At 38.4% G+C, this 123,169-nt stretch overlaps 2 protein-coding genes across 2 annotated transcripts; one reads left to right on the forward strand and one right to left on the reverse strand.

The window, feature by feature from the left end:
- Positions 1-11,990: 11,990 nt before the first annotated feature.
- Positions 11,991-61,436, reverse strand: LOC137502991 (zinc finger protein 501-like). The gene is made up of 7 exons (XM_068230297.1): positions 61,364-61,436; positions 46,709-46,790; positions 46,159-46,287; positions 38,306-38,361; positions 31,675-31,756; positions 24,729-24,784; positions 11,991-12,663 (listed from the first exon to the last, which is right to left on the reverse strand). Exons 2-7 carry the CDS (start codon positions 46,775-46,777, stop codon positions 11,991-11,993), a joined length of 1,065 nt encoding a protein of 354 aa, XP_068086398.1. The 5' UTR covers positions 46,778-46,790; positions 61,364-61,436.
- An 18,218-nt stretch (positions 61,437-79,654) lies between these two features.
- On the forward strand, positions 79,655-118,221 carry LOC136885313 (oocyte zinc finger protein XlCOF6). The gene is made up of 7 exons (XM_068230240.1): positions 79,655-79,754; positions 88,107-88,192; positions 93,034-93,138; positions 99,335-99,390; positions 102,012-103,422; positions 109,509-109,564; positions 116,113-118,221. The coding sequence occupies exons 1-7, from the start codon at positions 79,694-79,696 to the stop codon at positions 116,285-116,287; spliced, it is 1,950 nt and encodes a 649-aa protein (XP_068086341.1). The 5' UTR covers positions 79,655-79,693; the 3' UTR covers positions 116,288-118,221.
- The last annotated feature ends 4,948 nt before the right edge of the window (positions 118,222-123,169 follow it).

Here is a 123,169-nt window from a genome sequence, read left to right on the forward strand (position 1 = left end):
TTGTCAACGTGTATTTGGCTCATTACACTCACTGCACAAACTGAGGGACTTTCTTCCTGTCAAAACCAGGAAACTGCTCATTCAAGGACTAATACTACCAATATTTGATTATGGTGATGTAGTCTATAATAACATAAGTTATTCACTTGGTTCTAAACTTCAATGGGCGCATAATGCTGTATTCGATTCATTCTAAATATCGGCTCCATTCCCACATCAGCCCATTCCTCCATCAGCTGTCCTGGTTAAGATTATGCGATAGATGTAAGCACCATGCTCTTTCTCTTCTGCACAAAATACTGCAAACAGGTGAACCAAAATACCTGAGAATACATTTCAGCTACCTCTCTCCCTCAGGTAGTACACCCGCAAGGTCATCAACACGATCCCTGTTGTCCATCCCCATTCACCACAGTAGGATGTATAACAACTCATTTGTACCGGGGAGCATACGTTCCTGGAATTCCCTCCCGGCTGAAATTAGAGACATAAGCAACCTAAAGGTATTCAAAAGAATGTGCTGGAACTTTTATCTACATTCAGAATAATTTACTCCAAGAAGTACCCTCAAAAGTTAGATTAAGTCAAATGAATAAACTGTAAATGTAAGATTAGTAACATTGACAATTTTTGAGGTATAATTTTAAGAATAGTAAATACTATAAATTCATTTTAAAATGATAAAAAAAATTATGATAAACTACATTTTATGTTAATTTTAAATTACATTAAATTTATTTTTAATTTTAAGTAGTTACGATGTTCTGTTTATACAGGTGTACAGTTACATGGCTTGGCATAATAGCAGGCTTCATAGCCTGAGCCCTGCCATGTACAGAAAGACATTAATAAATAAATTAACAGACTGGGTTGTATGTGGATTTTTTGTTTGAGTCTGATAATTTGCACACCTCTGTAAAGTCATAAAGAGAGCAGATCTGTGTACATTAAAAACATCACAAATTCGGATGGTGGGCGGATCATACATTTTTTATAAGTATTTCTGAAATGCCACTGAATCCACAAAATGGATATATATCACAATTATTGTCTTTTTCCTCCAAATTTCAACTACTACAGATCTTTTCTGTCACTGGCCATGTGCATTTGGAAGAACCTGGCCCGGCACTGTCGGTTTCTTCAATATTCTGCTCACTTCAGAAATGTTCACTGTTGCAGTCGCTATCCTTGACCTCAGATTTATTTGCCAAAATGTCATAAGCACTTTTATTTTCATCAAAATTACCAGAAATATGGTTCTATTGCATAATAAATACCAATGAAAATAAACTGTTATTCAACAATTCCAGTGTTACCCAGAAATACAAACAGCATTGTTGACCAACAGTATATGCCTCTAGTTTCCTACAATGTGGTTTGTTATAAATTATCTGGCAAAGATAAGCGAGGCGCTGTGTCATTGCGAGTTGAACTCATCATTTTATTCATGCACCAAAACACCGTGCGCAACCACAGCTTGTCGTATGACGTAAATGGTTTAATGCCTGAAATCCTTTCAAAATTTGGATAGGTATTCTGTATGCCCCATTAAGTGAGTCACTAAATTAATGAGTAAGCTGGAAAATGTGTCCGTTTCCTTACATTGTAATCATGTATAATTGACAGAGTTTTAGATGTGTACATGTTGGGTATCAAATAAATTTATATCTGTCTGTGCACAGTGGCATACTTATCTGGCACTGGTTACTTCCTGTAAAGAATGTGCCCAGGATTGAAAAGGATCAGAAAATAAAAAGAATACATTTATAAGACTATGGCCTGGTTTATTCAATCTCAGTTAAAAGAACACTAATGTACTGTTTGTTAACATAGCATTAAAAATTTTGTAGCATGTTAAGATTCTTGCATTTATCCAATAATTTCCTGGGAACTGCTAACAACACAGTGTTAACTCTCACAAGAGTCACGGTCAGTGATAATCTAGATGGCAGTGGCAGAGCCATGCAGTTTTTGAGCACACTCGATGTGCTTTTGTTGAATACAGTTGTAAACCAAGTTGTTCAAAGTCAACATTTTTTAGAAATTTTTGTCTTGACCATGAATTTTTAGTTACTCTATAGACAAATACGAAAAATGATGAGAAGAGAATGCATGGTTCAAATTTCACTTCTTTATGAAAATTATTTCCAAGTATATACCTATTATAGAAAGTAAGCAAATTAATGGATCTTTACTCAAATCTAAAAGTGGGACTTGGCAGAAAATTTGTAGTGAATTGACCGTGCATACTGATGTTAGTCAAGGTATGATCAAGCAACTGAAACAACTACTGTATATGAAAATCATCTGTTCTGTTTCTATATCTTTCTCAAAAAGGCCATCATATACCAAATATTTGAGATACAAAAGTTCTGCATCTAATGCACCTGCCATATTTTGTGCTAACAGAGAACTTGACTGCATCAAACTGGGCAGTAAATTTAACTGAGAGTTTAACAGATTGTTAGTCTAAACCAATGATGATTAAATGCTAACTTGGTTAAATCCACTGTTAAATTATTTTAACATGCAGTTAAATGTTAACTGAGGTTTAATAAACTGGGCATAACTGTGCTTGGAGTCAGTTGAGTTTTTGAATGGTAAAGCATTGATATATGGTATGTTACAAGAACTGACACATTTATTCTTGCAGTGTCAGAAAAGATGTTCCAGTAACTCAGGGTGACGACTTCATTTTTGCTAATGGTTTAAACTCTCACTAACACACTGAAGGTGTTTGGTGATGCAAGGATGAGAAAGGACTAGGAATGGGAAGGTAGCAGCTATGACCTAAATTAAGGCAAATCCCCACTATTTGCTGGTGTGAAAATGGGCAAGCAAAGAAAACCATCTTCACAGCTGCTAACAGTGGGATTCAAATCCACCATCCTGAATGAAATCTCACAGCAATGCTACCCTAACTGCATAGTGTTGACAAATTAATTAGAAAAACAATTTGAACTGTTGAATATTTGAAAGAAAACCCTGGAGAAGAAGGAATACAAGTGAGAAAGGTTTCCAAAAGCATGGCATATTAGGAAGAACAGGATAACATTTAGGATAGAGCAGTACATAGATGAAGATCAATTTTGTTTTAGACAAGGCAAAGGAATGAGGGAAGCGATCTTTGTATTAAGAATGATAATGGAAAGAACGTCAGAACAGGAAGGTGTCTGTAGCATTCACTGATTTGGAAAAACATTTTACATGATAAGCTGTGAGCTATTATTTAAATGTATGATGAAAGTAAAAACTGACTGGAAAGGTAGAGGCTCATCTGGAAGATTTTCAAGAACCAGTGTACAAATATAGTCGTGAATGGATGTAAGAAAGTGGTAAGGCAGGGTTGTCGACTCATCATTCCTTTTCAACAAATTTATGGAAGAAGCAATATGAGTCTTACAGGAAAAGGCTAAGAGAATAAAGATAAATGGGAAAAGAATCCATGGACCATAACATCATTCCCAACTGTGCGAGGTTGAAGCACATGTTAAATACACTGAAGGCGAGGAAAATATATTGACCCGTTAGCAAGGCTCTTGTGATCGAGAGAGTGCATTACGCTCGTAAGGAACTGGACTCAGTCTCCTGAGAGTTGTTTCATTTACACCTGCTGTTAAGCGACACTCTCTTGCAGGAATTGTGGTTGACTTTCGATCACATTACTGCTATACAGGCTGACCAAAAATTCAACCAGGTGTCATTCAGACAGAAATCAAAGTTCCTCCGACTAGCTCGGAAACAGGCTGTCTCTCACACGAACACGGATGCTAGTAAAACTGTCGTCAATCTTTCCAAGAAATGCTTGGAGAAGAACCAAACGGCAGTTCTAGCTAGGGGTCTTAATTTTGCTATCGCTCCCTTTAAAATTACCCCTGAGGAGTTGATTACTTCCGTTGAGGCAGCCAGATGAGGCTGAGGAGTTAAAACAGAAATGTGCAAGACTCATAAGGTCCGCTGTTGTACCTCCGTCCAATTTAACAAGAGGCGAAGGAGAGCTCTGGAGGAACTTAGAGATGATCCTGAACTGACCATTCTCTCAGCTGATAAGGGTAACGTTACAGTGGTTATAGACACTGACGAGTATAAGAATAAGACCTCGGCTATATTGTCAGAGACTAATTACAGATTAAACTCACGTGACCCACCACTCGTGTGTCCAACGCCACCATGAAGCTCTTAAGGCAGTCTTCAATTCCAAAAGAGGAGGCTAAACCTGTCCCCGGGGGATGCAATGCCACCTATGTTGTATGGACTGCCTATGATCCATAAAAAAAAAGATGTTCCCCTTCAACCTAATGCTCTTTTGGTGTAGTGTTGGCTACTGAATGCATGATTCGAAGCAGTGTAACGATTCATTCAAGTATCCGAGTGAATCGATTCACAGGAACGGCGAGCTCTTGGCACACGATTCAGCTTACTCCCAGCGGACAGTGCTGAGTGGCGCACTCACTGGACGTTGACGTGGAGCCGAGCTTCCGCTGCAGCGAGACAGTGTATCATGGCACATCGAAAGAATCGTGAATAAGCGCGGCTCAGTGAGACACGTGATACACATGGCTCCTTATCGGCTCACTGGACACGCGGAGAGCCGAGCTTCCGCTGCAGCGAGGCATACAGTGAATCATAGCACATCGAAAGAATCGTGAACGAGCGCGGCTCAGTGAGACACATGATACACACGGCTCCTTATCGGCTCACTGGACACGCGGAGAGCCGAGCTTCCGCTGCAGCGAGACATACAGTGAGCCATGCTAGACTGAAAGAATTGTATGCTATAATGGACTCGAGCTCAGCTCATTTGAAAATAATACCCATTTGCATTCACTGTCCTCTTCTTACAGGGAGGTTTAAATAATAGATGGATTTATTTGCAGTGTTAAAAAGGTAGTCACAACATAATTCTGAAGTAGCTAGTAAGTAGGTAGGATATTAGGTTATACTATTCATTAGTTTAATGAATCTTAGTATTATAACTTAGTTGACATTTGACAGTTAAACTCGACTCTAGCCTGCCCTATGACTATGAGTCATGCTCATGAGTCATGGCCACTCAAAAGTACCTGTTTTATATTGGGAAGAACGGCTCAGTATTCTCTCAGTTCATATGTCACATCGTTGCACAAGACTTCAATCATATGTGGACAGACGCAATAACAGTATGTTGAATCAGAAAACCAGCGGGCTACTGTACATCTCGGGTAGCCTATACAAAATATGACGATTTAAAAAAATCCTCAACTGATAGAAAAATATTTTTAAAAAAAGACTGAGCGAGTTGTCGTGCGGTTAATATCGCGTGGCTATGCGCTTGCATTCGGGGATGGTGGGTTTGAATCCCATCGTCGGCAGCCGTTAAGATGGTTTTTCCGTAGTTTCCCCATTTTCACACCAGGAAATGCTGGGACTGTACCTTAATTCAGGCCATGGCTGCTACCTTCCTAACCTTTCCCACCCTGCGTCGCCGGAAACCTTCGATGTATTAGAGTAACTAGCATTTTTTCTAAGAAAGGAGTTCATAGTATGAAGACCAGATGGCAGCTGCGAGCACTGAATGCTGTTGCTGCTGTCTTACCAGCACATACTACACAGATGCAGTAGGAGCGGTGACCAATGAGCCGTGAATCGGATCACTGTATCGATTCAGTAACGTGAACGGAATCAAATGAATCGATTCAGTAAAATGAATCGAATGTCCCATCACTATTTTGGTGAGTTTTGATGTAGAGTCCTTGTTCACTAAAGTGCTGATTGACTCAGTCATGTCTCTTATTGAACACCTGTTTCCAGAGGATATTACTAAGCTATTTTACCACTGCATGACTTCCAGCTATTTCTTGTGGGGTGGGAATTTTTACGAACAGACGGACGGAATGGCTATGGGAAGTCCACTTTCGCCCATAGTGGCTAATTTCTTTATGGAGCATTTTGAGGAGGCGGCTATTGCTTCGGTGCCCACCAAACCTATGATATGGTGGAGGTATGTTGATGATGCATTTGTGGTCTGGACAGAAGGTCCTGAGAACCTTCATCTATTTCTAAACCACCAAAATTAGCAACATCCTTCAATTAAATTCACTATGGAGATGAAGTCGGATGGATCCTTCCTTTCTTGGATGTTCTCGTAACAAAGAAACCAGACATACCATCTATCGAAAGCATACCCCACACAAATCGCTATCTTCATGCAGATTCTCACCACCATCCAGGACAAAACCAAGGCATTCTCACAACACTTGCCAAGAGGGCGAAACGAATTTATGAGCCATCAAATATCCAGGTGGAGATGGACACGCTCAAAGTCACGTTCAAGGGTAATGGTTACTGCGATTTGCAGATTCATAGAGCCCTGCATATCAGAGAAATGACCAAGCAAAGCTCACAGAAGGAAGAAGTGAAGGACTGCCTACTTGCCTTACATTCACAACACCACAGATCGAACTACCAAGATCCTCCATAACACACAATATAAAAACCGTGTTTGGCACCACCACTAAAATTCCTCACAGTCTGGGTAAAACCAAGGACAAATTGTCCCCACTTTTACATCCGGGGATATGTGAAATTCCCTGTACTTGCGGTAAGGTATGCATTGGCCAAACATGCCAGTCCATTGGTACCCGTATCAAGGAACATGAACGTAATATTCGTCTCAACCAGACAGACAAATTGGCAATAGCTGAGCACGCTCTGTCAATCAGGTCATGATGTCATGTTCCAAGATCCTCGAGCTCTTATCCACACTAGACACTGCAGGTCCAGGATTATACCGGAAGCTGTGGAAACTAAGGTTAAGTTATAAGGAGATTCCCACCTTCCAATACTTGTCAATTTTTTATAATCATTCTTAGACTGATTCTGATGGTTCAGTTAGCTTCCGCTTCGAACGCTAGCGCTGTGCCGCATCCGGGGAGCCATCTGGTGACGAATGAATGTACCATTTCCACTTCTATTATGATGTCTAAATTTCAAAAGCTCAGTGTTTAAGAAGCCTTTCTCGTGAGCAGTCAAGATTTTCTTCTGATGATGCAAAGCACAGTTCTCTGCGAAACGTAAAGAATTTCACCTTATTTCTTGACACGGAATATGCCCAAAAGCCTATATCATGTCTATGGAAAAAGTTGTTTTGTTTATCCATTTTTTCTGACATTGGAACACTGAAGGCTTGGAACACCATGCTGTTGTATGCTGCTCGTTTGTGAATTAAGAGTCTTGATGGATTGTAGTGACTGTTTGGGTAGGTTTTCTGAAAATCTCATATCTTAAGGAGCCTGGGTGCCTGATAATAGTTAAGTCTAAAAATTAATATTTTGTCCAATTTTGTATTCAATTATGAATTTTATATGCGGATCAATGTTATTTAGATTAATGAGAGTGGTAGCAGTGTCTGTTATGCTCCCATTCACAATTACTATGGTATCTTGTCCAGAAAAGGATGTTGTCAAAGTTGTTATTATTATTATTATTATTATTATTATTATTATTATTATTATTATTATTATTATTATTATTATTATCATCAATTTTGGAATTTTCCAAACAATCTAAATAAATCTCAGCCAAGGTACCCATGACCGGCGATCCCATTGCCAATCCTTCTTGTTGATAAATGACATTATCAAAAGTTAAATAATTGTTGTTTGTAACTAATTTGAGGATAGACATGAAATACTGTATTTCTAATATGTACTTAAGCTGTTGTTACTTAAATTGTTTTGAATGATGGGGTATAAATTGGAAACTCGTATACTAGGACATATGTTTACAATATCAAATGAATGAAGAGAACAATTGGAATGAATATTAAACTTTTTTAATTTTTTGATAAATTCTTTAGGGTTTATAATGGATGTATTAGACAAAAATTGATAGTTCCTTCTTAAAACCTTTGAATGAATTGTGACACATTATATAAAGGGCTTGTTCTATAGTTAATGATCGGGCAAATGGGGACGCTGGTCTTGTGTATCTTGGAGAAAGCTTTGGCGGTGGGTAGACCAGGGTTCGTAATAATTACATTTTTTCTTGATCTGTCAATAACTATGAAGTATTCTTAAGGGTCTGCTTAAGGTGACATTGGATTCTCGGGTTAGAGTCCTTCTTTACTGTAGAAAATAATCTATATGTATAAAATTGATTTCTTTTGCTTATATATTCATTTTTATCTATTATAACTACTGTTACACTTATCTGCTTTCGTAAAGACAAGATTATCATAAGGTATAATTTGTATGAAATTTTGAAAGCTAACTCCATCACTTCACATATGTTTACACATATGAGACATACAAACAACTTCTACACTCCAGATTTTAACAAATTCATCTTCAACGTGGACTTAAATGAATACAGCTTAGTATAGGAGAAGAACATTAAATTTTTACCCTTTTAATTGTCACCATAAAACCTATCTGTGTCGGAGCGACATAAATCACTTTTATGTAAAACCAGAGCTAAAAGGTTTCCACCTATTCAGTAATATTTATTGTGACCTATAAAAGATACATATATTTGAAACAAGTTTTGGAATCATCATCATTTAAAATCATCTAGGTAAAGCAAGACATAAATTATAATAGATAGAATTTATAAAATAATGGTGTGTTATTGAATCTTTACTTGTCTTGCACCAAATGTCATTTTTATCTATTATAATTTATGTCTTTCCATAACCACACGATTTTGACTGACAAAGGTCTCTAATAAGACCAAAACCAAGTGCAAAAATATATTTAATTTTTTAGTTTCAATAAATGTTTTGAATAGGTTGAAACCTTTCAGCTCCTTCCTTACATTATATTGCTCTTTAATATGGAATAATATATTTATTACGTATGATAAAGCAACTTGTAAAAAGAATAAGTCCTTTGAGTAAGGAACAGGTTTTTTTAATTATCTATATATTAGAAGAGTTTACTAAAACAGATTTGGCAAATCACTCCAATAATTGAGGTGAAGGCCTGCTCTACCATTCAATACACTCTGTACTTAGCTGGCTGCAAAGCGACTAACACTTTCATTAATATTCTGATATATATATGAGTTTCATCCTTAGTATTATCATTGCATGCAGCCATTTTTTATTACTACCTGTCAAGCCAGAGAGTATACACTTCCTCTGATCATGGAAAAATACTATTACCTGCTAGATTCTCTTTGATTCTCTAAACGTTCCCAGCTTCCAAATATGTTCAACAAGTAGCAGAGCGTTCCTAATAACTTACATGCTGCTAGGAGAAAAGGGTCTACGAACAAATAGACCCCATCATACATAAGCCTTAGACATTGTCAGGGGACACCTCCTGAAGGATAACCTAGCTATACTAGAAATAGTGAAGGCCATGTATCTTTAAAAAAGTTCTTGTGAGCTCATAGGTTAATTTTAAACTAGCATATTTTTGCATGACACCCACTCTATATAGAAGAACTGCTTATTAAAAATACCATATACAATACCAAGCTTTACATCAAGAACTGCAGGATGAAGAAGCGAATGTATGGACAGATTTTTACCAAACAGATGTCATGATGACACCAGAATGGATGAATTCTGAATTCGAACCCGCTATCTCCCGAATGCAAGCTCACAGCCGTGCGTCTCTAACCGCATGGCCAACTCACCCGGTAAAATGGTTGTTGGGAGGGTAATAAAGAAGGAAAAAGTGACATATATTACGGAACAGGGGGGTAGTGTTATTGACTTAGTAATAAGTTTGGAAGATATGTTAGAAAAAAATTAAAAGAATACAGGTTGGTGATTGGGTTTAGTCACATCATGCACTGGTATGGGTGAAAATAGAGAGAAGGATAGTGGAATTAACCGTGTCTTAAGATGGCATATGAGCAGGCAGACTGCCATATTTTGAAGGTTCTTAAAAAAACTGTAGAAAATAGTAGGTAGGTTGCAATTGTAACATGTATATATCAAAAAAAATAAAAGGGTCTGTTCTACAGATTAAAAAGTTGCATTAAGATGTATTGAATACTTTTCACATTACACACTTTCCAACGGTATGCCTAAGTCTGACAACAAAGTCTTACACATAATAAGCTTTAGTGTGGAATAGTTTGAAGCATTCAGCGACACAAAGACAAAATGATGAACAAAAAATGTTAGTATGGATAGTGAAACAGTGAAATAGTGGAGGAAACTTGAATAAGTTTTTAAGAGCAGTTAAAAAATTATGTTTAAGAAAAGTGAAAGGTATTGTATCTTAAGACAGATGGTTAGGGATAGAGAAATAACTGACGAAATAATTGGAAAGAAACAGCAAGGACGCCTGCATAAGAAGGCAGTAAGCTGATGTTCACTCAGCGGTATGTATTGTTTTGATAAAGTTGGCTTGGAGAGGTAAGTAGTAATACCAGACAAGCTGACTAAGTCAAATGAACGTGAAGAAAGGGGTCTTCACGAAGTTGCTTTTTCTTTCATTCTCCTTGTTACATAACCTGATTATAGCAATTATTTCACATTTGTTAGCCAAGCGCTGACCTTGCTGATTAATGTTTATTTCTTTGACCTTCAGGTTATATAATCTTCGGTCTACAGGTTACACTTATTATTTCACCTTGTACATGTTTTTTTTATCACTTATAACTTTCTACTAGACTTATTTTTCAAGCACACGGTCTAAGTTGGAGGAGAACTCTGTATAGACCCTTTTCAAAATAAATAAATAAATAAATAAATAAATTCCGGTGTACCTGTAGAACTTTCTTGACAGCTAGTTCCACTGCCTGCTTTTCATAATTCTTTTAAGTAATAGGCTTAGTATCTCCTGGTTTAGAGATGTGCGATTTCTCGGTTTTACCCATAACGCTTCTCATTAGTTGTAACTGAAAATGAAATGAATGTAATATAAACGTGTGTAGGCCTCCATGTAGGAGTTCACCATGTACTTAATGATACAATTTTAATTTTAGGTTATAAAATTTTCACACAACCTGTAGTGGAGTAAATTGGTCTCGAAATTCATATTCACGCTAGGTGAAATTATATGTTTACGAAATAACAGATTCTATTCCAATACACAGCATTAAAAGAGAATTGTGTGTAGGGGATATATTCTGACGATAATATGAATGAGAACAAGGCAGGGAAAACGAAAATAAATCATGAAATTCAAAAGAGTCTACTGTTCTGTAGAGAAATCTGTGAGTGAACATAATAACAAAGCCTACATTTTCATCTACCACACAGACAATATCAAAGCATATATTGTAATATTTACCTAATAATGTTGATAATATCCCAACTAACAGACACACGGGACAGAAACACAGCTATTTTCTCACACCTGTTCAGAAATGACGTAGTAGGCCGTATACCACATCCTCAACCCAAGCGCTGGGGTTCACATTAGAAAAAGCTAACTTCACGCCATCCCTTGAGAGTTCAGAGAACGTGCTTGAGGGATGCCTATTGCCGTGATATTCAATCACAGAAAGTATCACTGAATTAAGGCTACCACAGAGATAGGCAACCTTAGCGTATAACCTGCGTGTGCAGAATTGAGTAAAAATCTGTCATTCTCAAAAACGACTAACAAAAATTACATAAAACTTCAGTTTTCTTTAAAAATTAAGTGAATATTCTCACAAAGGCATCATACCCATGTCAAAAATTCACTATATAAGCAAAAATTAGGTCAAATTTGAATTTAAATTTTCAAAAAATAGTAAGAAATACAAATATTTTTAAATTTAAAAAATTAAACTCTATTGCAATTGTAGGGACACTCATGTGCCATAAAAAAAAGGAACAGGGATTTACCTCCGAAAATGTAAGTAGGAATATGTTTTTCCTTTGTGTGTGCATTTTCATTAAAATTGTCTTGGCATTTAAACAAAAACCACTACATTACAGCCTGCGATCAAGGGGGTTAAAGCAGGAGCCTAGAATGCATACGCAAATGTTTCGCAAGACCCGTCCGTGAAGTAAAATTCTTTTGGCAAAACTTACAGCTGGATTTCACATCTACCGTGTGATTTTAATTCAAGTGGTCTTGTAACGTAGACCGACGGGAGTAAGACTTATTGCAGTAATCACAGGTATGCAGCATCTGCTCAGTGTGATTAGGTATATGCCTCTTGAGGCTCTCTTTAGAAAAGAAAGCCTTTCCGCACGATGCACATTCAAATGCCTTAGCATTATCGTGCTTGATCAAATGTCTTGCAAGGTCTCTATTAGTTTGAAAAGCTCTCTCACACGACACACAATTAACAAATTTCTCTTCAGAGTGAGACAAACGATGTAATGACAAACTTGAGGAATGACAGTACGACTTGCCGCAAATCTTGCATTCAAATTTCTTCTGGTCGCAATGAACGATTAGATGACGATTCAGGGATCTAGCACTAACAAAGACCTTTATACACGTAGGGCAAGAATGAAGATTTAATCCTGTATGCAGTTTCATATGCTGTTTCAGTCCTACTTTACGTGTAAACGTCTTTCCACATGTTGGGCACAGGTTTCGATCAACGCTCTTATGTAAACTTGGGTGCGATTGTAATCCCTTATTTTCCTTAAAAGTCTTCGAACAGAATTTACAACGTATTGCACTTAAAGATTCATATCCGTTGGAACCATTACTGCATTCCCTTCTTGATCCATTGACCTCAGCACCTTCAGTGATGGCAGGATATAACAAATACTGCATTCTGTAAAGGAGAACAAATTTATTCATCATCACTTCTTAGATGACATCCAAAACATTTTTCTATTCCTCATTACTTTAAAATAGCATTCTTTAAAGATATAATGACAAGATAAAGATCATTAAAGTTATTACCTATATCATTTATCTACAAAAGCATACTAAATGGATACATTTTCAAAATTTGCACTGAATTTTACAGTCCTTATTTGCATAGCAGACATGCCAAAGCAAACTGTTTAAGATTACGGAAACTCGCTCCTTTGCATTTATTTCAAAGAATTTTTGTTTTCGTCCTCATTCATTTCAGTAGACTCATTATATGCTAGAGAACTGAGTGCTTTAAGTCATTATGTGGACCATAGACACAGGGGAGAACAGCGAGCAATGAGCCCACTGATCAATATGGTAATTGATAGTTTCACCAAAATTCCACAACTGATTATCACAACGACCGATTTTCATACGTTAATGTACACTAGTGCAGCTCAAATGAAACACATATCTTTGTGCAGTTATCTCAATTACTTAAGTTCTGTTAGATTTTTAACATGTAAACAAATGTCTGGATACTGAACTTTCTATCCACACTTCCAGGAGAGTAATTTTGGCCTTTGAAATCAGAACAGTCCTTGTTTATCAGCATGTATGGCAATCCTATTTATTTGAAACAGTAATATTTACTCTGGAAACAAACATGGAAAGGATTTAAAAAAATTATAGGTGCTGGCAGAAAGTTTCACTTTTTTATCTACAAAGAAGAAGTGGGTAAGCACTACAAAACCTATCACTTAGCACTGGTTCTACATTTGTAAATTTTCTTAATACACACATAAAGCACGTGGAATTTTACCACAGTGCATGGAAAAATAATTACTATATACTATATAAATAAAACTTTTAGAAGATATAACTATGTACCATTGCTCCAATAATATTGCTCCAATAATATTTACACATATTACTTCTTAAATATTTTCTTTCTACAAACTTTAGTCTTTCTTAGTGTCAGCTGTTTCCTGATATTCTTAGAAATATATTAATAAAAAATTGACCTTGAAGGACAGATTCGTGCACAATTTTATGAACAATATGCTTTAAAAACAAATACTTCAGAACTATTCTTAAATAGGCACCAATTTGAAAAGTGTGTATGGAATATTGTAAGCATCGAAAAGGTAATATCTATGCTCAATTCCTAACAAAATAAGATTAGTACGAATTTGTAAAAGTTAACTACAACCACCTCAAAATTTATTTTTTAAAATCTGTATACAGCCTTCCCCTTTCTGAATATAATGTGCTCCTGTCTATCATATCAGGTATTAAATATTAAATGACTGAACATCTTTTCTGTAGTACATCCTAATTCTTTTATAAAAACTGCAACATGAAGACTCTTCAGTAATAAAGACCCTTAAATGTCCTTCTATGGATCAAGGAAAGAAAGAAATAGTCACAGCCATCAGGTCATTTCCATCTAAATTTTGTAGTCATGTTCTTTGCCATTAAAATGATTAATTAAAACTGCAAGACAACAATATAACCTGCATCATTAAGTTTCATGGCACGGCTGATGGGAAAAAGTAATAACAGACTACAGATTATCTGGCTACACTCACGATGGTCATCATAACAAAAATAATGTAGCATGATGGCAGGGTAGGGGAGGAACAAATGTACAGCTGGTTGTCTCTACTCTGAAATTTATTAATTAACACTGATGGTCAAACAATTACCGAGGTGTACAATCACTTCAGTTAGCACTCTCTTTTTTATTCTCAGTGTTTAATCACATAAGTCAGTGAGGTTACCAATTCCAACATTGCTCAAAGATAATTCGGTATCACTTTCATCAGCAAAACCACACCGACATCACTTTCCTCCAAAAATATAATTTTCTAGCTCCATCCAACTCAGCCATGATGTTGACTTTGCTTTCACTAGAGCTAGCTGCTTTTGTGTATAAGTAGTAGAGTGTCGGCCTCCAGATCCCAGGATAGCAGGTTCAAGCCTGGCAGAGGCAGTCGGATTTCTGAAGGGCAAAAAAAAAGCCCCTTTGACACTCCATGATATACATTGTCGGCATGTAAAATATCTCTGCTGACACATTAGGTGCTTACAAGACAAATTAATTAAATCTCAGCCACAGACACCCAAGAGAGTTTTGGTTTACTCGGTATGCCACCTAGTATGCCTAGAGTAAAACAAAGTGTTGAAATTTTCGTACAGATAGCCAGATGGCATCAAATTGAAATGTCTGCACATGGTAGCTCAGGCCATACTATTATTATTATTCACTAGAGCTTTACGTGGCAATTGATTTGATGAAGTTCCAATTAACATTTGTAACGCCTTTGACAGTGAAATACGTAGCTAAATGACAGGGAGACTTGAAATATGATTACCAACATCTCTTACACATGTTGGGAATGCTAATATCAAATTATATCCATGAAAATCTCAATAAAGCAACAAAAAGGGAGGTTGGAAACTTCTATAACAGTCACTTGCACCCTAGGGCAGTTCACTATAAAGCTTGCAGTACACTACTAGCAGCTACACACTTCACTGTTTAAGCATGCACACATAGTCTTCCAATCTGTATGTAGTACAAGGTTCACACTCTCTCAATAGTTCTCACCACTATCCCATATCATACCAGTGTTCTGATCTTCCTTGTCACACAGCACTCCTATCCCTTGTCATTTCACACATTGCACACCAGTCCTTCAAAGGACTAAATCGACAGCACTGATGCTGAACTGTACTCCTCACACTAATTACTGGCTGGTCTGTACTCAAACTGAACCATCTCATGCTCATTCATTTGCCCTTTTATAGAGAGTCTATCATTTTGAGATAATAATAATGTTATTTGTTTTACGTCCCACTAACTACTCTTTTACGGTTTTCGGAGATGCCGAGGTGCCGGAATTTAGTCCCACAGGAGTTCTTTTACGTGCCAGTAAATCTGCCGACATGAGGCTGACGTATTTGAGCACCTTCAAATACCACCGGACTGAGCCAGGATTGAACCTGCCACGTTGGGGTCAGAAGGCCAGCGCCTTAACCGTCTGAGCCACTCAGCCCGGCATTTTTTTTTTTCAGATCACTGCTGGAAATCTCTGGCCTCTCCTTATTTCTGCACCACTGACAGACATGGGTGGCAGCAATGGTTGTGGTGGTAGTAGCAAGTTGAGCACTTTGTGCCCATCTAGTCTCACTGGTTGCCTGTAGTGGCCATAACCCGGTGATGTGCCCACCGTTGGTGCCAGGCTGACTTGCACCAACTAAGCATTGTTGCATCTTTACAAGATATTAGAATCATTCCGTATTGATGGTTTTCAATTTATTGAATTGAATTAGAAGGATACACTTAACTTTACCTTCAAAAAGCAATTGTTAACCTTTGGCAAATGCAGAGGCCTTCTGCACCAGTATATATATTCTTAATTATTTGCATTATTAGAGTTTGTATGGTGAAATGTATCAGACATAAATGACTGGAAATTAGACATTTTACAATTTTGTTATTTGCACATACATTTTAGATAGATGCAATATTTCTGGTGATATTTGGAAGTTTGCAAATATCCAACAAACCGGAACCGAATGGCACTCCGTCTTCAGTACTGGCGATAATGATGGGATTCATGGTATGCCACTTTCGTAATCAATTTTCAAATCAGAGGTTAAGCTCCTATTCCATCATTTTTTCTAAATAGGCCCTTAATTTATCATCATCCACGCTGGCAATAAGACAATCTCCCCTACAGCTAACTGTGTTGTCAAAAGCTCAGAGCTTATCACTGTTACAGACTAATAACTTGCTCCCTTTTGTCAAAGGTCTCCAAAGGGCCAACTATACACATCTTATGAAAAATAAATTCAGGAAATTTAAATATAAAAGCACCACTATCTCATCCCCATCGGGCTAGGGCTCATTAGTTGAAAACCAAACATTTCCATGACACAAAGCCAGCTAACACGCTAGTGGCTAGTATGTTGGCATTGCATTTGTCCTTATCACAGGATAGTTTCCAGTGGTGTCACTACTGCCATGTAGTAAGCCAGTATCTTGGAAACTTAGTGTTCTCAGCTGAAGAGCCCACGTTGCACTGCAGTGAAACACTGGTGCTTTTTATGACAGAGTTTCCTGAATTTATTTAGCTACCTTAATTAGAAACCATTATCTTTCATTATCCAATGCAAGCTTGAAACTTCAGTTTTCTAAGAGAAGAAAGTACTCAGAGACATCTATTTGAACAAACCTTGAAACTCAAGGACATCTACACACTGATTGTTCACTCTGGCACTTCTTGTGTGGAGCAAACCCATGAAAATGGTAACAAAACTTATCTGTGGTCATGATATTTTGTTATAGCCATTCTCCATTTCACACTTTGTGCTAATAATGTCATGTGATTTTCTGTATGTCTCATAAATATTTGTGGTTAAATAGCTTTTGAAGGCAATGGGTCTCACAGACAATAAGTTCTCAAAATAGAAAGGACAAACAATAGAATATAGTCAGGTTGCAGCTGGTCAGCCTCAGCTACACAATCAACACATTAAATATGCACTCATTGCAAAAAACACGTTGTTTTCATTCGAATTTGCAGGTTTGTTTGGAGCTGTAGGATGACGCATACTGATTGACCACATTCAATATAAAAGCTGCAGTGTATAAATATTGATGGAAAAGTATGTGTGCTGAGTCATTTGTAATAATGGAAGACACAATGAAACGGTTCATATTTAAAAAAATATATTACACAGTTCGATATAGAAATTTTTGAGCAGCTTAAAAAAATACCATCGTTGCTACAGGTTTCTCACTATATGCCGCACTTACAATGCTGTAGTGGACTACTTGTTTTTCTTCTTGCTACAGAACAATAAATATGTCTGATCTGCACTATCAATTTGCAAACTAACCCCTTGATTCCAACCTCCATACATTATATAGACCTTCTGTTCTTCATACGCTGCCAACCTGCAAGCGTGGAATAGACCCCTGTAGGCCTAACTTCATTGTGCTCTACGCTGTTAAGTTTTAAAGTTGTCGAGATGCAAATGGCATATCCTTGATGGTGAAGATCTCTGCCTACTTTGTATGTATGAATCAGCCCAAATGAGTGTTTCTTTTTTCCTTTCTAAAGTATTTGAAATATTCTGACCTCTTAGCACTTGTAAGCATGTAGACTTACATTTCTGCTGCATTCAAGCGGATGTATAATTCATTACAGGATGTTTCCTTACATAGATTGATAGAATAAATCACCATCTCTTCACTGGTCTGAATGCTGACATCATCTGGTGAGAATTCCTACCATTCTTACTATTCCCTAAAATATCTTGAGACTTGTAATTACTTCACTTTCTGCCACTTTGAAATATGTTACTGTATGGCACAGAAGAATGATATGGTGCAGTTTGAATGGAAGAGAATTAATTTAATTTTAATAAATCAGATGACAATAGCACTTGACCACACTGAACCGAGGAAAGCAAGAGTAATGCATAACATAAGGAATGGGAGGGCATGGCTTGTGTGGCCAAGTAATGGACGAAAAAACATGCCAAGGTACATACCCTCTTTCTCATGAACCAATCGTCCCATTAACCAGGGATTTGCGCTAAAAGAATCTTTGAACTATTGTTCCCCGTTCTTCTGCTCAAAGTTCCCGAGGCAATGACCAAAGTTTTCATTGCATTGTGAATCAACCAAGGCAAATACAAGAACCTCACTTTCAATCTGTACAAAATATGAAAGGTCTCTTCTCCATTACTACGCTATATAAGGTAAATATAAAGTTAATGAATGTAAACTTCATTCTATTGAGTCTCTACTGTAAACATTTGAAAATAATCTGAGCCAAACTGTTGTAACATTGAAGTTTTAAAGAGATTGCTGCATTCGCTTAGTGTTCACATCTGAATCACCTCCGTCCACTGGGTAAAGAGGCACTCAAATGTTCCCCGTCACTGAGGGGTTAAACATATTTTTTCACTGGTGCAATCTAATGACATCACTGCGGAAATTCACAATATTTTCTTCAAAATTGGCCGCCAGACATTCTGCAGTGCTAGTTTTCTTACAGAAACTGAAGGTATTTCATTCAGAAACTTGTGTGATCCAAACACAACTAACCTTGTAGCCTGCAATTTTTAACTTTCTTGCTTTTGCTGTTGCATTCAACAAACACATTTCACTCATGACCGCATATCCAAACTACATACTTTCAGTTGCACATTAGCATATCCTATTTTCGATTTCTGGAAACCTAGCCTTTTGTCCGTGAAATGAAAGGCGGAACAAATTTATCAATTGTACACACCAAAAAAATAGAAACATCCAGATTTCTGTAAGTCAGGAGTACTGTAGAAGGCTTGATGCAAATAATACCCTCATCCCAAAATTTTGACATGAAATTTACAAAAGAGTATGCAGGGATTATTCGGATATATATGGTATTCAGCAGTAATTGGAATCGGCTGCCTGATTGTTCTTTCAAAATTCACAGCATAACAAAATAAGAAGCAATGATATGCCAGTAATGTACAAGAGAAGAATATTATGATGTGACAATGAAAAAGAAATGACTATCAACATCATCACAATCATTCCATGATCACCACCCCTGAAGACCAACGTGCTGTATAAAAAAGTTGCCTCCCACTCTGACAATCTTTTGCTTCTCTCTTCCAAACCCTTGTGATGCCACATTTGTTTCCAGCTCATCCTGCCATGCTCTACTAAGATGTCGAGTTCTGACATTATGTCTTACAACATAGCCACTCACAGTGGGAAGGCAAGTGTCATAAAATTGTGTTGTCTGGTCTGTGGCATTTATTCTTTGGATTAAGCAGTTCATTGAAGATAATTCTACAACATAGATTGGTCCTTGGACTAAATGTTTCACAGATAAACTTATCATGCTGATGTCGGCTGGTATGATGGGAGCTGCTCCATAAAACTCTGGTTTAAAACTGATCAGTACACTTCTGTCCGGCTCCATGGCTAAATGGTTAGCATGCTGGCCTTTGGTCTTTAAGGTGCCAGGTTTGATTCCCGGAGGGTCCGGAATTTTAACCATAAGTGGTTAATTCCGCTAGGTGTATGTGTTGTCTTCATCATCATTTCATTGTCATCATGACGTGCAGGTCGCCTACAGGCGCCAAATCAAGAGACCTGAACCTGGCGAGCCGAACTTGTACTCGGACACTCCCGGTACCAAAAGCCATACGCCATTTCATTTCAGTACACTTCTAACAAATGCAGTGAAAGAACAGCTCATTTCTTCAGAAAATTCTTGCATCAATTTGTGCATTAACTAATACTATAACTAATCAAATAATTTACATACATAAATAACAACCCACATAGCGACATTATAATCAAAATAAGCATTTTCTTTGCAGGTGACAAGACAAATCAATGAATCAATGAATTCACTGCCTATTTATTCTCACCCCTCTCTCTATGCAGAGTATTGTAAGAAAGAAGTCTCAGAGCCCAAAATATCAATACCATGATAGTTGTCCTACAAACTTTAGGGACAAAGTTATGTAGCGTAGAAAAGCTGAGAATTTCATCATTAGCATCATATCAACTCCTGACTCAGTTCTCATTTATAAGAGGCTTGATTTTTACACCTAATAAGTACAATTTGTAGTATGGTAGTAATTACAGATATTTACATTTCTTTTTTAAATTACAGGACTAGATTTGATCTGAGATAGATCATCATCAGCTGGTATATCACTATCCTAATAACTAAAATAGCATAAACTATGTTTAAAATGTTACTTCTCTCATTTTAAAAATTTAAATAATGGTTTGCGGTTACAAATCAAAGTCATCGTAAAATGGGTATGTTAAAGTTGTTTGCATCATTCAACACAATTCCTCCAAAACTGAAAGCAATATTACTGTGCCGCACCTCATTACCTCCATATCTTGCTTTTGTATTTTTCAGACATCACATTTTTTACAATATTATAGGTCAGTCTGTTTTGGCTGCTTAGTATTCTCTATGTCAGACTTGACGTGTAGTTCATCCTGATTAGACAGTTGGAACCTCATATAAGAGAGAATTGCTAAAGCATTTCTTTCTAGCTTACCTTTGCTTTGAGTTATCCCTAGTTGTCTGACAATAATATGTTTGGAGAAAAGATGGAGCCGTTGACCTGCAAGATGACTTTTGTCTAGTACAAATGGCACTATAAAACATTTAAACACAATTTTAAATGGTTGACTGAAGTTAAAGTTGTGAATATGACAATTTTAAGGTATTTATCTTGCTTAAACTTTTCCTGGCTTGCATAGTTTAACTAGTTGTTTACTGACAGATCCCTGATTTAATGTATTATTCTTTATAATTTTGCTGCAGACTTATTTCACTCTCTTTCCTTTCTTTTCATGTCTACTTACGTGTACTCGTTGCTGCAATAAAGTGAAAGGTGGCACCGATATAATTATTTTGTTTGCGTGATGAGTTTGCTTGTTGTTTTGAATGGAGATCTTTTAATTCTCTGTATTTTTGATGTTTTGGCTCATGCTTATATTCTGCTTTATGGTTTAATGCTGATACCATATGATTTATGTTCGCCTAGATGTGCGATATGAATATCTGTTATACGGCGTGCAAGTTCTTTATGTTATGTGTTTAGACTGGGTGGGCCAGGCCTCTTTGCGGTGACCCAAGTTTTTGATCTGTGCACACAGGTCAAGCTCATGAGCCGTTGACTGAATCATATTAGGCTGTTACGATTTTTGTCGTTACATGTCTTGCTATTATATTTTTATGCCCTCTGCTTTGCATATTTGGTCTCTAAGTGTGTGTGGGTGAGGAGTGGTTATCGGACCAGTGTTACTTTTCAGTATCTTATGGATATTTTTCTTAGTCATAATTCTTATTTTATCTCATTGTTTCTGGCTTCCTCAATCGATTAATATGTTTATTTCGGGATTTTGCTCTCATTTTACTTGCTTTCTGACACATGTTAATTTGCTTCTGTAACTATGGCAACTTCTTTCTTACCCTTTTGCATTCCATATTTGTTTACTTTTCTGCCAGTCTTAATTCACTGGTGTCTTTGATTTATGGGGATGTAATCTCTATGGGGATTCTCGGAAGCTAAATCTTTATAAAACTTTGACGTTATTTGGGGAGCTGTTGGATCTTATTGTGTGAAAGCTGTTACATTCACCTTGACATAGTGAATGGTCCTTTTTAAGAAAGAAATGCTATGGATCAGATACAAAGAAAACCGACTGACAAGTCAAGAGATTTTTACTGCGGTTGAAGTATTGCTACACATTATGTACATGAGTATTTGACTCTCTGTATCTCCATTATTTTTTTTCATGCTAATCTTCAAACCGTTTCCCTTTACTTTTATATTAATAAACTTAATTTATTTAAAATGACTTCTGCTGTACGTTATTGTCCCTCTGTTTTGGGAACATGCCTTTTATACTTCGTTTATTAGTCTACAGGACGCAGATTCAGCTTCCGGCAGTTCTTGGCCAGTTTCGACCGATCCAAAAAAGGTAGGTAGTATATTACCTTCTCTATAAAGATCAGTTTAGTTGAAATGGAAGTAAATTTCAATATCCACCTAATCTAATCTAACCTAACCTTGTCCTGACATGACTTTGATATGTGTTACAGATTTCCCCTTTATGTATTCTTATTGACTTAAAGCATACGTAAATCTAATATACTTGCTTGTGTTTATTATTACATGGTTTCACTGAAGTCCAACAAGTAATATCAAATTTCAAGAAGGGAGCATTGTTATTTACACCAGGCAAAAATCTAAGTATACAGTTACAGTAATGTGTGTATCGAAATAAAGGCATAAATATATAACATTAAGTGGGGGTGAGAGAGAGTGTGTATTTCCTTAATTCCTTATTAAGCTTGAAAACGAACTTTATTATGAATATCTTGATTGACCATTTACTTGGGTAAGGGAACCCCCATTACAGACAATTAAATTGAGCTTAGTTTGTTGATGGTTATGGCTCATAATTTCAATATGTAACCAAACTGGCAACAGTGATGAGCAATTAAAAATAACGAGAATAGGGTGGCGACATTACTTTTTAGTGTATAGCCTTAAGTGCCGAGGACTATGCTTCCCTTCCCTCAAACTTGGTGACTTCAAGTTTTTTCACAGATTGTCAAACACCGAAATTCCTTGGAACTTAAAATTCGACAAATAACAACACAGTGGAAACACTGGAGTAACTGGAACTCAGACCCTTCAGTCAGGCAATATTTTAGGAGTTTCTTTATTCATGCACTTCCAGGTACCAGTATCGGAGGGGTAACAGGTAAAATATTACTGCAGAAGCCTTATTGTCTTCTTGTGAATACAATACATTTCTGTACAGTCATTTAAAAACTGCATTTTTTAACACAGTACAGTGTATTAGGTCTCCAAATCTCAGTCCTGTCCATAGTTGAGAAATAAAGCAAGCTTCACACTATCCAGATAGCTATCCATGTCCAAATCCAGGCATGTCCATAAGTGAGAGCTGATATTTTAATTACCTCTACATTATTTCAGTAGGGTCAACAAATCAATCCGTATAAGAAGAGAGCGATAAAGAGAGGTTTCAGTGTTTATATAATTTCTCCCCCTGCCCCCACAGCTGTTAAGCACGAATGTGAAAGGACGACATGTAATTAATAAATAAGTAAATAAATAAATTTTTATTATAGACTGGTATGCCTTCCGGTGGTCAGTCTCCAAGCCTCTGTAATTTACAAACTGCTGCCACAATCCTTTATTTGTAAATAGTTCCATGGCCTTGTTTAGTTTCATGTCTCTTATCTTTAAATTGTTAAAAATCCAGTCTAAGCATCATCATCTTGGTCTCCCTCTACTACTCTTAACCTCCATAACAAAGTCCATTATTCTTCTAGATAACCTATCCTCATTCATTCGCCTCACATGACCCCACCACCGAAGCTAGTTTCTCTGTACAGCTTCATCCATTGAGTTCATTCCTAACTTTTCCTTCATCTCCTTGTTCCGAGCACCCTCATGCCATTATTCCCACCTGTTTTTACCAGCAATTATTCTTTCTAATTTCATGCCTGTTACTTCTAACTTATGAATAAGATATCCTGAGTCATCCAAGTTTTCACTGCAGTAAAGCAAAGTTGGTCTGAAAAGAGACCAATGCAAAGATAGTTTTGTCTGGGAACTGACTTCCCAGAGTACTGATGATTGCAACTGTAAGCTTACCGCATTAGTTTTACTGAACAATGTTTCAACCTGACGTACCATACTACCATCCTGGGAGAACACACATTCTAAGTACTTGAAATTATCTACCTGTTGCAGCTTTCTATCCCTAACCTGACATTCAATTCTCTTGGATTTCTTACCTACTGACATCAATTTAGTATTATCAAGTTTTAAGATATCAGCCTGCAGGCATTTGGCACAATCTGCCATTACGACCAAGTCTTCAGATTAAGCCAAACTGCTTCTTACATTTTCACCTACAGTAACTAAATCCCTCCATGCCAGTCAATACCTTTCCGTAGATAATCGTTACTCTGTCATATGCCTTCTCTAGATATATGAAACATAAACATACCCGTCTATTCCTTTTGTGGCATTTTTCAATTACCTTGGAGCATACTAAAAATCTCATCCTAACAGCCCCTCTGTGGTCTGAAACCACACTGGTTTTTATTCAACTTACTCTCAAACACTGATCACACCCTCCCTTCCAAAATCCCAGGGGGCACTTTGCCTCAATAGTTGATGCAATCCTTCCTATTTCCTTGCTTATAGATAGGTGCAGTTACTGCTTTTGTCCAATCAGAAGGTACCTTACTAATATTCCATGCCAATCTATTTAAACTATGAAGCATTTCATCCCTGCCTTCCCATTATATTTCATCATTTTCCTATATCTGCTGCTTTATGGTAAAAAAATAAGTAAATAAATAATATTAAAAAATCAGTCCTAAAGAATAGAATTGATCATGATGCTGTAAGGGTGACAGAGGAAGAATTATGACTAGCACTTACTGATTTGGAAGTGCTTCACTGTCACAATCATCATCACCAGATTCTTCCTTCACATCCTGCAAGAAAAGCAGAATGTTATGAGCAACACTGAAATCTCCTACACACTTTTATGCATATCTATATAATACTGAGTACCTTTGAGCGTTTCAGTTTGCCAAAAACAAAATACACACAATAGTACAATCCTGAAAAAGGAATTGGTATACCAATAATAAAATAAAAATCTAACATTACAACACCGTCATAAAACAGGAATGCCTTTATTCAGAAGATGTTTAGACTTAAACAATAAAAAGAGGAACTCAAGAATTCAAGAAGTACTAAGGTATATATCTGGACCAAGAAAAGTACGTAGTGTATATAATAATAATTAAACTTATGTCATAATGATCCACCTTTTCAATACTATATTGTGCAATGTTTACATTATATTTCTAATCTAGGCACTAGTTTTGGCCTTGGCTGGTCATCATCATCCTTAATGCAAAACTGTACAAACACAAACAAATGACATTAAAAGGTAATAATAAACATCTGGGATGAACTATGTGCACAACATGTAAAATATGATGAAATTAAAATCAGACTCTAAAATTCTTTGATGCATCACATCATGTTAAAATGTTCTGTTAGAGCTTGTTGTTAAAATATCATCAAAATGATGAGAACTTCCTCAGTTGGACATTGTCAATTGTTGAATCAAGGATGGCACAAGAAGATATGGTTAAATAACTTACACAATCTTAATTTGTAGCTAGTAGACATTCGCAATTCAATGCGGTGTCCATGAAGTTAACCTGAATACATTATAAGACAATATTAATGAACCGAAGGAAAGAGAGCTACTCAAATGGCACAGGTTATATGAGACCTTTCTTTGTGGCATGTGGTGCATGGCCTATTGTTGTGTGCCTCGTAGAAACAGTTGTGAGATTCAAAGAAAAGGGAGATGACAGGGCAAGGAGAGAGGTCGGAGAAGGGAAAGGGGAGAGAGCGGAAGGGGGGGATTAATGTGGAGCCAAGGGATGTGGGAAAACAGATGGCTGCTGAGGAAAGGTGCGTTGAATAGTATGAAAAACTGAATAAACTAATAAAGAAATACATAACCAATATAAAAAGTTGTCAGATGACCTCAGGGGAAAAAAGAATTCTTCTTTATAGTCACATGGTCTGAATGAATCTGGAATGAATGACTAAAAAAAATACTTTACCATTTTGACTAAAAACAATTAAGTTTGTTCATCAGGTGAAAAAGTACCAAACAGAAACGAAGATGACAAAAGCAGAAATTACAGACAGCCAAACATTGGCAATAGGATTATTTTATTTTGCTACTGGTTTAACATCACACTAACACATCAAAGGTTTTCAGCGACAAACTGGATGTAATGGAAGAGTGAATGGGAGTGATATATTAATATTGAAAACATTTCTTAGCAGATGAATTAGGCGCCCCCGTACTATGAAAAATCAAAAATTATGCAATTTCCTCAATTGAGTCCAAATTTGAAGGGGTTAAAGAGCCCAGAACAATTTAAAATTGTAAGTCTTGGACAGCTCTATCAAATTAAAAAACAAATTTCAAAAAAAAGCTTCCAGCCCAAATTCAGTTCCAGAAAAACAGCAAAAAAAGGGCTTTTTTCTTTACTCATTTTGATTCAAATCCTAGCCTAATTAACTTATTTACATAATTCTTGCTGTAATGTGTTCCTTGGTTCAATACCCTCCGGCACTTTTTTGATTTTTTGAAAAATGTCTGCACCGAATGTAGTTATAAGGACTCAAGTGAAACTCTGCATTGACTCACATTACCACTTGAAATGGTAGAAAAAGACAAGCTGTTAATCTAATTGACCGCATAACAATGGTTAAGAAAAGGATCGTAATTTTTAGGAGTACATAACGAATATATTCTCATAATTTATTATATTTTATACACCTAAAATTCGTAGTTCATATCCCTACGATCTATTCAACATTAAGTTGCTTGCCTGAAGGGCTACAGTGAGCATTTTTATTTCATCGAATGAGTGTGGGTTAAATAACAGTGCACCTAAATTAGAGGAATTCCAGGCATAATGACAGACTTGATGAATCTGAAAATTTTGAGCAAGTAGTATGGCTTATTTATGATAATGAGTTCTTTGAATTTGGGGCAGAACAGACAAACGCCTGCCAGCAGCAAACTGATTCATCACATAAAAATTTTCTTAAGAGCTTGAAGTGCACTGAAGTAACTAGCACTTAAATGAGGAATACTTTTGATTTGCCTTTATCAACACCTTCACTACCATCTGCCTGAGCAGCTTGCCACTGCCGTGGCCCAGCCATTTTTTAAAAGCTGCCTACCTGACTGCTCACTTCTACATTAGTGCATATTAGCCCGATGAGTATTACGCCCACCTATAGACAGGCTGACGCAGCCAGTCCACCACAGCTACACCCGTCTATAGACGGTGCTTGAGAACTTTACATTTTTTATTTTCCTGGTTCACTCTCACGTGCCAGTTCAATTTCTGGTATGGTATGTTCTGCCATCCGTCGGACACTGTCAAGAACTAATTGATCATGGTTTATGGCTTCGGGAAGTAACTTGCAGAGCTTCTTGCAGATATCTGTAGAGCTCATCTGTTATGTAAACAAGCATGGTGGGCAAAAGGCTAGTTGCTCTCGCAGCGATGTTATTTCGGATCAAAGACTCTTTCAGTTATTAAGCACAATGGAGAGTGATGATAAAGATGATGATTTTAGTGAATTGATAAGTGATTTTGAAAGTGAGAGTGACAGAGAGAATGCTGAAAATATTGTAAGAAAGAAACGGAGCCTCGTTCTAATTGAAGGAAGTTAAAAAAAGAGTTCAAAAACTATTTCATCACTATTTTCATGGCAAACAGATGACTCTTCTCCACCAGACTTTCAAGTAACTGTGAAAAACTCTGGGAACCAAGTAGTGTTTGATGACAACACTTAAATCTTTGGTTTTTTTTAACTATTCTGCTACTGAAGTTGGTGCAAATGGCTATTGATACAACAATCTGGTATCATAAAAAACTGGTAGAAAACATTGAGCTGTCATCACATTCCAGGGTTGGAAAGTACTTTAACCCATTCACTGCCAAACCCGTATATATACATTACTGAAAACTGTGCCTCGTCCGCCAAATCCGTATATATAAGTTTTGGTGCAGTGTGTACTTCACCGATCTCACAAATGGATGCCATATAGTGTCATGCTTTGAGATTCCATTGAAATGCTCAAAGAAGTTCTGTATGGCAGATATACCACTCCATTTCGCATGTTTTGAAAGCAATCTGGTGTTATTTCAGCTTCGTTGGAGTGGAAGAACTTTCCCGCTATATGTAGCCATCGTGGCGTCTCGAAGTATACATTCATCTCTTGTTGATGAAGAAATTGAATGTTTCCTCATAAATAGTGATTCTGGAGAGCTATATTTTGATAATGAAGATGAATATCTAAGTAGTGATATTGAACTACAAGAAAGTGCGAGACAAAGTAGTAATGATGAATCTCATGCGGAATTGTCACCCCTTCCTCAGATAATCTCAGATAATTTTTTTTTTCCTAAGTGTAAATGATTTTGATAATACCATTTCTTGGATCAAAAATTTTATATTATATTTCAGTAATAGTACCACCGAGCAGAGTAAGTGCAGGTATTAACATGCTACATCTATGGAGCCAAGCTCTGCACTCAGCAGGCGAGTGGATTCGAAACCCAAATCCAGCTGTCCTGAGAACTTTTTTTTTTTTTTTTCCCTTTTGCACTCCCAAGCAAATATCAGGACAGTTCCTATTCATAAACCATAGCTGATTCCTTCCACTTCCTTACTCAGTTTCATTCACCATCTTTCATCTCATATTCATTATATTCTCAATTGAGGTTCGCATCGGGAAGGACAACCGCCCATAAAAATATGGTGTAAAATATAGTCTTGGCTGCTGGGTTAAGGGAACGACATGCATTCCATTAGTAGTATCAGTAAATATCTATCTGTGGAAGTGCTTCTTCCTTAAATAAAAACCCAGCCCAGAGAGCTTGCCTGGTCATCAAAACTCAGCAGTGAAAAGGTTAAACTATCAACTTATGTACCTGTAAGGAATTACATATATTAGCTGCCTCCATACTTCAGGAAATAATTTTATTTTGGGCTCTTTACTTAGTATAAAGATGGTGTACGCGTGGGCACAAAAAGTGTAATTTTGTTTTCTCTCAAAATAATATTGAATATAAGTGTAGGATTTTCCATTTGCTTTTAGATTTATAAAGAACCAATATTTATAAACCAAGCTAATCACCACCATTGATAAATTAAAAATTGAGGCTTGTACAAAAAGTTTGCATATGAAAGAAAAAACACAGCACTGGGGTACCAAACAGTCAACTGGTAACTCAACTCTTAAAAGGTTAAAGAAATCATTATTTTTAAAAATTTACAAAAAACATAACATCGTTTTCTTCACTGTTTTTATTTACACCTGTACATACGTCAAATATTGGAGCCGATGGACGATAGAAAGGAAGCTCTGTCATTGTTTCTGTCCAGATTACTATTCACCCTTCCAGCACATTAATTGTGCATGTAATCACACTCACATTCACTACCTGAAGTGTCAGATCATCACCTATCATTGTTGTAAAATATCACACATTTCTTCTTCCAAAATCACTCTATTACTAGAAAATTTACTCGTTTGAAGCTTTTTCTACTACAGAACCACCATCACTTTCACATTCAATCAGTCTGAGAAGTGCCCACATTGGCTTCTATAAAATGAGTAAACTAACACAAAGGGAGGATTGTACAGTGTCAAGAAAATAGGACAATGGTGTCATCTATGGAAGAAAAAGAAACTTCTAAGTGGAACTCTTCTGGTCTCCGAAAACACAAGCATATTGGAACACACTCCACTGAATGAGCCCTAAACCACTTTACTCCTCTACAGGAGCAAAGGTGTTCATAGTACAGGTAAAGGAACCATTTAGGAAGGGCTACAGGTCAGCTGATCCTCTGATAGAAAAACCCATGTACTCCAAGACGATCAGCCAATATAGATTTGAACAGATGCTCACACATTCGTTTTTGTCAGGCCATTATATATACAGTAAATTTCATCGAAGTAAGTTTAAGGTTACTGAAGCTAGGTTCATTTGTTTCTATGCAAGTGGTTTACCATTAATTTTCTCATGAAACTGCCATGCACAGGTTACTCATTTACAGTAGAATAAGGTAATAAAGCTGCCTATATACAAAAATGATCAGACCTTAACACATAAAAGTTCAGCATTGCACATCTGTAAAGGAGTGGTAGGGTATGTGTTGTCTCCAGGTTTCACCCTCCCTGAACATCATCATCATCCCACATCCAGACACACAGGTCAGCCATAGGCGACAATCAGAACAATCTGTACAAAGTGCGTCAAACACGTGCTCGAACTCTCCTGGCATTAAAAGCAATAAGATAAACGAATGAATCTATTGTGTAATACTGTATCGAAAAAAGACGTACACAACTGAGTGGCCTAATCGCTTGTCAAATATCTACGGAATGGGAAAAACCTGTAGGTGACTACTCACATAGCCAGCGCAAAATATAATCAGCTCGACCTATCTCTAGGTCTTCGACAGAGGTGTGAAAATTATTAGACTCAAAGGAGAAGACATAAATTAAATTGACTTAGTTTTTCCTTTTGCCGTCAATTGTCTTTCTAATTTGATCCATGGGACTCATATTTCATTCAAATATTCATCCTCCTTACTAAACTTCATGAAATACTGTATTATTTGTAATTTCCTAAATATTAGGTTGAGATTAAATATTTCTATTTGGCCGGGTGCTAATCATACAACACCAGTTTCCAAGAGATTACATAGTAAGTAGTACGAAGCATAGCAAATTTTCCCAGCACTCAAGTAAAGCAAAATATCACAGAACCACTTCATTTTACATTATAACACTCAAATGAGAAATTAAAAATCCTCAACATTAGACTTTAATATTGGTACTGGACTCTAATGACTATAATATTGTCACTGATATAACTGAAAGAAAATGCAACTTGTTCCTATAATTTACTTTAAACTAACATGTAACACATAAATCAGCCTGGGGACTGGGTGTTAGTGTCGCCCTTAATGTTCCTTTCCTCACATTCAACATTCTACACTTCCGCAATTACACTTGCGTGCAGGTTCATATCATATGGTCCCAGTAGTGGCAAAAGATCTACAGAGGTCGATGCAACAAACAAATATTTTTTTTAATGCCCACATAAATCAGCCCCACTACAGCACAAAAAGGTTTTTATAGGAAGACGAGTAATAGGTAATTCAACAATGGAAATATTCAATTATTAGTGTTGAGTCTAATAAGTCTCACATCTCTGTGCATGCAGCTCGTCACACAATGAGAGGACAAGGCTCTTGAGAACTCTTAATGACTCATCTCGATAGTAACAGGTCATATCACTGTTTTCAGAAATCCCATGATCCAACATCAGACAGCCGTACACTAGCTAACATTCAAAACCATCAAAACTCTTGTTTTGACGTTCAATTGAAAAATACTGTTAGAAATATGCATTTTCTTATGGAGCAAAAATAATTAATACCTGAAGTAAATATGAAATTAATTATAGTTATGAAAATGCATGTCCAATTAGTACAGTTAACAGCATGTTTTCAATTCAAGATGTGGGAAGTAAAGAAAGAAATATAACACAGTTTTACATTAAAGGTGAATTAAAGTACAACTAAACAATAAAATTGTATACGTTCTGTTCTCTGTTATTGTATGGTAAACACTATTACAATTGTTTACCTCACCTCCACATATTATTAATGGTTTATTAATACATAAATTTACAATGTGGTATTAAGGAATAATTTCACTGTAGGCAGATAATAAGAAAGAAGAATCACTTACAATATTTGGTGATTCTTCTGTATCACATGGCCATTTTGGCTCACACTTTATAAAACCTGCTTCCTCCATAACTTCCGAATCTCTGTAATAAGAAAACAAAGAGAAAATTTAGTTTAGAAATAGTATTGTTTATAATTCTGTATTCTAAATTATGGTTATGAAAATGCCAATTGCATTATAGAGCTGAAAGAGTAGCTTCAAATCAAAATGTGTGAAATTATATGAAAATTGCAACATAGCTTCTAAATAATTTAATTATGACACTTTGAAAAAGTAGATGAAGGGCTAGGAAATAGACTGCAACAGAACATTCAAGCTGAAAGAAATTTATTAACTAGTAAATAAATAAAATTTAATTCAACTGGCAATGTCTGCTCTGCCATGTTATCATGATTCATTCCCAATAAAAAGTAAGTACGGCTTGAATGTCTCCTGCCAGAAGGTTCCAACCTTAACTATAAATACACAACAGATCAATTGAGTAAAGCCAGAAAATATCAAACAAATTTTTGAAAGTCAAGAAGTAACCCCAAACTAATGAACACCATTTTATTATCACACTACTTTCAAAATCACAATCACTCATAAGGTCTTCATCTATACTGTAACAAATTTAGCAAAACTATTATCAACATAAAGTATAAAAGAGTCAATTCAACAAACATCTGAGGTATTAAATAGTATTGCACTTATCCATGTTCAAAGAATATATCAGCAGGAACAACTTCCAGGAACAGTAAAAAAGACGTTAGACCAAATTGGTGTATGAAAACGCAGTGACCGGAGAGCTATTGGCATAATTTCAAACATTGACGCTTCATGGTAGACAGGACAGCGAATGACTTGCCCCAAGTAGGACAAAGAAGTGACCTTTCACCCTTGTGGAAAAGCATATGAATCTCAAGGGAACGGCAAGTGATATCACTTACAGCAAAATGCACATTGATGAAGTAGCCGTCCTGTGTGCATACGTGAATGGAATAGCAAGCCAGCTTTAGATGAAAATGTCTTTTCACAAAATTTACATCTCAAAACTAGACCTCCGGTATGCTGTAACATATGTTCCTTCAGGGATGCTTGATGAGAATAGGATTTATTGCATTGAACACACTTGAGAGTTTCTCGTTTATATGCTTAGGCATATGTCTCCTAAGGTCACCCTTGTTTACGAAAACTATGCCATAATTGGAACAAAATACATCCTTCTCGCCATTGTGGTACCGCATATGTACACGTAAACTAGATGACTGGCAGAAGCCTTTACCGCACAACTTACAGGCATAACTTGTCTTCCCATTGTGCCAGACCAAATGCCCTCGTAGTACCTAGCCTACAATGAAGGCATCTCCGCATTCAGAACAAACATTCGGCTTATCGCCATTATGCCGCTTAACGTTATGTTCAATCCTCCTTTCAATTTAAATGATTTCCCACAAACTGTACAAACGAAAGGTTTCTCCCCTGTATGTATTGTAATAGATATAGCGTCCGCTATATAGCTGACGCCTGTGATAAACTACGTGGCGCTGAGATCCGTCCAGGGAGGACAATCGGCAGGAAAGAGAACTACGAACCGGCTCTGATGATGGCCCACAAGACAGAGGCAGCGACTGCAACGGCACGGCTGGAGGGACCCGTACTAGGAGAAGGAGCAGCAATGGAAGACGAACCGATGACCAACGAACGAGGATGCCACCTGACTAGGACACTTGTTCGGCACGAAGCTGCGTGCCGGTACGAACATCGAATTCCGCACCCCGGAAGAAGAGGAAATCCAGCAGGGCTAAACCTGGGACGGGCAAACCAGTCCCGGGCATCACACCAGAGGACTACAAAGGCGCTCAAGCCCTGAAAGTAGACGCGGGTGTGGACGAAAGGAAAACCACCGAAGTTCCGGCTGCCATGCGAGGACTTGCTGATCGTTACCAACGGGAACGAGGACACCGTCGACCCGACCCAGCGGATCCCCTGTGGGAAGGTGGTGGTCAACCAAACAAACCGTATTGCAGCGTATCGTGGGGCCGCTCGGGGCGAGCAGCCTTAAGGAGGGGGCAATGTAATAGATATAGTGTCCGCCATGCCAAGTCGCTACGCGCCGAGCTCGTCACCCATCGCACCCACCCCCTTAGACTCGAGCGCGCCAGTCGCGAGCATCATTTAAGTGCTGGGCGGGCCCTTCTCTCTTCTGTCCGTGGTCGCACCGCGTGGGACGACAGAAATGTCTCCGCGATTAATCTGGAGTGTGCCATCTCGCGATGCTCCTAGACCCGTCCAGCATCCGGACGATTCTAGAAGAACCAGCGCAGGTATAAAAGAGCGAGTCAGTGAGAGCTAGTCAGTGAGAATTGGTCGAGTGTGAGGGTTAGTTAGTGAGTGTGTGAGGAGTGAGCGCAGTCGGGCTGAGGTGTCAGCCTGAATGGAGCATGCGCCTGTGGGAGCCGAGGACTCATTCCTGTCTCGTTGACGTCGTGCGTATCTCTTGGGGCCGGCTACTGGAGAAGAACCTGGAGTGTTCTGGAGTAGCGCGACGAAAAAACTGGGTCCCGACGTGGAAGACTGCGGAGTTCGACGGATCGAGTAAACAGCGGATACTATCCCGACCTGCGACACGGACGTGTAGGCTGTGGACCGTAACAGCGCTAACGAGTGTGACTGAGTGGCTGAGAGAGTGTACTGTAAATAATCGACGACTCTGTGTATGTGTGTGTGTGTCATTGTAGGTGGAACCTAAGAGAAACTAAGAGAGAACGCGCGAACCCTAAGTGTGTAAGTGTACTTGTGTAACTTGTAAGCTCGGCTATCGTCTGTCTGTGTGTGTGTAAATCTGCAATTGTAGTGCTTAGTTAATAAATCTTAGAAATAGGTTGCTACCAGGTGCTGTATTTATTTATTTATTTATCTACCCGCCAACATGTTACAGTATTAAAATATGTCTACCAAGAGCAGATGGTGTGCTAAAAAATATATGGCAGTGAGCAGAAGTATAATTTTTCTGTTCGTTATAAATTGCAAGTTTCTGTTCATGGTAAATCGCAAGTGTACTAGTCTGCCTTGTTGAAGTAGAATCACACGATACAGCAACATAATCACTGCTTGGTTGTGTTGAGGCAATACTACACCCGTCTGACGAGTCTGGCTTACCAGCCTCCCCAATGGCAGAATGCATTCTGAAAACGAGAATATTAAATAACTGTTCACTAAAAAATACTTTTCATTTACCATGATTTGGCAAAAGTAGTTTGATCTCCACTCTGGATAAGTTGAGTTTACTTCCATGTTTTTACACAATAATTTAACATACAAAAGAATAACCCATTTCATGAAATGTATTCATATAGTTGCAGTCTGCCTTCATCAGCCAAGATTCTTCTTAGTCCCCTCTGAGCTCATTATTTTTCTCCAGCTATTACGAGGGACAGCTTCAGTGCTCGGTGAGAGACTAAGTGGACAGATCTTCAGTCTTAACATACACAATAGCCAGTTACCAAATAACAGCTAACTCATACTGATGATGATGACCATGATATCTTGTTGTTTAAAGGGGCGTAACATTGAAGGTCATCAGCCTGCTAACTCATACTAGGGCAATGAGGTTCGACATTGAAATCTGTTGTCTACACAAAAGTTATGATGAAGGTTGATGACTTAAATGTACTGATTTATAGGTCATTGGTCCCTGATGACATGAAATGAAATGCTGACTTAAAATGTATGTAATTACTAAGATGGATATGCATATGAAAATAACTAATCAGTGGAATTTGATTTGAAATGCATTATTTTCAATGACATTACTAAAATATGAATAAAATATAATCATATTCAATGGATATAATGCAAAATTAAAAGCTAAAATCAATTTCAAACCTAGAACTAGTAGATAAAAAGTCAGTTAAAAGACTGAAAGGGTAATAAAATTTACAAAATTACTAAAAATAATATACATTTACTTGTAAATTAAATGTCCAAATAATAACTAGGATTCAATATTAGAGTTTAAAAACAGTTAAATAAATAACTATGCCTCATAAAACAGATGATGATGTCTTCTGACTATTCATCTCTTCATTAAAATGTCATCCGGGGTGTAAGTTCTTATCACTTACCGAATCCCCACCTAGGTTATGTTGATGAGATAGACATCAGTTGTGTCAGTAAACTAGTCTTCAAATGGTTATTTTTTGGCAATTGTCTTTACGTCACACCGTCACAGATAGGTCTTATGGCGATGATGGCATGGGAAAGAGCTAGTAGTGCAAAGGATGTGGCTGTGGCCTTAATGAAGGTACAGCCACAGCATTTGCCTGGTGTAAAAATAGGAAACCACAGAAAACCATCTTCGGGGCTGCCGACAGTGGGGTGTGAACCCACTATCTCCCGAGTTCAAGTTCACAGCTCTGTTTTCTTAACAGCACATCCAACCAGCTCAGGCAAATGGTTATAAATGCTTTATCCTAGGATCTCCAAACAGTGAGCTTTCACTGTTGTTTCAGAAGAAAGATGTCCTCACAAACTACAATAAATAAACCTGAATCGGTACAATTATTCAAGCTAGAACAATAATCAATTTAAAAGTTGCAGTCAACTGAAAAAGACAATAAAATAATTATGAGTTATAGATGTAATTTTTACCATGAATTACATCATCATCTCTGCCACAAACAATAAATAAAATAATGGTTAAACCAGCAACAGTGAGGGTAGGAAATGCATAATGGTTGAGCACCTCCGGTGGAGTAAGCCTCCTTACTCCCTAACAGACACATTGAGGAGGTTAGGTAAAGAGTAACAGAAGGCCAAAATGATCGTAGTGGTCACCGTCAGCATTTCTCCAACTATCGGATTTCATGACATTAAGTCACACAAATGGCATCATCAGCACTCTTGAAGATAATAAAGGTTTAGAATGTGTAATGTGTAGCAAACATTACAATGGTATGAGTGTGTACGAAGAAATAAAGCACTAATGTATAGTAATATCATAAGGAGGGTAAGTTTATACATGGAGGTTGATCTCTGCAACCACTCAAATGGCTTTGGTAATTCATTAACGCATGTCATTCAATGAAAAAGTGAACTCTCAAATACCTAGTACACAACAGATAAATTTGTAGATAGGTCCTATAAGAAACAACTGCTCACAAAGCAAAAAGTCCTCCAGAGCAAAAAGCATGTCAAGAACAACATGTCTATGATTACTCTTGGTTATGAACTTCCAGTCCGATTTACATTATCCAATCTTTCAACCCAGCCAGAAAAAATCTATATTCAAACGTTAAGCAGCTGCAGTTGGAAAAATATTATCAATACCCAAGGGTGAATCAAATGAGAGAAATAGGAAGCAATTTTTTTTCTTCAGAAGTGAAATGTCTAAGAGATTCAGCAGTTTCACCTTGGGTTCCACAAGAGTCAAAATATAAGCCTTTTAATGTTTCTGATTCTGATTAATTATTTGCCTGATATACTTTATCAATCTAGGTTTTAAGTTATTTTTCTTAGTCAGTGTTAAATTTCAAATGTTGTGACCCTGAAAGCAATTCTATCAACAACAGCAAATAAAGTGGTCTTCTGCAGTGTACAGTATTCTTTCCAGTGGCAGATTCGACAAACGCCTTATCTGGTCAACGCACCAGTTCAGTGTGTGTACCTTCAGCCATTTCCTACCAACTTTCCCCTCAATGCCACTTTGCCAAATCACATGACTAAACCTCTCAACATTTGCCTTTGGATGCTTAGCAGAGACATGTAAAGAGGCGATCTTTAGCTCCTGCAGAATGGAGTCATTCATTCTTCATACTACCCACGATATTCATAGCATGCTTTGATAGCTCGTCATCTCAAAGTTATATATAATATAAAACAATAATAGCCGAAGTGATGACAGGATGAAGAAAGTGATATGAGAATAACTAGGATGTCAACTGAAAGAAAAAGTTACTTTTTGCAACAGTTTATATTGTGATAATAGTCATAGAACTAAGTTTTATGTGCAATTAAAGCAGATTTTTAACTTGGAAAATTCTTCACATAATGGCCAGAATACAACAAGGGTATCATATCTATCACCTGGATACTTCTGCAATGAAAACCAAATTTTAAATCACATACATTCATAAAACAAGGATTCATTAGACAGCAACCAACGAGGTGTGATTATCTTTCAGCTGTGAGCTGGCTGGAAGATCCAGTACCTGGCTCTAGCAATTCTCACTCCATAACATTACATGGTATGATTCTCTATTACAATATGTCATACACAAAAAGTCATTCAATTTTCATTGATATAATACACCACAATTACACTGTTGAAAAACACAGAGAAATAAACAATAAGGAACACTGACAGTAATGTCTATGTCCTAGTATGAATCAAATCATCCAAATATAACACTCACTCAACTGACTGCTCAAAGCACAAATTAGCCAGTCGTGCGACCGGTGAGATCACCAAATATCTATGTCCCGGCTGATTCCTCCCAGTCAAATGGTACACCAACCTCGTACATATCCAGCATTAAGATACATTTACATGGACTGTCATTTGATTCAATTAGTTAAATTGAAAATAACCATTCACTACTGTCATAATGAAGAAGATTCTAGTCTTTTATATTTTATGATCAGCACTTACTCATTTGGCACCGTTCCACAGATATCATCATCGTTGCTGGGTTCTTCTTTCATATCCTGCAAAAGAACCAGAGCATTCTGAGCTATGTTAAATCACCCTCCGCTAACACTGCCCTTTTATTGCCATATGTCGTTAATTCTCCATATGAGAACATGCAAAATGAAAGGGCCAAATGTTAAGAGAAATATTACCTGAACCACATCTTAATTATTTATTCTACAGTTAAAGATTTGAAGCACAACAGCTTTTATGTGATGAGTATTTCAATTCAGAAACACGGAGTTCACCTAGAGCCACCGGCGAGGGCAGACGTACAGAGTGGAGGGTCCCTGGAGTGGGAGAAGGTAGTGTAAGTGCGGAGTGTTGGAAGTCAGCGAGGTGTGTATAGGCAATGATTGGTGTAGAACAGTACAGGGCGAGCATAGGTGGTTGGGAGGGAAGAAAGAAGAAAAAAGAAGTGAAGACAAGAGGATGTACAATAGATCTGGATAAAATAGGAGAATTTATGCTTTCTGCAGCGGTGAGTTTGATACTGCTTTGGATCGGGGGAGTAGAACTGAACCCAGGTCCTACTTCCAGGGGAAATATGAGCTGGGAGGACATGGAAACAATCAGAAAAATTGTAAAAGAGGTGGTCGCGGAGACATGTCCCTTTGAACAAATCAAAAACATGATCAAGGAACAAACGAGGGAGTTTGAAAAAATGAAGGGGTTGTTTCAAGAAAAGGTAGAAGACACAGCTTCACAGGTGAGAAGTAATGGTGCAGAAATTTCAGCATTAAGAGAGGAGATAGGGAGATTGGAAGAGGAGGTGTCGAAACTGAAAGCCGACGTAGTTGCTAACTCCCGAAGTCGCAGAAATAAATGCTTATTTATATATGGAGTGCAAGAGGGGAAGAAGGAAGATAAGACGAGTATAATTTATAAAGTAGTGGACATAATTCAGGGTAAAATGAAAATAAATTTCAGTGAAGTGGACATTGATGATGTGACAAGAGTGGGAAGATTTGGAGGTAATAGGTCTATCAAAGTGCAATTATTTTCTACATTGATGGCTGATATAGTGGTGCGTAATGCAGGTAACGTACAAAGGGATAAAATATGGATAAGGAGGGATATGGGAACGGAAGCGTGGAGGAATGAAAGAATCCTAAAAAAACACATGATACGAGCCAGGCAGCAGGGGTTGAATGCAGTCATCAGAGGACAGGAATTAGTGGTGACAAGCAACAACTGGAGGAGAATATGGTCGGTGAATAGACTGATGGATCTAGAACGGAGGATGAAACAAGAGGAGGAGGCTAAGAGAAGTGTAGTGAATAATGGGGAAGACAAACGAGTGGATGATAATAGGCAAGTGAAAGATAACGAGGGTAGAAGTGTTATTATCGGAAGTATTACTGAAAAGGGTCAAGAGAGACAGAGAGAAGTGCTAAGTGGAAGTAGGAATAACGGCAAGGAAAGAGCAGTGGTCGAACAGTGCAGTGGAGAGGCTGAAGAACAAATGGGTGATGGGGGCAAGGAGAGTGAGCAACAAGAAGCTGAGAGAGCCGTGTGTAGTGGTGTAGTAAGGCAAGAACAGGGTAAAAAAGTAAGGTCAGAGTCACTCCGTGAGTTTCTCGAGCAGAATCTGAGTTTGAGCGGAGGGAGAAATAGAAACTATACGGACATGAGGGGAGCTGCAGAAATATGGGGTACAAAGTGGACATGAGAGGGGGGGTAGCTACTAGAAGTAAAAAACAGTAGTAGGTGGTTCGGTTACTGAAAGTAGAGTTGAGAAGCGAGAATGGTATTTATTAGTGGAGGTTGAAATGTTGTGATGGAGAAGTGGTATATAAGTTATGATATGTTATAGGGGCGAAATGTGGTGTTGGAGAAGTAGTGGTATAAGATGGTGGATGGCAGAAGGTGAGTGTAATGGTAGAAGAAGTAGAGGTGGTATATGAGGTGGAGTTGGTGTTGTATTGCTGAAATGTGGTGTTGGAAAATATTGAGGGCTTGGTATTTTTGACTATGTGTTATGATTAATTTAGGAGGTGTTATATCGTTGGAATGTGGTGTGGGAGAAGTGGTGATATAAGTAGAGGTGGTATATGATGTGGAGTTGGTGTTCTATTGCTGAAATGTGGTGTTGGAAGTATTGAAGGCTCAGTATTTATGATTATGTGCTATGATTAATTTATGAGGTGTTATGTGGGGTGAGAGAAGTGGTGATATAAGATAGTGGAAGGAAGATGTATGGTTTGGTATTGAGATGGTTTATTTACGGCTGAATTCGTGGGAGTTGGGAGGTGGTATTATTGTATGGGTGTCTGGTATGAGTATTGAATTTTTGGAGTTGGAGAGAGGTGATTTTATTATCATTTTGTAAATTTTGGTTTGTTTGTATGGAGAGGACGAAGAAATGTGATGTTGGAGAGGTGTTGGTATATGTTGAAATGTGGTGTTGGAGAAGTGATGGTATAAGATGGTGGATGGCAGAAGGTGAGTGTATTTGTAGAAGAAGTAGAGGTGGTATATGAGGTGGAGTTGGTGTTGTATTGCTGAAATGTGGTGTTGGAAAATACTGAGGGCTTGGTATTTATGATTATGTGTTATGATTAATTTAGGTGGTGTTATATCGTTGGAATGTGGTGTGGGAGAAGTGGTGATATAAGTAGAGGTGGTATATGATGTGGAGTTGGTGTTGTATTGCTGAAATGTGGTGTTGGAAGTATTGAAGGCTTAGTATTTATGATTATGTGTTATGATTAATTTATGAGGTGTTATATCGTTGGAATGATGTGGAGTTGGTGTTGTATTGCTGAAATGTGGTGTTGGAAGTATTGAAGGCTTAGTATTTATGATTATGTGTTATGATTACTTTATGAGGTGTTATGTGTGGTGGGAGAAGTGGTGATATAAGATAGTGGAAGGCAGATGTATGGTTTGGTATTGAGATGGTTTATTTACGGCTGAATTCGTGGGAGTTGGGAGGTGGTATTATTGTATCGGTGTCTGGTATGGAGAGGACGAAGAAATGTGATGGTGGAGAGGTGTTGGTATGTGCGTGATTGGTATTTGTTATTCATTGCCGAAATTTTTGGAGATGGAGAGGGAATTTTATTATGGAGTGTTATGACGGAATGAAATGAAATGAAGCAATGTTAACGCGGATTGGTAAAAGTTGTGGTATGGTGGATTGAAATGCAATGACGGAATATTGTTGTTAGTATATAGCCTTCTACTATAGGAAGTGCAATCTGAAAGATGGCTGGTTTGGTATGCAATTGTGTAATGTTGCTGTTGTAGCTTATTTTGGAGTAGGTCAGGGAACAATAAAGATGATGAAAATGCTGAAGCAAGAAGGTTGCATGATGAGTGGGTATGTGTGAGTGACAACAAGCAGAAAGTTGCAACACCAGCAGTAGAATGTAAATATAGACCCGGCTGAGGAGGTCTGGTCTATAACTGTAGCGTTAGGTCTTTTTGTTTTATTGTTCATTTTATTTTGTATATGGTGGAGAGGGGTGGCTTAGGTTGGACTACGTTTATTAATTTCATTAGTTATTGATGTTTTAAGTGTGAATTTAGAATTAGACAGGGGAGTAGCTGGACGTGGCAGCATGAAGAGACGGAGGATGACTACCGTGGTGACCTAACTTTTGAGGTCACGTTTCCGGAGTATCTGACAGGCTTCATGGCACGGCCAAGGTGTACAGTAGCAGTATTTAGTATTTATTTATTATTATTGTGAACATGTACTCAGGGCGGAAAGCCTGTTGTGTTCATTAATAAATACAATACAATACAATTCAGAAACATATGTACATCAATAAATCAGCCCTATAGTTGGCTGGAACCCTAACAGGTCCACCAACCAATGTCAGAGTAAGCTCAAATATCACTAACGAGGAATAGTAGGGAAATGAGGAATGGGATAGTTTATCACTGGTTTCCTCAGCAGGTCAAGGTTTTATTAACCCTAGAATTAACCAAAAAAAACTTTTGCAGGCAAAAAATACCACAACACAGTGCTTAACATCACATATTTACAGTCTCAAGCTCTACACTATACAATTGTGCTTATCAAACCAAAACTTATCACAGATCATTGGACATTAGGAGTATGTTCATGCTCTTTCCTAATTTTAAAAACAGAGGATATACAGTTGCCTGTAATGAAGCTTCAGAATTAAAATTTGGTGTAATTTACTTCAAAACACTCTTTGCTACAGAACAATTGAAATTTATGCTCTCAAACCTGTGATATTACATTTCAGAGAGCAAAATATGCAAGTAGATTTACGTCGCACCGACACAGATAGGTCTTATGGCGACGAAAGAGCAAAATAATTATTTACTTCATCCTCACTGGTGTCAAACCATCTGAGATTATCCACCTGCTTTTTTTCTACTGCAGTCAGATAACTGTTTACTAAGGTAAACATTCATTTTGCATGCAATAACTGAAAAAAAATCATCAAAAAATACTGACCACTATGCTGGAGGATGATCCTAAAATTTATTCTTTAACATTTCAGACACTTCACACTTTCCAGTGAATGAATGAATGAATGAATAATAGGACGGTTTACTCATATTGTCGCTCTTGTCCTTTCATTGTGGCTGCAACAATTTAACTGTAATCTCACTAAAACTTAAACTTTCAGATGGCGAGTATACATTATTATTTTTACCATCTTCATTATCACCAGAATTCAGATTTTAAAGGTAATCCCTTTTTATTATTAATTACAGAGTTCAAACCAGAAAAATTGCATGGTTTTGAATTCCCATCTTTCTCCCTTTTTAATCCATATTTCTTATTTTGGTCCTTTTTATTTACAAAATATTGAAAAATTTAGCTAATAACCCTTTTTTTTTACTAACCTGTAACTTTCTGAGACAAGTTAAAAAAGTCTATAATCTTTTGCTCTATCAGGCAGGTAACATTTTAATTGACAAAATATGCCAATGAGAACTGTGACTTACAGGAAGCTTTTGTGCATGCACTTTAAAATGATATAGATATTGATTCCCATAGGGCACCTTAACTTGTCACCAACATGAGAGGCCCTGCAGAATACTGTTCATGAAAGACACTCAACATTTCAGTAGGACTCATCCAATGAGACTTGTACCACATGCTGCTAATGAAGGATATGAAAAGACTCAATATAATTTGTTCAATGAAATTATTTAGTAAGTTTAGACGTTTATGAAAACTAACATAAGTTATGAGCAGTTTAAACTTCGTGCTGTCAGAGTGAGTGTTGGGCAAAGGTGGCTCCAAGCACTAGCCAACTACGGAACATAGTAAGCTGTTTCATGAATGATTTCATAGGCAGTGACAGTAAGATTATCTACTGATTGTTTTGTGACATCACTATTACGGTAGATGGAAAACATACTTGTAATTTAAAAAAGAGAATACATCAACATCACCATATGTAAGACATCAGAAAAACAATAGTTTTAAAAAACATAAAATTAAAGATTAATGAAAAAAAAAAATTAATACCAATGGGAAACCTTACTTAGAAAAAATCTGTGAAGTGGAAGTTCCAGTTCTAAAACTTCCCACAATCCAGCAACATTGTAGTATTGCTAAGCAAAAAATATGTTTTGTAGAATGGTGGATAGTAATGTCTTCTCTGCAACTTATGAACAATACTTCTTTTGAACCATACTTCCACTTTTTTTATATTTTTGGTGTTTCTTACAGCACAAGTGTAAGCATATTTCCTGAGTTCTTTGGTTATAGTAATTTGAACACTAGCAATAAGAAAGTCTGTCAAAATATAAACTAAAATTCAATGTATAAAATGAATATTTTAATACTGAAGTAGCTTTGTCCCTAAAGTTTGGAGAAGGTTTATATCTTTATTCACAAAAGACTTTAGGGATGACATTTTTTTCCATATTTAATTATATGATAACAAGAAATTCAACAAAAAACAATAATTTTATAGCATGTGAAAAACTTACACAGAGAGAACACAATAAGTCACTGGTTACCTTAGCTGGACTTAACACAAATTACTGTTCCACCAGATCACCATAGACTATGAAACAACAAACGAAAGTCACGTCTTACTCTGTACCTCTGGTTAGATTATAGTAGACGGCACAAGTGTTCTACGTCACTTGTAGGGGTATAAAATGAGAAAGTCTGTCATTGGTGTCTGAATGCTGCTGGAAAGAGTGACTTAGGAGAAAAACTGCTCCGACACAATACCCTTTGCTAATGGAAATATTAGAAAGGAAATAAAAGTGAATAACAATATTATTTTCAGTCTCTTAAAATATCAGATCCTTGGGTCTTACTCTACCAGTGTTACAAAACATGTTGCAAACAATGGGCTGCTCAACTAAGCAGAATATATTGAGCTGACAGTGGAGAGGTGGTATGGAATGACGTTAGTAGAAGAATAGGCTTGAATTCAGTTTTTAGAAGTAAGTAGGATCATAATATGAAGCTAAATTTGGAATTCAAGAGGGTAAATTGTGGCAAATATTTATTTACAAGAGGAGTTAGGGATTGACATAATTTACCAAAAGAGGTGTTCAATACATTTCCAACTTTTTTGAAATCATTTAAGAAGAGATAGGGAATCTGCCACCTGGAAGACAGCCCTAAACACAGATCATTGGTGACTGATTGATAGTTTTGTGTTTGGGAATTCAAAGTCCTCTGGTATCAAGATGAGATTATTTAAGTGTTCTACCTCCATCTCAGTATTCTTATTTAAGAAGTCAGAGATGTTATTAGACTTTGCTGTGTTATGACCAACTGATGAGGATGATGATGCTTGTTGTTTAAACGAGTGTAACATCTAGATCATCAGCCCCTAATGATCAACTGAAATGCAAAATTGCTGTACATAAAATATACATTGAGATATACATTCACTCGCCATTGTAGTACATAGGATGAAAGTAATGCCTTATGGTCTGTCCTTAATATGATAGGGTACCCAAATACAAGACTTCTCCAGTATAATCATCATCATCATCATCATCATCTTCCTTCTAAGTATTGGGCCATGTGACACGTTACGGTCTTGCATTTTACTTTTTGCAAGACTTGAAAGCAATCAAATGTCTCCAGTATAAGATAGCATAAACTAAAGCAGATCTTATATCTTCAATAGTACTGACAATATCAGTATTGACAGTATGGCCATTATCTTCGTGCCAATCAGTCTAAATAGCACCCTACCTTACAAGAACAAAATTACTGACAATTTTGAACACATTTCTGCCTAATTGGTAGGGTGAACCGGAGTGGTTAGTACTCATCCTTTATAATCATGTGAAGTTCTCTCAGCTTATGGAATGTGCCTGGCGAATGTTTTGAATGGTCCTCAGAAGATAGCAGTTAAATGTTCCACTAGTTTTAATGGACCTCTGTTATAAACTATGACAAATCTGTGGCTCTTAGATTTGTGTCAACAAATACTGCATGCATCAAGCAGAGGAGCACATTATCCATTGAAAACAAGTATGGTTATGTAGAAAAGAACAATAATTCCATAAGCAAAATAAGTATTTCTCTGAAACAATAATCATTCTGAACATTCACAGTTGTGATTGTGAGTCATTTGACTCTCTGGAGATGTAATGAATATCCATCAATAAGTAATGACCACTGTCATAATAAAATTAATGTAAATAATTAAAACATATTACATTTAAATGTTCCATTAATCCTTAAACATCATCATCAGGCACTAGAATCAAATGTTCCTATTTGCAATTTCTACAAAAAATATAATTTCCTCTAGAAAAAGTTCAGTGTTCAGGCATGTCTACTGAATGAGAACTGCCACTTAAGAGGTAAATAACATAAAATTAGTGAACATCATTACCTCTATTTCAACTTCCTCCTTGATTGAATGTGCAATTTCACCACCATCCCCTGCTTCATCAAATGTTTGTTGACATGGTTCCACCTTTATCTTCATTGAATTAACACAGGGTAGCTGAACATCATCATCCTGCAAATCATTACATGTAACATGCAAATATTCAAACTGAAAAATGTATATAGGATCTAGGAAATAAAACTTAAATACTAATTTAAAAAATAACAGGTGAATGTGAGAAAAGGAAGAAATGTCAACAACAACAAAAGTAAGAGTAAGAACAATTTTCACATTTACAAGCATTTTTTCTCTTCTATTACAGAATTTAAATTATTTTTATTTAAATAATATAAGATGAACATATTATGCTCAATTTAGGGCTGCCATTCATGAAAAATCAGTGTTCTATTTGCACTGAAAAATTTCTGATTGTACATTTTTATTTTTATGATGGAAAGAGTTGAGTACAGTAACAGTATTGCTATGTTCCACTTGCCACATTATTTAGAAGAATGTAAATATACAAAACTTGAACTAAGTACAATATTCTTACCAAGTTGGGTAATTTCTGTTGCTCAGATGTCCATCCTGGCTCACATTTGATGAAGTGTGCATCCTCCATAATTTTGAAAACTCTTAGGAAGAAAAAAAGAAATTATACTCAATTATACACAGCTTGAAATCAATTTTCAACCTATTAGGTAATATTACGTACATACAGTACGTGTTGAAGAGACGTTAAGTATAGAACAAAAATGGCCAACCGGACACCAATGAGAACCGTACCAACAACCTCCCAATATTGCATCAGTTGCTCTACCAATTGAGCTATGGTGGCCTAGGTCATCTTTGTTCAGTTGGAAAGGATCAAAGCTACAGGTCTGGCACTACTGCCATCATACCATAGAGTGTGTTTAAGTCCCCGTTGTGGGGCAAGTCAATGAATATTGAATTTTCATGACCGCATCATAATCGCAATCGACTTTTAACCTATCAGGTCATGTTATGTACATGTAGTACGTGTTGAAAAGGTCATAAGTTATGAATTTCATTAAGGTCTGTATTGACAATTGATCACTATCGAAGCGTAGGAAGGGTCCACCTATTCAATACCATTAGCTTGTATATTGTCTTATAAAACTGGGACTACTTTTGCCCCCATATGTATATATATATATATATATGGTCATCTTCAGCCACGCTCCAATTGGAAGACATAAGCACACATTTAACCAATAATAATATAAACACTCTGGTATGGCAGAATTTACAGTTGTTTGGACTTCATCAATGTTTTAAATTAAGACTCTAAATTATGTCATACCAGAGTGTATATATTATTATTGGTTATATGCGTGCTTATGTCTTCCAACTGAAGCATGGCTGAAGATGACCAAATATATATGGGGTTAAAACTAGTCCCAGTTTTATAACACAATATACAAGCTAATGGTATTGAACAGGTGGACCATTCTTACCCTTTGATAGTGTTGAAAAGATGTTAAGGGGAGAGACATAGCTCAGCACGGGCAAAATAGACCAATATTCATTCGATTGTTATATATGCTACAAACGTTGTTGACAAAATCCTGCACCTACCACAAGATTGGCATGCTTAAGAGCAATCAGAAGCAACTTCAATAATGTCAAAATTCTAATTATAACATTTAAAAATAAAATGTTAAAAATTTCCTGCCTTTTTAACAATATATCTCGGTTTCCTTCATAACTCTCTTACTGAAACATGGATAATTATGATTTCTTCAGAGTTTCCTTCCATAATGTTTTACTACAATCTGTACCTCATTCAGAACAATAGGATTTAATTTTGATTTTATATAACATTTTTATTTAAAAAGCTATTAATATTTTCTGGTGCTCGGAATAAAAACACGACAAAAAACCAAATCACAGTCTATGTTAATGATTCAGGGTCATTTTGTAGCTGGAATTTTGATACACACTTTAAAAAGGGAAAAGTACGAAAATTCTTGTAAACTTGGAATTTATAAGGGAAACAGTGATATGCTGTTAAAAAGGCGGGAAATTTTGAATATTTTATTTTAAAATAGTAAAATTATTAAAATTCTGACATTATTGAAGTTGCTTCTGGTTGCCAGGAAACATGCAAATACTGGGATATGTGCAGCAATTGTCAACAACAATTGTGGCATATTTAACAATCGAATGAATATCAACCTATATTTTTCCTTTGTTAAGCTGGGTCTCCCCCCTTAAGTATAGAACAAAAATGGCTTACTGGACACCTGTAATATCCGAATCCACAACCTCCCGATTTTGCGTCGGTTGCTCTACAAATTGAGCTATGGTGGCCTAGGTCATCTTTGTTCTGCTGGAAAGGTTCTAAGCTATAGTTCTGGCACTACTGCTAAAGTCACCCGTTGTGGGCCAAGTCATTGAATTTGAATTTTCACTAATGCACTGTAATCAAAATTGACGTATTAGGTTGTGTTACATACATACATGCGTTGAAGAGATGTTAAGTACAGAACAAAAATGGATAACAGGACACCAGTAGGAACCTCCCGAAGTTTTATTATTGATCAACACGTGTAATAAGCTTATTCCTAGTAATAGGTATAGCATTTATAGCATACGTTAGGGGCAAATATCATTCTGCGGCCCCACAGTTACTACAAACATTTTATCAGCTGTACCATACTTAGGAATTGATTTTGTATTATTTGGAGTGAATCTCTCAAAATTGCAGTTGAAATTTCTTGTAGAATAGTAGTAGGGAGTCAAAACCTTTTCAAGATATTCACAGAGAAATTTGTGATTGTTCCGTGCGCACCAAGCAACATACCAGTAACTTCCCAGTAGTTAAATTTATACTTGTGTCCCAAGTTGCAATTTTTTGTTAAAATTTGTATTACGTCACATCAACACAGGTAGGTCTTATGGTAACAATGGTATAGGAAAGGCCTAGGAGTGGGAAGGAAGTGGCCGTGGACGTAATAAGGTACAGCAACAGCATTTGCCTGGTATGAAAAGGGAAACAACAGAAAACCATCTTCAGGGCTACTGACAGTGGGATTCAAATGCACTTCATTCCGGATGCAGGTTCACAGCTGCGTACCCCTAACCGCACGGCCAACTTGCCCGGTCCAAGTCACAAAATCAAGGCTCATAGTGCCTTTTCTTTTCTCTATCAACCTCTTTGGACTGCTTTTCATCTCGCTCAAATCTAACTGCTGGATGGATAATAACACCTTTGTTATATATCCTATCAATGACAACAATGTGTGTGCATATAATGGGAGCTTTGGTTGGCATACAGGTTACTTCTTCATAAACTTCGAACTGGTTTGTATTTGGAAGCAGTCAGTTGACTTTCTTCTTAGTCCATGGTGCTTGTCATTTCTTAAGAGCTCCCCTCTGCGGCAGAAACCAAGAATATGAGGAAGGGTCTCAATCTTGTTGCATTCATAGGGCAACGGGCATCAAAGCTTCTGAAAGGAATACTACAAACTGCAAAAATATTGCAGTTCATCTTTATGGCATTTGTGCATTGAGAAGATCTGCTAGTATGGAAGCTGCCTGCTACATCAGAATAACAGAGTTACATCCTGTTGATGGTACACTCTATAGTCAAATGTATTATTCAACATATCTCAAAGAAGCTAAAAAGATGTTTCAATGTGCGGTTGTAATGAACTTACATTAAAACAGGTGCATAGAGGTCCCAAAAAAATACAGTGATCAAACAAACATTATAACATCGTGGCAATAGGCAGCTGTGATTAGTTGAAATTACTGATATTCTTATCCCAGACAGGTCACCGATTAATTACCTAATAGTCACTTAAAAAATACAATTTTACTGAGCAGTTGGCCATGCAATTAGAGTCACGCAGCTGTGAGCTTGCATTCAGCAGATAGTGGGTTCGAACCTCACTGTCAGCAGCCCTGAGTATGATATTCCATTATTTCCCATTTTCAAATCAGGCAAATTATTAACTTAATTAAGACCAAAATCATTTCCTTCCCACTCCTAGAGCTTCTCTACCCCATCATTGCTATTAGACCTATCTGTGTTGCACCAACATAGATAAGTCTTGCAACAACGATAGATTTGAAAGACTTTGCATGTCCTATAAGTGTAAATATATCGCAAAATGTTTAAGATCTAATGGGCATAATATATCACCAATGGGGACATACATCATCATACTGGGAAATTGTGTTAAGTCTTTAATTCTTGTAAAAGGCATATTAGCAGCCAGTTTTGGTCACATCTTAAGAAATGACATATACTCCATGATACAACTTCTAACAGTAAAGCACAATCCATGATATGGGAAATAATGCACAGTAGACAATGCGATTCCATGATGATGGCCAACTTTCTGCAAGGAAATAGCGTCAAAAGAAGTCTTTTGTTGTGTTTTTCAAATTTGCTTTACGTTGCACCGACACAGGTAAGACTTACGGCGATGGTGGGATAAAAAATAGGAAGGAATATATATATTTTTTTTTACAATCTGCTTTACGCCGCTCTGAAACAGATAGATCTTATGGCGACTATGAACTAGAAAAGTGCTATGAGTGGGAAGGAAGCAAGGCCGTGACCTTAAGTAAGGTACAGCCCCAGCATTTGCCTGGTGTTAAAATGGGAAACAACCAAAAACCATCTTCAGGCTTGCCAACAGTGGGGTATGAACCAACTATCTCCCGAAAGGAAGCTGATAGCTACGCAGCCCAAACCGCACACCCACTTGCTCAGTATGAGAAGGAATTGAACATGGCCTTGATTGACCTACAACCCCAGCTAACATTTGCCTGGCATGAAAACATAAAACCATGGAAAACCACCCTCAGGCTTGCCAACAGTGGAAAAAGAATCCACTATTTCCCGAATGCAAGCTGGTAGCTAAGACCAGAAGAAGCAGCAGACACATAAAAGAGCAACCATCGTGTGAGGTTTCGTCTCCATATGTTGAATGGTTTTGGAAGAATGAAGAGATTTGTTCTTGAGTCTCAATCCCCATTTAACTCCGTAAGTAGTAAAATGCCTTTCAAACATTTTCTTTTTTAACAAATAGGGCACAGAAGTAACCATCATTCGAAATTTTCTTTGCACATCAAATGGTTTTGGAATAAATGTACCTGTTCGGTACTTTATCCCCGTTGATGAATACGAGCCTAAGAATGAAACGTTTTTTCAAAACTGGACGTAACGCTGGTGCGAAGTCCGAGAAAGTACGGTTTTTTGTTTTTTTTTTACGTCGGATTACTTGTAACGATTACATTTTTTTTAAATACTTGTAATCGTTAAGTTTTCCAGAAGGTCTACTTGTAATTTACTTCTTGAAATAAAATTGTGCCAGGTGGAGTAGCTTGGTCGGTACAGCGCTGGCCTTCTGACCCCAACTTGGCAGGTTCGATCCTGGCTCAGTTGGGTGGTATTTGAAGGTGCTCAAATACGTCAGCCTCGTATCGGTAGATTTTTTTTTTTTTTTTTTTTTTGCTAGGGGCTTTATTACATCGCACCCACACAGACAGGTCTTATGGCGACGATGGGATAGGAAAGGCCTAGGAGTTGGAAGGAATCGGCCGTGGCCTTAATTAAGGTGCACCCCCAGCATTTGCCTGGTGTGAAAATGGGAAACCACGGAAAACCATCTTCAGGGCTGCCGATAGTGGGATTCGAACCTACTATCTCCCGGATGCAAGCTCACAGCCGCACGCCTCTACGCGCACGGCCAACTCGCCCGGTATCGGTAGATTTAGAGGCACGTAAAGGAACTCATGTGGGACTAAATTTCGGCATCTCGGTGTATCCGAAAATCGTAATAGTAGTTAGTGGGATGTAAAGCAAATAACATTATTATTAGTAGATTTACTGGCAAGTTAAAGAACTCTTGTAGAACAAAATTCCGGCACCTCGGCGTGTCCGAAAACCGTAAATGTACTTATTGGGACGTAAAACAAATAACATTATTATGTATGTATTTATTAATTGAAGATAAAAAATATTTTCGATTCTTTCAACCTACCACCAGTGTGCCATTATCGAATCAGATAAGACAGACAATCAAAGAACAAAGCAAATCGTGCGTCCGCTGACTACGGAAGCCTACTATGCTATGTTCCTCAGCTCCATTTGTGCTTGTACCGGTTGTCACCGCGCAGCCATGCTCCTCAGCTGGACCGGTCTGTCACTGGACCGGCAGCGTGTCACCGCGCTCTGCAGGCTATGCCATGCTCCTCAGCTCCATCTGTGGTTGGACCGGTTTGTCACTGGACCGGCAACGTCTCACTGCTCCAGTCGTGTCACTGGAGCAGGTGGAGCAGTGACACATCATTTCTGGACCGTCACACCTCTAATACATACTGAAGATATCCTCTTAATGACCCCAGTAGTCTTTATCATGATCAAATGTTCGCGGAAGAGGAAAATTAAAATGTGCCCAGTTCGAAATCAAAATTAATCTTCAGAGTTCAGACGACAATGAAGGTAAAAGCATGGGCGAAGGAGAACAAATTTGAGATTAACAACGAGAAGACGGTACAGATGTTCAGAAAAGGCAATAAGATGGCTATGGACGACATTGTAATGTTTATTATTATTATTATTATTATTATTATTATTATTATTATTATTATTATTATTATTATTATTATTATTATTATTATTATTATTATTATTATTTTATAAACCTCTACAAATAGTCGAGAAATGCAATTGCTTGAGCATCACCTTTCAACCTACCATGACATTCTTCAATAACCACGTATTAGAACGACAACTGCAATCAGTGCCATTCACAATGTAGAAAACCTACCCTGATGTGCCAACTCTGCCATTTTTAAGCCAAAGACTCCCGATTTACAATCTTTCCTCCCATTCTCTTGATCGGAGAGATGTATATCTCGAAGTAGAGCAGGATTAGTATTCTTGTACCGTTTAAACATCGCGTATTTTTCCTCGTTCCTTCAGGTGGTCTAATGTTCTAAGGGGAAGGAGATTGCAGGCTAAGGGCTCTATTCAGGATCAGAATTCAGGACAGGTGTCCGTGCGAAATCGGTACGAGTCACTCCAGGTAGAACAACAGAGGGAAGATGAGGGACAGGGAACTGTTGCTGAGATGTGTGGAAGTAGGAGGAAGGGAAGAGGTAGGAAAGGAAAATGTAGAGTAGAGGATAGGAAAAGACAGGTGGAACAGGGTCATGGGAAGGAGAAAAGGGATGAGGAAGTAGCTTCTGCAGCTATCAGGAAAGATAGGGCTGACCAGGAGGGGAGGGGATCAAATGAGGTGGGTAGGGTTGAGGCTCTGGTCATGGGGGATTCCATCGTTAGACATGTGGGGAAAGTGTGTGGAGGAAAGGGTACCAGGGTAGAGTGTTATCCAGGAATTAGGTTGAGGCAGATGTTGAGGAAAGTAGAAGAGAGGGAGGAGGGGAAGGAGAAGGTGGTAGTGTTTCACGTTGGTACCAACAACGTAAGGCAAGCTGATATAAGTACCAACATAGTTGGAGATGTGTGGGATCTGGTAAATGCAGCAGGGGTGAAGTTTAAGAAAGCGGAGATTGTTATTAGTGGAATACTGTGTAGAAGGGATACTGACTGGAGGGTGATTGGGGATTTAAATGAGACTATGGAGTGGGTATGTGGGAAACTGGGAATGAAATTTCTAGATCCTAATGGGTGGGTAGGAGATAGGGATCTGCGCACAGATGGCCTTCATTTCAACCGCAGTGGTACGTATAAGTTAGGAAATTTGTTTGGAAGGGTAATAGGGAGGTACATTCAGGGAAACGGGATGGCCTAGGAAGCGGTAATAAGGGAGCAGGGAATTGGAAATCAAGTAAGGATGACATAAAATTGTTAGTGATGAACTGTAGAAGTATTGTAAGGAAAGGAATAGAATTAAGTAATTTAATAGATATATACACTGACTGACAGAGCAAATGCAACACCAAGAAGGAGTGGTTCGAAAGGGATGAAAGTTGGGGAAAAAACAGAGACGGCACGGACGAATAATTGATGTTTATTTCAAACCGATATGCAGGTTACACAATGCGCACGGCATCGACTCAGTAGGATGTAGGACCACCGCGAGCGGCGATGCACGCAGAAACACGTCGAGGTACAGAGTCAATAAGAGTGCGGATGGTGTCCTGAGGGATGGTTCTCCATTCTCTGTCAACCATTTGCCACAGTTGGTCGTCCGTACGAGGCTGGGGCAGAGTTTGCAAACGGCGTCCAATGAGATCCCACACGTGTTCGAGTGGTAAGAGATCCGGAGAGTACGCTGGCCACGGAAGCATCTGTACACCTCGTAGAGCCTGTTGGGAGATGCGAGCAGTGTGTGGGCGGGCATTATCCTGCTGAAACAGAGCATTGGGCAGCCCCTGAAGGTACGGGAGTGCCACCGGCCGCAGCACATGCTGCACGTAGCGGTGGGCATTTAACGTGCCTTGAATACGCACTAGAGGTGACGTGGAATCATACGCAATAGCGCCCCAAACCATGATGCCGCGTTGTCTAGCGGTAGGGCGCTCCACAGTTACTGCCGGATTTGACCTTTCTCCACGCCGACGCCACACTCGTCTGCGGTGACTATCACTGACAGAACAGAAGCGTGACTCATCGGAGAACACAACGTTCCGCCATTCCCTCATCCAAGTCGCTCTAGCCCGGCACCGTGCCAGGCGTGCACGTCTATGCTGTGGAGTCAATGGTAGTCTTCTGAGCGGACGCCGGGAGTGCAGGCCTCCTTCAACCAATCGACGGGAAATTGTTCTGGTCGATATTGGAACAGCCAGGGTGTCTTGCACATGCTGAAGAATGGCGGTTGACGTGACGTGCGGGGCTGCCACCGCTTGGCGGCGGATGCGCCGATCCTCGCGTGCTGACGTCACTCGGGCTGTGCCTGGACCCCTCGCACGTGCCACATGTCCCTGCGCCAACCATCTTCGCCACAGGCGCTGCACCGTGGACACATCCCTATGGGTATCGGCTGCGACTTGACGAAGCGACCAACCTGCCCTTCTCAGCCCAATCACCATACCCCTCGTAAAGTCGTCTGTCTGCTGGAAATGCCTCCGTTGACGGCGGCCTGGCATTCTTAGCTATACACGTGTCCTGTGGCACACGACAACACGTTCTACAATGACTGTCGGCTGAGAAATCACGGTACGAAGTGGGCCATTCGCCAACGCCGTGTCCCATTTATCGTTCGCTACGTGCGCAGCACAGCGGCGCATTTCACATCATGAGCATACCTCAGTGACGTCAGTCTACCCTGCAATTGGCATAAAGTTCTGACCACTTCTTCTTGGTGTTGCATTTGCTCTGTCAGTCAGTGTATTTACCAGATATAGTAATAGGAGTTGAATCATGGCTGAGAAATGATATAACGGATGCAGAAATTTTCTCACGGCACTGGAGTGTGTATCGTAGAGATAGGATAGGAAGGGTGGGAGGGGGAGTGTTCATTCTGGTGAAAGAAGAATTTGTAAGCTACGAAAAAGTTAAAGATGAGACACATGAAATTTTAGGTGTAAGGCTCATTTCTAAAGATAATAGGCAACTTGATATATTTGGAGTGTACAGATCGGGTAAGGGTAGCACTGATGCGGATTCGGAATTATTTGATAGGATAGTCAGCTATGTGGGAAACGACATGGAAAGAAATGTGATTGTAGCGGGAGATCTGAATTTGCCAGGAAGCATGACCAACAAATGGCAAATAAGTTAATATGGGAAGGACAGCTGATTCAGAAAGTGATGGAACCAACCAGAGGGAAAAATATCCTGGATGTGGTGCTGATAAAACCAGATGAGATCTATAGGGAAACTGAAGTAATAGATGGTATTAGTGATCATGAAGCTGTTATTGTGGTAGTTAAAAATAAATGTGATAGAAAGGAAGGTCTTAAAAGTAGGACTGTTAGGCAGTACCATATGGCTGATAAAGGAGGCATGAGGCAGTTTCTAAAAAGTAACTATGATCAGTGGAAAACAGTAAATAAAAATGTAAACAGACTCTGGGATGGGTTTAAAGAAATTGTTGAGGAATGCGAAAACAGGTTTGTACCATTAAGGGTAGTAAGGAATGGTAAAGACCCACCTTATTATAATAGAGAAATAAAGAGACTAAGAAGGAGGTGCAGACTGGAAAGAAATAGAGTTAGAAATGGCTGTGGAAGTAAGGAGAAATTGAAGGAACTTACTAGAAAATTGAATCTAGCAAAGAAGGCAGCTAAGGATAACATGATGGCAAGCATAATTGGCAGTCATACGAATTTTAGTGAAAAATGGAAGGGTATGTATAGGTATTTTAAGGCAGAAACAGGTTCCAAGAAGGACATTCCAGGAATAATTAATGAAAAAGGGGAGTGTGTATGCGAGGATCTTCAAAAGGCAGAAGTATTCAGTCAGCAGTATGTAAAGATTGTTGGTTACTAGGATAATGTCCAGATAGAGGAGGAGACTAAGGCCAAAAAAGTAATAAAATTTACATAACAATGACATTCACAATAAAATACAAAAGTTGAAAACTAGAAAAGCGGCTGGAATTGATAAGATTTCTGGGGATATACTAAAGACAATGGGTTGGGATATAGTACCATATCTGAAGTACTTGTTTGATTATTGTTTGGTCAGAGGAGCTATACCAGATGAATGGAGAGTTGCTATAGTAGCCCCTGTGTATAAAGGAAAGGGTGATAGACATAAAGCTGAAAATTACAGGCCAGTAAGTTTCACATGCATTGTATGTAAGCTTTGGGAAGGCATTATTACTGATTATATTAGACATGTTTGTGAAATCTGGTTCGATAGAAGGCAATTCGGTTTTAGGAAAGGTTATTCCACTGAAGCTCAACTTGTAGGATTCCAGCAAGATATAGCAGATATCTTGGATTCTGGAGGTCAAATGGACTGTATCGCGATTGACCTGTCTAAAGCATTTGATAGGGTGGATCATGGGAAACTACTGGCAAAAATGAGTGCAGTTGGACTAGACAAAAGAGTGACTGAATGGGTTGCTATATTTCTAGAAAATAGATCTCAGAGAGTTAGAGTAGGTGAAGCTTTGTCTGACCCTGTAATAGTTGAGATGGGAGTTCCTCAGGGCAGTGTTATCGGACCTTTATGTTTTCTTATATATATAAATGATATGAGTAAAGGAGTGGAATCGGAGGTAAGGCTTTTTGCGGATGATGTTATTCTCTGTAAAGTGATAAATAAGTTACAAGATTGTGAGCAACTGCAACCTGACCTCGAAAATGTTGTGAGATGGACAGCAGGCAATGGTATGTTGATAAACGGGGTTAAAAGTCTGGTTGTGAGTTTCACAAATAGGAAAAGTCCTCTCGGTTTTAATTACTGCGTTGATGGGGTGAAAGTTCCTTTTGGGGATCATTGTAAGTATCTAGGTGTTAATATAAGGAAAGATCTTCACTGGGGTAATCACATAAATGGGATTGTAAATAAAGGGTACCGATCTCTGCACATGGTTATGAGGGTGTTTAGGAGTTGTAGTAAGGATGTAAAGGAGAGTGCATATAAGTCTCTGGTAAGACCCCAACTAGAGTATGGTTCCAGTGTATGGGACTCTCACTAGGATTACCTGATTCAAGAACTGGAAAAAATCCAAAGAAAAGCAGCTCAATTTGTTCTGGGTGATTTCCGACAAAAGAGTAGCGTTACAAAAATGTTGCAATGTTTGAGTTGGGAAGAATTGAGAGAAAGAAGAAGAGCTGCTCGACTAAGTGGTATGTTACAAGTAACTATTCTCATTTTGGTTCCGTATTGAAGTTGACGTATGTCTCAAGTATTATTACAATATTATAAGTCCACCTGTTCAATACAATACAATATGATCCACTATTTCATATGGTCAAATATTTTTTTATACATAATACATAAAAGTCAAAGGTACATGTTTCACCCTCCTTACGGGCATCATCAGCCTATATCAATCTTAAAAATAATACATATACTTATAAATTATAGGTTAAAATGTTGAAAAATGATTTCGTAAAACATTACACAATAACATCTAAAACAACGATAATGCACCAAAGTATGTTAAAAGAGAGTGAATTAATAGTTTTGAAGATTAAAACGTGATTAAACATGAAATTTTGAGAGTTTAAAACTAAAATGTATCCATATTTTTATAATATCATTAAGACTGTGATGGCCTTGAGTATAAACACAATCATCAAAGGGGGATGTTTCTTCAATTCCCAAGTTGAATCCAAGGTGGTAAAATCACTGTCAGTTATTTAAAACGGAAGAATGTAATAAACAAGTTAAAATGTATATGTTTGGGATATCTGAAAGTCGAGAAGAAAATGGAACTTCTGTAGAGGCGTTGCTTATGGTAAAACGTATGTCAAAGCTAGCGGAGTTCGGAAATTATGTGGTAGTCGAATGGATCTAAAAGATAGTCAAGTTGATGTGCTAATTCCGTTGAAACATTTGTTGGAAGAAATGTTCAGGATTTTCTGAAACAAAATGTAGAAGAAAGTTGGTGAATAATACCGTACTGTACAAGAGACTTCCTGTACGTCAAAGATGGCTAATGCGGTACTTACTCGTACGGAGCGTATTAAGTACGTCAGGTTGTTACAGCAACGCTAGCTTGACTGGTTTTTTTTTTTTTTTCTTCGGGGGGGCCCCCGAAACCCGCTCCCCCCGCGTGACCAACGACTCAATCTACATGGCCTCCGACATGCTATTATTTCTCAGAAGAAGAAAGAGATAGCAGGGAAGAGTGGGAAGTGATACAAGGAGTATCTGCCTGTTTCCATGTCAAACACGCTACCAGGCGATATTGTATTAGGTATATGGTGTTGAATTTTGGTATTGAAGGGTCAGGGAAAAACCACATAGGCAGAAAGAAGAAAGAGCCTACATGTAAAACCTGACATCTTTTGATAGCACATGCAAGGATGTGGGCTGGAAAAAGACCAGAGGTTATGTTAGTTAGGAACAGGTAACATGCACAAAACATAAACCAATTCCTCGCCATTCCATCGTCTGGGGATCAGTCCGTCTGGGCATTGCTGTGACTAGCACGGTCCTTGCCGGCTGCGGAGCCATGCGTCGAGTACCACTAGGGCCTGTCACACGACTCCACCTCCTTGGGGTACCTCATAACCAGTCTCCGATCCTGGAGAGTGAGGCCAAGCCCGCCGAGGCGGGGGCCTCCTGGAAGGGGGTGGGTCATGGCGCCGGGCCTCCTTCCTCTCTGCCCGCGCCATGGCCCGGTAGACAGGGCAACTGCGATGGGAGGCCGGGTGGCCCCCCGAGCAGTTGGCGCACACCGGCGCGTCTCTAAGTGCTGCGCAGGCCATGTAGTGGTGATCACCACCACAACGGTTGCACCTCCCCTCGAGCCCACAGCTGACCTGACGGTGGCCCCACCTCAGGCAGTGGAAACACTGCAAGAGCTGCTGAGGGGGACGTTTTACTCTCACTGACTGCCGCTACCCGCTGAGGTCCTCTCCTGATTGGCTCCTCGGTTGACTGCTGTCCTGGGAGCAGTCCTGGGTTGCGGCTTGGCGGTCCTCTCCTGGTGAGCCAGCGACGCCTTTTGCTTCCTGGTGCGGCGTCGCCTTCTTCTTCTTCTTCCCGGGGGTTGCTTCTCGGTGGGGGAAGAGGCCTCGTCCTGGTGGCCCTCCTCCCGGCCTGGTGACCCCGGGGTAGCTGGTGGCTGCGCTGCGTCGCCATCTTCTTCTTTCGCCTGGCTGGCTTTTCGACTTCTAGTCTTATAACGGTGTGGCTGAGGCAGTGAAGGACATGGAGGGGGGAGTAATGGTAGGTGGATCCTTGCGCGCATGTGTTGTTATTGGCGGGCTGTTAGGAGCAAGATGGGCGGGCCTATCATTTGACGAGGTGGTGGAAGCTTTAGAACAAGAAGTTCTAAAAGTTGGCGGGATTGTATTATGTTTTGAATTCACCATGCCTAATAACTTTGGAGTTAGCTCATATAAAGGATTTTTTGCTTCCGTGATATCATTAAGATTATGGTCTTTGTTATAGGCTTGGTCTAAAAAGATGTAAAGATTTTCTAATTCATTCATAAATTTTCCTTTGCCTATGCATTGTAGAATAGTGAGATCTTTATCAATTGATGTAAACTGATGTCCTGTTTCACTCATGTGTGAGCTCATCGCTGAATATTTGTTGTGCTTTAAGGCATTATAATGCTCCATATATCTCGTATGAAAGCTGCGCATCGCAAAGAGGATGAAATGATGATGAAGACAACATATACACCCAGCCCCCGTGCCGACCCTGCCGGGAATCGAACTCGGGACCCTGGTGACCAAAGGCCAGCACGCTAACCATTTGGCCATGGAGCTGGACAGCATCATATGACTTGACATGATAAGTCTTGACAGCTGAAACAGCAGTTTGCTAGTAACTACTGGACTTTTAAGATAAATTGGAAGGTTATCGTGATTGTTAACTGCACTATAGCACAGATAATATTTTTGGTTGAGTGTTATTTGCACAAGAAGAAACCAGCATCAAAATGCCGTACACAAATTCCCGGTTCTAGAGTACCATCGAAACGTTGCGTGCAACAACTCATTCACAAGTGGAGTAGTACTGGTTCAATAACTAATAAGAAAAATACAGCAAAGGAGAACAGCTCTCACACAGGAGAGGTCAGAAGATATACAGGCAAGACTGTAAGTCAGACCACGTAGGTGGCTTCAGAAACTAACTTGGGAAGTGGTATTTCACATTCGTCAGCACACAATGGAAAAACAAAAATGATTATATTTATGACCTTACTGGACTCATTCAGTGGTGAGTTCTGTTTCATTTACTGGTTATTTGATTGCTTTATGTATTTACTTGTTCTGAGCATGTATATAGCTGGTGAATTCAGTTTTGCTTATTTTCTGTAGGCATAAACATGCCGCTTCTTTGAAACTATTAAGTCCGCTCGTCCCTGCGGATACTGTGCTCTCTGTCACTGCTTCTCCAAACTCCTATGCCTTGGTACTCCGCTACAAAGTCTAAAATTATACTCCGTGTATAAGGGCATAGCTAATCTGAAGGTAACCTCAACACAGATTTGAGGTCATGATTTTTAATGCTTGTGGTCCACATCAGTTCCAGTATCACTTACGCCTATCTTGCTGAATTAATTTGTTCAGCGCACAATGTTTTCTTAGGATACCAAATGCTTCCATAGGAAGATCCCATTACCTTTTCTTACGGCTGACTCGGCTAGGAGTATCTTGCTGCTGATACAGATTTTGACTGGGTATTTTTCCTTTAATCAACCTATAAACACAATACAGGCTATGAGCACCAAGCATTATTATCATCATACAATAGAAGAAGTCTTTAATAATAATTTGGACTACGGTAACAGAACTAGATTTTTTATACGTACCCCTGACTTGGTAACTTAGGATTTCTGAAGCTTGTTGTTGGAAAATGATCTGAACACACACGGTAGTTTTTGTTCAGATGTTCGGGACCTAATTTTTTAAATACGGTATCCAAATCCTTCCTTTTACATACTTGAACCCATTGCTTACAGCTAAAAATTAACAGAAAAAGCAATATTTTCAGTTAGGCCTACACCTCGTCATAAAAAGAAGCATTAAGGTAGAGTTTAAAACAGGCAATTCATCAGATTGCAATCTTACATCTTACGGTCTTTTGGAAAACGAAAATAAGACTTCGAGCAATTGGAAACGCCGTAATTGAAGCACTTATAAACTGCACAAATGACGCCAGCCATAATAGCCTACTTCTGTTACTGAGGTGCAATACACACTGGTAAATTAAAAACAACACGCCCGTGTGCCTAGGATCATACAGTGGCAATATGCTAGGGCAGAGTTCGCCACACCGTGCCGCGTAGGTAGCAGCACTATCGACATTCCAACTGAAAACTGCTAGCTCTCCGGTATTGTCATAGTGAAGTATTTAATAAAACTGCTCCCTAATTATATTAATTCGTAGGTCAGTCGAGATGGAGAGTGACATCGTAACTGGTCGAACTGCTAAAAGCGAAGTCCAATAAATTACCAAGAAGAAATGGATAGTGCTTGAGAGATGCATTGGACCTCCTTTATTCTTAGCAGCTGTTTATGTTTAAAGTATGGCCATCTCCCGTGTGCACACGTGGTAAACACAAATTTTATTCGGCTCGGTTCAGTTCCATTCAGCTAGTTGCGAGGGGGCTTTTGTGTGGACTAAAAACCGCATGTTGCATTTTGCAGCCATTTTAACAATACAGTTTAAGCGATTTTTTTTTCCCCAAGTGGGCGTTATGTGGTACTTCAAAATAGGTTTATAAGCGATAATATTCAGCATTTGTAACCAAATGCGTATTGTTTTGTTTACTGCTGTGTTAAGATGTATAAACGGGCACGAAGTGCTTTTAAAGCTGTAATTTCACTCCGGCAAGCAGTGTGTGGGAAATAACTGAATTGCAAGATCGATACATTTGCATATATTGGAGGTTAGTATACACATTTTTACTTTAAAACATTTATTGTGCATATTTTTCGAATTGCATGTATAACGCACACGTTTCATCAGATTTTTTAAACAGTCACAATAACATTACACTGTTCCTACTGTTGAAAACATTTCAACACATTAATGCAGTGATGGAGCTCGGTATCTGGTATAGATTTACTGTGAGTACAGTGTTTCCAAAAGTGCTGTTCTAGCTAGATTTCTTAAATTTGGGGTTTAGGAATGGGCCGGAAATGTAATTTCAAATCAACATACATTTTACTCCTATATTATTCATTATCTTGAGTAAATTTATTTCAGTGCAACCCAAAGTAAAAAGCGACAAATAAAGGGTCATCATGAGGCACCCATCTTGTGTATCATTTTGAAAACAAGCTTGTCTTTTTTTGTTAAAACTCCCTTCGGCCATTCAGCAAAGATAAGTTAGAGATCCTTCAATGGCGCAGTTCGGACGACGTCAGAATTATTAAACAAGCAGTCACGTCCAGTGCTGCAATGACAACTTCAGAATGCATGTCGGCAATTCTGTAATTGACAATTGCATTGGGTAGGTTGGATATTTGTCAGGAAGTGTAAGCCTCCAGATTAGATTCCCATTAGTATCCCCTGAAGTCCTTCTAGAAAATGACAAAAAGTAACGTTAATCAACCTGTACTGATTAAAAATTTGGTGAATTCCACTTCATCACACCTAACTCCAAAGGGTCTCGGATGGAGTAGTCACATCCAGCGCATGGAGTGACTACGTCAGATTACACAGTTTTTTTTTTTTTCGGCAATTTTCACAAAATTTGGCAGCCTTGTAGACACACATGATGTGAGCTCTAATGGAGATAGTGGGAAACTTTACTTAATCAAGCCGGTCATTAGCAGTAGAGAAAAGAGTGGCATTTATCAGCTTTCACAGTCTGCATTTTAGTTCTTCCATATAAGTAAGACTACTGCTAAGACCTCACCTGCGAACCATGTGACCTTGCCATGATGGGGAGGCTTGTATGTACCAATGAAGGAGACGGCCGAGCTGCAGGTGCAACCATATTGGATGGGTATCTGTTAAGAGACCAGACTAACGAATGGTTCATCGTAAGGAGGGTAGCAGCCTTTTGGAAGTTACAAGGGTGGAATTAGATATTTTTCCACCAATAGAGCATATCAAAAATAAGATGTACGGCTTTTCAGGCGTTTGCTCTATTAACCAGCGTTTCGTCTTAGGTCTGACACTAGACTCTTCAGAGTGGGATGTGTCAGACCCTACCAACTGACATTCCGAATTCCATTCGGAATTGCTAGGCGGGCATTAATTCCACTGTGGAGTTTTATCTCCCGTATGCAGTTATCAGACTGTGCCTCTTAAATAGGCTTCTGATGAGTTCACCTGCATACACCCAGCGTCAATGGGTAGGGTCTGACACATCCCACTCTGAAGAGTCTAGTGTTCAGACCTAAGACGAAATGCTGGTTAATAGAGCAAACGCCTGAAAAGCCATACATCTTATTTTTGATCTGAGTTACAAGGGTGGCAGTCTGGATGATTGACTGATATGGCCTTGTAATAATACTCAGTATGGCTTAGCTGTGTTCATACTGCTGCACTGCTCAAGGCAACGGGAAACTACAGCCCTAACTAACTCCCGAGGAAATGCAGCTCTCTCTGTATGAATGATGTTCTGATGATGGCTTCCTCCCAGGAAAAATATTCCGGAGGTAAAATAGTCCCCCATTTGGATCTCCAGGTCAGACTGCACGGGAGGGGGCAATCATTAGGAAGATGAATACTGACGTTCTGCGAGTCGGAGTGCAGAATGTTAGAAGTTTGAATCATTATGGTAGGTTAGAGAATCTGGAAACGAGAGATGGATAGACTAAAGTTAAATGTATTAGGTATAAGTGAGGTACGTTGGCAGGAAGAGCAGGATTTTTGGTCAGGTGACTATAGAATTATCAACACTAAATCAAACGGAGGAAATGTAGGAGTTGGTTTACTAATGAATAAGAAAATAGGGCAGCGGGTAAGCTATTATGACTAGCATAGTGAAAGGATTATAGTTGTCAAGATAGACACCAAAGCAATGCCCACCACAATAGTGCAGGTCTATATGCCAACTAGTTCAACAGATGATGAAGAAATCAAAAGAATATATGAAGACATAGAATATTTACTACAATATTTTAAAGGTGACAAGATTCTAATTTTGATGGGAGACTGGAATTCAGTGTTAGGCCAAGAAAGAGATGGTAATATAGTAGGAAAACATGGATTGGGACAAAGGAATGAAAGAGGATGTCGCCTGGTTGAATTCTGCACTGATCATAACTTAGTTCTTGCTAATCCTTGGTCCAAACACCACAAATGAAGGCTGTATACGTGGATGAGACCTTGAGACACTGGAAGGTATCAAATAGACTTTATTATGATTAGGCAGAGATTCAGAAACCAGGGGTTGGATTGCAAAACTTTCCCAGGAGCAGATGTTGACTCTGACCACAACTTGCTGGTTATGGAATGCCATCTAAAGTTGAAGAAGTTAAAGAAAGGAAGGAATGCAAGGAGATAGGTTCTAGACAGGTTGAAAAAAAATAGTGTGAGGGACTGTTTTAAGGAACATGTTGCACGAAAACTAAATGAAAAGGCTGAAGGAAAAACAATAGTTGAAGAATGAAGTGTCTAGGGCTGCAGAAGAAATGTTAGGAAGGAAGGAAAGATCAACTAAGAATCAACATATAGTTCAGGAGATACTAGACTTGATTGATGAATGATAAAAGCATAAGAACTGCAAAATGAAATGGGCAGAAAGGAATACAGGTGATTAAAGAATGAAGTAGATAGGAAGTGCAGGACAGCTAAGGATGTATGGCTGAAGGAGAAGTGCAAGGATGACGAAGGTTGTATGGTCGTAGGAAAGGTAGATGCTGCATACAGGAAAATCACGGAAATCTTTGGAGAAAGGAAAACTAGGTGTATGAATGTTAAGAGCTCAGGTGGAAAACCTCTTCTAGGAAAAGAAGACAAAGCAGAAACATGGGAGGAACATATCCAACAGTTGTATCAATGTAAAGACATAGATTATGTGGTTCTGGAACAAGAAAAGGCTGTTGATGCTGATTAAATGGGAGACCCAATTTTGAAGTCAGAATTTGAAGGAGCTTTAAGAGACCTAAATAGGAACAAGGCAACTGGAATTGATGACATTCCCTCTAAATTACTCACTGCTTTAGGAGAAACCAGCATGGCAAGGTTATTCGGTTTAGTGTGTAAGATGTATAAAACAGAAGAAGTGCCATCCGATTTTTGGCGGAATTTTGTTATACCTATTCCGAAGAAGGCCAGTGCTGACAAGTGTGAAAATTACTGTACCATTACTTTAGTATCTCATGCCTGCAAAATTTTAACATGCATTATTTACAAATGAATGGAAAGACAAGTTGAAACTAAGTTGGGAGAAGATCAGTTTTGCTTCAGCAGAAATGTAGGAAAATGTGCATCAATCCAGACATTATGTCTGATCTTAGAGGATCGAATTAAAAAATACAAGCCCACATACATGGCGTTTGTAGATCTTGAAATGACATTTTATAATGTTGATTGGACGAAGCTATTTGAGATTCTGAAGGTGATCAGAATCATATACCGAAAACTAAGAATTATCTACAATCTATAAAAATCAGTCTGCAGTGATAAGAATCAAGTCAAGGGCTTTGCAAAATTTAGCAGCAATTCAGAGAGGAGTGAGGCAAGGTTGCAGTTTGTTCCCCCTCCTTTTAAATGTTTATATAGAACAGGCAGTAAAGGATATCAAAGAGGAATTTGGGAAGGTAATCACAATCCAAGGAGAGGAAATCAAAACCCTGATATTTACTGACGAAATTGTTATTTTATCTGAGACTGCAGAATATCTGGAGAAATTGCTGAGTGGTATGGACAGAGTTGTGGGTAAGGAGTGCAAGATGAAAATAAATATGTCCAAAACAAAAGTAGTGGAGAGCAGTCAAATGATGTCAGGTGATGCAGGTAATATTAGATTAGGAAAATGAAGTCTTAAAGGAAGTAGATGAATATTGTTACCTAGGTAGTAAAATAACTAACAATGGCAGAAATAAGGTGGACATAAAACACAAACTAGCACTAGCAAAGAAAGCCTTCTTAAGAAAAGAAATTTGCTCACTTCGAACATTAATATAGGAATTAGAAAAATGTTTTTGAAGACTTTTGTCTGGAGCATAGCATTATATGAAAGTGAAACTTAGAGGATAACTAGCTCAGAAAGAAAGAGGATAGAAGTTTTTGAAATGTGGTGTTACAGAAGAATCCTGAAGGTGTGATGGATAGATCGAATCACTAATGGAGAGATACTGAATCGAATTGGAGAGAGGAGATTGATTTGGCTAAATTTGACCAGAAGAAGACATAAAATGATAGGACACATCTTAAGACACCCAGGACTTGTTCAGTTGGTTTTTAAGGGAAGTGTAGGAGGTAGCAGTAATGTAGAAATGGTTAGCACAGGATAGGGTGTATGGATTGCTGCATCAAACCAGTCTATGAACTGATGACTCAAATAACTTTTAAGGGCAGGTTGGTAGGTCCATGACAAGTATTCAGGATGGATCTCTCCTCTGCACTACTTGAGGTATCCTTAAGTTATTTTGCTATGTTTTTTTAATATTTGAATGGTTAACAAAAGTACCTAAATTTTTTAATAACCCTCGAACTGGCAGCCGTTCATTCCACATTGGCAGAGATATTTTATCAGCATTACAGACTCTTAGTATAAATTCTGTCAAAAATCATGGACAAGTTACAAAACAATAATTTATCTTCAAAAAAACTTGGGACCAACTTTCCCAATAAAAACCTTCAAGCCATTTGCTGTTCCGCGATATCTTGAATATTAGGTTTTTTTGTTACGTTACATTCTGCTATGAAGATAAAGTTTATGATTGTGTTTTTTCTATGCTGCACAGTACGCCATACCTCAACCCAACCTGTATGACAGTTCGGCAAAATGTATTGGTGTGTACTAAAGTAATGAAAGTTATGGAACATTTTCTTACTCTTTGATTGGTACTTGCTAGGTCTAAATACTGTACAACACCAGTACTGGGCACGCAGCACAGAAACAAATGACAGATTCTTCGAACACTCCAAGTGGTATGATGCAACAGTTGGCCATTCAAAAGGAGGATTACTGCCTGTGTTTTTAATTTTTACGATGAGTTGCAAAGCTGGAAAAGTGTGTTCAGTGTATTTTTGCAACGAATATGAATGGCAGTATAGAAGTGTGTCATTTTTCACATTTCCACGAGATGAAGAAATGTAAGTAATAATGTCCGTTTAGAATAAAAATTCTCCCATATTAGGAATAATTTCAGCTTCAGTTTGAAATTAGTTCATAAGCTTTGATTGTGTATTTTTATAATCTTGTATTCCAATCTTGCAGTTGTGCTGAGTGGGTTCGCTTAAGTCAAAGGGCAGATTTAGACAATCTATTGAAGAAATATGGTCCTCAGAGACTGAGAAACAATAAGATTTGTGCAAAACATTTCCAGCCATCGGATTTTAAGAATCCAAATTTAACCAGCCAAGGGTAAGAAGCATTTTTGATAATTGGTGCAGTAACAATATTGACATCATGTACTGCCCACTCGTCCGCTTAGGATCTCAAGGCACAGAGCACTGTCAGGGTTGTCAGCTGCACTGATAGTCCTACCATGAGCCGTGCGTAGCCAATGAGAAGGCGTGCAGACACTGGCAGCTCTATGCTTGCACTCACCTCACTCTGTGGTTTCTGCTCCTGCCTGCTACATTGCTAGTTGCAACATTGCATACCTTGTTGCAACTCAGAACGACATGAAGGAAACCTGGCTTGATTTCCCCAAGTGGTTGAATCTACATTTGGACTGCCTTTGAATATACAAAAAGTGAAAATGTATAAATAATGGATATCCCACAGCCCTTCGATGTTCTGGATACTGATTTCAGAATCATCAGTTCTCACAAGCAGTCTGGTGAATGAATTCCTTCCCTTGGAGCTGGCTATATCTCTCCAGCCCATCAGTACATAATTTTGTACCATGAAATGCAGAAAAAAGAATTCACAAAATAAATTATCAAAATTGATAGACAGGAAAAAATCCAATTTAAATAAAATAGAGAGAGTACAACAAAAGAAACAGTTGCAATTTTAAAAACAACAAAAATTCACACACAAAATTTCCTCCACACATGTTCATATTACAATCACTTTTGGAAAAACCAATTGTCAAAATGAATTATCAACATCATAAAATCTAGGTAATTGGCAGATAACAAGAGGTAGATCCATAATTAGCACACACATCAATATTAACCATATTGAGCTTATTAGAAGGAAATCAGTTAGTGCGAAAGAAGGAGATAAAAGATACATACATCATCTTTATAGACTGTTATGCCTTTCAGCGTTCAGTGGGCAAGCCTCCGTGAATTTACTATACGTCACCACAATCCTCTCTTTGCAACTAGTTCTGTGGCCTTATTTAGTTCTATACCTCTTATCTCTAAATCGTTAGAAGCTGAGTCTAACCATAGTCATCTTGGTCTCCCTCTACTTCTCTTACCCTTCATAACAGAGTCCATTATTCTCCTACGTAATCCATCCTCCTCCATTCACCTCACATGACCCCACCACTGAAGCCAGTTTATGCGCTCATCCATGCGAGTTCATTCCTAATTTAACCTTTATTTCCTCATTCCTAATACCCCCTTGCCGTTATTCCAACCGGTTTGTACCAGCAATCATGCTCACTATTTTCATGTCTGTTACTTCAAACTTATGTATAAGATATCCTGAGTCCACCCAGCTTTCACTCCCATAAAGCAAAGTTGGTCTGGAAACAGACTGATGTAAAGATACACTTAAGAAAATGGAAATTGCAACACCATGAAGGCATTGGTCATTTGTGTTGATTTTCAAGATATGCAACGATGCCATGTAGGGATGTAAACGATCAAAGTTTCAGACCCATTTGATTGTTGCTACAGGTCTCCCCATGTGATTGGTCGTGGAGGAATCAACTCCAGTATACAGACTCAGGTGTAGCATAGTTAACTTGCAGTCTATGCAATGAAGTGTTTCCTGTCAAACATACCTTGATGACAGAGAAGAGCACACTATCAACAACTGTCGCCATTTGAGAGGGCTCGGATAATTGGGCTGTGTGAGGCTGGATTATCGCTAAGGACTGTCGCTGCACGTGTTGGCCGACAGGCATCTACGGTACAACGTGTATGGCAGCAGTGTTCAAATGAAGGTACCCACACTCGTAGACCTGGCACAGGCCCAGCGCAACAGACAACTGTGACAGAGGATCGCCGCATAATTCGGATGGCCCGGATGAGCAGCTGTGGCACCCCAAATTACTCAACAAACAGTTGGTAATCGCCTGCGTGCAACTGGCTTACGAGCCTGTGTCCCTGCAGAAGGTGTTCCATTGACCCCACAACAGCGACGTGTAAGGCTGGCCTGGTGTCGAGAAAGATTGACGTGGATCAACGAATGGCATAGGGTCGTCTTTAGTGATGAATCGTGATTCTGTCTAGCCCACAGTGATCGCCGGAATTGTGTGCTTCATTTAAACATAGGAATTTCATTTTGTCCGTATTGAACTGAGAAAGGATGTTAGGAAAAACTTAAAACGGTCCACCTTTTCAATACAAAAATGTTATATTTATTTATAACATGTATTTACACTTGGAACTAGTTTCGACGCTGTGTTTGCGTCATCATCAGCCAAAATGTGGGAAATAGGCAAGATGTAGGCATTTATATTACACAAGGCGTTACATTAAACAATACACATCTTATAAGGAGATAAAAACAGGGACGAATATACAAACAAATGAATCGTTGAGAAAACAAAAGTTATACATATTAAAAATAACCTTAACCACATATCTTGCAGTGCGAAAGTGTTCTTCTTGAATGATTCCTGAATATAAAAACACACGCGCACACATTTCTGGAGAGCCAGCAGGCAGGACAAAGTAAAGTGAAACCTTAAGAGTTCTTCTGAGAAGAGTTCCTCATTTTTTCTATGTTCCGACTAACTAATGAAGTCTCCCTTGAGTTCCTGATAAACATACACAACAGGAAATTAAACAATATACATCTTACAAGGAGATGAAAACAGGGAAAGTTATACATATATTAAAAATAACCTTAACCACACATCTTGTAGTGCGAAAATATTCGTCTTGAATGATTCGTGAATACAAAACACACGCGCATACATTTCTGAAGAGCCAGCAGGCAGGAAAAAGTAATGTGAAACCTTAAGAGTTCTTCTGAGAAGAGTTCAGTGTGCGCCGACATACCGGGGAGAGGGGCCGCCCAGATGTTATTGTCGAGAGGCACACAGGGCCAACACCAAGCATTATGGTCTGGAGAGCTATTGGCTTTAACGTGATATCACAATTAGTGCTTGTTGAGGGTACTATGACTGCTCGTCAGTACGTTGATAGTGTACTCAATCCAGTGGTTGTCCCTATGATGGCGAACATAGCTAATGGGATGTTTCAGCAGGACAATGCCCGGGTTCACAATGCACGCATCTTCAGAGAAGCTCTCCATCACATCACAACCTTAGAATGGCCCGTGAGATCCCTGACCTCAGTCCTATTGAGCATGAGTTCAACATGATGAGTCGACAACTGGCCGACCGTCCTCAGCCACCCACAACTCTTGAACAACTGACCCGTGCAGTGCAGCAAGCATGGGCCACAATTCCTCATGAAGCTATCCAGGGCCTTATTGACTCCATGCCTCAACGAATTCATCAATGTATTGCAGCTCGTGGTGGGCACATCTTGTATTGGTGGTTGTCCAAACTTGCGGTCAGAGGGACCTGAAAGTGTAATCATCGAATCACAACTGAACACTCGTCCTGCATGTTCAATTGCAACAATGTAGCACCACTCCTTCTGAGTGCTGCAATTTCCATTTTCTTCAGTGTAGTTTAGTCCAGGAGTTGACTTCCTTCTTACAGAATACTGTTGATCGCAACTGCAAGCTGACTCCATTAGCTTTAATACACCTTGATTCAATCTCACTTAGTATATTACCAACCTGGGAGAAAACACATCCTAAATACTTGAAATCATCTATCTGTTCCAGCTTTGTATCAACAATCTGACATTCAGTTCTCTTGGATTTATTTCCTACTGACATTAATTTAGTGTTAGAAAGGTTAATTTTTATACCATACTCATTGCACCTATTTTTAAGTTCCAAAGTTCCAAGATATTAGACTGCAGGCTTTTGGCACAGTCTGCCATTATGACCAAGTCATCAGCATAGGCCAGACTGCTAACTACATTTCCACCTACCTGTGATATATATATATATATTTTTTTTTTGCTAGGGGCTTTACGTCACAGCGACACAGATAGGTCTTATGGCGATGATGGGATGGGAAAGGCCTAGAAGTACAGGTACAGCCCCAGCATTTGCCTGGTGTGAAAATGGGAAACCACGGAAAACCATTTTCAGGGCTGCCGATAGTGGGATTCGAACCTACTATCCCCCGGATGCAAGCTCACAGCCGCGCGCCTCTACGCGCACGGCCAACTCGCCTGGTACCTGTGATTTTATACCTTTCAGCAAATGATCCGTGTATACTATGAACAACAAAGGTGAAAGATTACAGCCTTGTCTAACCCCTGTAAGTACCTTGAACCAGGAACTAATTCTACCATTAGTTCTCACTCCAGCTCAATTGTCAACATAAATGCCTTTGATTGATTATAATTATCTACCCTTCATTCCATAGTTCCCCAGTATGGTGAACATCTTATCCCTCGGTACTCTATCATGCTTTCTCTAGATCTACAGAACATAAACACAGCTGTCTATTCCTCTCGGAGCATTTTTCAATTACTTGGTGCATACTGAAAATCTGATCCTGACAGCCCCTCTGTGGTCTGAAACCACACTGGTTTTCATCCAACTTCCTCTAACCACTGATCGCATCCTCCCTTCCAAGATGCCAGTGAATACTTTGCCTAGTATACTAATCAGTGAGCTACTTGATAGTTGTTCCAATCCTTCCTGTTCCCTTGCTTATAGATAGGTGTAATTACTGCCCTTGTCCAGTCTGAATGTACCTTACCAACACTCCATGATAACCTCACTATTCTACAAAGCCATTTCATCCCTGCCTCTCCACTATACATCACAATTTCAGGTCTAATTTCATCTGTTGCTGCTGCTTTATGACAATTGAGTTCATTTACCACCTCTTCCACTTCCTCAAGCGTAATTTCACCAACATCATTTTCCTCCTCCCGATGAGCCTGGTTGTTCGCAACACCACCAGGAAGATGTTTTTCTTTTACATTGAGAAGATTTTCAAAATATTCCCTCCACCTGTCTAGTGTTTCCCTGGGATCTATTATGAGTTCACCTGAATGACCCAAAACACTGTTCATTTCCTTTTTCCTTCCCTTCCTATAATTCTTTATTACTGTCCAGAAAGGTTTCCCTGCTTGACATTCCCAGGATTTCTTTTTGGATTCAATAACAATTTGTTTGACACTCTGTTTCTGTCATGAACGTACAATTCCCTGTCTGCACCAGCCCTTGTTTGGAGCCATTCGTATAAGCCTTCTTTTTATGTTTACAAGCTGCTCTCACTTCATCATTTCACCAAGATGTTCACTTTTCCCCATCTTTACACACAGTTGTTCCTAGGCATTCCCTTGCTATTTCTACTACAGCATCCCTGTATGCCTCCCATTCTCTTTCTCTATCCTGCATCTGCTTACAGTCCTCTGTACAGAACTTCTCACTAATCATATCCATGTACTTTTTCTAAGTTCCTCATCCTGGAGTTTTTCTATCCTTATTCGTTTGCAGGCATACACTGACTGACAGAGCAAATGCAACACCAAGAAGGAGTGGTCAGAACTTTATGCCAATTGCAGGGTAGACTAACGTCACTGAGGTATGCTCATGATGTGAAATGCGCCGCTGTGCTGCGCACGTAGCAAACGATAAATGGGACACGGCGTTGGCGAATGGCCCACTTCGTACCGTGATTTCTCAACCGACAGTCATTGTAGAACGTGTTGTCGTGTGCCACAGGACACGTGTATAGCCAAGAATGCCAGGCCGCCGTCAACGGAGGCATTTCCAGCAGACAGACGACTTTACGAGGGGTATAGTGATCGGGCTGAGAAGGGCAGGTTGGTCGCTTTGTCAAATCGCAGCCGATACCCATAGGGATGTGTCCACGGTGCAGCGCCTGTGGCGAAGATGGTTGGCGCAGGGACATGTGGCACGTGCGAGGGGTCCAGGCACAGCCCGAGTGACGTCAGCACGCGAGGATCGGCGCATCCGCCGCCAAGCGGTGGCAGCCCCGCACGCCACGTCAACCGCCATTCTTCAGCATGTGCAAGACACCCTGGCTGTTCCAATATCGACCAGAACAATTTCCCGTCGATTGATTGAAGGAGGCCTGCACTCCCGGCGTCCGCTCAGAAGACTACCATTGATTCCACAGCATAGACGTGCACGCCTGGCATGGTGCCGGGCTAGAGTGACTTGGATGAGGGAATGACAGAACGTCGTGTTTTCCGATGAGTCACGCTTCTGTTCTGTCATTGATAGTCACCGCAGACGAGTGTGGCGTCGGCGTGGAGAAAGGTCAAATCCGGCAGTAATTGTGGAGCGCCCTACCGCTAGACAACGCGGCATCATGGTTTGGGGCGCTATTGCGTATGATTCCACGTCACCTCTAGTGCGTATTCAAGGCACGTTAAATGCCCACCACTACGTGCAGCATGTGCTGTGGCCGGTGGCACTCCCGTACCTTCAGGGGCTGCCCAATGCTCTGTTTCAGCAGGATAATGCCCGCCCACACACTGCTCGCATCTCCCAACAGGCTCTGCGAGGTGTACAGATGCTTCCGTGGCCAGCATACTCTCCGGATCTCTCACCAATCGAACACGTGTGGGATCTCATTGGACGCCATTTGCAAACTCTGCCCCAGCCTCGTACGGATGACCAACTGTGGCAAATGGTTGACAGAGAATGGAGAACCATCCCTCAGGACACCATCCGCACTCTTATTGACTCTGTACCTCGACGTGTTTCTGCGTGCATCGCCGCTCGCGGTGGTCCTACATCCTACTGAGTCGATGCCGTGCGCATTGTGTAACCTGCATATCAGTTTGAAATAAACATCAATTATTCGTCCGTGCCGTCTCTGTTTTTTCCCCAACTTTCATCCCTTTCAAACCACTCCTTCTTGGTGTTGCATTTGCTCTGTCAGTCAGTGTATTTCACTTTTTCTATATTAGGCCTAGAGATACTTTGTTCACTGCAGATCAAATAGTAGTATGTATCATTAGGAATTCCCCAGAAAATGCATACATTCCTAACAGATTTCTTAAATTCGAAGTCGGTTAAGATATAGTCTGTTATGGATCTGGTACCCGTACCCTCCCATGTTTAGCACACTTGAAGAATGTGTTCATAACTGCTAAACCCATTCTAGCACAGCAGTCCAGCAAAAGCTTCCCATTCCTATTACCTTCCATATCTTCCCCACATTTACCAATTACCATTTACCAATGACCCTTTCATATCCTTCAGTTCTATTTTCAACTCTCACATTGAAATTGCCCATTAGCAGTATCCTATCCTTGCTGTTGATCCTGACTACAATGTCACTCAGTGCTTCATAAAACTTGTCAGTACACTGTGAATACACTGAGACAATTCTCGTCCTAATTTCTCCAACTGTAAATCTACCCACATCATTTGCTCATTTACATGTGTAACAGAAACTATGTTGCATTCAATAGTATTCCTAATGAACAGTCCTACCCCACACTCTGCCCTTCACTTTTTAACACCCGTCAAGTGCACTTTATAATCTCCTTTCTCTTCGTCGTTATCTCCCCTTACCCGAATATCACTTACTCCTAGCGCATCCAGATGCATCCCCTTTGCTGACACAGCCACCTCTACTTTCTTGCTTTCTTTCTTGCATAAGCCCCATTAATATTGATAGCTCCCCATGGAATTCCATTTCATTTACCAAGTTGTTTCCGAGGTCCCTGTTACTCCCATAGGTCCAAGGCTTGCTTAAAATGTTCTGAGCTTGGTAACTTTGTGAGCAGGATGTTATCCTACTTACACACAATCCTAGTGAGGATCTCTCCTCTAATGGGTTAGGGACCATGGTGGATTGTATAGTCTTAGCCGCCTGAGCACAAGGAGGGCCATGACTCAGAATATGTCCGAGATGCCCACTGCCATTGCGTAGTAGCTGGTATCCTGACTCTTAGGACCACTTACTAAGCCACTCAGCCATTGCCCATGATTCACGAACTAGGATATGACTACAGTAACCCACACCATGAACCATATGATAAAAGATAGTTTGATCAGTACTGCAATGGTGGATGGAATCTTAATTGTGCAACTTTTGTCTCATACAGTGTTTTTACACAAACAGGACTTAACTAGGAGTAATATTGTCATAAACAATAACCTAACCATACCATCAGTTATTTTACAGTCAAAGATAAGGGTAGTCAAGCTGATTCAGTGTATCCATACAAGACATATGTCATTAAATCTTTTATTCTAATAACGAAAAATACGAACACTACATATGGTTCATTAATCACATTTTATGAGGAACTGTTTTCTATCAAAATTGGTCACTGAAAATTGTCTTCTGACCATTTATATTGTATAACAATATTCTAGAATGAAACCAGCTGTTAGTTTATTATTTTAAAGAGCACTTAAGACAAAAAAAATGTTAAATGTTTTTATTCCTCTTGAAGGCTAATTGTACGTCTTTAACAGTGAATGAGATATACTTAAAAAGAAAATTTTATCAAAAATTTGGTGTTATAGTAAACATTTTTATAATAGTTACAAACAATTTTATAATGCAAGGAGCTGTATATTCAAAAGATTGTATAAGTATTATGACGGATCTGAACCTCATAATAATTGATTTAGTCTCTTTATTTCAACTACATAAGTTTTAAGGTATACATGCAATTGTAAACAACACAGAACTTAGTTTAGAATGCCCTGTTTATGTACATACATATAGTATAAGTATTTTAATGTAGCTATCAAAAATGTCTTGCACAATCTCCTAGGCTGATGATGGCAAATTAAGTTGCCGAAATCGGTAACAGAAATGACGACATTAAATAAAAATATGATATTATAATAATTTCTCTATTTTGTAGTATTGAACAGTTGGAAAACTCTACCCTTATCTTTGATTGTGAATTTCGATTCAATACAGACCAAAAATGAAATTCTTAACATTAAATTAAATCAGTTATTTTGTCATGACAGTAATACATACTAAGGTTACTGGATGCCCTAACCAAACTCTAACTTAACCTGTCACTAACAGTGCTTTCCAGTAAATTAGAATCTAGAAATTACGAAAGTTCAAGCCACCTATTCAATACAGTACATATAAACAGTTAATAATGGTACATGTTTCTAAATCCCATTGGACCTCCTTCAGCTGAACAGTCGAAACAGAATAGTTAAAATACATATTCAAGGCATACAGAATTAATAATAACCAACATATTAAAATATTCAGTCTCAGTGTGTCCAGTATTTTTAGTAAGAATTTTATGAGGATGTTGCAGTTTTAAAGATTTATTATTCAGATATTTTATACTGGACATATAAAAATTAATTGTCCCACTTTATAACATGTATTTAAAATATGCCATTTTAAGATCTTGATGTGTTTATATTCAGACATGTTGACCAGTATTTTAATATGCTGGTTATAAATTATTCTGGCTAGATTTAATATGTTGCTTTAGGTATTAATTCTGTCTAGATTACTTAGCTGAAGACATCCCAATTAACATTTGAAACATGTATTGTTATTAAATATTTGTGTGTACTGTATTGAATAGGCCCCAACATGAAATCAAAAATGTTAAGAAACAAAATTTCCACTTCCAGAGGTGCACATGGCCCTGAGGTTCACTCAGCTTACACCAAAAATGAGTACCAGGTTAATTCCTGGGGGTGAAGGCAGCCGGCAGTAAAGCTCACCACTCCAAGTGCCGAGGTAACGGATAGTGGAAGCCTTTACCTTCCGCCCCTCCAAGGGCCTTCATGGCCTGTACAGAGATGACTTTGCTTTGCTTTGTTTTTGTATTGAATATGTGATTGAGCTTTTCTAATATCTTATACGAAATTTTGTCTTACTATATAGGGTGGTTGGAAACAACGTGAACAGGGTATATGAGCGTTAGAGGGTCGGTCAAACTGAATAGTAACTTGGAACAAATAATTCAGTATCTATCGTAATTTATAAGTTTCATATCTGTATTGATGATTCACACAAATGCGAAGAGGAGAAGAACTCCACCTAATCAATTCTTGTTTATTATTATTATTATTATTATTATTATTATTATTATTATTATTATTATTATTATTATAAATACACAGCCGGTTTTGACCCTACCGGGTCCTGTATTTTTAATAATAATAATAATAATAAACAAGTATTGATTAGGTGGAGTTCTTCTCCTCCTTGCATTTGTGTAATTCAGTATGTAACGCCGTTGTCAATATATCAGCTGCTGAAGTAAGCCAACCAGTTCTCTTTGCAAGTGAATTACTAAGGGATTTGTGAGCTGGTATTGCTAACTCTCGGCGGCGTGCCAGCCACTCACTGTTGGGTCCCATGGTTCAAATTCCGGTCACTCCATGTGAGATTTTTGCTGGACAACGCAGAAGCAGGACAGGTTTTTCTCCGGGTACTCCACTTTCCCCTCTCATATTTCATTCCAGCAACACTCTCCAATATCATTTCATTTCACCTGTCATTCATTAATCATTGCCCCAGAGGAGTGTGACAGACTTCGGCAGCCAGCACAATTCCTATCCTTGCCGCTAGATTGGGGGTTTCATTCATTCCATTCCCTTCCTGGTTGAATGACTGGAAACATGCTGTGATTTTCATTATTGCTAACTTTCACATGTCTTAAGAGCACCAGTAGAAGGAAAGAACTTCGCCAGGGTAGAAATTTGAACACGGACCTCCATGTCACAGCAAGTACATTACGGTATACCGGCTGAAACCCATGGTGTGTTTGTATTTGATGCTGATTTCTTGGCATGGCTCTCAAGGTGGTATTAAGCCACATGCAGATTTGGCAACACCGCCTCTCAAAGCCCAATTGAATTTGCCTGCAAAGAGATCTGATTGGCTAACTTGAGCAGCTGATAAAATGACATCAGCATGAGATATCAGATAATTTTATTTCAAGTTACTTATCAGTATGACCAACTCTGTAATGGTCATATACCCGGTTCACATTGTTTTTGACTACCCTGTAGACTAAGTAACTATGGATGAGATCATGAAGTTCATTACACGTAAATTGGAATCTAACCACTTAATATCACTAATTTTGTTACAAACGGTAACCTACCCCTCACTATCAGTAATTTTGTCAGTAACAGTAACCTAACTCTCCCTCTCAGTAATGTTGATACTGGCAGTAATAAGTATTAAATTTTCTGCATGATCTAACCAAACTTTGACCTACCCTGTCACTAACAGTGCTTTCCAGTAAATCAGAATCAAGCCAGTCACTAATGATAACCATTGGGGGTCATCAAGGGGAAGGCTTTATTGCTAACAGTAATGTTTGTCCATACCACAGTTAGTTCACTATACTGTATATCTGTTATATTGGCAGCCATATAAAAACATCAGCCATATAAAAACATCAGCCAACAGCATTCCGGGCAGAGAACAGCGGAGTAAGGAGAGCATGAGAGGTAAGACGGCGTGATGTCAGTTTTGTTACAATTAATGCTACTGCATTTTTATTGTTCAGATTCTATCAAATACAAATAAATAAATATCAAATACAGTGTCAATTCATGATAATAGGTTGAAGAAGAAAGCAGTACCTTCTCTGAATTTATCTGGCTGGGAAGATGAAGCCCAGCGCCGAAGACGTACGGCAAAGATAAGAATGATGGGAGACAATGTAAAAGACGAAGATTTCCTTGGTAAAATTGAAGGTGAAATGGATGGTAAGTGTGCAGTAAAAGTTTGTAATGCTCTGTGATGAGGAAGTAATTCATTGTGGTATTGCTCTGCATGAAGCCTAGGCTTTGAGTGCATTTTGGGCTGATTTTTGTATCTCTTTACTTTCACAGTATTAAATTGCTGGGCTACTTCTGATTATAGTCTAGAAAATAATTTGGTAAAACTAAGTGGCTCAGATGGTTGAGGCGCTGGCCTTCTGACCCTAACTTAGCAGGTTCAATCCTAGCTCAGTCTGGTGATATTTGAAGTAGCTCAAATACATCAGCCTCATGTTGGTAGATTTATTGACACGTAAAAGAACTCCTGTGGGACTAAATACCAGCACCTTGATGTCTCTGAAAACCATAAAAGTAGTCAGTGGAAGTTAAAGCCAATAACGTTGAATTGGTGAAACTAAAGGAATAGGACTTCAGCATAACTTCTAAAAATATGGAAGGGAAATTATAGAACTCTTACTTTGTCTTACATGTAGGAGAGAGAAATATTCACTTCCAATGTCATGGATCCACCTGTCTGTCCCTAACAATATATTAGGGCCTAACTCATATAGGAAAGTACCTTAAAAGAAAATGCAACATTTTCAGTACTTCTGATGTCAAAAGCTACTGCTGTTTGTTGAAATTTATTCAATTTTTGCTGCTTCCAGAATTCAACACTGGTACACATTCCTTTTGAAACGTTATATGCTGATGTGTTAGACGAATGCGTTTTGTCTCTAGGCTGACACAGACCAATAAAAAGAGAATGGTTTAGCAACACTTGGTAGCATTGTGTAAGCAATTGAGCAAGGACTTTACATCAAAAGAGCATCATCCTCCATGCCGTATGCATGCTGCTACAATGCAATTTAGCAGTGCAGGTTGATGACCTATTCCCTAGTTCAACTAAGAATTGTTAGTAGGCAACAGTTAATCGCATTGCAAATATTCATGCTGATTTAAAAAAAAAGGAAAGAAAGAACGAGATACCTCATGTTCCTGGAGTTCCAATGCATGTACGAGGGCAAGTCAATGAGTATCTGCAATCAATTTTTATAATCTACTACAAAAAAGAGTACTCACTTTTTATTGCTCTCATATATCAACATTGTCACCCTGCTTTCCAATGCACATGGTCCACCATTTCATAATCTTTCTGTTACTCTCTAAAAAAAAAAGAATTTCGGTTGTGCAGCAAGCCATATATGCACCGCTTCCTTCACCTGTTGATCGGCAGGTGGTTTGCCATGGTATCAACAGTCACTCCTCTGTTATTCAGGATCATATCGCACACTTGTTCATTATTGACATCAGTTACGGCTGCAGACTGATGCCCGTATCCTTCCTCAGCCTTCTCACACTTGCGACCCCTTTTGAACTGTCCAGTCCATTGGTAAAAACTTTACTGTGGCAAAATATTGTCCCCATATTGTGCTGAAAGTCTTCTATGGATAACAGCTCCTCGTACACCCTCAGACCTCAAAAAATGGATTACGGAAGTCTGTTCTTCCTTGGTGCAAACAGAGAGTGGCACAGTCATCTTTACGTTGCAACAGCGCAAGCTGTACTGATCTGATAATGCTGAAACCTACCACAGATATCGACAGCAGTGCCATTGAGCGGCTGTTGAACACACAATGCCATAGAGCCAACCTAAAAACAATTTGAGGAAAACTGACTTGTCTACGTAATTGGGACAGGCAACCGATCCTCAGGCAGCAGTAAAGGAAACAGTGTACATTTGATCTCTTGGCCCCTTGTTTGCTCAGCAGGGGGTGATTTGTGATGGTAGTGGTAGTTCTCATTCCCCAACAGTAATCTTCACAGCTTTGTTGCCAGTGCACCTCGTAAGAGTAAATTAAATGCCTAGACGTTTAAATAATCAACACAAAATATGACAACCATGCCTTTTAAATGACATTTAAAGTTAAAAACTTCATGATTGTTCCGTATTGAATAGAGAAATAAGATGTACAATATTATAGGGAAGGATCCACCTTTCAATACTCCGTAGTAAAAAGTAGTTACAACCTGTTTATTGGGACCGGTTTCAACACATTTCAAGTGTCATCATCAGCCAATTAGCGAAGATCTTAAAACAACTAATATATTGAACACAGGCAAAATATTAACATTGTATCATATTGTAGCAATTCAGTTAATATTCAAAACACAATAATCACAGTCAAGAGAGTAAACAGAACATCACTATCTTGCGCCGAAAACAAATATATTTGAAGTTCATAAGCAGATCAAGTATGCACTTATGTAAAGTCGTTGCTAGGCAGGTCTTGTAGGCATTTGTTTCTCTGGCCGAAGAGTAAAAGGTGACGTGAATGAAGTCTTAGGAAAACAGTGTAGGATTTAATTTCGTCAAAATCAAAGTGGATATATAGGTTTTAAAATAATTTAAAACGTTAAAAAAGAATAAAGCCAAATAAAAATATATTAAAAAATGGGAAGAAATAATGAAAGAAATACGAGGTTCAACTCAAAACAACTTGCCGTAGTAATTGATAAAGAAATGATTTATCATTTCTTTCATTATTTCTTCCCATTTTTTAATATATTTTTATTTGGCTTTATTCTTTTTTAACGTTTTAAATTATTTTAAACCTATATATCCACTTTGATTTTGACGAAATTAAATCCTACACTGTTTCCCTAAGACTTCATTCACGTCACCTTTTACTCTTCGGCCAGAGAAACAAATGCCTACAAGACCTGCCTAGCAACGACTTTACATAAGTGCATACTTGATCTGCTTATGAACTTCAAATATATTTGTTTTCGGCGCAAGATAGTGATGTTCTGTTTACTCTCTTGACTGTGATTATTGTGTTTTGAACATTAACTGAATTGCTACAATATGATACAATGTTAATATTTTGCCTGTGTTCAATATATTAGTTGTTTTAAGATCTTCGCTAATTGGCTGATGATGACACTTGAAATGTGTTGAAACCGGTCCCAATAAACAGGTTGTAACTACTTTTTACTACGGAGTATTGAAAGGTGGATCCTTCCCTATAATATTGTACATCTTCTTATTTTAAATGACATACGTCCGTTGTGTACAGAAGAAAGAAACCTGCTGACAACCCTCATTATGCACTTTACAGATTTCATTATACATTGTATTCATTGTATTATAGGCTTAATTAAGAACTAATATTTGGTTTAATGATCCACCCAATCAATACACTTCACTTTACACTTTACAAGTGAGAATACACTTAATCTTAAAATATTCCATGCATTCTTTGTTACATGCATGTTTTGTATTTTATTCAAGACTTCTTCTGCTGTAGCATCCCAAAAATTACTTTATGTAATTAATAGGGCTTGGATGTTTAGAAAAAGTCATATTTTTCTTTTTCTCTATTTTCTTGTCTGGTTGAATTTTTGTGCAAATCAGGTGATTATCGTCACAAATTAAGTGATTTTCTTTTTTGTCATATAAATGCATATTTTGGTCATATTTCAGCAATTTGATGACAGCAGTAGCTGTGCAAGATCATCTTCAACTTACCGAATGCGAACTAGTTTTCAGAAAAGTGCTTGTCGGTATCACATCTTCGTTTAATACAAGTGGAATACCCTTTGTATAGAATGATGGTGATACACCCACTGTACTCAACAACTTGGTCTCCCAGGTAGAGACTGAAATAATGCTAAAATATACATCCCAGCAGCGAGCTAATTACTGGTAATCGCTCACTTGTCTTTGTTCAGATATTAGAACCCCAACCTCCTTTCACTTACTTTTGAACTTGTAGCATTTGTGAAATCATGCATTTTTTGTTTTGTTTTGTTTCAAATTATTATAAAAACATTTTAGCCCATGTGGGGATTTACCGGTTACCTCCATCAGGCACGTCCCATTGGAATTGGGGAAGCTCACTGGCTCTGCTGCCATCAGAGTCAGAGGGTAGTAGGGAAATAAAATACCACCGTGAAAAAAAAACTGGTCCCATGCCAGGGTTACGGCGAAGACTGGTAAATGACCAGAAGCCAGAAAACATCTTGAGGCAACCTCTAGGGCTAACAATCCTAGTTGTAAAAGGATGGGTACCCGTCCAAAGCAAAGTCAAGTCAAAAAGCATGATGGCATAACATTTCAAGAAACATACCCCAGGGGGTAAATCTTTATATAAATCCCTCGTCGTGAACGCCACGGCGCACGAGTCTCCTTCGGATTCTGGGGGAGACTCGACATCATGCAAGAGACGAGTCGGAGCGTCTCGGTGTACCCCGAAGAGTCAAAAACTCAGGCCAAAATCCAAAACCTTTCTAGCAACTTTCAACATAAATTCACTTACACAAACTGGCAAGCTGAAAACTCTCACCAAAGCTCTTCACGAAAATCAGATATCCATAATGGCCCTACAGGAAACAAGGTACCCAGATGAAGAGATTTTTGAATCCAAAGGCTACCGATTTTTCAAGAGCAAAGCGCAAAGAGGAATCCTAAATGGAGCTGTGATGCTTGGAACCGCGTTTGCTGTTAGAACCAAGATCCTTAAATCGGTTGCAAATTTCGAACCTGTGAATGACAGATTGTCTATACTCACAATTAAATGCGGGAACAAAACCTACGCCCTAGTTAACGCACATGCTCCTACAAACGATAAGAACAAGTCTGATCCAGACGAAGTTGATAATTTCTGGGACCTGCTGGATGAAAAATTAAACAAAATCCCCAAACACCATGTCAAGCTTCTTTTGGGTGACTTCAATGCCCAACTAGGTCGTGAACAGAAGTACAAGAAAGTTATAGGAAATTACCCTGCTCACAAAAGAACCAATCCCAACGACAAAAGACTGGTATCCGTTTGCGAAAATCACAACCTGCAGGTCATATCGACCCACTATCGCCATCTACCCAGAAAGCAAATGACTTGGCATTCTCCCGTCCAAGCTCTGGGAGAGTTCCAAATTGATCATGTTGCAATCTCCGGGAGAAACAGCCCTGAGATTATGAATGTCAAGGTAAAGAAAGGCTTCAATGTGGCCTCAGATCATTATATGTCTCTTATCAAATTCAAACCAATTCCCACAAACAGAGTTAAGACAACCAAACAGATCACACGCTTCGACAATGATAAACTTCGGCAAAGGGTCGAGGAGTTCCAGGAGAAGGCTAGACCAAATGACTGTGACTTTAACAATGCCAAAAGTCTCCTTGTTGAGGTGCCAAAGACGTTGCAGAAATCAAGAGAAGCAAAAAGCATGCCTGGTGGAATGGTACCTGTGAATCATTCCTCCAAGAAAGACTCAATGCGTGGAAACAGTACTGCTCTACGAAATCAGAAAATGATTGGGAAACCTACAAAACCCAACGTGCCCAAGCAGCTAGGGTGTTCAGAACTGAGAAACGTAAATACGAAAAATCTCTCATTGAAAAGATAGAACAAAATTTTAGGAAGAATGAAAGCAGAGAGTACTACAGAGCCTTCAAACGCAAACTCACTGGCTATAAACCACCATCTCCATGCTTTGAGCGAAAGGACGGCACACTGGCGACGTCAAATGAAGAAAATTGCAGCATTCTGGCAGATTACTTCAAGAATTTACTTAATTGCTCTAAACCGCAAAGCGCCATTGAGACCAAGGAACCCTTACTCAGGTACCCAGATTCCAGACCACCCGACAGAGATGAAATCAAGCGCCACATTGCCCGTCTCAAAGTAACAAAGCGCCGGGGGAAGACTCAGTAGTAGCAGAACTATGGAAATATGCCCCAGAGGAATCACTTGATATCTTGCAAAAGCAAATAGAAGAAATTTGGAACAAGGAGACCCTACCCGAAGATTGGAAAATAGCTTTGATCCAACCATTACACAAAAAAGGCAGCATGAAGAACATCAACAACTACAGAGGAATATCTTTGCTACCCGTGACTTACAAAATTCTATCACTTGCCATCCTGGAGCGTTTGGAAGCACAAGTCGAACATCAAATAGGTGAATACCAAGGAGGGTTCAGAAAAGATCGCTCAACAGCTGAACAGATCCAAAATCTCAAAATGATCATCAGATATTGTACAGTAAGGTCCAAGCAGTATGTGTCTGTCTTTGTGGACTTTAAGAAAGCGTACGACTCCATTGACCGGGAAGTCCTGCTAAACATCTTAAATGAATTTGGAGTTGATTTGAATCTGCTGGCATTAATTAGAGCCACCCTGACCGATACAAAATCCAAGGTGAAGTTCCACGGATGTCTCTCGCATTCCTTTGACATCAAAACAGGAGTCCGACAAGGTGATGGGCTATCCCCGATACTCTAGAACTGTGTTCTTGAAAAGATCATCAGAACCTGGCGGGTGAGATTACAGGAAACCAACTACAGTCCATTGAGAATAGGAACCAAATCCATGGGGATCGCAACAGACTGCTTAGCATTTGCCGATGATATTGCTGTTCTCTCAAACGACATAGAAACCGCTAGAGCTCAAGTTGAAATTTTAAAGGAAATTGCCGAACAAACTGGTTTGCAGATATCGTTTGAGAAAACAGAAGTAATGACTAACATCAAAGAGGCTCCACCAAAACTCCATACAAAATACGGGGACATCACCCGAGTAGACAAATTCAAATACCTGGGTGAGATCATCATGAAAAATGGACTGGACAAAGAAGCACTTCAGGAGCGAGTATGCAAACTGGAAATAGCTTACCAAACATCCCGCACAATCTACAACAAAAGATGCCTTTCCCAAAACACCAAGATACGTCACTATGAAACAGTTCTGAAGCCAGTAGTTCTATATGCAGTCGAAACCCTGTCTCTAAATGCCAACAAAGGACTCCTTGAAGAACTGGAGAAAAGAGAACGCAAAATTGTGAGAGGAATCTTGGGATCAAAGTACAGAAATGGAATCCATCAAAAGAGATCCAACAAGGAAGTCTACAGCAAAATAGAGAAAATTACCGACACAATCAGAAAAAGACGGGCACGATTTTACGGTCATCTGAAAAGAATGGACGGAAGAAAGTTATCTAAAGAAATCTTTCACTTTTTTGATTCAAACCCCAAAACCACAATTCCCTGGTTTAGAAATACCAAAGAAGAACTGCAAATGCTACATATCTCAGCTGAAGACGCCCTTAACAGAGATCTCTTCCGCAAGAAAATATTGACGAACGGGCTAAACCGAGACGAGCAGCCGAAGAGAAGACACGGTGCCCCTTGGACAGAGGAGCGTAAGCAGGCCCACTCACAAAGAATGAGGGAAATTTGGGCTCTAAAGAAGGCCAAGTTCAGTGTCAAATGCAACAAGACTTAACGTGGTCCTTGATGGCCCCAGCGAATTATATATATAAAACATTTTAGCCTTAGGTGCAGATTGCAGTACAGATTTTTCTACCATAATGTATGGAAAGACATCTACTTAATTCATTTTGTGGTGCTCAGTTTAAACTTTAATGCATTTTAATAATATTAATTATATCTGGGTTTTAACGTTCCAAAATATTTTTTTTAAAATATATTGATTTCTAGTTTTCTCGTATTTTACACCTCCAGTGATGTGTGCAAACAGGTTTTGTATTTAAAAATGTTGTGTGATCTGCTAATCTCCGCGAACTTAGTACTTTATATGTATGTGTTCACAAACGTGTGATAAGTTAATCAAACACTCTGAGTAGCTGCAAAACGTGTATATTCAGAAAATTAATATGAAAATAAGAATAAAGAATTTAGTTAACAAATATTTATCAAAGCAATTGCCGTTTCAATTTATAATTTATTTTAAAATCGCCATATTTAGATTAATCATTTTTGGATCATATTTTGTATTTTTTATGTCATATTTTCTCATTTTTGAGGTCATATTTTGTCTCTTTTGAGGTCATATTTGCTTACTTATTTGCACTATTTTTAGATCTTAATAATTTACTAAGGGAGATGTTCATTAAATTTCCAGCTACTTTGAAACCATCTAAGAAATTTCTACATAAACAATTGATAGGGTATCTGCCACCTGAGTGACAACCTTAAATGCAGATCAGCAGTGAACGAACACATTCTTTTGTCTTCATACTGTGTTTGATTATGAATGCACTAAATGCTTCATCAGTCCGAATTAACTGTGAACATTTCTTCCACTTTCCCCACGACCTGGGATTGGCAGTGTCTTTTGCCTTTCTCACACTTTCACAGAATATGATGATGCAGGGGAATAGCTGGAGCATTGACCAGACATGGTCATGTTCCTACGGCACAGTAGCAATGAAATGCTCAAGTCTTTGCTACCGCTGACTTACAGTATATTTGTACCTGTGTCACTGTGTACTAGTTGCTTACTATGATTAGTCATTTGCTTTGATTCATATTTAATTATCTTCCTTTTTTTAGCCATTTGTATCTCGGGCAGTATGGAGAACTTGCCTGAAGTGAAGACAGAGACCATTTGGGTGGAGGAGACAAAGATTCAACCCGAGGTGAGAAAGTTACACCCGTAAATTGTTATAGTCTTATTATTTTCAACTTAGAATATGTCCAGAGTTTTGGAACCATACAACGTGTGTTCCATAAGTAATGCGACCAATTTTTTTCTCCCGCAACTGTACACCGCAGCATGTAATAACATGCTGGACTAGGTGGAGGGGGATGTTAGCTTCAAACGCTCTTTGTCTCATTTGGCAGCGAGCTGCCGGAGAGTCAGGACGTGCGTTTCCGTCAAGCCTGTTTTGAGTTCATGTAACACGGCACAATGGATCGTTCTGTAGAGCAACGGTACGCTATCAAATTTTGCGTTAAGCTTGGGAAGTCCGCCACCGAAATATTTCCATTATTTCAGCAGGCCTTTGGGACTGATTGCTTGTTCAAATCACAAGTTTTCCGATGGCACAAGTCGTTCATGGAGGGCCGAGAGGAGATCACCGACGAACCTCGCAGTGGATGGCCATCAACCTCACAAGTCGATGAAAATGTAACACGTGTACGCTATTGTTTGTACTCTGACAGACGGCTGAGCCTTCAATTGATAGCACAAACTCTAAACATGGCAAAAACAAGCATTTTCCACATTGTGACCGAAGATTTGAACATGAAAACAATGTGTGCCACACTGGTCCTATAAGTGTTGACCGATGAACAAAAGGACATGCGAGTGCTTCGGTGCCGAGAAATGTTGGAAATGTGTGAAAATGATCCTAATTTTTTTAACTCAGTTATCACTGGTGATGAGTCACGGATTTTTTAGTACGACCCTGAGACAAAAAGGCAGAGTTCAGAGTGGCACACCCCATTGTCACCCCGTCCCAAGAAGGCACGCGTGAGCAAGTCCAGGATCAAAACCATGCTCATTCTCTTCTTTGATGTCAGAGGCATTGTCCACCATGAATTCGTACCTACCAGAACTACAGTGAACTCAGCTTTCTACTTGGCAGTGCTCAAAAGACTGAAAAGGAGGGTCTCGCGGTGCCAAAGCGGCATCAAGGACACGTGGAAAGTTCATCACGACAATGCGCCGAGTCACAAAGCCTTCATTGTCAAGGACTTCCTGGCCAGAACCAACACTCCAGTGGTTCCCCAGCCTCCCTACAGTTCTGACCTGGCTCCCGCTGACTTTTTTTTGTTTCCTCGGTTAAAAGGAGTCATGAAAGGAAAACATTGGGTCACAATTGAAAGAATCCAGGCGCATGTTACATCGGCTCTAAAGGACATTCCGTCAAAGGCTTTCCAGGATGCCTTCCAAGCATGGAAACACCACCTCCAGAAGTGTATCGACGCAAGAGGGTGCTATTTTGAAGATTTTTGATTATTTGTACGAATATATTCAATAAATGATTTTTTATGAATTTGGTCGCATTATTTATGGAACGCACCTTGTACTTCAGTCAGTGTATGAGCAAAATTCTCAAAATAACTTTAATTCTGGGTCCACCTGTACAATACAGTATCAACTATTTATTAACAATAAATAGTCATGTTTAACATTTGAATATGTTTTAATCCTCTTTCAGACCATCTTCAGCTAATTGAGGTAAATCTTAATAAATACCAATTAAAATGGTTTGGATACAAAAACATATTAAAACACAAACATGCTAAACACAATCCTTTTAAAAAATCATGCTATCCATTTTTTTGTCTTAAAAATTGTTTTTGCATGGCTGTTCAGTTGGAATCTGATGAATGCATTTGTTAAAATTCATGGAAGCAAAGTAGAAAGTATGCCAAACAAGGAAGAGAGATCATGAACGAATCACATGTTTGCTGCTGGAATTACCTTATATTCTGCTTCTGCAGTGATCCTGAATTCATTCTGTTATGGAAAACCCGGACCATTTTCGTGGCTGCCTCACTCATTATGTCATTTTCTTCTGTAACTTTTCCGGACTTACTTCCCTATTTACAGTGATGACCCATATATGTTCACGTTCATCTGTACTAATTTGTCAGAAAGGAAGATGTTACTGAAGAGCCTCTGATATTCAAGCATGCTAACTAAGCTGGTTTCACAAGTCCTGATGGCTTAAATAGAGACTGTTGATATACATACAACAGTAGTCCTCGATGTCTCAGGGTTTTTTTTCACAAGCACCATTTCAATTCTTACGATACTTATATAGATTCAGTATTACCAACAAGAGAAACATCATATTATCACAACACTAAATACAGCATCATGATCCATATTTAGCATTTTATAATCAAGAACACTCTGTAATGACAGCGTCATCATCATTACTTGAAAATAGTTTCTTCTCAGCCTCATTTCACATTCTGCTGCAAGTGAGAAGATTGAAGTATCATGGCTCCACAATTGCTGATGATGGCTGACTTGTTGAAGAGGTCAATGCAAGGATAACTGCAACCTGGGCGAAATAGCACATAATGACAGGCATCTCATGCAACCAGAGGATGTGAAAGACAATCTCAAACACAAAATCTGTCATAATGTCTTCCTATATGTTGCACTATATTGTTGTGAACGTTAGCTGACTACAACTGAGACAGAGTGTCAACTGGGCATCATGGAGATGAAGATGCTGAGGTGGTCAGGTGGCTTCACTAAACTGGACCGCATCTCCAATGTAACTATCACAGAGAGATTTGGCATTGCACTGTTTCAAGACAAAATGCATAAGTTTCATCTATGATGGTTTGGACATGTACTAAGGATGGAGGCCGTTAATATCACAGGGGCAGGTTACGTGTTAGAAGTCGTTGGTAGGAGACCAAAGGGACAACCAAAACTGTGATTGGCCAATATTCACAAAGATATGAAGAGCATCAAATCTCCACCCTGACATGGTCCAGGACAGAACTAAATGAAGACAACGAATACATGTAGCAGACACCGGCACCAGGAGGGACAAATGCTGAAGGAAAAGATGATTTTCACAGTACCTATTAAGTGGTGCATATTTTATGTCAGATCTTTAGATGCCCCAAAACAATTCCATTTGAAGGTTTTGCTCACCCAATCATTTTGCAGTAATTGTTCCTTGGGTTGCCTTTAATATAAATAATATCTAAGGTAGTTCAATATCCTTGTCACCAGCCACAGTTGTTCAAATTCCACGCAGTTATGGTCACAATCAGAAGAACAAGCTGGTCCGTACAGCCATTTTAGATCTAGATGAGGCACTGGTCTGAATTGCTCATGAGCATATCGGCAGGCACTTCATTCGCACAGTGTTTCCGTTGTTATAGACAAGGAAAGAATTTGTTCTTTAGTTCATGGCCATTGGAAAAAAGAGGAACATACTGAAGTAGAGACAATAAAATCATTAGTAATTTTCTATTAAATTTTAAACTTTCAAACTGTTTAGATCTGCATAAATGTGATAGGTAACAAGAAATAGGTTCTTCATAGCAGGACTCTTGGTATCAGATGGATGTGGTGACCATAATGATAAGAAGTGTCACAGTAGAAGTAATTTCAGTATTGCAATGAGCCTTTCCTGTCGTGAGCTTGAAGGTCATTCCTCTTGTCACAGCAGCGAGTACGGTTTAGTGTTGCATGAATAATGGCTGCATCTCAATTTGTGGATATGATTAGGTTTTACTTCCAAAGAAAAGTGCTTTGTTATTATTTAAATAATAATTACAGTTATAGTATAGAAGTGATCAGTACTCATTTTGTGTTTCAGTATCATGCACAGCAGATGATGTGTTTTGTATTTGTTATTATTATTATTGTTGTCTATATATTAAAAGAGTTTACTAAAACAGCTTTGGCAAATCTGTCTGTCCATTCTACTGGACTGATTTGCTTCATTTTCAATTTATTCTCTTTGGAATTACCTGCCGGTGAATCACGAGATATCAATAGGTCTGTAAGTTCAGCCAACTTTGAGTAATCATAAAATCAAATCATTAAATGATCACTCCAATAATTGCAGGGCGAAGACTTACTCTAACCCGCAATACATTCTGTACATAGCAGGTTGCTAAGCGACTAACATTTTCATTAATATTTATGTGACTTTTCATCGTTAGTAACGTCATTGCATGCAGCCATGTTTGATTATTACCTGTCAAGCCAGAGAGTATACACTTCCTCTGATCATGGAAGAATACTATTCCCTGCTAGATACTCTTTGATTCTCTAACCTTTCCCAGCGTCGAAATATATTCAATAGATGGCAGAGCATTTGTAATAACTTACATGCTGCTGAGAGAAAAATGTCTACGTACAAACAGACCCTGTCATGACTTATGCCTTAGGCATTATCTGGCAACACCTATTGAAGGATAACCTAGCCTGCATTAGAAAGAATGAAGGCATGTATCTTAAAAAGGTTCTCGGCCTGGCAAGAAAATGCTCCTTTGAGACTAATCTATGAGCTCACAAGTTAACTGTTCTATATAGAAGAACTGGGATTAAAAATAAAATTGCCTTCTACGGCACAAAACTAAGCTTTACATCAAGAACTGCAGGCTAAAAAAGTGAATATATCGATAGATTTTTACCAAAGAAATGGGATGATGGCGTCAGAATGGATGAATTCTGATTACGAACTGCGGCATACAACAACGTGCTTCTTATTAACCCTTAGCACTCATACGGCAAGCCATGCCTGACAACAAGAATATCCCGCATAGATCCTATGTTGGCCAACACCAGAACTCGTACAGTATAAGCATGCAAGCTTACAGCAGATGAATTTCTCCTTTAATCCCACACCTACTCACATGAGATTCAAACTCAGCTTTGGATGTCCAAAGCCGAAAAGTTTTTTGTAAAATAAATGTTGTGTGTTACTTTTCAGTTTGCCCTCATATAATATTGTCCAGATGTCAGTAATCTCTATTTATTCTGTTCTAGGAACCTCATGAATTTCTGCTTCCACTGAATGAAACTGTTTGCAAGACAGAAGAGACTTCACCTTTTATCAGTGACACTCCGTCATTGGAACATGGTGTAGAAGAGGTGAGTGTCACAGGAATATGCTCTACTATTTTGTGCTAATGTGTGTATCAAGGTGAAGCACTTTTGTAAATCTGTGGTTCAGAAAATGCTTCCCTTAGTAATATCAAAAATTTCTCTAAAATGTTAACGTATTGGATTTTTAAGGTTCTGTTAAATGAAGGCTCCAGTAGATGCCATGTACCTATTGATTTGTAGATTCTCCATTCCAGCAGGTCAGTTGTGGAAATGAACAAATCTCCTTTATAAACTTCTCTTCAAGGATCTCCCATTTTGAATTCCTCCTCAGCAGGTCTTTTTCTCCGTGCGGTTAGGAGCGCGCAGCTGTGAGCTCGTATCCGGGAGATAGTGGGTTTGAATCCCACTGTCGGCAGCCCTGAAGATGGTTTTCTGTGGTTTCCCATTCTCACACCAGGCAAATGCTGGGGCTGTACCTTAATTAAGGCCACGGCCGCTTCCTTCCCATTCCTAGGCCTTTCCCGTCCCATCGTCGCCATACGACCTATCTGTGTCGGTGCAACGTAAAGCAAGTAGCAAAAAAAAAGGTCTTTTTCTATCTGCTCCAGTCATAAATCTCTAGGTCTGCATCAGATCTTTTTTTTCTTTTTTGTAACCTTTCGAAGTATGCTATGGGCGTTCTTATTGATTGCGTTCTCATAATTTGGTCAAACCATTTCAGTCATGATTCTTCTAGAATATGAAACACATTCTATTATAACCCTAGTTGGAGGTAGACTAATTTATTGATGATTTTTTCCCTTCTGTTCTACTGTATACTCTGCCTAAGGAACTTCATTTCTGCTCTTGGAAAGATGTAGCATTCCAACTGATGAGCCCACTGTTACATTGGGGCAAAATGCTGGTAATTTCATGATTTGAAAAGCCTAAATACTTTGATGAGCATAAATGTTTTTAACATTATGCAGTCTATGAAAGTAAATTATGGTTTCCTTTTAGGAACCTTTTTTTATATATATATATATATATATATATATATATATATATATATATATATAGGCCAAAGGCAGGCATTTATATAATTGGAGGCACATGCTTCCCCTTGTGCACCATCACTGTATTGTCCAACATAGGAGCTTGCAGTGGTGTCTCAATGGTGTCTTGGAAAGATGTAGCATCCAACTGATGAGGCCACTGCTACACTGAGTTGAAATGCTGGTAATTTTACGACTGAAAAATTTTAGACTTTGATGAGCTTCATTTCTGTTGCTTGTAGCCAGTTGTTCTCCCCACTGCAGTGAGTTGAAGATTCCAGCCCTGAGGGTCATAATGGGTACCAAATAAGGCTTATAAAGTGACACATTTTTAGGTAAATAATACAGGGTGTAACAATGAGGTAGTGCCAAACTTTTAAGGCATATTCCTCACACGTAGAAGAAGAAAATCATTACATGACATGGATTCTAAAACTCTACATTATACATAAATCATTAGAAACAGACAGGAGCACAATATGCTAGCATAACACATCAAACTATTTCTTAGATGAACTATACAAAGTGCCCTCCATTAGCGTTGATACATGCCTCAACCTGCCACCAGTGCACTTGGGATTCAATGCGACGGCAGGTTGAGGCTTATATCAATTTTAATGGAGGATATTTTTAATATTTTATCTAAAACATAGTTTGATACATTATGCTGGTAGGTATATTATGTTCCTCTGTGTTTCCCATGATCTATTTTGTATGTAGCATGTCTATTCAGATGGGTATCATCATTTTCCCTTATCCAGCTTGTGCCGGGTCAGGGTATTTATGGCACTTCTCCACCTTCCTCTTTCCTTCCACCATTCCTCTTCCACAATCTGGTCGCAGTCTAAATTCCGTCTTATGCCGCTCTTCACTGATTCAATCCACCTTGTTCTCAGTCTTCCTCTTGCCCTCTTGCCCTCGTACTTTGTCTCCAGGATCTGTCTTGGAATTATATTCTCCTCCATCCTCTTTACATGTCCAAACTACTTTACTTTTCTCTTTTCAACTCTCTCATTTAGCTTTCCTATCCCAACTTCTTTCCTAACATCTTCATTTCTCGCTCTGTCTTTCCAATCATACTTCTTAGGAATTTCATCTCACTGGCTGAATTCTAATCTCTTACCTGCTAGTCAAAGTCAAAGTCTCAGCTGCATTAGTCAGTATGGGTACATAGTACATTTTGTATATTATCTCTTTACTTTTCCTTGGTACTTCTTTGCTCCACGCAAGTTTTCTTACACTTTGTTGGAATGCCTTACTCTGCTGTACCCTCCTGCTAACCTCCATATCCACCCTAGCATTTTGCATTAATTCAGTTCCTAGGTATTTAAAACTGTCCACAATTTCCAGACTCTGACTTCCAATTTTCACGGTGCCATTTCCTTGCCTTTCCTCTCTTGACATCACCATAGTCAGATGGGTTGCAACATTAAATACTCATATTCTCTCTCTAACAGAATAGTAGTAGATTTAACCTTCCATCAGCAGCTGACATTCCTCATCTTTCTTTCAAACTTTTTAGACTACATGGCAATGAATTAAATCCATCCTACGGTTCATTTTGTTGGCAAATTTAGCCATTACCGGAAAAGTGGAGGGACTAGCACTTGGGCAAGTATCAGGGCGGCAAAGACTCCACAACCTAATGTACATTTCACATAATTGGCCTTGTCTAGCAAGTGTGAGAATTTTACTTGACTGGGGGATGAGGGAGTAATTAAAGTCTCCGTCGGCCTTGAGTGGAGACAAACAAGATAAACAAGTGCGTGTTATCAAGCTTAGAAATAGAAGATGTTTTAGAACACTTGAGTGGTTCTGATGAAAGTTTGTTAGATTCAGATAGTGATTTGAGTGATGTGGTTGACATTGCTGTACGTGAAGTCCTCGGTTCGGAATCAGATATGATTGATCGGATGCAGAATGGCAATCTACATGCCACGGCTAATATATTTCAGTGGGACAACATATCTAATTATGTGGGTCAAAAACACAATTTATAGGGAATCCAATACCTCAGAATGAAGCAGTTGGAGAATGTGATGGTGTGAGGATTTTTTTATGGATGAGTTAGTGAAACTAATAATTCATGAAACAAATTTAATGCTGAGTAAAGAATCTGATGTAGGGGCTCATTACCACTTTGTTCCAGAATGCGGGATAGGAAACCAATCACGAAGGACGAGATATATATGTTGTGATTGCTCTTTATATGCTAATGGTTATAATACAAAATCCTGTGCTATGAAGTTATTTCCCTAAAAGCTCTATTCTGTCTATGCCAATTTTTTGGTCAGTTATTTCAATGAATGTATCTGAATCAGTGAATAATTTTATGCATTTCAACAACAATAAGGCACTTGAAACATATCAGGGACCCTTCAACCTTTTCAAAATTTATCCGATGATAGTGTGTGCTACAAACAGAATATTCGGAAATAGGCAGTGTTTCAGTGTCCATACTGCGAAGCGGGTCTGTATGTTGAGGGATGCTTCAAGATGTTCCATATTAAACTCAATTATTAAGGTAGGATAGAATCATATTTTCCAAAAGAATGGACTTTTCTAAACATGCATGTGAAAGTTTTATTGAAATCTGTAAAGCAGTGCCAAAGTTGTGTTGCTTTGAATGAAGCCTCGCACTGATCTGAGAATGCTTAAAAACCGCTCTCAGAACTCCTCCCGCTTCATAAAGATGACCAGGCATTTAAATCCACCGCATTGAGGGGTTAATATTGTAATTCTGCCAGGAAATATGCTTATGAGAGGTGACAATAGCATAGGAGAGAGCATGTGCAAAGTAAAAACTTTACATGATCAGAATCTTGTATTTTCTTGATTATTCATTACAAAAATTTAAATGTCTGCTGGGCACTTGCGAGTATGTGAATTGCCAGAAACCACCATTGTGTCTATTCCTCAGTCCCATTTCGTGATATGGGGTTGGGGACATGGTGAGGTGAATTTATGTTAAATGTTTTAACGGCCAGATACCATTCCCGATGCTAACCTCAGTTGATGACCTAATGAAGATGAAATGAATGATGAAGAATGAAATCGGATAAGGAAGTGGAAGGAATCAGCTGTTGCATACAAACAAGACAACATCAAGATTCATGTAATGCTCATTGTTAAGGCCTTGTTTCTAGGTGGCGTTGAACACATCCTTGACAATTGAAGGAATGTTATGTAAATAATTAAAAAATACCAACATCTGTCAGTTCATAAACAAACATCATTGTTAGTGAGAATAATATTTCTAATTGGCTGGAAAGTTACAGGTGATGTTTCTGTATCAGTAAAAGCATGACTGACATTTTCGAAATTCTTTTCCATCAACAGTGAAGAAACATCAGCCTCCCAGGACTTGTAAAGTATGAAATCGCAATAAAATTGTAGCAGAAGTCTACTGTCTGTTGGAAAATGGGATGATCCACTCATGTGGAGAGCTGCTTCAAAGAATACCACACTCTGATTCATTCTTAAGATCTGATTCACACTTACTAGTTACCATGCAAGAAAGCTATGTAAATACGTTTTATTTTTATTTATAATCAATACACTAAGGTAATGTAAAAAATTAATAGGAGTTTTCTGGTTTGAATGGGTTAAAACATCATCATCACTCACCACTGATTTGCAATTAGGGCAGTCGCCCAGGTGGCAGATACCCGACCTGTTGTTTACCTAGTATCTTCTTAAATAATTACATACATACATACATTATAATTATAGATCGTTATACCTTTCAATGTTGAGTCTGCAAGCCTCTGTGAATTTATTAAATGTCACCACAATCCTCTATTTGCAACTAGTGCTGTGGCCTCATTTAGTTCTATACCTCTTATCTTCAAATCGTTAGAAACTGAGTCTAACCATCATCATCTTGGTCTCCCTCTACTTCTCTTACTCTCCTTAACAGAGTCCATCATTCACCTAAGTAATCTATCCTCCTCCATTCACCTCACATGACCCCACTACGGAAGCCGGTTTATGCGTACATCTTCATCCATTGAGTTCATTCCTAAATTAGCCTTTATCTCCTCATTCTGAGTACCCTCCTGTCATTGCTCCCACCTGTTTGTACCAGTAATCATTCTTGCTACTCTCATGTCTTTTACTTCTAACTTATCAATAAGATATCCTGATTCCACCCAGCTTTCACTCCCGTAAAGCAAAGTTGGTCTGAAAACAGACTGATGTAAATAATTCCAGAGAATTACAGAATTTATTGAACATCTCCTTTGGTAAATTATTCCAATCCCTAACTCCTGTTCTTATAAACAAATATTTGCACCAATTTGTCCTCTTGAATTCCAACTTTATCTTCATATTATGATCTTTCCTACTTTTAGAAACACCACACAAAGTTATTAGTGTACTAATGTCATTCCACGCCATCTCTCCACTGACAACTCAGAACATACCAGTACCACTTATGATATAGATGTAGATTCCCATAGGGAACCTACCTATATCATCTGATTGCTAGGCAGGCATCAATTTTTTATAATGAGGCAAAGTCTCTTGTAGTGCATTGGCACTGCCGGTGCCTCCAAGTAGCCTACAAAGCGACCTCCACGCTGTGCACTAGCCATGCATTTTGGTGGTTGTGCTATTGACCAACTGATGAGCCAAGCTTAGCACACTGGGGTGAAATGCTGGCAACAAGGAATGAGTTAGGTGGAAAATTTATTATGTCCAGTATTATGTCGAGCAGCTCATCTCCTTTCTCCCAGGTCTTCCCAGCCCAAACTTTGCAATATTTTTGTAATGCTACTCTTTTGTCAGAATCACCCAGAACAAATCAACCTGCTTCTCTTTGGACTTTTTCCAATTCTCTAATCAAGTAATCGTGGTGAGGATCCCATACACTGGAACCGTGCTCTAGTTGGGGTCTTATCAGAGACTTATACAGTATGCCCTCTCCTTTACATCCTTACTACAAACAGTATGCTGATTCGGATGTATTCCTGTTGAGAAGCAGCACACCGGAGCAATAACTCTAAAATAATCTAATTCATTTTGGGAATGCAGCTCAGTGGTTTCTGCAATATTCTTTCTTATGAATATCAGACTATTGCTTTCTTATTTATAAGTCATCCCAGTATGAATTTTTAGTTGTAATATGATATACAAATCTAGTTTTGTTATATATAGCCCTAATATACCATGTGTAATCTCAGCATACTTTAAATCTTTATTTATAGGACACGAAGGAAGAGACCCTCATTAAGGATGAAAAATTAATGAGCCCATCTGAAGAGTAAGTTTAAGAGTTTATATAAATACTTTTATTTGTGTTTAGTACTCTTGCATGTTTTTATCACTTCTGCAAGCTTAGTTGTTTTTAAGAACTCAACGGAAATTAATTTGATTTTAAATTGTATTCATTCCTGACAATCTCAGTGACAATTCAGCAACAGAAAAGGAAACAAGAGTTGACATGGGACACAAAAAATAAGGATAATTTCCAAATGTTCATACACTGTTGTCCTTAAATACATTTTTCTGTATCCATTCCTCCTCAGCCGCCATCAAGCTCATTTCTACTGCCCATCTGCATCAACACACACTGAAGGACATCTTGACAGATATTCACAGAGCTGCTAATGGACAAAAGACATAAGGTATTCCTGTCCTGGGATATGCTTGCTATTCACAGCTATTCTCATATGGCAGAAAGTGCTCCAGTGAGCTATCTGCTTGCTGTTGGAAGGAAAATAGGGAAATCTATTTCTTTTTCACATCCCGTTTCTAAGTTACACCTGGGTGATGTGATGTATCAGGTCTCCCCATTTCTAATCGTCTCTCCACCAATCTTCTCTGAAGAATCTGTCTGCATCCCTGCGATGCTGTGCAGTACTGTCTACAACCAAGTTTTGCATCGCTTTCTGGTCCTGCCCCTAGGTCTCTTTCCTTCTGTCTTCTCATTGGAGATTATTGTAGTCAGTCACTTTCCTTGCATCCTCATCACATGTAGTTTGGTTATATCTGTGTTATTTTCAATTTTTGTACTTGTATCAAATTTCTGTGCCTTTTCTGGCAGGACCTAGTGTTTACAGTGCACTTTGTCTTCTGGTATGGGCTAGAGCAATTTTGTTACTTTCATTGATCTGTCTCAGCTTTATTCCTGGCTTCGACAAAATGAAAGTGACTGAGGTATGAGTGATGCTAGTAATGCCATTCCTTCTGCAGCCAGTCCCTGCTCTGGATGGTGTGAAAATATTGCTCGTAGGATCAGTTGGTGCATGCATTTCAGTGGGCTTGGCAGACTGATATGTAATAGCAACTTCTGGCTCGGTGAGGAAAGCTACAGGAAACTACCTTGTTTGCCTAGTACGCCTCTTCAGTGATGCCTAGGCCATCTATGACATCTGATGCCAGAGCTATTGAGGATCCGACCAGCCTTCGGGCTGAGGACTAAACATACATACGTACACATCAAATTTCTGAATTTTTCATTCCAAACTCTCTCTCTCCTGGTTTTACCCACCATGCTTCCCAGAAGCTTCACTCATGCAGTTTGATCTTATTCTCCTGCCGTTTCATAATTGTTCTTGTTCCTGTAGCATATGACAGGATTTTTGCATAATATTGTTTGAAGAATATGGCTTTGTATTTCAAATATACTTCCTTCCTTCTCACTCTGTCATTAACTTTTCTTGGTAAAATCCATATTCTTGTCCTGCTCGTGCTTCAGTTTCCTTGTCCATATTTCTATCTTCTGACAAAAATCTTCCAGGTATTTTGATTTTAGATATCCCTCTTGTCTACGTCATTCCATGTTAAGAAAACAATATTGCTCTTATGATAACAGCGTTGCCATATCAAACGGCTCTGCTCAGCAGCATCACGGGGAAGCTGTGGCTTATATATTGGTAAAACACAGTACCTAAGTTCAAAATAAAAGAATCTATGGTGCAGTGGTTGAAAGGGAGGGAGGAGGGGCTTATTTACATTTTCAAAGCAATATAAGTAAGCTACTGCACATACAAAACTTCAATATTGAAGTTCAAAGCAATCTGGGAGAAAATAGGCAACAGGAAATTTTTTTTTAGGCTCAGGCCGTGGGATGCAGTTAATTATATTTAATAAGTTTCCCCAGGCAACACCCACAAAAAGAATAGTAACAATTAAATGCCCTTGTGAAAAGTGGTAAGAATGTGGCAAAAATAAAATGCACTTAAGAAACAAAAGCTAAACCTTAAAACCAAGCACACATAAAAATCATAGCAAATTTCTGTACCAGTACATGTCATGCCGTGATGTATCGCTGCACACCACAGCATTAAAATCTAAAGTAACAACTGCTGTACAGTACAAGAATATTAGAATACACACATAAATAAGTAGATGACTTCTCTACAACAGTGATAAGCTGCCGGCGATTCATAGCGTAACGGATTACTCATTTGCATGTACCAGAGCAACTTTGAAGGAAAATGAAAGAAGGCAACAAAGAGATGGATGTTCCCGCCATTGTGCTTCCTCCCTGTGAATATATTTATGATATAGAAATGGAAAAGCTTCTATAGTTATTCACAGGCCCCATCCATTTTCTTTCCTTCATAATAAAATGTAAAGTGCAAATCACAAGGAATTACAAGTGTCTAAGTAGGGGTGTGTTCACTCCTTCTAGGTCTATAAGAGAAATACTGTTTTCTTAACACAGAATGGGCTATATTCAGCAGTACTTTCTTACTACTAGCCTAGCGATGTTAAATTTTATATCAAACTCCGTTATTACCTAACACAATGTCACGCCGATGACCTAGGTGATAGGCCTCTTTGAAAAACAATATCATCATCATTGCAGGATTTCTTGTGTTTTTGGTCCCCAATTATCATATCAATTTAATTCTGCTAATTTCTTCTTTTTTGCAGGGCAAGCGCACTTCCCTTATCAATTCACGAGACTCGTAGTGAAGAAATAGTTCCTGCAGCTAACGTTTCTGTAACATCTTGTGCCAGAATAGGTCCGATATATTACTGTGTACAGTGTGATGCACAGTTTCAAAGGCAATCAGATTTCAAAAGGCACGTGAAAATGGGTCATAAGCAGATTAAGAGTATTCCATGTCCCAAATGTGAGAAGGTCTTTCGGTATCCATCTAAACTTGCCGAGCATCTTGTTGTTCACTCGGACAAAAAGCCATTTTCGTGCAAGTTCTGTTATCGTCAATTTGCACGTTCGGCTGATCAGAAGAAACATATGTTTAGTCATAGTAAACATACTTACAGCGCCAGTTTAGAATACACTCGAGAGTCTAGTAAACCGAAAGATAAACATATTACCACATTGAAGCATGTAGATGTATCTGATAAACATAAGGAAACATTATTTTTGATGAATCAGAAAAAAGAAATTACCATCAAGAAAAATGATCATTTCTGTTTCCTGTGCAGTGAACCATTTACCTCTAAGTTGGAGCTACAACACCATCAAGCAACAGTTCATTGCTTGAATAATGTCTACCAGTGTCTAAAGTGCCGGGTGTCTTTCTCTGACTTATCAAAACTATTGGAACATAATTCCAAACACTCTTCCAAAATGAAATCGAGCAAGATTTCTTCCAATGAGAATTTCTCAAGAAGGCCCACCCTTAATGACCGTACGCACCAACATTCGTCTGTAGAGCCTAAACTTCTCAAAGATGTACATAAGAGTCCACATCCGAAGTTTGAATATTCCTGTGCAGTGTGTGCTAAAACATTTCAGTGGCCTTCACGCTTAAAAGATCATATGTTAACACATACAAAAGAGAAATGCTTTACCTGTGATCACTGCAAGCGGGGATTTGCTCGAAAATATGACCTGATATACCACATGTCAAAACATGTAGGCCACAAGATGTACTCATGTCCAATTTGTAAAATGGCATTCGTATCTAGTTCTCTAGTAGACAGACATATCAGCTCCCATTCCCAAGTTCCTCTTTATGCCTGCTCATTGTGTCATAAATCGTTTAATTTACTAAAACATTTGGAAAAACATATTTCACGTCATTACCTGAATGCCACTGGTCAATCATGTGTTGTTTGTCATAAGAAATTTGCACTCACTTCTAGTCTGAGATCTCACATGCTTATCCACTTACATGGAAAGTCGTTTGCATGTCCATTATGCAGAAGACACTTTTTTAACTCTTCTGCTCTCAGGGTACATCTCCAAAACATACATAAGAAATATCAGTTGAACTCTGAAATTTTCCAGGAGACAAAAGATTCCAAGAATGGACTATGTCATGAAGTGGCTGAAACGTCAATTTTCAATAGTGAAAGGGATAAAGTATTGGTAAGTTCTAAATTTATTTGCAGTATTTTTTTAATACTTATATGGAGAAAAAGTTTGTGTATACAGGTCATCTTGAGATGCACTCAACAGATTTTAGTAACACCATCACAAGCTTGCAGATAATTATACGCTGTATATAATTATCCAAGCCTTATTTGGAAAGGAGATTGTTTAAGAGATGTAGAACAAATTGGAAATAATATGCACCTTGGACACTCAAGAAGGAATATAGTGCCTGAACTGTCAGTCCCATTAAAAATAGATTTTGCATGTTTAGTAAGAAATGTGTTATTTATAACAAAGTGATATGCATTTCTTCCCAACTACAATTTTTTAGCAAAAAATATTTTCTGTGTTTTGATGCATGTTTTATTTGATAATGATCAAACTAATGACTAACCTGTACCGCAAATACAGTATTTAGAATTTCATTTCCTGTAAAATATGTTTTTCTTCCTGGTGAAATGATATGCGAGATAATAGCAGTTTTATCCTGTTAAAGGAGTAATTCGAAACTGCAACACAAGTCTCAGTACAACTTGCTGGTTAACACATTGAAGTTAAGGCCATATGGCTGTGTCATTTATTGCAGAGAATGAAGCTTGCATGGCCTACGTAATGTGTTTTCATCATTGTTATTACAAAACAAATGTAGTACGTGCATTGATCGGCACTGCAGTATAAGATTTGCTTCACATAGTTCTCGAAAAAAATATAGATGGTAGCAAACTACAGCTGTACACACCATATTCTTCCTTTCAAATCATGTGAGAGCTGTGCCGTCTCAACTCCTCTTACCATGTAATGGCAGCCAAGAACGAACATACACTGAACAACAGTGATTTGCGCCAACTGAACAGACGTAACAAATCACTCGTAATATTTATATATCAATTATTATGCAGATTTATCTCTTGTTCAAACAATTCTGAGCGGCCTAAAAACGCAAATAAACTCATCAGCGATATTTTATTAGTTGAGGTTATACGTTGAACGTTTTAGTAAAATGAAGGACCTACTAATTTCAATCCACTATTTTAATGGTAAAGGATCCCTCAGTTGAATTACAGTTTTGACAGATATATAGTATGAAATTAAATTCAGTGATATAAAAAATACTTACGTTCAAAACTAGTATTTCATTTTAAAATTAAAAATTAGTGAAAAATGACCAGTCCAGAAGATTAAAATGCATGAAAGTGAACAAGACCTCAATGTTTTAAATGCAGAGGTTTGTTATATTTTTTAACTCTTAAAGAAATCTGTGGTACAATGCAGGGGCAATGAAAAATATGGACCATACCAAAGGAAATGTATGTTTGGGACCTGTAATAGTGAATATGCTCTCTAAACTGTTACCAACAGTACACAAATCGAATTGAGTCCAACTTCATTGTGGGCAGAACCAGAACAGCTCATCAAAGATGATGATCAATAACTCAAGTGTTTTATGCTATTGCTGTCATAGCTGGAATGATAGATATCTCAGTCTTTTGAGGGTGTTTGTATTTTATAGCATTTGTACACAGAACTTGCATTACAACTTAAGCAAGCAACCAGAGTAGATGTGTTGTAAGGTGAGTGAGGTGTAACATGATTGGCATTGAGCAGTATCGAGTTGTTGGTTGAACTTATTTAAGATCTCACAAAAATCAATGGAATTCTTTAAAGGTTGCTTGTTATTAAATGTGTAAAGTTTCTTAAGGAAGCCATGAATATGCTTAGAAGCTTTGTAGGTTGGACTGTTTCGGCAGTTGATGATGGGACGTATTGGGATGTCATTCTTATGTATTTTAGGAAGGGCTCTTGCTACAGGGATGTTGGTATTCAACCTTATCATACAGTATGCTCCTTTGACGTGATTAACATGTACTCAAACATCCCGACCAGAGACACTGTCAACATCATCTATAATAACATCTGTAAACATTGTGGCCTCAGTAAAATGGAGACCAACGAATTCATAACACTATTAAATTTTGTTTTAGACAACAACGATTTCACTTATAATAAGAAAATTAATAAACAGAACGGCCTAGCGATGGGTGACCCAATTTCAAGGCATCCTAGCAGATATTTACATGGACACGATTGAATGCACAAAAATGAGAACTAATATTAAAGGGATTTGTTTATGGTTGAGGTACGTGGATGATACGTTTGTAATAATTGATGAGAATGTCACCAATAGCAGCGAAGTCATAGAAATCTTAAATAATATCAACCCTAACATAAATTTCACTAAGGAAGATGAAGACAAAGGCTCCTTAAACTTCCTAGACATAAAGGTCACGCGAACTAATAACACCTTTGAGTTTCAGATTCATAGAAAGCCTACACATTCATCTGTAACCATAAATAATTCCTCACTACACCCCGGTTCTCAGAAACAGGCATCTTTTTATACTTTGATATATAGAGCTTTAAGAATGCCATTATCCCCTACAGGCTTAAAAAACAGAATTAAATTACACAAGGAATCTTGCTCAAATTAATACTTATCAGATCAAAATGGTAAACCGCATACTTCATAAGATTAAAAACAAGTTATCCACAAACCTGATACCAGACAAACCTAAAAGAACTGTGTATGCCACTTTCTCAAATAGTAACCCAGTTGTCCACCAAATTGCTAACACTTACAACAAATATAATATCAACATAGCCTTTATAACAACCAACAAAACACAAAATACATTTTTCTGTTATAATAAAATTAATAATAATAACAATAAATATTCAGGCTCAGGGGTCTACAAGTTAACATGTTCCCAGTGTGGAATTTCATCTGTTGGACAGACTGGACGAAGCTTCTTTATAAGATACATGAAACACTTCAATGCGGAAAAGCAAATAAATATTCGGCTATGAGCACGCACATGACGGAAACTGGTCACCGTTTTACTTCAATAGAAAAGGATCTCACAATAATCAGGAATACAAACAAAGGTAAACTTCTAAATGAATTAGGGAATATATATATTTTTCTGGACAATACGTTTAATAAAGATCGAAACCTTAACGAAGATACGGAAGTCAAGAGTCCTTTATATACGTTAATGCCTAAGCTATTAAAAACAGTCAATCCAAATCAGAACAGTCCCATGTATATTTAAATCCTGTGAATCAAAAACTCCCCTTATCTCACCGAATACTACGCCTGCACTTGCCCCTCCAAATTATCGCCCTCCCACATTAACATTGACATGTAATGCTCTGCCTTCCTCCGCTCGCCCTCAGCATTCCCCTCCTCCTCTATCACATCGTTACAACACAAGAAGTAGGAACTCCAGACAGACCAGCGCTGCTAAAACAGTAAGGTAGACATAATTACGGCAAATGAGTTCGTACCCGCTTTACATAATACATCATTCTTGGACAGTAACATACGATTTTAACACACACGTCAAACTCGTCTTTTTGTTCCTTTGCAGTATAACCACATTCTTTTCCTTGGTGTTCCACATCTTCTAGAAGGACTACATTTTCACGTTATAATCAAACATTACCTGTCGAATACTCGGATATACTCATCTCAAAAGCAGCTTCAACCAGCACATCAACATCTTTTTGCATTGGTTATATCACGATAAATTTTTGGATCAATCAACTTAATGAAGATAATTTTATAACATTCGCCTTTTCTCTTGGCCAATATTTTTTAGCGCCAGAACACAAAAAATAAACAAAATTCACCCTCATTGTTTCAACCATTGTAGTCTGTTGCAAACTTGTGTTGACAACTGCCCCAGCAAGTATATGCTGAATTTTCTTATGAAGAGGTTCCACTTTAGTACCAGACATGTGCCGTTTTTAGAATTATATGACAAAATTTCTTCTGGACAAGATTTTAAATTTGTTTACCATGATTTTAACATGTGTTGTATATGTCATATCCCAACATCATATTTTATAACTACTATTCCTTAGTGTTAATACCATAAGAAATCACAGTTCAATTTTTACAAATTATAAATGTCAGTGTCCTCTAAACAATGTTTGTTTTAAGATTAAATTAATAAGGCTGATGATGCCCAATTAAAGAAGGGCAAAACATGTCCCCATAAAATTTAGATTTTCTATGTTTATTTAACCACATAGCATGGTACTAATTGTATTGAATAGGTGGGGTAATAAATATACTCCTTTTGTAGACTACGTGAGATCGCTGTTTTCATTACGGAACAAAAATGAGAGTGATGGTTTGTAACTTCCGTTAAGTGTCGAGGAACCCAGTGGGAACAAAGCTTTGAATTACTCCAACTTGTGGTTAAATGTGTCAGCACACCAACAGAGACTTCAAGTTCAGCAGCGAGGTATTTAACTGTGATCTTAACTGTAACTGAGACACCTCGAATAGGGGTGTCTCCACATTCCAACTTTACAGGCATCACAGCTGTGTGCGGCCACCCAGCATGCGGGAGATCAGACATGTTTGCACAACCTTCTTATGGTGATGAAACACGCCTCGTTTAATGACTCACTGTGCTTTTGTCCACTGCCAGGTCTCTGTAGACATTCTGCAAGCGCCTATGAATATCTGTGATCCTTTGGTTTTCCGCCAAAAGAAACTCAGTAAATGCTCTCTGTTTGATATGCACCTCCATTACAGTTGCCATTTTGAAGGCTAGCTATAGTGCTGCCACTTATCAGAAATTAATGAAACTCTACGAGGCAAAGCAGGAATATTCAAAGATGTTCCAGACAAAATCACATTTGTTTTAAACTAAAATTGGCCGAGAAATAAAATGTGTTGTATTATATACTGAACGCCCTTCGTACTTGTAAAACTAAAGGCTATTAGCACAGATGTCAACAATGTGTGAAAGGTAATGCTGAAATTGTTTCCTTGGGAACAGGGGAGTCGCTCAAGACTCTACTTGGACCATCACTTAGCCTGTTTGTAATTTCCTGTTTTAAGGTGACAATCAAGGATTTGGTCGATAGGTAGCAATATGCTATTGTGGGGGAGGGGAGGGGAGATATGTCCTATATTGCTGTATTAAAAAAATCTAGCAACCTTATGTGGATACAATTTTAATAATCTAAGATCGAATTTAGAATATTGAAGAAAGGTGAATATGAATGGTAGGTATAAAATTTGTCATCCTCTTCCTTTCCCCTTATCCAGCTCCTACTGGTTCAGGGCATTTATGGCATTTCTCCACCGTCCTCTCTTCTTCCACCATTCCTCTTCCATCATTTTGCCCCCGATTAGATTTCTTCTTCTTGCATTCCTCTATATTTTCACGCCCTTTGTACTTCACAATTCTGGCACTACTAGATTGCAGTAAAGCTTTGGGCAGCATAGACATTGACATATTACTTGTAAAACTGAAGGCTCTACATGTTTCTCATAGTATGAGTCTGGAGTCTGTATGCTGCTGATGGAGTTGTGCATTGCCTGCATCATTTCTACGTTTATGAACCCATTCTTTTTTTTTTACTATGGTTTCCCAAACTGTCTCCCTGGGAACACTAGAATATGCCTTTGTTAGATATATGAATGACATAACTAGATCCTTTCTATCAGTGCATCAAGTTCTTGTACTTACTTGCTGTTCATTTTCCAGACCATAAAATCATCTGCAAATAGGCATAACTTCATCTCCCTATTTCCACATGCTTCCTTCGTCTCCTTTACCATTTCATCCATAACCATTAGAACCAAAAGAGGTTACATCACACTCCCTTGTCTTAGTCTAGTTACATTTCTAAACCATTCCGCCTCTCCCAATGGAGTCGCTGATTGAGTTGTACATTGCCTGCATCATTTCTACGTTTGTGTGGCCAGTCTTTTTTTGACCGTGGTTTCCCAAACCATCTCCCTGGGAACACTATCATATGCTTTTGTTAGATCTATTAATGTCATGACTAGATCCTTTCCATATTCTCAATTCCTTGATCATTGTCTTATGCTGAAAATTGGGTCCGATATAGATCTTACAACTCTCCTTCTACCTTTCTTCCTATTCTTCTCCCTACTTTTCCATTGTTTTTCCAGAATAAATTAAATTATGATATATTATACTCAAAACCTTTTAAATCATAAAATGTAAGTTAGCATTTATATTTCTTTCTTGTAGGGCAAGGATGAAATTGGGGTCCAAAGCAATGATGTTGATGGAGATCCCTTGGATGTGTAAGTATCTGACTATTGTGGTGTTGAAGATGTGTGCCTAGTTTCCCTTTTGAAGATACAGTTTATGTACAGCAAGTAGAACAGTGGCATACTATAATTACTGGAGATGAAAAAGGGGATCACAACAATTAAAATTGGATCACAACAATTAAAATTGGGATAGAAATCATCTCTCAGTTTTCAACCAGAAAGGTTGTTTTTTTTGTTTTTTTGTTGTTGTTTTTTTTTTTTTTAAGTATAATACTGTTTACAGGTAGTTTATAAATGCATTACTCAAAATTATGATGTGTTTATTATGTATTTTGGATATATCTAACTTGAAATTGTTATCAAGATGCAGTCTGGTATGTAATTGCATGTATCGACGTATCATAGGGATGTATTTTATAAGAAGAGCTAACCAGCTCTTCTCTTGGTAGTATGCACTACTGGTGCTGGGCGCTAAAAAAAAAAAAAAAATCTGTGTGTTCCTTCTGAGCTGCACTGTGCTGCCATCTGGGCCCATACGATACACTACAGGTTCATCATCTGTAGTATCGATCCTGGGCGACAAACTGTTGTTTAATTGGCTTGACCTGTTGAAGAAGACTTGTTGTGGCTGGTTGCAGATAGAAGTTTTAACACAACTAAAACAGGAAAGGGAGGAGAAATGATCGAGATATTTGATCCTGGTTGAAGTTGTCGCCAACCGGCGGCAATTTCTAGTTTGGGTATGGTTTGCCTGATCATATTTTGTATACATTGGAAGACTGTAAGTAACTGCTCATATTCTTTAGTCAACGGCATTTTTACTACTGAGATATCTCCAACATACCAAGGATGCTTAGTTCGGACTGAATTATTGAGATCAGATTTAAATTGCGAAAGTGTTTGGATATTATTGTTAATCAAGATATATTTTTTTAAGTTCAAGTTGAGTCGGTAGCCGTTAATTTGGTGTGAATTGGATGGTTATTATTCTCTGGGTTCCAAGTACTTGAGTACATTGTAATATTTTATTTCTGAACTTTTCTTGTAACAATATATTAAGTTGTAAATTCAACCAATTCCAGGTAAAATTCAGTAAGTTAGAGTTGTTTTGATGATGGCTATCCAGTAAGTGTTAGGAGCCATCTTTCTTTTGTTGTGTAATGTGATCTGTTTCTGTGGGTGACAGTTGTGAACAAAAGGGGGCATGACATTGTTGACTTGGAACAGTTGCATTCTGATGATTGTATCAAGTTGGTTCTGTGTGATGTTGCGTATTGCACTTTGATGTAAGTTTTCTTGAACCGGACAGTACGATTTTAATTGAATTGTCTATTGAATGTGCCTTTATCTTGTGGGAGTATTTTCTATTTATGTCAACTAATTTTGCTTGTGACATTTTAATACTGCTCCGTAATTAAGGGTACTAAAAGTCATGGAGAAACAAGTCTCAACTTACTATAAATTATTTTCCCTGGTACTCCAGTTAATCCTATTATTAATTACTTTCCTTAAAATGATGTGCAGAATGATTTCAATTCAAAAATATTGATATTACTAATTTACAGAGTCTTACATTATCCATTGTGATTTTAATTGTGATAATTACTCCCTTCAGTGTGTTCCATTAGAGTGTTGTAAGAACCCTTCCAGAAATTGATAATTCTAGATGGTTTAAATGAAATTGGTCTTCTTCTTTCAAGTCAGTATATTTCTTTGGGGTGTTGATCCACCTACAGTAGCCTCCAGGCCCAGTGCGTTGGTTATTCACATTTCCATGTTGGGACTTATGTTGTAAGTACCATTTGTTTCAAATGTGTTGGCTTTTGGTGGCCCCGTGTTGTCTCACTACTACCGATTGTGTATCATTCGGAGATACAAGGTACAGTTGCAGTGTCGTAGCAGTATTAGTTAAACATTGGACTGAAAAAAAAAAGTAAACTTGTGTCCTCATCCTGAGGTGGTGCAGCTCTTTTTGGGCACACCCTCATTGGAGGTGAGCTGCATGTACCATTTCAACCACATACCAGCACTCCCGCCATTCTTAAATTTCTGGCAGTACCGGGAATCTAACCCAGTCCTCCGAGGATGGCAGCTAATAACACTAACCGTTATGCTACAGAGGCGGACATTGGACTGAAGAACCTCACAGTTATACAATAACTAAGTGGAACCTGAAGGAAAATGGTTTTCCTTATAACAAAAGAAATCCAATTAGTGGTACAGAACTCCTTACATTTATCATAGGTACGACATCGTAACTGGTGTAAAACCTTCAGTTATTATGTTTAATATATTTTAATTATATTTTATTAAATGCTAAATTACCTTTTATTAAATGTGAAGTATGGTTAATACATGGTTCCCTGTAAATATGTATTATAAATTTGTATGACCTCAAATACGTATCGTGTATAAGTTTAACCTCAAAATCTATATAGTCAAAAGTAGTAGAAAACTCTATAATGTTCGTATATTAGATTTATTCTAATATAATTTGGTATATATGAAGGGTTCTGAAAACTTACTGTAAGGTTTATTATCTAGATACATGTAGAGACATTAGGAATGTTGGACAGATTTCTATGTGTATTGGTAAACAGTACCGGTAATGATAGTTCGAGTACTCCATTTGACTAGCTGGTCGATCGATGTTTCGAGTGTGTTCCATGAGAGTGTTGTAAGAACCCTTCCAGAAATTGATAATTCTAGATGGTTTATCGAACAATATGTATATCGAGCCGTCAGTCAGTGTTGGACTCAGAGTCAGTTTGGACTCGAAGGCAAGTGATGGACTGCAAATGACTGTTAGGCTCCAAGGTGGAGTCGGTGAGCTCAAGAGAGTGTATGTTATAGTGCACGAGTCAGTGTTGTTGATACCTGTACTTGTCAGAATCGACATAAGGGTACTCCGCTATTAAGTGGTGTAGTGTCACTTGTTAGTGTGTATAATTGTGTGTTGTGACTTACAGTGACAATTAAGTAATTTATACAAGGAAGTGAACGTGTTCTCGTGTGATATTTATTTGCATGAAATAAATCACACTCTAGAGCGATACTTTCCTCCTCAGTTGGTAGTGGTGGTTGTCGGCAACGTCTTGAGGAATTAGGACATTGAATAGAGTAAGGGACGTGGCTGGCAAGCAAATGAAAAACCTTTCATATCTAATTCCACCAAACCTACATGGGGCCTGATGAATTCATCCATATTGAAAACAATATATCGGGGTGCTGTTAAACCCATCATCACATACTGTGCAACAGCTTTTCAAGATAACCTTCACAAAGAGTGGACCCAAATGAAACTATGCCACATTCAAAGAGGCTTCGTACTGAGAATCATTCATGGCTGTCGCACCATCTCCACTGTTGCAGTGCTGATAATCCCTGGAATTGAACAACTGTATCTGACAACTATGTTTAAAGCAAAAGTAACTAATTCAAAGAGAGGTTACAACAGTTCCCTTCAAATGCCTCACTCATCATTATCATTTCCCGTTATCCAGCTACGCCTCACTATGATGTTGAAGAGAAGTCACACTTTTTGGTGTCAAGCCATCCTGGCTTGTATGATGAGCGCTTGCTGATGAACCTCTGCAACAATATACATCACTGCTTTATATACACTGACAAGTCTCTGATAACTGCGTCAGACCTAAAAACGGTCTATGTTGAATGCTCATTTGTTGCGTAATTTTTGAATAAGGGATACAGGTTAGCACCTTCTACCACCATTTCTCAAGCAGAACTCTTTGCTATAAAACAGGCAGTAAGGTGGTGCTTACAAAATAATTATGGTGCTTAAATACCCAGCAATTCTCAGTCTTCCATCACCGTCATAAGAGAGAAATATATTCTACATCCGTTGGCCTCAAGCATTAGGAATTTTATCTTATCCAGCAACATGCATATCTGATTTAGTTGGATAAAAGTTCAACCTGGAACTGTTGGAAATGGGAGGGTGAACATGTTAGCAAGATCCTCAGCTTGATCGGATACAGATTTCAGCTTTTCCATGTGTCCAGTATCTCATGCGAAGAAGATATTTAGAAGAGAAATGGGAGAGAGTTGGAACTCAGTATAGACAAGTAGCATGAAGGGACATGTCATGCGAGAGTTCTTCTTACCAACTGTTCATCAATATTTAACTTCAAAATTCATTGAACCCACTTTTATACTTGAACAGTTTATTACCGGACATGGTAAATGTAGAAGTTATTTTCAATGGTTTAAAATACAATCACTAGAGGGATACCTTTGTAAGTGCCAATCAGAACTAACATTAGCTCATTTAATTTTCTATTGTCCACTACATGCTATCAAAAGGAACAATTTGTTAGGATACCTGAGTTACTGCAGTATAAACTTTTCCCTGCTGGTTTGTGATATATTTGTGAAAACGTGTTGCACTTCAGCTTTTATCTGTTTCCTAGATAATGTTTTTAACTTATTGTAATATTCTTTGCAGTATTTTGTTTTACTAGGTAATATATTGATAACATTTAATATTGTATTCTTATAAACTATAGCTCTAACATACTTTAGATAAAATAAGGCTACCTTCCTTGGAGAATAAATAAATAATAACAATTTCATTGGGGTCAGAAATAGACTTGATTTGACCAGGAGTTGTCAGATTTGCTGTGATTTCTTTCTTGTCACAACTAGGTTGGCAACCATTATGGAATAATTATTCCTGTTTTATGTTTTGCTAACCAGAGTTGCTGTTTTGTGGATATCGAACATTCGTGGGAGGTTCCACACTCAGGATAATCTTCTGTGTCCACATCCCTTCTAATCCCGCCTTCTGTGATCAGTAGCAGCAGACCGTACTTTTCATTTCAGTAGATACGGAAAAAATTGGTTGCCTTCCTGTGTCTTGTGAGGGTTAAGACTTCACACAAGTACCTCTTCATTGGTAACCTCATGTAGCCATGGGATCTTCACCTCCTTTAAAGTCACTACCCAGTATGATGGCAAGAGCTTCCTTCACAGTATAAAACTTTTCCTACATCATAGAGTACCGAGCTCGATAGCTGCAGTTGCTTAAGTGTGGCCAGTATCCATTATTCGGGAGATAGTGGGTTTGAACCCCACTGTCAGCAGCCCTGAAGATAGTTTTCCATGGTTTCCCATTTTCACACCAGGCAAATACTGGGACTGTACTTCAATCACTGCCATGGTTGCTTTCTTCCCACTCCTATCCCTTTCCCATCCCATCATCGCCATAAGACCTATCTCTGCCAGTGCGACGTAAAGCAACTTGTACCAAACCAAAACCAAACCCCATGGCACTACAGCCCTTGAAGGGCCTTGGCCTACCAAGCAACCGCTGCTCAGCCCGAAGGCCTGAAGATTACGAGGTGTCTTGTAGTCAGCACGACGAATCCTCTCGGCCATTATTCTTGGCTTTCTAGACCGGGGCTACAGATAGCTCCTCAATTCTAATCATGTAGGCTGAGTGGACCTCGAATCAGCCCCTAGGTCCAAGTAAAAATCCCTGACCTGGCCGGGGATTGAACCCGGGGCCTCCGGGTAAGAGGCAGGCATGCTACCGTACACCATGGGGCCGGCAAAGCAACTTGTAACAATATATATATATCATGGAGTATAGTACTGGGACACTTTGAAGCAGCCTATCAAAGTGTCAGTATGTTGGCAGTGAACACCAAATGTGGTAAGTATCTAGTATGAAAGTCACTTTAACACTTACCTTTGAACCGATTGCCTGCAACATCTGGTGACTCTGCTAGTGACTACAGACTCATAAGGGAACCGATAGATATCATGAACGTCAAACTTATCCAGGATATGAAGATGGGAAGGATTTGAGCCCACCAGTTCTGTGTCTAAAGCCTTGCATTTAAGAGAAGGATGGGAAACTTTGCATGAATGAATGTGACTAAAATATGCAATGTTATTTGACCAAATGTTAAACCTTTTCACTCCAGTGGACTGCTGCAGCAGTCGTGTCTTGTTCAGGTTTTCTGTGCTACGCTACAGTAGATTGCAGGCGAAATTCAGTTTTTAGGATATCTAGTGGTTGTCTTGCAAGTCTATAGTTACTAGTAATCACCAGTTGTTGGAAGCAATCAGTTTGAAGGTAAAGGGTTCGAGTGACCTTCATGCTAGTAATTTGCCACGTAACTGCCATTCACTGCCGATGTATTAGCATTTCTGTAGGTATCTTCAGCACATTGCGGTACCATATTTCATGATTCATCAGAAATTGTATACCATGGATGAAGCTCATATTGGGTAGCACCTTTGAAGAAAATGAAGACAGGAATGGTTTGACTCTGTCAATGCTCTCTCCTGATCTAAAAGAGGGATGGCAAACTTTGCATAAGTAAAAAGGTTAACAAATGTAGAGCCAACCTCTCTTGTCTTAACAATGTAAACAAAATGCGAGTGAGAAAACGGAGACTATTCTGTATAGTAGTCAAGATTGGCCACCTCAGGCTCTCACTTCGCCAAATTTAAAGTTAATGACCTTGTAATGGCACCAAATGAAATACAGTAAAATAAATGTGTGTAAGTATCAACATTTTATATTTTAATCCTAATCTTATCTCTTTCAGGCTAAAGAGCCCAGTGTGTGATTCAGGTCAGATCAGAGTGATTGAAGCTTCTGTCGTTCAGGAGAATAAAGAATCTAGCAATAACATGGTTGCTGATCTCATCAAAGTTTCTGACACCAAATCTGGAGATGGTGATACTGATACTCATCACAGTAGTGGACTTCCCTCTGAGTGAAAACTGATCTGATGTAGGACACATCATCACTGAAGAAAAGTAATATCGGTGTGTGTGTGCAATATAAAGAAATACCATATATACTTGCCTATAACACCCCTTCTCCTATAACATCCCCTTAACATTAGACTGTTTTCAGAAAGAATGTAATTGAAAAAAAAAAAAGGAACGGCATTGGCAAAAATATCTTTCAAATGACCAGGCAGCAAATATAGCATTTCAGTTAATGGTAAAACCCATGCTTCTGCACCACCTGTGTATTTAGTCCCGCAGGAGTTCTTTTACGTGCCAGTAAGTCTACCGACACAAGGCAGATGTATCTGAGCAACTTCAAATATCACTGGACTGAGCCAGGATCGAACCTGCCAGATTGAGGTCAGTAGGCCTCAACCGTCTGAACCACTCAGCCCAGCAGCGGAGATTGTTCAGAATGCTTTATGTGCCACAATGAGCTAAGTTTGCAGAGAAGGCCATCGTTGTGGAAAAGGGTTCCATCAGACTATACTGACAAAGTGATCGTATTTCACCGCCTTGTCAGAAGACTTCAGACAACGCAATGCTGCGCTGCCTTGAACTGCATGTAGCACTGTGCAGCTGATACAAAACTGTTTAAATGTGCTAATATAACTTCTTGCATAAATAAACATATAAAGATACTAGATGTTCCTTTTACTGCTTTTAAACCGTGCCAACCTAACCTATATTCAGTGAATTTTTCATCTACGAGGGTATACCCAAAAAAACAGAATTATTTTTAAAAAGCTATATATTTTCTTTCTTTTTTTTCTAGTGGCTTTACGTCTCACCGACACAGATAGATCTTATGGTGACGATGGGATAGGAAAGGGCTAGGGAAAGAAGTGGCCCTGGGCTTAATTAAGGTACAGCCCAGCATTTGCCTGGTGTGTAAATGGAAATCCACAGAAAACAATCTTCATGGCTGCCGATAGTGGGATTCAAACCCACTATCTCCTGCCTTGACACAAGCTCACAGCAGCATGCCCCTAACTGCGCAACCAACTCGTACGGACAAATTTTTTACAAAACAACCTTATCCCCTTCAAAATACTCTCCATTACAACTAATACATTTGTCCCACCGGTGCTTCCACTGTTCGAAACAGCTTTTGTAGTCAGCTTTAGAAATGGCTGATAGCTTCTCCCTCAATTTTTTTCTTGACCTCTTCAGTGTTGCGAAATCAGTGTCCTTTCATGCCCCTTTTCATGCGTGGAAATAAGATAAAGTCGCACAGAGCCAGGTCAGGCGTGGAGCAGAGGAACCATGTCATTTTTAGCCAAAAACTGTGTCTGCAGGTGCATTGTTGTGGTGTACGAACCAGTCTCCTGTCTGTCACAAATCGGGACTTTTTTGACGAACACTGTTGTGCAATCATCTTAAAAATTTTCTATAAAAGGTTTGCACGTTGTTCACATAACCTTGCCATCATAAAAAACTAAACAAGAACAAAACAGCACTAGCAGAAAACAATCAATGCAGATGAACGGAACAATCCAGGTCGACAACAAAGACAGCACTGAACTGGCAGAAATGCGTACTACACAAGCTTCTCTCACAGCAATGTTATTCTGGTTATTTTTGGGTATCCCCTCGTATTATACGCTCCCGTATTTTTAAAATTGAAAACTGAGAATTGAAGGCTCTGTTTTAGGTGAGTTAATATGGCATGTTTAACAAATTGTGTTACAATCCCCTTTTCTCCCCTCAGTTTCAAAACTTAGGTTGTTAGAACTATTTCAGATAATTTTGTACATTAATTTTGTTAACATATTTAAAAAAATAAGTTGCCTTATTCTGAAGGAATGATGATCAAGGGTATTTTAGAAGGTAGGAATGAATTGTATCAACACTTCTGTATATTCTGTATAAACCTGTAACTTCAGAACCTAATGTACAGTACTATGTATCTACTTCCCTCCCCCCCCATCACAACCTGCATTTGATGTTGGAAGAATTCAAAATAAAAAGCAATGTTCATAGTTTCCAAGTTTATTTGATAAAAATGTGAAATTCTGATAAGGAAAAAGTCTGTGTAGTAAGTGTATTTGGAATTATCAATCGCTTATTCTAAGGCATTCTCAATTTCATTTTCAGTTCAAAGAAATTGTGATATACATGGCATTTTCATAAACAAACAAATAAATGCAAGTGAGTAACGGTAGAACACCTGCAAAACAGTTGCAACATCTTCTATCAAGATGACATGAGACCATCTTGCCATGTGGTATCTTGTTCGTTCTTCTTCCTAATAGTTTTCTAACTGGTCGACAGATGGCAGCACAAAGCCAGCAGCATCAAAGGAAAAAGATTGGTGAACATATTCTTGGTTGCCCAAACCTGAGTTCTGTTGTACAATGAACCTATAATGCAGGAAATGTGCTGTAACTTATACTCAAGTATAGAATGTATTAGTATAAGCATTTTACACAGCCCAACTCAAGATTGGGCATGGACTTTAGTGTATTTTATGTTCATCAGTGCAAAAAATTGGAAACTGGTCTCTAACTTAAAATTGCATAGTTAATGAGGGTTTTTTTTTTCTCACCGTACCTTTTTAATGTACTCATTGAAGAAGCCATAAATAAGTATAAGGCAAATACCAAAGGAGTAAAAGTAAATGGACACCATATCCACTGCATTTGATTTGCAAATGATATAGCAATTGTAGCAGGCTCCGAGATTAAGTTGTCCAAGATGCTGAATGTATTGTAATCAGCATTGTCAAATTCACACTTAAACATTAATGTTAAGAAGACAAGGTATTAGTTGAGAGTAAATATCCTGAACGAATTCACACCAACATCAAGCTTACTGACAAGATAGTGGAACATGTCACCAGTAGCCTGATCACCAATGACGACAGGTGCAGCAAAGAAGTAAAAAGGCGAATAGCGCTTGCCAGATAGGCATTTAGTAATAAGAAAAACCTTTTAATCAGTGCAAATTTAGATTTTAGAATTAGGAAGAAATTTGTGATTTCTTTTGTATGGCTGTGAATCTTGGACAATCAGAGATCATGATTGGAAAAGACTGGAAGTGTTTGAGATTAAATGGATTGAAAGGAGAGCCAAAAAAAAAGCATTCTGCAAGAAATCCAAGAAAAGAGAGAACTGATGCTAATGACACACAGAAGAAGAACTGAATTCACTGGCCACTTCTTGCGACATAATACCTTTCTTATTGGGAAGAAAGGCCGAGGATGACCGAGGAAAAATTCCTTCAAGACTTGGCACAGAGTCTTCATTATTGTTCCTATTATGAAATTAAATGAGGAGCTGAGGACAGGAAACAATGGTTGCATTGACAAGGCATTGCCTTTAGACACTGATGTTGAATGTGGGGAAAGAAAAAATCCTGCAAATTTACACTATTATATGCCTTTTCATACTCACAGTCAGGAAAGATATATTTTTTCTTCCCATTTCAACCTGACAGACACAGGGAAACAATTTACCTCAACAGGAAATAACATTGCACTAAACAATTATGATAGTAGTGTAGATTTCTTTGCTCAGAATATTTATGAGAACCAGGAAGATGTCAATAGTCAAGGAACAGCAGAAAATCAAAGAAAGAGATCTTCGAGAACCAAATGAGATTATTTTTACAAGTACAGCCACAGTCAAAATATTTAACTTTTCAAGAAAGCAAAAGTACTTTCTGTACTCCTGAGAGAGTTTTTCCTGGTCTTGGAGTTCCTGTCATGTACTCTATGAATGGTAGTTATGTTTGTGCTAAATTTCATTCGAGCAGTAAAGTAAATTCTCTTCTTGCAGCTTGGAAGCTAATATCTTGGTTGCTTCTTTGGAGAAACCCAGATCTCGAATTAAGTCATCTAATTCAGACTGGTTGATTCTGCAACCATCTTCTCATTCTCAAGAAAAGTCTCTTGATCACTCTGTTCACTTTCTGTATCCTCAACTGAATTAAAACCATTGAAAACTGGAACCGGGAGCGCAAGAGAGTGTGGGACAGGTCATATTGCTGAGGAAATACTGGGATATGTAATACTATGCTGCTTTTTCTTGCCGATAGCCTTGGTATTGATCAGGCAGAAATAGCAGTCATCGCTGTGGTCCTTTGATTCACGCCAAACCATGGAAACACTGAAAGGCATGCCATTTAGTTTTTCTTTTGTCCAATCGCGAAGCATTTCCTCAGTTATGACACACAATATGTGGAGCACGTCTGACAAATTATGAAATACTGCGCCTTTGACACTGAAGAACGTAACGGCCACATATAAAACAGAATGCATCAGGGTTATTTTTACATTTATACCGACTTGAAGAAGACATTATACCGTCTGAAAAAATAAAGCATGTTTGCATGCACAGAAAAACTGACTTCGTATTTGGAATCGAAGATACCAAAATACTTAGAAATAGTTTTAAAATGTCTTGCAACGGACAAAAGAAATTTCTTTGTTAGCCTGTGTAATAGTAGTGTAGATTTCTTCGCTCAATATGTTAATGAGAAACGGTGAGATTTCAGTAGTTAAGGAACAGCAGAAAATCCAAGAAAGGTATCTCCGAGAATCAATTGAGACATTATTTTTACAAGTACAGCCACAGTCCAAATATTAAACTTTTCAAGAGAGCAAAAATACTTACTGTATTCCTGAGATAGTTTTTCCAGGCCATGAACAGTAGTTATGTCTGTGCTACTTTTCATTACTTGCTGGCTGTCATTTAAGTTGGAGAAAATGAAGCTTAAAGCTAAGTCCTTGAGGACTGTGGCAGTTTTCGTAAATAACTGGCAGGAAGGTGAAATATAATATATATTAACGTATTCACACAGACACATACGAGATGCTGTCAGTTGGCACAATTAATTTTATTCACATATATACACAAATTATACACTCACATAACCTTAAACACAGAATCACAATAAAACACTTCACTTCAAGCCGCCATCTTTAAACAGTTGACAACTGACACCGAATACCACAGAGGTTACATTTTGAAATACAGTTGAAAACACAACTACTGATCAATTCAACACGGGGACTGCCTTAACTCGGCGTGTCAGACACTCTCTTCCAAACCACAACTTCAGTAAATCATTCCACAACTCACTTGTTGCCATCAAGTTCGCCTCCTTTTATATATGTGCCTGACCAGATATCTAGAAAGTACATTACCAAAAAAAACTACCTTCTTGAGTATTCCAGAGTGTCCAATACAAAGAAATAGTGTACAGAATATTCTCAATCAGTCCAGTGTTTATGCCATTCTGGAAGTTACAGTATGTTTCACAATTATGGATTACAATTTATATATACAGGCAATAACAAATGATAACATTAATTTATAGGTATTTACATTAACTGAATTGATAAAAATGTTTATATACATGACATAACCTCACGCACAATACAATCATTCAGCTACGTAAATACTAACAACATAAGGCGATCATATCATAATAATAATACAAATACTTTCATGATGTAACACTTCACAGCCATACATACAAGAAATAATAATCACGATCATAAAATAATAATAATAATAATAATAATAATAATAATAATAATAATATTCGAGCTTGATATCTACATTAGTTACATATGCTGAATAGTTCAGTGGATGATGAGGAAATAGAAAGAATGTATGAAGAGATAGAAGACTGAATACAATATGTAAAAGGTGATGCGAATCTAATTGTGATGAAAGACTGGAATGCAAGAAAGGCCAAGAAAGAAAAGGCAATACAGTAGGAGAATTTGGATTGGGACAAAGGAATGAAAGAGGAAGTCGGCTGGTTGAATTCTGCATTGATCATAATTTAGTCCGTGCGAATACTTGGTTCAAACACCATAAACGACGACTGTATATGTGGATGAAACCTTAGAGACACTGGAAGGTATCAAATAGAATTCATTATGATTAGGCAGAGATTTAGAAACCAGATGATGGTTTGCAAAACTTTCCCTAGAGCAGACGTGGACTCTGACCACAACTTGTTGGTCATGAAATGCCATCTGAAGTTGAAGAAATTGAAGAAAGGAAGGTTGCAACGAGATGGGATCTAGACAAGTTGAAAGAAAGGAGTGTGAATGACTGTTTCAAGGAACATGTTGTACAAGGACTAAATGAAAAAGCTGAAGGAAACACAATAGAGGAAGAATGGGCAGTCATGAAAAATGAGATCAGTAGAGCTGCTGAAGAAATGTTAGAAAGGAAGGAAAGATCAACTAAGAATCAGTGGATAACTCAGGAGATACTAGACCTGATTGATGAACGGCAAAAATACAAGAATGCAAGAAATGAAGAGGGCAGAAAAGAATACAGACGATTAAAGAATAAAGTGGATAGAAAGTGCAAGAATGGCCGAAGTAGAAGTGCAAGGACCGAACTTGATAACTGCAGTCGCTTAAGTGTGGCCAGTATCCAGTATTCAGGAGATAGTAGGTTCGAACCCCACTGTCGGCAGCCATGAAGATGGTTTTCTGTGGTTTCCCATTTTCACACCAGGCAAATGCTGGGGCTGTACCTTAATTAAGGCCATGGCCGCTTCCTTTCCACTCCTAGCCGTTTCCTGTCCCATAGTCGCCGTAAGACCTATCTGTGTCAGTACGACGTAAAGCAACTTGCGAGAAGAAAAAAAAAGTGCAAGGATGTTGAAAGTTGTATGGGTCTTAGGATAGGTAGATGCTGCGTATAAGAAAATCAAGGAAACCTTTGGAGAAAGGAAATATGGGTGTATGAATATTAAGAGCTCAGATGGAAAGCCACTTCTAGTGAAAGAAGACAAAGCAGAAAGATGGCAGGAACATATCCAACAGTTGTATCAAGGTAAACAAGAAGAGTCTGTTGATGCTGATGAAATGGGAGACCCAATTTTGAGGTTAGAGTT

The sequence above is a fragment of the Anabrus simplex genome, chromosome 14 (assembly GCF_040414725.1).
Source record: "Anabrus simplex isolate iqAnaSimp1 chromosome 14, ASM4041472v1, whole genome shotgun sequence".
In the NCBI taxonomy this organism is placed as follows: domain Eukaryota; kingdom Metazoa; phylum Arthropoda; class Insecta; order Orthoptera; family Tettigoniidae; genus Anabrus; species Anabrus simplex.

Coding starts and splice junctions, on each gene's coding strand:
- LOC137502991 (XM_068230297.1), bottom strand. CDS start 46,777: ATGGAGGATGCACACTTCATCAAATGTGAGCCAGGATGGACATCTGAG. Junction 24,785..31,674: donor CAGAAGAATCACCAAATATT/GTAAGTGATTCT, acceptor CTTTTCTTGCAG/GATGTGAAGGAAGAATCTGG. Junction 12,664..24,728: donor AGTGAAGCACTTCCAAATCA/GTAAGTGCTAGT, acceptor TCTCCTTTACAG/AATGCAGTATTTGTTATATC.
- LOC136885313 (XM_068230240.1), top strand. CDS start 79,694: ATGATGGGAGACAATGTAAAAGACGAAGATTTCCTTGGTAAAATTGAA. Junction 99,391..102,011: donor TTAATGAGCCCATCTGAAGA/GTAAGTTTAAGA, acceptor TCTTTTTTGCAG/GGCAAGCGCACTTCCCTTAT. Junction 109,565..116,112: donor GATGGAGATCCCTTGGATGT/GTAAGTATCTGA, acceptor TATCTCTTTCAG/GCTAAAGAGCCCAGTGTGTG.